Consider the following 143,424-nt stretch of genomic DNA (forward strand, 5'->3'; position numbering starts at 1 on the left):
AAGAAGCTGTACAACACTGGGATTGTGTGCTCAACTTGCCAACTGATAGAAAACAGTACCTTACCATTCTCCTGACTTTCTAATCACATGAATATTCGATAAGAAGGTGTGTTGGACAGATTTCTTTTCTTTATGCCAAACACTTGGCAGACCTCCGTGCAACGTCCAGAACACGATGGGAGATGTTTTCTGTGCTCCCGCAGGTTTTCCTTGCCAGACAGAGTGGAAAGGCTATCTGCTAAAATGTAGACCACAAAAGACGCTAACGACGAAGGTACGATGCTCTCCGGAGCTAAGAGCCGCTCCCGGGCTTCTTTCGGCAGAAGCCGCGCTAAGAGAGCACTGTGAGCGGTACAATCGTCTTTGCGCGAAGAAGCCGTTTCTTCGGCTCAGGGAGCCGGAGAGAGTGGCAGCATCGGAAAGGTGAAGAAGGAAGCTGTACAACACTGGGATTGTGTGCGCAGCTCGCCAACTGATAGAAAACAATACCTTACCACTTTCCTGACTTTTCCCATCACAAGAGTATTCGATAGAAAGTTATTTTGGGCAGCTATCAATTTCTTCATACAAACACTTGGCAGACCTCCGTGCAATGTCCAGAACACGATGGGAGATGTTTTCTGTGCTCCCGCAGGTTTTCCTTGCCAGACAGAGTGGAAACGCTATCTGCTAAAATGTAGACTACAAAAGACGCTAAACGCGAAGGGACGATGCTCTCCGGAGCTAAGCGCCGCTCCCGGGCTTCTTTCGGCAGAAGCGGCGCTAAGAGAGCACTGTGACCGGTACAATCGTCTTTGCGCGAAGAAGCCGCTTCTTCGGCTCAGGAGAAGAAGGAAGCTGTACAACACTGGGATTGTGTGCGCAGCTTGCCAACTGATAGAAAACAGTACCTTACCATTCTCCTGACTTTTCTAATCACATGAATATTCGATAAGAAGCTGTTTTGGACAGCTTTTCTTTTCTTTATGCCAAACACTTGGCAGACGTCCGTGCAACGTCCAGAACACGATGGGAGATGTTTTCTGTGCTCGCGCAGGTTTTCCTTGCCAGACAGAGTGGAAACGCTATCTGCTAAAATGTAGACTACAAAAGACGCCAAACACGAAGGGACGATGCTCTCCGGAGCTAATCGCCGCTCCCGGGCTTCTTTCGGCAGAAGCGGCGCTAAGAGCACTGTGAGCGGTACAATCGTCTTTGCGCGAAGAAGCCGCTTCTTCGGCTCCGGGAGCCGGAGAGAGCGGCAGCATCGGAAAGGTGAAGAGGGAAGCTGCACAACCCTGGGATTGTGTGCTCAACTTGCCAACTGATAGAAAATATTACCTTACCATTCTCCTGACTTTTCTAAACACATGAATATTAGATAAGAAGCTGTTTTGGACAGCTTTCCTTTTCTTTATGCCAAACACTTGGCAGACCTCCGTGCAACGTCCAGAACACGATGGGAGATGTTTTCTGTGCTCCCGCAGGTTTTCCGTGCCAGACAGAGAGGAAAAGCTTTCCGCTAGGATGTAGACCACAAAAGACGCTGAAGACGAAGGGACGATGCTCTCCGGAGCTAAGCGCCGCTCCCGGGCGTCTTTCGGCAGAAGCCGCGCTAAGAGAGCACTGGGACCGGTACAATCGTCTTTGCGCGAAGAAGCCGCTTCTTCGGCTCAGGTGAAGAAGGAAGCTGTACAACACTGGGATTGTGTGCGCAGATTGCCAACTGATAGAAAACAGTACCTTAGCATTCTCCTGACTTTTCTAATCACATGAATATTCGATAAGAAGCTGTTTTGGACAGCTTTTCTTTTCTTTATGCCAAACACTTGGCAGACGTCCGTGCAACGTCCAGAACATGATGAGAGATGTTTTCTGTGCTCCCGCAGGTTTTCCTTGCCAGACAGAGTGGAAAAGCTTTCCGCTAGGATGTAGACACCAAAAGACGCTAAAGACGAAGGGACGATGCTCTCCGGAGCTAAGCGCCGCTCCCGGGCTTCTTTCGGCAGAAGCCGCGCTAAGAGAGCACTGGGACCGGTACAATCGTCTTTGCGCGAAGAAGCCGTTTCTTCGGCTCAGGGAGCCGGAGAGGGCGGCAGCATCGGAAAGGTGAAGAAAGCAGCTCTACAACACTGTGATTGTGTGCGCAGCTCGCCAACTGATAGAAAACATTACCTTACCACTTTCCTGACTTTTCCCATCACAAGAGTATTCGATAGAAAGTTATTTTGGACAACTATCAATTTCTTCATACAAACACTTGGCAGACCTCCGTGCAATGTCCAGAACACGATGGGAGATGTTTTCTGTGCTCCCGCAGGTTTTCCTTGCCAGACAGAGTGGAAAAGCTTTCTGCTAGGATGTAGACCACAAAAGACGCTAAAGACGAAGGTACGATGCTCTCCGGAGCTAAGCGCCGCTCCCGGGCGTCTTTCGGCAGAAGCCGCGCTAAGAGAGCACTGTGACCGGTACGATCGTCTTTGCGCGAAGAAGCCGCTTCTTCGGCTCCGGGAGCCGGAGAGAGCGGCAGCATCGGAAAGGTGAAGAAAGAAGCTGTACAACACTGGGATTGTGTGCTCAACTTGCCAACTGATAGAAAACAGTACCTTATATTCTCCTGACTTTTATAATCACATGAATATTCGATAAGAAGCTGTTTTGGACAGCTTTTCTTTTCTTTATGCCAAACACTTGGCAGACCTCCGTGCAACGTCCAGAACACGATGGGAGATGTATTCTGTGCTCCCGCAGGTTTTCCTTGCCCGACAGAGTGGAAAAGCTTTCTGCTAGGATGTAGACCACAAAAGACGCTAAAGACGAAGGGACGATGCTCTCCGGAGCTGAGCGCCGCTCCCGGGCTTCTTTCGGCAGAAGCGGCGCTAAGAGCACTGTGAGCGGTACAATCGTCTTTGCGCGAAGAAGCCGCTTCTTCGGCTCCGGGAGCCGGAGAGAGCGGCAGCATCGGAAAGGTGAAGAAGGAAGCTGCACAACCCTGGTATTGTGTGCTCAACTTGCCAACTGATAGAAAACATTACCTTACCATTCTCCTGACTTTTCTAATCACATGAATATTCGATAAGAAGCTGTTTTGGACAGCTTTTCTTTTCTTTATGCCAAACACTTGGCAGACCTCCGTGCAACGTCCAGAACAGGATGGGAGATGTTTTCTGTGCTCCCGCAGGTTTTCCTTGCCAGACAGAGAGGAAAAGCTTTCTGCTAGGATGTAGACCGCAAAAGACGCTAAAGACGAAGGGACGATGCTCTCCGGAGCTAAGCGCCGCTCCCGGGCTTCTTTCGGCAGAAGCCGCGCTAAGAGAGCACTGGGACCGGAACAATCGTCTTTGCGCGAAGAAGCCGTTTCTTCGGCTCCGGGAGCCGGAGAGAGAGGCAGCATCGGAAAGGTGAAGAAAGAAGCTCTACAACACTGTGATTGTGTGCGCAGCTTGCCAACTGATAGAAAACATTACCTTACCACTTTCCTAAATTTTCCCATCACAAGAGTATTCGATAGAAAGTTATTTTGGACAACTATCAATTTCTTCATACAAACACTTGGCAGACCTCCGTGCAATGTCCAGAACACGATGGGAGATGTTTTCTGTGCTCCCGCAGGTTTTCCTTGCCAGACAGAGTGGAAAAGCTTTCTGCTAGGATGTAGACCACAAAAGACGCTAAAGACGAAGGGACGATGCTCTCCGGAGCTAAGCGCCGCTCCCGGGCTTCTTTCGGCAGAAGCCGCGCTAAGAGAGCACTGTGAGCGGTACAATCGTCTTTGCGCGAAGAAGTCGCTTCTTGGGCTCCGGGAGCCGGAGAGAGCGGCAGCATCGGAAAGGTGAAGAAGGAAGCTGTACAACACTGGGATTGTGTGCGCAGCTTGCCAACTGATAGAAAACATTACCTTACCACTTTCCTGATTTTTCCAATCACAAGAATTTTCGATAGGAAGCTGTTTTGGACAGCTTTCCCTTTCTTTATGCCAAACACTTGGCAGAGCTCCGTGCAATGTCCAGAACACGATGGGAGATGTTTTCTGTGCTCCCGCAGGTTTTCCTTGCCAGACAGAGTGGAAACGCTATCTGCTAAAATGTAGACTACAAAAGACGCCAAACGCGAAGGGACGATGCTCTCCGGAGCTAAGCGCCGCTCCCGGGCTTCTTTCGGCAGAAGCCGCGCTAAGAGAGCACTGTGAGCGGTACAATCGTCTTTGCGCGAAGAAGCCGTTTCTTCGGCTCCGGGAGCCGGAGAGAGCGGCAGCATCGGAAAGGTGAAGAAGAAAGCTGCACAACCCTGGGATTGTGCGCTCAACTTGCCAACTGATAGAAAACATTACCTTACCATTCTCCTGACTTTTCTAATCACATGAATATTCGATAAGAAGCTGTTTTGGACAGTTTTTCTTTTCTTTATGCCAAACACTTGGCAGACCTCCGTGCAATGTCCAGAACACGATGGGAGATGTTTTCTGTGCTCCCGCAGGTTTTCCTTGCCAGACAGAGTGGAAAAGCTTTCTGCTAGGATGTAGACCACAAAAGACGCTAAAGACGAAGGGACGATGCTCTCCGGAGCTAAGCGCCGCTCCCGGGCGTCTTTCGGCAGAAGCCGCGCTAAGAGAGCACTGGGACCGGTACAATCGTCTTTGCGCGAAGAAGCCGTTTCTTCGGCTCCGGGAGCCGGAGAGAGAGGCAGCATCGGAAAGGTGAAGAAGGAAGCTGTACAACACTGGGATTGTGTGCGCAGCTCGCCAACTGATAGAAAACATTACCTTACCACTTTCCTGACTTTTCCCATCACAAGAGTATTCGATAGAAAGTTATTTTGGGCAGCTATCAATTTCTTCATACAAACACTTGGCAGACATCCGTGCAATGTCCAGAACACGATGGGAGATGTTTTCTGTGCTCCCGCAGGTTTTCCTTGCCAGACAGAGTGGAAACGCTATCTGCTAAAATGTAGACTACAAAAGACGCTAAACGCGAAGGGACGATGCTCTCCGGAGCTAAGCGCCGCTCCCGGGCTTCTTTCGGCAGAAGCCGCGCTAAGAGAGCACTGGGACCGGTACAATCGTCTTTGCGCGAAGAAGCCGCTTCTTCGGCTCCGGGAGCCGGAGAGAGCGGCAGCATCGGAAAGGTGAAGAAGGAAGCTGCACAACCCTGGGATTGTGTGCTCAACTTGCCAACTGATAGAAAACATTACCTTACCATTCTCCTGCCTTTTCTAATCACATGAATATTCGATAAGAAGCTGTTTTGGACAGCTTTTCTTTTCTTTATGCCAAACACATGGCAGACCTCCGTGCAACGTCCAGAACAAGATGGGAGATGTTTTCTGTGCTCCCGCAGGTTTTCCTTGCCAGACAGAGTGGAAAAGCTTTCTGCCAGGATGTAGACCACAAAAGACGCTAAAGACGAAGGGACGATGCTCTCCGGAGCTAAGCGCCGCTCCCGGGCTTCTTTCGGCAGAAGCCGCGCTAAGAGAGCACTGTGACCGGTACAATCGTCTTTGCGCGAAGAAGCCGTTTCTTCGGCTCCGGGAGCCGGAGAGAGAGGCAGCATCGGAAAGGTGAAGAAAGAAGCTCTACAACACTGTGATTGTGTGCGCAGCTTGCCAACTGATAGAAAACATTACCTTACCACTTTCCTGAATTTTCCCATCACAAGAGTATTCGATAAGAAGTTATTTTGGACAACTATCAATTTCTTCATACAAACACTTGGCAGACCTCCGTGCAATGTCCAGAACACGATGGGAGATGTTTTCTGTGCTCCCGCAGGTTTTCCTTGCCAGACAGAGTGGAAAAGCTTTCTGCTAGGATGTAGACCACAAAAGACGCTAAAGACGAAGGGACGACGCTCTCCGGAGCTAATCGCCGCTCCCGGGCTTCTTTCGGCAGAAGCCGCGCTAAGAGAGCACTGTGACCGGTACGATCGTCTTTGAGCGAAGAAGCCGCTTCTTCGGCTCCGGGAGCCGGAGAGAGCGGCAGCATCGGAAAGGTGAAGAAAGAAGCTGTACAACACTGGGATTTTGTGCTCAACTTGCCAACTGATAGAAAACAGTACCTTACCATTCTCCTGACTTTTCTAATCACATGAATATTCGATAAGAAGCTGTTTTGGACAGCTTTTCTTTTCTTTATGCCAAACACTTGGCAGACCTCCGTGCAACGTCCAGAACACGATGGGAGATGTTTTCTGTGCTCCCGCAGATTTTCCTTGCCAGACAGAGTGGAAACGCTATCTGCTAAAATGTAGACTACAAAAGACGCCAAACGCGAAGGGACGATGCTCTCCGGAGCTGAGCGCCGCTCCCGGGCTTCTTTCGGCAGAAGCGGCGCTAAGAGCACTGTGAGCGGTACAATCGTCTTTGCGCGAAGAAGCCGCTTCTTCGGCTCCGGGAGCCGGAGAGAGCGGCAGCATCGGAAAGGTGAAGAAGGAAGCTGCACAACCCTGGGATTGTGTGCTCAACTTGCCAACTGATAGAAAACATTACCTTACCATTCTCCTGACTTTTCTAATCACATGAATATTCGATAAGAAGCTGTTTTGGACAGCTTTTCTTTTCTTTATGCCAAACACTTGGCAGACCTCCGTGCAACGTCCAGAACAGGATGGGAGATGTTTTCTGTGCTCCCGCAGGTTTTCCTTGCCAGACAGAGAGGAAAAGCTTTCTGCTAGGATGTAGACAAAAAAAGACGCTAAAGACGAAGGGACGATGCTCTCCGGAGCTAAGCGCCGCTCCCGGGCTTCTTTCGGCAGAAACCGCGCTAAGAGAGCACTGGGACCGGTACAATCGTCTTTGCGCGAAGAAGCCGTTTCTTCGGCTCCGGGAGCCGGAGAGAGAGGCAGCATCGGAAAGGTGAAGAAGGAAGCTGTACAACACTGGGATTGTGTGCGCAGCTCGCCAACTGATAGAAAACATTATTTTACCACTTTCCTGACTTTTCCCATCACAAGAGTATTCGATAGAAAGTTATTTTGGGCAGCTATCAATTTCTTCATACAAACACTTGGCAGACATCCGTGCAATGTCCAGAACACGATGGGAGATGTTTTCTGTGCTCCCGCAGGTTTTCCTTGCCAGACAGAGTGGAAACGCTATCTGCTAAAATGTAGACTACAAAAGACGCTAAACGCGAAGGGACGATGCTCTCCGGAGCTAAGCGCCGCTCCCGGGCTTCTTTCGGCAGAAGCGGCGCTAAGAGAGCACTGTGACCGGTACAATCGTCTTTGCGCGAAGAAGCCGCTTCTTCGGCTCAGGTGAAGAAGGAAGCTGTACAACACTGGGATTGTGTGCGCAGCTTGCCAACTGATAGAAAACAGTACCTTACCATTCTCCTGACTTTTCTAATCACATGAATATTCGATAAGAAGCTGTTTTGGACAGCTTTTCTTTTCTTTATGCCAAACACTTGGCAGACGTCCGTGCAACGTCCAGAACATGATGGGAGATATTTTCTGTGCTCCCGCAGGTTTTCCTTGCCCGACAGAGTGGAAAAGCTTTCTGCTAGGATGTAGACCACAAAAGACGCTAAAGACGAAGGGACGATGCTCTCCGCAGCTAAGCGCCGCTCCCGGGCTTCTTTCGGCAGAAGCGGCGCTAAGAGCACTGTGAGCGGTACAATCGTCTTTGCGCGAAGAAGCCGCTTCTTCGGCTCCGGGAGCCGGAGAGAGCGGCAGCATCGGAAAGGTGAAGAAGGAAGCTGCACAACCCTGGGATTGTGTGCTCAACTTGCCAACTGATAGAAAACATTACCTTACCATTCTCCTGACTTTTCTAATCACATGAATATTCGATAAGAAGCTGTTTTGGACAGCTTTTCTTTTCTTTATGCCAAACACATGGCAGACCTCCGTGCAACGTCCAGAACAAGATGGGAGATGTTTTCTGTGCTCCCGCAGGTTTTCCTTGCCAGACAGAGTGGAAAAGCTTTCTGCCAGGATGTAGACCACAAAAGACGCTAAAGACAAAGGGACGATGCTCTCCGGAGCTAAGCGCCGCTCCCGGGCTTCTTTCGGCAGAAGCCGCGCTAAGAGAGCACTGGGACCGGTACAATCGTCTTTGCGCGAAGAAGCCGTTTCTTCGGCTCCGGGAGCCGGAGAGAGAGGCAGCATCGGAAAGGTGAAGAAAGAAGCTCTACAACACTGTGATTGTGTGCGCAGCTTGCCAACTGATAGAAAACAGTACCTTACCACTTTCCTGAATTTTCCCATCACGAGAGTATTCGATAGAAAGTTATTTTGGACAACTATCAATTTCTTCATACAAACACTTGGCAGACCTCCGTGCAATGTCCAGAACACGATGGGAGATGTTTTCTGTGCTCCCGCAGGTTTTCCTTGCCAGACAGAGTGGAAAAGCTTTCTGCTAGGATGTAGACCACAAAAGACGCTAAAGACGAAGGGACGATGCTCTCCGGAGCTAAGCGCCGCTCCCGGGCTTCTTTCGGCAGAAGCGGCGCTAAGAGAGCACTGTGAGCGGTACAATCGTCTTTGCGCGAAGAAGCCGCTTCTTGGGCTCCGGGAGCCGGAGAGAGCGGCAGCATCGGAAAGGTGAAGAAAGAAGCTGTACAACACTGGGATTGTGTGCGCAGCTTGCCAACTGATAGAAAACATTACCTTACCACTTTCCTGATTTTTCCAATCACAAGAATTTTCGATAGGAAGCTGTTTTGGACAGCTTTCCCTTTCTTTATGCCAAACACTTGGCAGAGCTCCGTGCAATGTCCAGAACACGATGGGAGATGTTTTCTGTGCTCCCGCAGGTTTTCCTTGCCAGACAGAGTGGAAACGCTATCTGCTAAAATGTAGACTACAAAAGACGCCAAACGCGAAGGGACGATGCTCTCCGGAGCTATGCGCCGCTCCCGGGCTTCTTTCGGCAGAAGCCGCGCTAAGAGAGCACTGGGACCGGTACAATCGTCTTTGCGCGAAGAAGCCGTTTCTTCGGCTCCGGGAGCCGGAGAGAGCGGCAGCATCGGAAAGGTGAAGAAGAAAGCTGCACAACCCTGGGATTGTGCGCTCAACTTGCCAACTGATAGAAAACACTACCTTACCATTCTCCTGACTTTTCTAATCACATGAATATTCGATTGGAAGCTGTTTTGGACAGTTTTTCTTTTCTTTATGCCAAACACTTGGCAGACTTCCGTGCAATGTCCAGAACACGATGGGAGATGTTTTCTGTGCTCCCGCAGGTTTTCCTTGCCCGACAGAGTGGAAAAGCTTTCTGCTAGGATGTAGACCACAAAAGACGCTAAAGACGAAGGGACGATGCTCTCCGGAGCTAAGCGCCGCTCCCGGGCTTCTTTCGGCAGAAGCCGCGCTAAGAGAGCACTGTGAGCGGTACAATCGTCTTTGCGCGAAGAAGCCGTTTCTTCGGCTCCGGGAGCCGGAGAGAGAGGCAGCATCGGAAAGGTGAAGAAGGAAGCTGTACAACACTGGGATTGTGTGCGCAGCTCGCCAACTGATAGAAAACATTACCTTACCACTTTCCTGACTTTTCCCATCACAGGAGTATTCGATAGAAAGTTATTTTGGACAACTATCAATTTCTTCATACAAACAGTTGGCAGACCTCCGTGCAATGTCCAGAACACGATGGGAGATGTTTTCTGTGCTCCCGCAGGTTTTCCTTGCCAGACAGAGTGGAAAAGCTTTCTGCTAGGATGTAGACCACAAAAGACGCTAAAGACGAAGGGACGACGCTCTCCGGAGCTAATCGCCGCTCCCGGGCTTCTTTCGGCAGAAGCCGCGCTAAGAGAGCACTGTGACCGGTACGATCGTCTTTGAGCGAAGAAGCCGCTTCTTCGGCTCCGGGAGCCGGAGAGAGCGGCAGCATCGGAAAGGTGAAGAAAGAAGCTGTACAACACTGGGATTGTGTGCTCAACTTGCCAACTGATAGAAAACAGTACCTTACCATTCTCCTGACTTTTCTAATCACATGAATATTCGATAAGAAGCTGTTTTGGACAGCTTTTCTTTTCTTTATGCCAAACACTTGGCAGACCTCCGTGCAACGTCCAGAACACGATGGGAGATATTTCCTGTGCTCCCGCAGATTTTCCTTGCCAGACAGAGTGGAAACGCTATCTGCTAAAATGTAGACTACAAAAGACGCCAAACGCGAAGGGACGATGCTCTCCGGAGCTATGCGCCGCTCCCGGGCTTCTTTCGGCAGAAGCGGCACTAAGAGAGCACTGTGAGCGGTACAATCGTCTTTGCGCGAAGAAGCCGCTTCTTCGGCTCCGGGAGCCGGAGAGAGCGGCAGCATCGGAAAGGTGAAGAGGGAAGCTGCACAACCCTGGGATTGTGTGCTCAACTTGCCAACTGATAGAAAACATTACCTTACCATTCTCCTGATTTTTCCAATCACATGAATTTTCGATAGGAAGCTGTTTTGGACAGCTTTCCCTTTCTTTATGCCAAACACTTGGCAGAGCTCCGTGCAATGTCCAGAACACGATGGGAGATGTTTTCTGTGCTCCCGCAGGTTTTCCTTGCCAGACAGAGTGGAAACGCTATCTGCTAAAATGTAGACTACAAAAGACGCCAAACGCGAAGGGACGATGCTCTCCGGAGGAAAGCGCCGCTCCCGGGCTTCTTTCGGCAGAAGCCGCGCTAAGAGAGCACTGTGAGCGGTACAATCGTCGTTGCGCGAAGAAGCCGCTTCTTGGGCTCCGGGAGCCGGAGAGAGCGGCAGCATCGGAAAGGTGAAGAAGGAAGCTCTACAACACTGGGATTGTGTGCTCAACTAGCCAACTGATAGAAAACATTACCTTACCACTTTCCTGACTTTTCCAATCACAAGAATATTTGATAGAAAGTTATTTTGGACAACTATTAATTTCTTCTTGCAAACACTTGGCAGACCTCCGTGCAATGTCCAGAACACGATGGGAGATGTTTTCTGTGCTCCCGCAGGTTTTCTTTGCCAGACAGACTGGAAACGCTATTTGCTAAGGTGTAGACCACAAAAGACGCTAAAGACGAAGGGACGATGCTCTCCGGAGCTATGCGCCGCTCCCGGGCGTCTTTCGGCAGAAGCCGCACTAAGAGAGCACTGTGACCGGTACGATCGTCTTTGCGCGAAGAAGCCGCTTCTTCGGCTCCGGGAGCCGGAGAGAGCGGCAGCATCGGAAAGGTGAAGAAAGAAGCTCTACAACACTGGGATTGTGTGCTCAACTTGCCAACTGATAGAAAACAGTACCTTACCATTCTCCTGACTTTTCTGATCACATGAATATTCGATAAGAAGCTGTTTTGGACAGATTTCATTCTTTATGCCAAACACTTGGCAGACCTCCGTGCAATGTCCAGAACACGATGGGAGATGTTTTCTGTGCTCCCGCAGGTTTTCCTTGCCAGACAGAGTGGAAACGCTATCTGCTAAAATGTAGACTACAAAAGACGCTAAAGACGAAGGGATGATGCTCTCCGGAGCTATGCGCCGCTCCCGGGCGTCTTTCGGCAGAAGCCGCGCTAAGAGAGCACTGTGAGCGGTACAATCGTCTTTGCGCGAAGAAGCCGTTTCTTCGGCTCCGGGAGCCGGAGAGAGAGGCAGCATCGGAAAGGTGAAGAAGGAAGCTGTACAACACTGTGATTGTGTGCGCAGCTCGCCAACTGATAGAAAACATTACCTTACCACTTTCCTGACTTTTCCCATCACAAGAGTATTCGATAGAAAGTTATTTTGGGCAGCTATCTATTTCTTCATACAAACACTTGGCAGAGCTCCGTGTAATGTCCAGAACACGATGGGAGATGTTTTCTGTGCTCCCGCAGGTTTTCCTTGCCAGACTGAGTGGAAACGCTATCTGCTAAAATGTAGACTACAAAAGACGCTAAACGCGAAGGGACGATGCTCTCCGGAGCTATGCGCCGCTCCCGGGCTTCTTTCGGCAGAAGCGGCGCTAAGAGAGCACTGTGACCGGTACAATCGTCTTTGCGCGAAGAAGCCGCTTCTTCGGCTCAGGTGAAGAAGGAAGCTGTACAACACTGGGATTGTGTGCGCAGCTTGCCAACTGATAGAAAACAGTACCTTACCATTCTCCTGACTTTTCTAATCACATGAATATTCGATAAGAAGCTGGTTTGGACAGCTTTTCTTTTCTTTATGCCAAACACTTGGCAGACCTCCGTGCAACGTCCAGAACACGATGGGAGATGTTTTCTGTGCTCCCGCAGGTTTTCCTTGCCAGACAGAGTGAAAACGCTATCTGCTAAAATGTAGACTACAAAAGACGCCAAACGCGTAGGGACGATGCTCTCCGGAGCTAAGCGCCGCTCCCGGGCTTCTTTCGGCAGAAGCCGCGCTAAGAGCACTGTGAGCGGTACAATCGTCTTTGCGCGAAGAAGCCTCTTCTTGGGCTCCGGGAGCCGGAGAGAGCGGCAGCATCGGAAAGGTGAAGAAAGAAGCTCTACAACACTGTGATTGTGTGCGCAGCTCGCCAACTGATAGAAAACATTACCTTACCACTTTCCTGACTTTTCCCATCACAAGAGTATTCGATAGAAAGTTATTTTGGGCAACTATCAATTTCTTCATACAAACACTTGGCAGACCTCCGTGCAATGTCCAGAACACGATGGAAGATGTTTTCTGTGCTCCCGCAGGTTTTTCTTGCCAGACAGACTGGAAAAGCTTTCTGCTAGGATGTAGACCACAAAAGACGCTAAAGACGAAGGTACGATGCTCTCCGGAGCTATGCGCCGCTCCCGGGCGTCTTTCGGCAGAAGCCGCGCTAAGAGAGCACTGTGACCGGTACGATCGTCTTTGCGCGAAGAAGCCGCTTCTTCGGCTCCGGGAGCCGGAAAGAGCGGCAGCATCGGAAAGGTGAAGAAAGAAGCTGTACAACACTGGGATTGTGTGCTCAACTTGCCAACTGATAGAAAACTTTAGCTTATATTCTCCTGACTCTTATAATCACATGAATATTCGATAAGAAGCTGTTTTGGACAGATTTTCTTTTCTTTATGCCAAACACTTGGCAGACCTCCGTGCAACGTCCAGAACACGATGGGAGATGTATTCTGTGCTCCCGCAGGTTTTCCTTGCCCGACAGAGTGGAAAAGCTTTCTGCTAGGATGTAGACCACAAAAGACGCTAAAGACGAAGGGACGATGCTCTCCGGAGCTATGCGCCGCTCCCGGGCTTCTTTCGGCAGAAGCGGCGCTAAGAGCCATGTGACCGGTACAATCGTCTTTGCGCGAAGAAGCCGCTTCTTCGGCTCCGGGAGCCGGAGAGAGCGGCAGCATCGGAAAGGTGAAGAAGGAAGCTGCACAACCCTGGGATTGTGTGCTCAACTTGCCAACTGATAGAAAACATTACCTTACCATTCTCCTGACTTTTCTAATCACATGAATATTCGATAAGAAGCTGTTTTGGACAGCTTTTCTTTTCTTTATGCCAAACACTTGGCAGACCTCCGTGTAACGTCCAGAACACGATGGGAGATGTTTTCTGTGCTCCCGGTTTTTCCGTGCCAGACAGAGAGGAAAAGCTTTCCGCTAGGATGTAGACCACAAAAGACGCTAAAGACGAAGGGACGATGCTCTCCGGAGCTAAGCGCCGCTCCCGGGCGTCTTTCGGCAGAAGCCGCGCTAAGAGAGCACTGTGAGCGGTACAATCGTCTTTGCGCGAAGAAGCCGCTTCTTGGGCTCCGGGAGCCGGAGAGAGCGGCAGCATCGGAAAGGTGAAGAAGGAAGCTCTACAACACTGGGATTGTGTGCTCAACTTGCCAACTGATAGAAATGAGTACCTTACCACTTTCCTTACTTTTCCAATCAAAAGAATATTTGATAGAAAGTTATTTTGGACAACTATTAATTTCTTCATGCAAACACTTGGCAGAGCTCCGTGCAACGTCCAGAACACGATGGGAGATGTTTTTTGTGCTCCCGCAGGTTTTCCTTGCCAGACAGACTGGAAACGCTATTTGCTAACGTGTAGACCACAAACGACGCTAAAGACGAAGGGACGATGCTCTCCGGAGCTATGCGCCGCTCCCGGGCGTCTTTCGGCAGAAGCCGCACTAAGAGAGCACTGGGACCGGTACAATCGTCTTTGAGCGAAGAAGCCGCTTCTTCGGCTCCGGGAGCTGGAGAGAGCGGCAGCATCGGAAAAGTGAAGAAAGAAGCTCTACAACACTGTGATTGTGTGCGCAGCTTGCCAACTGATAGAAAACAGTACCTTACCATTCTCCTGACTTTTCTAATCACATGAATATTCGATAAGAAGCTGTTTTGGACAGCTTTTCTTTTCTTTATGCCAAACACTTGGCAGACCTCCGTGCAACGTCCAGAACACGATGGGAGATGTTTTCTGTGCTCCCGCAGGTTTTCCTTGCCAGACAGAGTGGAAACGCTATCTGCTAAAATGTAGACTACAAAAGCCGCCAAACGCGAAGGGACGATGCTCTCCGGAGCTAAGCGCCGCTCCCGGGCTTCTTTCGGCAGAAGCCGCGCTAAGAGAGCACTGTGAGCGGTACAATCGTCTTTGCGCGAAGAAGCCGCTTCTTGGGCGCAGGGAGCCGGAGAGAGCGGCAGCATCGGAAAGGTGAAGAAGGAAGCTCTACAACACTGGGATTGTGTGCTCAACTAGCCAACTGATAGAAATGAGTACCTTACCACTTTCCTGACTTTTCCAATCACAAGAATATTTGATAGAAAGTTTTTTTGGACAACTATTAATTTCTTCTTGCAAACACTTGGCAGAGCTCCGTGCAATGTCCAGAACACGATGGGAGATGTTTTCTGTGCTCCCGCAGGTTTTCTTTGCCAGACAGACTGGAAACGCTATTTGCTAAGGTGTAGACCACAAAAGACGCTAAAGACGAAGGGACGATGCTCTCCGGAGCTAAGCGCCGCTCCCGGGCTTCTTTCGGCAGAAGCGGCGCTAAGAGAGCACTGTGACCGGTACAATCGTCTTTGCGCGAAGAAGCCGCTTCTTCGGCTCAGGTGAAGAAGGAAGCTGTACAACACTGGGATTGTGTGCTCAACTTGCCAACTGATAGAAAACAGTACCTTATATTCTCCTGACTTTTATAATCACATGAATATTAGATAAGAAGCTGTTTTGGACAGCTTTTCTTTTCTTTATGCCAAACACTTGGCAGACCTCCGTGCAACGTCCAGAACACGATGGGAGATGTTTTCTGTGCTCCCGCAGGTTTTCCTTGCCAGACAGAATGGAAAAGCTTTCTGCTAGGATGTAGACCACAAAAGACGCTAAAGACGAAGGGACGATGCTCTCCGGAGCTAAGCGCCGCTCCCGGGCGTCTTTCGGCAGAAGCCGCGCTAAGAGAGCACTGTGAGCGGTACAATCGTCTTTGCGCGAAGAAGCCGCTTCTTGGGCTCAGGGAGCCGGAGAGAGCGGCAGCATGGGAAAGGTGAAGAAGGAAGCTGTACAACACTGGGATTGTGTGCGCAGCTTGCCAACTGATAGAAAACATTACCTTACCAGTTTCCTGATTTTTCCAATCACAAGAACTTTCGATAGAAAGTTATTTTGGGCAGCTATCAATTTCTTCATACAAACACTTGGCAGAGCTCCGTGCAATGTCCAGAACACGATGGGAGATGTTTTCTGTGCTCCCGCAGGTTTTCCTTGCCAGACAGAGTGGAAACGCTATCTGCTAAAATGTAGACTACAAAAGACGCTAAACGCGAAGGGACGATGCTCTCCGGAGCTAAGCGCCGCTCCCGGGCTTCTTTCGGCAGAAGCGGCGCTAAGAGAGCACTGTGAGCGGTACAATCGTCTTTGCGCGAAGAAGCTGCTTCTTCGGCTCAGGAGAAGAAGGAAGCTGTACAACACTGGGATTGTGTGCGCAGCTTGCCAACTGATAGAAAACAGTACCTTACCATTCTCCTGACTTTTCTAATCACATGAATATTCGATAAGAAGCTGTTTTGGACAGCTTTTCTTTTCTTTATGCCAAACACTTGGCAGACGTCCGTGCAACGTCCAGAACACGATGGGAGATGTTTTCTGTGCTCGCGCAGGTTTTCCTTGCCAGACAGAGTGGAAACGCTATCTGCTAAAATGTAGACTACAAAAGACGCCAAACGCGAAGGGACGATGCTCTCCGGAGCTAATCGCCGCTCCCGGGCTTCTTTCGGCAGAAGCGGCGCTAAGAGCACTGTGAGCGGTACAATCGTCTTTGCGCGAAGAAGCCGCTTCTTCGGCTCCGGGAGCCGGAGAGAGCGGCAGCATCGGAAAGGTGAAGAGGGAAGCTGCACAACCCTGGGATTGTGTGCTCAACTTGCCAACTGATAGAAAATATTACCTTACCATTCTCCTGACTTTTCTAAACACATGAATATTCGATAAGAAGCTGTTTTGGACAGCTTTTCTTTTCTTTATGCCAAACACTTGGCAGACCTCCGTGCAACGTCCAGAACACGATGGGAGATGTTTTCTGTGCTCCCGCAGGTTTTCCGTGCCAGACAGAGAGGAAAAGCTTTCCGCTAGGATGTAGACCACAAAAGACGCTAAAGACGAAGGGACGATGCTCTCCGGAGCTAAGCGCCGCTCCCGGGCGTCTTTCGGCAGAAGCCGCGCTAAGAGAGCACTGTGAGCGGTACAATCGTCTTTGCGCGAAGAAGCCGCTTCTTCGGCTCAGGTGAAGAAGGAAGCTGTACAACACTGGGATTGTGTGCGCAGATTGCCAACTGATAGAAAACAGTACCTTACCATTCTCCTGACTTTTCTAATCACATGAATATTCGATAAGAAGCTGTTTTGGACAGCTTTTCTTTTCTTTATGCCAAACACTTGGCAGATGTCCGTGCAACGTCCAGAACATGATGGGAGATGTTTTCTGTGCTCCCGCAGGTTTTCCTTGCCAGACAGAGTGGAAAAGCTTTCCGCTAGGATGTAGACCCCAAAAGACGCTAAAGACGAAGGGACGATGCTCTCCGGAGCTAAGCGCCGCTCCCGGGCTTCTTTCGGCAGAAGCCGCGCTAAGAGAGCACTGGGACCGGTACAATCGTCTTTGCGCGAAGAAGCCGTTTCTTCGGCTCAGGGAGCCGGAGAGGGCGGCAGCATCGGAAAGGTGAAGAAAGCAGCTCTACAACACTGTGATTGTGTGCGCAGCTCGCCAACTGATAGAAAACATTACCTTACCACTTTCCTGACTTTTCCCATCACAAGAGTATTCGATAGAAAGTTATTTTGGACAACTATCAATTTCTTCATACAAACACTTGGCAGACCTCCGTGCAATGTCCAGAACACGATGGGAGATGTTTTCTGTGCTCCCGCAGGTTTTCCTTGCCAGACAGAGTGGAAAAGCTTTCTGCTAGGATGTAGACCACAAAAGACGCTAAAGACGAAGGGACGATGCTCTCCGGAGCTAAGCGCCGCTCCCGGGCTTCTTTCGGCAGAAGCCGCGCTAAGAGCACTGTGAGCGGTACAATCGTCTTTGCGCGAAGAAGCCTCTTCTTGGGCTCCGGGAGCCGGAGAGAGCGGCAGCATCGGAAAGGTGAAGAAAGAAGCTCTACAACACTGTGATTGTGTGCGCAGCTCGCCAACTGATAGAAAACATTACCTTACCACTTTCCTGACTTTTCCCATCACAAGAGTATTCGATAGGAAGTTATTTTGGGCAACTATCAATTTCTTCATACAAACACTTGGCAGACCTCCGTGCAATGTCCAGAACACGATGGAAGATGTTTTCTGTGCTCCCGCAGGTTTTTCTTGCCAGACAGACTGGAAAAGCTTTCTGCTAGGATGTAGACCACAAAAGACGCTAAAGACGAAGGGACGATGCTCTCCGGAGCTATGCGCCGCTCCCGGGCGTCTTTCGGCAGAAGCCGCGCTAAGAGAGCACTGTGACCGGTACGATCGTCTTTGCGCGAAGAAGCCGCTTCTTGGGCTCCGGGAGCCGGAAAGAGCGGCAGCATCGGAAAGGTGAAGAAGGAAGCTGCACAACCCTGGGATTGTGTGCTCAACTTGCCAACTGATAGAAAACATTACCTTACCATTCTCCTGACTTTTCTAATCACATGAATATTCGATAAGAAGCTGTTTTGGACAGCTTTTCTTTTCTTTATGCCAAACACTTGGCAGACCTCCGTGCAACGTCCAGAACACGATGGGAGATGTATTCTGTGCTCCCGCAGGTTTTCCTTGCCCGACAGAGTGGAAAAGCTTTCTGCTAGGATGTAGACCACAAAAGACGCTAAAGACGAAGGGACGATGCTCTCCGGAGCTATGCGCCGCTCCCGGGCTTCTTTCGGCAGAAGCGGCGCTAAGAGCCATGTGACCGGTACAATCGTCTTTGCGCGAAGAAGCCGCTTCTTCGGCTCCGGCAGCCGGAGAGAGCGGCAGCATCGGAAAGGTGAAGAAGGAAGCTGCACAACCCTGGGATTGTGTGCTCAACTTGCCAACTGATAGAAAACATTACCTTACCATTCTCCTGACTTTTCTAATCACATGAATATTCGATAAGAAGCTGTTTTGGACAGCTTTTCTTTTCTTTATGCCAAACACTTGGCAGACCTCCGTGCAACGTCCAGAACACGATGGGAGATGTTTTCTGTGCTCCCGCAGGTTTTCCGTGCCAGACAGAGAGGAAAAGCTTTCCGCTAGGATGTAGACCACAAAAGACGCTAAAGACGAAGGGACGATGCTCTCCGGAGCTAAGCGCCGCTCCCGGGCGTCTTTCGGCAGAAGCCGCGCTAAGAGAGCACTGTGAGCGGTACAATCGTCTTTGCGCGAAGAAGCCGCTTCTTGGGCTCCGGGAGCCGGAGAGAGCGGCAGCATCGGAAAGGTGAAGAAGGAAGCTCTACAACACTGGGATTGTGTGCTCAACTTGCCAACTGATAGAAATGAGTACCTTACCACTTTCCTTACTTTTCCAATCAAAAGAATATTTGATAGAAAGTTATTTTGGACAACTATTAATTTCTTCATGCAAACACTTGGCAGAGCTCCGTGCAACGTCCAGAACACGATGGGAGATGTTTTTTGTGCTCCCGCAGGTTTTCTTTTCCAGACAGACTGGAAACGCTATTTGCTAACGTGTAGACCACAAACGACGCTAAAGACGAAGGGACGATGCTCTCCGGAGCTATGCGCCGCTCCCGGGCGTCTTTTGGCAGAAGCCGCACTAAGAGAGCACTGGGACCGGTACAATCGTCTTTGAGCGAAGAAGCCGCTTCTTCGGCTCCGGGAGCTGGAGAGAGCGGCAGCATCGGAAAAGTGAAGAAAGAAGCTCTACAACACTGTGATTGTGTGCGCAGCTTGCCAACTGATAGAAAACAGTACCTTACCATTCTCCTGACTTTTCTAATCACATGAATATTCGATAAGAAGCTGTTTTGGACAGCTTTTCTTTTCTTTATGCCAAACACTTGGCAGACCTCCGTGCAACGTCCAGAACACGATGGGAGATGTTTTCTGTGCTCCCGCAGGTTTTCCTTGCCAGACAGAGTGGAAACGCTATCTGCTAAAATGTAGACTACAAAAGACGCCAAACGCGAAGGGACGATGCTCTCCGGAGCTAAGCGCCGCTCCCGGGCTTCTTTCGGCAGAAGCCGCGCTAAGAGAGCACTGTGAGCGGTACAATCGTCTTTGCACGAAGAAGCCGCTTCTTGGGCGCAGGGAGCCGGAGAGAGCGGCAGCATCGGAAAGGTGATGAAGGAAGCTCTACAACACTGGGATTGTGTGCTCAACTAGCCAACTGATAGAAATGAGTACCTTACCACTTTCCTGACTTTTCCAATCACAAGAATATTTGATAGAAAGTTATTTTGGACAACTATTAATTTCTTCTTGCAAACACTTGGCAGAGCTCCGTGCAATGTCCAGAACACGATGGGAGATGTTTTCTGTGCTCCCGCAGGTTTTCTTTGCCAGACAGACTGGAAACGCTATTTGCTAAGGTGTAGACCACAAAAGACGCTAAAGACGAAGGGACGATGCTCTCCGGAGCTAAGCGCCGCTCCCGGGCTTCTTTCGGCAGAAGCGGCGCTAAGAGAGCACTGTGACCGGTACAATCGTCTTTGCGCGAAGAAGCCGCTTCTTCGGCTCAGGTGAAGAAGGAAGCTGTACAACACTGGGATTGTGTGCTCAACTTGCCAACTGATAGAAAACAGTACCTTATATTCTCCTGACTTTTATAATCACATGAATTTTAGATAAGAAGCTGTTTTGGACAGCTTTTCTTTTCTTTATGCCAAACACTTGGCAGACCTCCGTGCAACGTCCAGAACACGATGGGAGATGTTTTCTGTGCTCCCGCAGGTTTTCCTTGCCAGACAGAATGGAAAAGCTTTCTGCTAGGATGTAGACCACAAAAGACGCTAAAGACGAAGGGACGATGCTCTCCGGAGCTAAGCGCCGCTCCCGGGCGTCTTTCGGCAGAAGCCGCGCTAAGAGAGCACTGTGAGCGGTACAATCGTCTTTGCGCGAAGAAGCCGCTTCTTGGGCTCAGGGAGCCGGAGAGAGCGGCAGCATCGGAAAGGTGAAGAAGGAAGCTGTACAACACTGGGATTGTGTGCGCAGCTTGCCAACTGATAGAAAACATTACCTTACCAGTTTCCTGATTTTTCCAATCACAAGAACTTTCGATAGAAAGTTATTTTGGGCAGCTATCAATTTCTTCATACAAACACTTGGCAGAGCTCCGTGCAATGTCCAGAACACGATGGGAGATGTTTTCTGTGCTCCCGCAGGTTTTCCTTGCCAGACAGAGTGGAAACGCTATCTGCTAAAATGTAGACTACAAAAGACGCTAAACGCGAAGGGACGATGCTCTCCGGAGCTAAGCGCCGCTCCCGGGCTTCTTTCGGCAGAAGCGGCGCTAAGAGAGCACTGTGAGCGGTACAATCGTCTTTGCGCGAAGAAGCTGCTTCTTCGGCTCAGGAGAAGAAGGAAGCTGTACAACACTGGGATTGTGTGCGCAGCTTGCCAACTGATAGAAAACAGTACCTTACCATTCTCCTGACTTTTCTAATCACATGAATATTCGATAAGAACCTGGTTTGGACAGCTTTTCTTTTCTTTATGCCAAACACTTGGCAGACGTCCGTGCAACGTCCAGAACACGATGGGAGATGTTTTCTGTGCTCGCGCAGGTTTTCCTTGCCAGACAGAGTGGAAACGCTATCTGCTAAAATGTAGACTACAAAAGACGCCAAACGCGAAGGGACGATGCTCTCCGGAGCTAATCGCCGCTCCCGGGCTTCTTTCGGCAGAAGCGGCGCTAAGAGCACTGTGAGCGGTACGATCGTCTTTGCGCGAAGAAGCCGCTTCTTCGGCTCCGGGAGCCGGAGAGAGCGGCAGCATCGGAAAGGTGAAGAGGGAAGCTGCACAACCCTGGGATTGTGTGCTCAACTTGCCAACTGATAGAAAATATTACCTTACCATTCTCCTGACTTTTCTAAACACATGAATATTCGATAAGAAGCTGTTTTGGACAGCTTTTCTTTTCTTTATGGCAAACACTTGGCAGACCTCCGTGCAACGTCCAGAACACGATGGGAGATGTTTTCTGTGCTCCCGCAGGTTTTCCGTGCCAGACAGAGAGGAAAAGCTTTCCGCTAGGATGTAGACCACAAAAGACGCTAAAGACGAAGGGACGATGCTCTCCGGAGCTAAGCGCCGCTCCCGGGCGTCTTTCGGCAGAAGCCGCGCTAAGAGAGCACTGGGACCGGTACAATCGTCTTTGCGCGAAGAAGCCGCTTCTTCGGCTCAGGTGAAGAAGGAAGCTGTACAACACTGGGATTGTGTGCGCAGATTGCCAACTGATAGAAAACAGTACCTTACCATTCTCCTGACTTTTCTAATCACATGAATATTCGATAAGAAGCTGTTTTGGACAGCTTTTCTTTTCTTTATGCCAAACACTTGGCAGATGTCCGTGCAACGTCCAGAACATGATGGGAGATGTTTTCTGTGCTCCCGCAGGTTTTCCTTGCCAGACAGAGTGGAAAAGCTTTCCGCTAGGATGTAGACCCCAAAAGACGCTAAAGACGAAGGGACGATGCTCTCCGGAGCTAAGCGCCGCTCCCGGGCTTCTTTCGGCAGAAGCCGCGCTAAGAGAGCACTGGGACCGGTACAATCGTCTTTGCGCGAAGAAGCCGTTTCTTCGGCTCAGGGAGCCGGAGAGGGCGGCAGCATCGGAAAGGTGAAGAAAGCAGCTCTACAACACTGTGATTGTGTGCGCAGCTCGCCAACTGATAGAAAACATTACCTTACCACTTTCCTGACTTTTCCCATCACAAGAGTATTCGATAGAAAGTTATTTTGGACAACTATCAATTTCTTCATACAAACACTTGGCAGACCTCCGTGCAATGTCCAGAACACGATGGGAGATGTTTTCTGTGCTCCCGCAGGTTTTCCTTGCCAGACAGAGTGGAAAAGCTTTCTGCTAGGATGTAGACCACAAAAGACGCTAAAGACGAAGGGACGATGCTCTCCGGAGCTAAGCGCCGCTCCCGGGCTTCTTTCGGCAGAAGCCGCGCTAAGAGCACTGTGAGCGGTACAATCGTCTTTGCGCGAAGAAGCCTCTTCTTGGGCTCCGGGAGCCGGAGAGAGCGGCAGCATCGGAAAGGTGAAGAAAGAAGCTCTACAACACTGTGATTGTGTGCGCAGCTCGCCAACTGATAGAAAACATTACCTTACCACTTTCCTGACTTTTCCCATCACAAGAGTATTCGATAGGAAGTTATTTTGGGCAACTATCAATTTCTTCATACAAACACTTGGCAGACCTCCGTGCAATGTCCAGAACACGATGGAAGATGTTTTCTGTGCTCCCGCAGGTTTTTCTTGCCAGACAGACTGGAAAAGCTTTCTGCTAGGATGTAGACCACAAAAGACGCTAAAGACGAAGGTACGATGCTCTCCGGAGCTATGCGCCGCTCCCGGGCGTCTTTCGGCAGAAGCCGCGCTAAGAGAGCACTGTGACCGGTACGATCGTCTTTGCGCGAAGAAGCCGCTTCTTGGGCTCCGGGAGCCGGAAAGAGCGGCAGCATCGGAAAGGTGAAGAAGGAAGCTGCACAACCCTGGGATTGTGTGCTCAACTTGCCAACTGATAGAAAACATTACCTTACCATTCTCCTGACTTTTCTAATCACATGAATATTCGATAAGAAGCTGTTTTGGACAGCTTTTCTTTTCTTTATGCCAAACACTTGGCAGACCTCCGTGCAACGTCCAGAACACGATGGGAGATGTATTCTGTGCTCCCGCAGGTTTTCCTTGCCCGACAGAGTGGAAAAGCTTTCTGCTAGGATGTAGACCACAAAAGACGCTAAAGACGAAGGGACGATGCTCTCCGGAGCTATGCGCCGCTCCCGGGCTTCTTTCGGCAGAAGCGGCGCTAAGAGCCATGTGACCGGTACAATCGTCTTTGCGCGAAGAAGCCGCTTCTTCGGCTCCGGGAGCCGGAGAGAGCGGCAGCATCGGAAAGGTGAAGAAGGAAGCTGCACAACCCTGGGATTGTGTGCTCAACTTGCCAACTGATAGAAAACATTACCTTACCATTCTCCTGACTTTTCTAATCACATGAATATTCGATAAGAAGCTGTTTTGGACAGCTTTTCTTTTCTTTATGCCAAACACTTGGCAGACCTCCGTGCAACGTCCAGAACACGATGGGAGATGTTTTCTGTGCTCCCGCAGGTTTTCCGTGCCAGACAGAGAGGAAAAGCTTTCCGCTAGGATGTAGACCACAAAAGACGCTAAAGACGAAGGGACGATGCTCTCCGGAGCTAAGCGCCGCTCCCGGGCGTCTTTCGGCAGAAGCCGCGCTAAGAGAGCACTGTGAGCGGTACAATCGTCTTTGCGCGAAGAAGCCGCTTCTTGGGATCCGGGAGCCGGAGAGAGCGGCAGCATCGGAAAGGTGAAGAAGGAAGCTCTACAACACTGGGATTGTGTGCTCAACTTGCCAACTGATAGAAATGAGTACCTTACCACTTTCCTTACTTTTCCAATCAAAAGAATATTTGATAGAAAGTTATTTTGGACAACTATTAATTTCTTCATGCAAACACTTGGCAGAGCTCCGTGCAACGTCCAGAACACGATGGGAGATGTTTTTTGTGCTCCCGCAGGTTTTCTTTTCCAGACAGACTGGAAACGCTATTTGCTAACGTGTAGACCACAAACGACGCTAAAGACGAAGGGACGATGCTCTCCGGAGCTATGCGCCGCTCCCGGGCGTCTTTCGGCAGAAGCCGCACTAAGAGAGCACTGGGACCGGTACAATCGTCTTTGAGCGAAGAAGCCGCTTCTTCGGCTCCGGGAGCTGGAGAGAGCGGCAGCATCGGAAAAGTGAAGAAAGAAGCTCTACAACACTGTGATTGTGTGCGCAGCTTGCCAACTGATAGAAAACAGTACCTTACCATTCTCCTGACTTTTCTAATCACATGAATATTCGATAAGAAGCTGTTTTGGACAGCTTTTCTTTTCTTTATGCCAAACACTTGGCAGACCTCCGTGCAACGTCCAGAACACGATGGGAGATGTTTTCTGTGCTCCCGCAGGTTTTCCTTGCCAGACAGAGTGGAAACGCTATCTGCTAAAATGTAGACTACAAAAGACGCCAAACGCGAAGGGACGATGCTCTCCGGAGCTAAGCGCCGCTCCCGGGCTTCTTTCGGCAGAAGCCGCGCTAAGAGAGCACTGTGAGCGGTACAATCGTCTTTGCGCGAAGAAGCCGCTTCTTGGGCGCAGGGAGCCGGAGAGAGCGGCAGCATCGGAAAGGTGAAGAAGGAAGCTCTACAACACTGGGATTGTGTGCTCAACTAGCCAACTGATAGAAATGAGTACCTTACCACTTTCCTGACTTTTCCAATCACAAGAATATTTGATAGAAAGTTTTTTTGGACAACTATTAATTTCTTCTTGCAAACACTTGGCAGAGCTCCGTGCAATGTCCAGAACACGATGGGAGATGTTTTCTGTGCTCCCGCAGGTTTTCTTTGCCAGACAGACTGGAAACGCTATTTGCTAAGGTGTAGACCACAAAAGACGCTAAAGACGAAGGGACGATGCTCTCCGGAGCTAAGCGCCGCTCCCGGGCTTCTTTCGGCAGAAGCGGCGCTAAGAGAGCACTGTGACCGGTACAATCGTCTTTGCGCGAAGAAGCCGCTTCTTCGGCTCAGGTGAAGAAGGAAGCTGTACAACACTGGGATTGTGTGCTCAACTTGCCAACTGATAGAAAACAGTACCTTATATTCTCCTGACTTTTATAATCACATGAATTTTAGATAAGAAGCTGTTTTGGACAGCTTTTCTTTTCTTTATGCCAAACACTTGGCAGACCTCCGTGCAACGTCCAGAACACGATGGGAGATGTTTTCTGTGCTCCCGCAGGTTTTCCTTGCCAGACAGAATGGAAAAGCTTTCTGCTAGGATGTAGACCACAAAAGACGCTAAAGACGAAGGGACGATGCTCTCCGGAGCTAAGCGCCGCTCCCGGGCGTCTTTCGGCAGAAGCCGCACTAAGAGAGCACTGTGAGCGGTACAATCGTCTTTGCGCGAAGAAGCCGCTTCTTGGGCTCAGGGAGCCGGAGAGAGCGGCAGCATCGGAAAGGTGAAGAAGGAAGCTGTACAACACTGGGATTGTGTGCGCAGCTTGCCAACTGATAGAAAACATTACCTTACCAGTTTCCTGATTTTTCCAATCACAAGAACTTTCGATAGAAAGTTATTTTGGGCAGCTATCAATTTCTTCATACAAACACTTGGCAGAGCTCCGTGCAATGTCCAGAACACGATGGGAGATGTTTTCTGTGCTCCCGCAGGTTTTCCTTGCCAGACAGAGTGGAAACGCTATCTGCTAAAATGTAGACTACAAAAGACGCTAAACGCGAAGGGACGATGCTCTCCGGAGCTAAGCGCCGCTCCCGGGCTTCTTTCGGCAGAAGCGGCGCTAAGAGAGCACTGTGAGCGGTACAATCGTCTTTGCGCGAAGAAGCTGCTTCTTCGGCTCAGGAGAAGAAGGAAGCTGTACAACACTGGGATTGTGTGCGCAGCTTGCCAACTGATAGAAAACAGTACCTTACCATTCTCCTGACTTTTCTAATCACATGAATATTCGATAAGAAGCTGTTTTGGACAGCTTTTCTTTTCTTTATGCCAAACACTTGGCAGACGTCCGTGCAACGTCCAGAACACGATGGGAGATGTTTTCTGTGCTCCCGCAGGTTTTCCTTGCCAGACAGAGTGGAAACGCTATCTGCTAAAATGTAGACTACAAAAGACGCCAAACGCGAAGGGACGATGCTCTCCGGAGCTAATCGCCGCTCCCGGGCTTCTTTCGGCAGAAGCGGCGCTAAGAGCACTGTGAGCGGTACAATCGTCTTTGCGCGAAGAAGCCGCTTCTTCGGCTCCGGGAGCCGGAGAGAGCGGCAGCATCGGAAAGGTGAAGAGGGAAGCTGCACAACCCTGGGATTGTGTGCTCAACTTGCCAACTGATAGAAAATATTACCTTACCATTCTCCTGACTTTTCTAAACACATGAATATTCGATAAGAAGCTGTTTTGGACAGCTTTTCTTTTCTTTATGGCAAACACTTGGCAGACCTCCGTGCAACGTCCAGAACACGATGGGAGATGTTTTCTGTGCTCCCGCAGGTTTTCCGTGCCAGACAGAGAGGAAAAGCTTTCCGCTAGGATGTAGACCACAAAAGACGCTAAAGACGAAGGGACGATGCTCTCCGGAGCTAAGCGCCGCTCCCGGGCTTCTTTCGGCAGAAGCCGCGCTAAGAGAGCACTGGGACCGGTACAATCGTCTTTGCGCGAAGAAGCCGCTTCTTCGGCTCAGGTGAAGAAGGAAGCTGTACAACACTGGGATTGTGTGCGCAGATTGCCAACTGATAGAAAACAGTACCTTACCATTCTCCTGACTTTTCTAATCACATGAATATTCGATAAGAAGCTGTTTTGGACAGCTTTTCTTTTCTTTATGCCAAACACTTGGCAGACGTCCGTGCAACGTCCAGAACATGATGGGAGATGTTTTCTGTGCTCCCGCAGGTTTTCCTTGCCAGACAGAGTGGAAAAGCTTTCCGCTAGGATGTAGACCCCAAAAGACGCTAAAGACGAAGGGACGATGCTCTCCGGAGCTAAGCGCCGCTCCCGGGCTTCTTTCGGCAGAAGCCGCGCTAAGAGAGCACTGGGACCGGTACAATCGTCTTTGCGCGAAGAAGCCGTTTCTTCGGCTCAGGGAGCCGGAGAGGGAGGCAGCATCGGAAAGGTGAAGAAAGAAGCTGTACAACACTGTGATTGTGTGCGCAGCTCGCCAACTGATAGAAAACATTACCTTACCACTTTCCTGACTTTTCCCATCACAAGAGTATTCGATAGAAAGTTATTTTGGACAACTATCAATTTCTTCATACAAACACTTGGCAGACCTCCGTGCAATGTCCAGAACACGATGGGAGATGTTTTCTGTGCTCCCGCAGGTTTTCCTTGCCAGACAGAGTGGAAAAGCTTTCTGCTAGGATGTAGACCACAAAAGACGCTAAAGACGAAGGGACGATGCTCTCCGGAGCTAAGCGCCGCTCCCGGGCGTCTTTCGGCAGAAGCCGCGCTAAGAGAGCACTGTGACCGGTACGATCGTCTTTGCGCGAAGAAGCCGCTTCTTCAACTCCAGGAGCCGGAGTGAGCGGCAGCATCGGAAAGGTGAAGAAAGAAGCTGTACAACACTGGGATTGTGTGCTCAACTTGCCAACTGATAGAAAACAGTACCTTATATTCTCCTGACTTTTCTAATCACATGAATATTCGATAAGAAGCTGTTTTGGACAGCTTTTCTTTTCTTTATGCCAAACACTTGGCAGACCTCCGTGCAACGTCCAGAACACGATGGGAGATGTTTTCTGTGCTCCCGCAGGTTTTCCTTGCCCGACAGAGTGGAAAAGCTTTCTGCTAGGATGTAGACCACAAAAGACGCTAAAGACGAAGGTACGATGCTCTCCGGAGCTAAGCGCCGCTCCCGGGCGTCTTTCGGCAGAAGCCGCACTAAGAGAGCACTGTGAGCGGTACAATCGTCTTTGCGCGAAGAAGCCGCTTCTTGGGCTCAGGGAGCCGGAGAGAGCGGCAGCATCGGAAAGGTGAAGAAGGAAGCTGTACAACACTGGGATTGTGTGCGCAGCTTGCCAACTGATAGAAAACATTACCTTACCACTTTCCTGATTTTTCCAATCACAAGAATTTTCGATAGGAAGCTGTTTTGGACAGCTTTCCCTTTCTTTATGCCAAACACTTGGCAGAGCTCCGTGCAACGTCCAGAACAGGATGGGAGATGTTTTCTGTGCTCCCGCAGGTTTTCCTTGCCAGACAGAGTGGAAACGCTATCTGCTAAAATGTAGACTACAAAAGACGCCAAACGCGAAGGGACGATGCTCTCCGGAGCTATGCGCCGCTCCCGGGCTTCTTTCGGCAGAAGCGGCACTAAGAGAGCACTGTGAGCGGTACAATCGTCTTTGCGCGAAGAAGCCGCTTCTTCGGCTCCGGGAGCCGGAGAGAGCGGCAGCATCGGAAAGGTGAAGAGGGAAGCTGCACAACCCTGGGATTGTGTGCTCAACTTGCCAACTGATAGAAAACATTACCTTACCATTCTCCTGATTTTTCCAATCACATGAATTTTCGATAGGAAGCTGTTTTGGACAGCTTTCCCTTTCTTTATGCCAAACACTTGGCAGAGCTCCGTGCAATGTCCAGAACACGATGGGAGATGTTTTCTGTGCTCCCGCAGGTTTTCCTTGCCAGACAGAGTGGAAACGCTATCTGCTAAAATGTAGACTACAAAAGCCGCCAAACGCGAAGGGACGATGCTCTCCGGAGCTAAGCGCCGCTCCCGGGCTTCTTTCGGCAGAAGCCGCGCTAAGAGAGCACTGTGAGCGGTACAATCGTCTTTGCGCGAAGAAGCCGCTTCTTGGGCGCAGGGAGCCGGAGAGAGCGGCAGCATCGGAAAGGTGAAGAAGGAAGCTCTACAACACTGGGATTGTGTGCTCAACTAGCCAACTGATAGAAATGAGTACCTTACCACTTTCCTGACTTTTCCAATCACAAGAATATTTGATAGAAAGTTATTTTGGACAACTATTAATTTCTTCTTGCAAACACTTGGCAGAGCTCCGTGCAATGTCCAGAACACGATGGGAGATGTTTTCTGTGCTCCCGCAGGTTTTCTTTGCCAGACAGACTGGAAACGCTATTTGCTAAGGTGTAGACCACAAAAGACGCTAAAGACGAAGGGACGATGCTCTCCGGAGCTAAGCGCCGCTCCCGGGCTTCTTTCGGCAGAAGCGGCGCTAAGAGAGCACTGTGACCGGTACAATCGTCTTTGCGCGAAGAAGCCGCTTCTTCGGCTCAGGTGAAGAAGGAAGCTGTACAACACTGGGATTGTGTGCTCAACTTGCCAACTGATAGAAAACAGTACCTTATATTCTCCTGACTTTTATAATCACATGAATTTTAGATAAGAAGCTGTTTTGGACAGCTTTTCTTTTCTTTATGCCAAACACTTGGCAGACCTCCGTGCAACGTCCAGAACACGATGGGAGATGTTTTCTGTGCTCCCGCAGGTTTTCCTTGCCAGACAGAATGGAAAAGCTTTCTGCTAGGATGTAGACCACAAAAGACGCTAAAGACGAAGGGACGATGCTCTCCGGAGCTAAGCGCCGCTCCCGGGCGTCTTTCGGCAGAAGCCGCGCTAAGAGAGCACTGTGAGCGGTACAATCGTCTTTGCGCGAAGAAGCCGCTTCTTGGGCTCAGGGAGCCGGAGAGAGCGGCAGCATCGGAAAGGTGAAGAAGGAAGCTGTACAACACTGGGATTGTGTGCGCAGCTTGCCAACTGATAGAAAACATTACCTTACCAGTTTCCTGATTTTTCCAATCACAAGAACTTTCGATAGAAAGTTATTTTGGGCAGCTATCAATTTCTTCATACAAACACTTGGCAGAGCTCCGTGCAATGTCCAGAACACGATGGGAGATGTTTTCTGTGCTCCCGCAGGTTTTCCTTGCCAGACAGAGTGGAAACGCTATCTGCTAAAATGTAGACTACAAAAGACGCTAAACGCGAAGGGACGATGCTCTCCGGAGCTAAGCGCCGCTCCCGGGCTTCTTTCGGCAGAAGCGGCGCTAAGAGAGCACTGTGAGCGGTACAATCGTCTTTGCGCGAAGAAGCTGCTTCTTCGGCTCAGGAGAAGAAGGAAGCTGTACAACACTGGGATTGTGTGCGCAGCTTGCCAACTGATAGAAAACAGTACCTTACCATTCTCCTGACTTTTCTAATCACATGAATATTCGATAAGAAGCTGTTTTGGACAGCTTTTCTTTTCTTTATGCCAAACACTTGGCAGACGTCCGTGCAACGTCCAGAACACGATGGGAGATGTTTTCTGTGCTCGCGCAGGTTTTCCTTGCCAGACAGAGTGGAAACGCTATCTGCTAAAATGTAGACTACAAAAGACGCCAAACGCGAAGGGACGATGCTCTCCGGAGCTAATCGCCGCTCCCGGGCTTCTTTCGGCAGAAGCGGCGCTAAGAGCACTGTGAGCGGTACAATCGTCTTTGCGCGAAGAAGCCGCTTCTTCGGCTCCGGGAGCCGGAGAGAGCGGCAGCATCGGAAAGGTGAAGAGGGAAGCTGCACAACCCTGGGATTGTGTGCTCAACTTGCCAACTGATAGAAAATATTACCTTACCATTCTCCTGACTTTTCTAAACACATGAATATTCGATAAGAAGCTGTTTTGGACAGCTTTTCTTTTCTTTATGCCAAACACTTGGCAGACCTCCGTGCAACGTCCAGAACACGATGGGAGATGTTTTCTGTGCTCCCGCAGGTTTTCCGTGCCAGACAGAGAGGAAAAGCTTTCCGCTAGGATGTAGACCACAAAAGACGCTAAAGACGAAGGGACGATGCTCTCCGGAGCTAAGCGCCGCTCCCGGGCGTCTTTCGGCAGAAGCCGCGCTAAGAGAGCACTGTGAGCGGTACAATCGTCTTTGCGCGAAGAAGCCGCTTCTTCGGCTCAGGTGAAGAAGGAAGCTGTACAACACTGGGATTGTGTGCGCAGATTGCCAACTGATAGAAAACAGTACCTTACCATTCTCCTGACTTTTCTAATCACATGAATATTCGATAAGAAGCTGTTTTGGACAGCTTTTCTTTTCTTTATGCCAAACACTTGGCAGATGTCCGTGCAACGTCCAGAACATGATGGGAGATGTTTTCTGTGCTCCCGCAGGTTTTCCTTGCCAGACAGAGTGGAAAAGCTTTCCGCTAGGATGTAGACCCCAAAAGACGCTAAAGACGAAGGGACGATGCTCTCCGGAGCTAAGCGCCGCTCCCGGGCTTCTTTCGGCAGAAGCCGCGCTAAGAGAGCACTGGGACCGGTACAATCGTCTTTGCGCGAAGAAGCCGTTTCTTCGGCTCAGGGAGCCGGAGAGGGCGGCAGCATCGGAAAGGTGAAGAAAGCAGCTCTACAACACTGTGATTGTGTGCGCAGCTCGCCAACTGATAGAAAACATTACCTTACCACTTTCCTGACTTTTCCCATCACAAGAGTATTCGATAGAAAGTTATTTTGGACAACTATCAATTTCTTCATACAAACACTTGGCAGACCTCCGTGCAATGTCCAGAACACGATGGGAGATGTTTTCTGTGCTCCCGCAGGTTTTCCTTGCCAGACAGAGTGGAAAAGCTTTCTGCTAGGATGTAGACCACAAAAGACGCTAAAGACGAAGGGACGATGCTCTCCGGAGCTAAGCGCCGCTCCCGGGCTTCTTTCGGCAGAAGCCGCGCTAAGAGCACTGTGAGCGGTACAATCGTCTTTGCGCGAAGAAGCCTCTTCTTGGGCTCCGGGAGCCGGAGAGAGCGGCAGCATCGGAAAGGTGAAGAAAGAAGCTCTACAACACTGTGATTGTGTGCGCAGCTCGCCAACTGATAGAAAACATTACCTTACCACTTTCCTGACTTTTCCCATCACAAGAGTATTCGATAGGAAGTTATTTTGGGCAACTATCAATTTCTTCATACAAACACTTGGCAGACCTCCGTGCAATGTCCAGAACACGATGGAAGATGTTTTCTGTGCTCCCGCAGGTTTTTCTTGCCAGACAGACTGGAAAAGCTTTCTGCTAGGATGTAGACCACAAAAGACGCTAAAGACGAAGGTACGATGCTCTCCGGAGCTATGCGCCGCTCCCGGGCGTCTTTCGGCAGAAGCCGCGCTAAGAGAGCACTGTGACCGGTACGATCGTCTTTGCGCGAAGAAGCCGCTTCTTGGGCTCCGGGAGCCGGAAAGAGCGGCAGCATCGGAAAGGTGAAGAAGGAAGCTGCACAACCCTGGGATTGTGTGCTCAACTTGCCAACTGATAGAAAACATTACCTTACCATTCTCCTGACTTTTCTAATCACATGAATATTCGATAAGAAGCTGTTTTGGACAGCTTTTCTTTTCTTTATGCCAAACACTTGGCAGACCTCCGTGCAACGTCCAGAACACGATGGGAGATGTATTCTGTGCTCCCGCAGGTTTTCCTTGCCCGACAGAGTGGAAAAGCTTTCTGCTAGGATGTAGACCACAAAAGACGCTAAAGACGAAGGGACGATGCTCTCCGGAGCTATGCGCCGCTCCCGGGCTTCTTTCGGCAGAAGCGGCGCTAAGAGCCATGTGACCGGTACAATCGTCTTTGCGCGAAGAAGCCGCTTCTTCGGCTCCGGGAGCCGGAGAGAGCGGCAGCATCGGAAAGGTGAAGAAGGAAGCTGCACAACCCTGGGATTGTGTGCTCAACTTGCCAACTGATAGAAAACATTACCTTACCATTCTCCTGACTTTTCTAATCACATGAATATTCGATAAGAAGCTGTTTTGGACAGCTTTTCTTTTCTTTATGCCAAACACTTGGCAGACCTCCGTGCAACGTCCAGAACACGATGGGAGATGTTTTCTGTGCTCCCGCAGGTTTTCCGTGCCAGACAGAGAGGAAAAGCTTTCCGCTAGGATGTAGACCACAAAAGACGCTAAAGACGAAGGGACGATGCTCTCCGGAGCTAAGCGCCGCTCCCGGGCGTCTTTCGGCAGAAGCCGCGCTAAGAGAGCACTGTGAGCGGTACAATCGTCTTTGCGCGAAGAAGCCGCTTCTTGGGCTCCGGGAGCCGGAGAGAGCGGCAGCATCGGAAAGGTGAAGAAGGAAGCTCTACAACACTGGGATTGTGTGCTCAACTTGCCAACTGATAGAAATGAGTACCTTACCACTTTCCTTACTTTTCCAATCAAAAGAATATTTGATAGAAAGTTATTTTGGACAACTATTAATTTCTTCATGCAAACACTTGGCAGAGCTCCGTGCAACGTCCAGAACACGATGGGAGATGTTTTTTGTGCTCCCGCAGGTTTTCTTTTCCAGACAGACTGGAAACGCTATTTGCTAACGTGTAGACCACAAAAGACGCTAAAGACGAAGGGACGATGCTCTCCGGAGCTAAGCGCCGCTCCCGGGCTTCTTTCGGCAGAAGCGGCGCTAAGAGAGCACTGTGACCGGTACAATCGTCTTTGCGCGAAGAAGCCGCTTCTTCGGCTCAGGTGAAGAAGGAAGCTGTACAACACTGGGATTGTGTGCTCAACTTGCCAACTGATAGAAAACAGTACCTTATATTCTCCTGACTTTTATAATCACATGAATTTTAGATAAGAAGCTGTTTTGGACAGCTTTTCTTTTCTTTATGCCAAACACTTGGCAGACCTCCGTGCAACGTCCAGAACACGATGGGAGATGTTTTCTGTGCTCCCGCAGGTTTTCCTTGCCAGACAGAATGGAAAAGCTTTCTGCTAGGATGTAGACCACAAAAGACGCTAAAGACGAAGGGACGATGCTCTCCGGAGCTAAGCGCCGCTCCCGGGCGTCTTTCGGCAGAAGCCGCGCTAAGAGAGCACTGTGAGCGGTACAATCGTCTTTGCGCGAAGAAGCCGCTTCTTGGGCTCAGGGAGCCGGAGAGAGCGGCAGCATCGGAAAGGTGAAGAAGGAAGCTGTACAACACTGGGATTGTGTGCGCAGCTTGCCAACTGATAGAAAACATTACCTTACCAGTTTCCTGATTTTTCCAATCACAAGAACTTTCGATAGAAAGTTATTTTGGGCAGCTATCAATTTCTTCATACAAACACTTGGCAGAGCTCCGTGCAATGTCCAGAACACGATGGGAGATGTTTTCTGTGCTCCCGCAGGTTTTCCTTGCCAGACAGAGTGGAAACGCTATCTGCTAAAATGTAGACTACAAAAGACGCTAAACGCGAAGGGACGATGCTCTCCGGAGCTAAGCGCCGCTCCCGGGCTTCTTTCGGCAGAAGCGGCGCTAAGAGAGCACTGTGAGCGGTACAATCGTCTTTGCGCGAAGAAGCTGCTTCTTCGGCTCAGGAGAAGAAGGAAGCTGTACAACACTGGGATTGTGTGCGCAGCTTGCCAACTGATAGAAAACAGTACCTTACCATTCTCCTGACTTTTCTAATCACATGAATATTCGATAAGAAGCTGTTTTGGACAGCTTTTCTTTTCTTTATGCCAAACACTTGGCAGACGTCCGTGCAACGTCCAGAACACGATGGGAGATGTTTTCTGTGCTCCCGCAGGTTTTCCTTGCCAGACAGAGTGGAAACGCTATCTGCTAAAATGTAGACTACAAAAGACGCCAAACGCGAAGGGACGATGCTCTCCGGAGCTAATCGCCGCTCCCGGGCTTCTTTCGGCAGAAGCGGCGCTAAGAGCACTGTGAGCGGTACAATCGTCTTTGCGCGAAGAAGCCGCTTCTTCGGCTCCGGGAGCCGGAGAGAGCGGCAGCATCGGAAAGGTGAAGAGGGAAGCTGCACAACCCTGGGATTGTGTGCTCAACTTGCCAACTGATAGAAAATATTACCTTACCATTCTCCTGACTTTTCTAAACACATGAATATTCGATAAGAAGCTGTTTTGGACAGCTTTTCTTTTCTTTATGGCAAACACTTGGCAGACCTCCGTGCAACGTCCAGAACACGATGGGAGATGTTTTCTGTGCTCCCGCAGGTTTTCCGTGCCAGACAGAGAGGAAAAGCTTTCCGCTAGGATGTAGACCACAAAAGACGCTAAAGACGAAGGGACGATGCTCTCCGGAGCTAAGCGCCGCTCCCGGGCGTCTTTCGGCAGAAGCCGCGCTAAGAGAGCACTGTGAGCGGTACAATCGTCTTTGCGCGAAGAAGCCGCTTCTTCGGCTCAGGTGAAGAAGGAAGCTGTACAACACTGGGATTGTGTGCGCAGATTGCCAACTGATAGAAAACAGTACCTTACCATTCTCCTGACTTTTCTAATCACATGAATATTCGATAAGAAGCTGTTTTGGACAGCTTTTCTTTTCTTTATGCCAAACACTTGGCAGATGTCCGTGCAACGTCCAGAACATGATGGGAGATGTTTTCTGTGCTCCCGCAGGTTTTCCTTGCCAGACAGAGTGGAAAAGCTTTCCGCTAGGATGTAGACCCCAAAAGACGCTAAAGACGAAGGGACGATGCTCTCCGGAGCTAAGCGCCGCTCCCGGGCTTCTTTCGGCAGAAGCCGCGCTAAGAGAGCACTGGGACCGGTACAATCGTCTTTGCGCGAAGAAGCCGTTTCTTCGGCTCAGGGAGCCGGAGAGGGCGGCAGCATCGGAAAGGTGAAGAAAGCAGCTCTACAACACTGTGATTGTGTGCGCAGCTCGCCAACTGATAGAAAACATTACCTTACCACTTTCCTGACTTTTCCCATCACAAGAGTATTCGATAGAAAGTTATTTTGGACAACTATCAATTTCTTCATAAAAACACTTGGCAGACCTCCGTGCAATGTCCAGAACACGATGGGAGATGTTTTCTGTGCTCCCGCAGGTTTTCCTTGCCAGACAGAGTGGAAAAGCTTTCTGCTAGGATGTAGACCACAAAAGACGCTAAAGACGAAGGGACGATGCTCTCCGGAGCTAAGCGCCGCTCCCGGGCTTCTTTCGGCAGAAGCCGCGCTAAGAGCACTGTGAGCGGTACAATCGTCTTTGCGCGAAGAAGCCTCTTCTTGGGCTCCGGGAGCCGGAGAGAGCGGCAGCATCGGAAAGGTGAAGAAAGAAGCTCTACAACACTGTGATTGTGTGCGCAGCTCGCCAACTGATAGAAAACATTACCTTACCACTTTCCTGACTTTTCCCATCACAAGAGTATTCGATAGGAAGTTATTTTGGGCAACTATCAATTTCTTCATACAAACACTTGGCAGACCTCCGTGCAATGTCCAGAACACGATGGAAGATGTTTTCTGTGCTCCCGCAGGTTTTTCTTGCCAGACAGACTGGAAAAGCTTTCTGCTAGGATGTAGACCACAAAAGACGCTAAAGACGAAGGTACGATGCTCTCCGGAGCTATGCGCCGCTCCCGGGCGTCTTTCGGCAGAAGCCGCGCTAAGAGAGCACTGTGACCGGTACGATCGTCTTTGCGCGAAGAAGCCGCTTCTTGGGCTCCGGGAGCCGGAAAGAGCGGCAGCATCGGAAAGGTGAAGAAGGAAGCTGCACAACCCTGGGATTGTGTGCTCAACTTGCCAACTGATAGAAAACATTACCTTACCATTCTCCTGACTTTTCTAATCACATGAATATTCGATAAGAAGCTGTTTTGGACAGCTTTTCTTTTCTTTATGCCAAACACTTGGCAGACCTCCGTGCAACGTCCAGAACACGATGGGAGATGTATTCTGTGCTCCCGCAGGTTTTCCTTGCCCGACAGAGTGGAAAAGCTTTCTGCTAGGATGTAGACCACAAAAGACGCTAAAGACGAAGGGACGATGCTCTCCGGAGCTATGCGCCGCTCCCGGGCTTCTTTCGGCAGAAGCGGCGCTAAGAGCCATGTGACCGGTACAATCGTCTTTGCGCGAAGAAGCCGCTTCTTCGGCTCCGGGAGCCGGAGAGAGCGGCAGCATCGGAAAGGTGAAGAAGGAAGCTGCACAACCCTGGGATTGTGTGCTCAACTTGCCAACTGATAGAAAACATTACCTTACCATTCTCCTGACTTTTCTAATCACATGAATATTCGATAAGAAGCTGTTTTGGACAGCTTTTCTTTTCTTTATGCCAAACACTTGGCAGACCTCCGTGCAACGTCCAGAACACGATGGGAGATGTTTTCTGTGCTCCCGCAGGTTTTCCGTGCCAGACAGAGAGGAAAAGCTTTCCGCTAGGATGTAGACCACAAAAGACGCTAAAGACGAAGGGACGATGCTCTCCGGAGCTAAGCGCCGCTCCCGGGCGTCTTTCGGCAGAAGCCGCGCTAAGAGAGCACTGTGAGCGGTACAATCGTCTTTGCGCGAAGAAGCCGCTTCTTGGGCTCCGGGAGCCGGAGAGAGCGGCAGCATCGGAAAGGTGAAGAAGGAAGCTCTACAACACTGGGATTGTGTGCTCAACTTGCCAACTGATAGAAATGAGTACCTTACCACTTTCCTTACTTTTCCAATCAAAAGAATATTTGATAGAAAGTTATTTTGGACAACTATTAATTTCTTCATGCAAACACTTGGCAGAGCTCCGTGCAACGTCCAGAACACGATGGGAGATGTTTTTTGTGCTCCCGCAGGTTTTCTTTTCCAGACAGACTGGAAACGCTATTTGCTAACGTGTAGACCACAAAAGACGCTAAAGACGAAGGGACGATGCTCTCCGGAGCTAAGCGCCGCTCCCGGGCTTCTTTCGGCAGAAGCGGCGCTAAGAGAGCACTGTGACCGGTACAATCGTCTTTGCGCGAAGAAGCCGCTTCTTCGGCTCAGGTGAAGAAGGAAGCTGTACAACACTGGGATTGTGTGCTCAACTTGCCAACTGATAGAAAACAGTACCTTATATTCTCCTGACTTTTATAATCACATGAATTTTAGATAAGAAGCTGTTTTGGACAGCTTTTCTTTTCTTTATGCCAAACACTTGGCAGACATCCGTGCAACGTCCAGAACACGATGGGAGATGTTTTCTGTGCTCCCGCAGGTTTTCCTTGCCAGACAGAATGGAAAAGCTTTCTGCTAGGATGTAGACCACAAAAGACGCTAAAGACGAAGGGACGATGCTCTCCGGAGCTAAGCGCCGCTCCCGGGCGTCTTTCGGCAGAAGCCGCGCTAAGAGAGCACTGTGAGCGGTACAATCGTCTTTGCGCGAAGAAGCCGCTTCTTGGGCTCAGGGAGCCGGAGAGAGCGGCAGCATCGGAAAGGTGAAGAAGGAAGCTGTACAACACTGGGATTGTGTGCGCAGCTTGCCAACTGATAGAAAACATTACCTTACCAGTTTCCTGATTTTTCCAATCACAAGAACTTTCGATAGAAAGTTATTTTGGGCAGCTATCAATTTCTTCATACAAACACTTGGCAGAGCTCCGTGCAATGTCCAGAACACGATGGGAGATGTTTTCTGTGCTCCCGCAGGTTTTCCTTGCCAGACAGAGTGGAAACGCTATCTGCTAAAATGTAGACTACAAAAGACGCTAAACGCGAAGGGACGATGCTCTCCGGAGCTAAGCGCCGCTCCCGGGCTTCTTTCGGCAGAAGCGGCGCTAAGAGAGCACTGTGAGCGGTACAATCGTCTTTGCGCGAAGAAGCTGCTTCTTCGGCTCAGGAGAAGAAGGAAGCTGTACAACACTGGGATTGTGTGCGCAGCTTGCCAACTGATAGAAAACAGTACCTTACCATTCTCCTGACTTTTCTAATCACATGAATATTCGATAAGAAGCTGTTTTGGACAGCTTTTCTTTTCTTTATGCCAAACACTTGGCAGACGTCCGTGCAACGTCCAGAACACGATGGGAGATGTTTTCTGTGCTCCCGCAGGTTTTCCTTGCCAGACAGAGTGGAAACGCTATCTGCTAAAATGTAGACTACAAAAGACGCCAAACGCGAAGGGACGATGCTCTCCGGAGCTAATCGCCGCTCCCGGGCTTCTTTCGGCAGAAGCGGCGCTAAGAGCACTGTGAGCGGTACAATCGTCTTTGCGCGAAGAAGCCGCTTCTTCGGCTCCGGGAGCCGGAGAGAGCGGCAGCATCGGAAAGGTGAAGAGGGAAGCTGCACAACCCTGGGATTGTGTGCTCAACTGGCCAACTGATAGAAAATATTACCTTACCATTCTCCTGACTTTTCTAAACACATGAATATTCGATAAGAAGCTGTTTTGGACAGCTTTTCTTTTCTTTATGGCAAACACTTGGCAGACCTCCGTGCAACGTCCAGAACACGATGGGAGATGTTTTCTGTGCTCCCGCAGGTTTTCCGTGCCAGACAGAGAGGAAAAGCTTTCCGCTAGGATGTAGACCACAAAAGACGCTAAAGACGAAGGGACGATGCTCTCCGGAGCTAAGCGCCGCTCCCGGGCGTCTTTCGGCAGAAGCCGCGCTAAGAGAGCACTGGGACCGGTACAATCGTCTTTGCGCGAAGAAGCCGCTTCTTCGGCTCAGGTGAAGAAGGAAGCTGTACAACACTGGGATTGTGTGCGCAGATTGCCAACTGATAGAAAACAGTACCTTACCATTCTCCTGACTTTTCTAATCACATGAATATTCGATAAGAAGCTGTTTTGGACAGCTTTTCTTTTCTTTATGCCAAACACTTGGCAGATGTCCGTGCAACGTCCAGAACATGATGGGAGATGTTTTCTGTGCTCCCGCAGGTTTTCCTTGCCAGACAGAGTGGAAAAGCTTTCCGCTAGGATGTAGACCCCAAAAGACGCTAAAGACGAAGGGACGATGCTCTCCGGAGCTAAGCGCCGCTCCCGGGCTTCTTTCGGCAGAAGCCGCGCTAAGAGAGCACTGGGACCGGTACAATCGTCTTTGCGCGAAGAAGCCGTTTCTTCGGCTCAGGGAGCCGGAGAGGGCGGCAGCATCGGAAAGGTGAAGAAAGCAGCTCTACAACACTGTGATTGTGTGCGCAGCTCGCCAACTGATAGAAAACATTACCTTACCACTTTCCTGACTTTTCCCATCACAAGAGTATTCGATAGAAAGTTATTTTGGACAACTATCAATTTCTTCATAAAAACACTTGGCAGACCTCCGTGCAATGTCCAGAACACGATGGGAGATGTTTTCTGTGCTCCCGCAGGTTTTCCTTGCCAGACAGAGTGGAAAAGCTTTCTGCTAGGATGTAGACCACAAAAGACGCTAAAGACGAAGGGACGATGCTCTCCGGAGCTAAGCGCCGCTCCCGGGCTTCTTTCGGCAGAAGCCGCGCTAAGAGCACTGTGAGCGGTACAATCGTCTTTGCGCGAAGAAGCCTCTTCTTGGGCTCCGGGAGCCGGAGAGAGCGGCAGCATCGGAAAGGTGAAGAAAGAAGCTCTACAACACTGGGATTGTGTGCGCAGCTCGCCAACTGATAGAAAACATTACCTTACCACTTTCCTGACTTTTCCCATCACAAGAGTATTCGATAGGAAGTTATTTTGGGCAACTATCAATTTCTTCATACAAACACTTGGCAGACCTCCGTGCAATGTCCAGAACACGATGGAAGATGTTTTCTGTGCTCCCGCAGGTTTTTCTTGCCAGACAGACTGGAAAAGCTTTCTGCTAGGATGTAGACCACAAAAGACGCTAAAGACGAAGGTACGATGCTCTCCGGAGCTATGCGCCGCTCCCGGGCGTCTTTCGGCAGAAGCCGCGCTAAGAGAGCACTGTGACCGGTACGATCGTCTTTGCGCGAAGAAGCCGCTTCTTGGGCTCCGGGAGCCGGAAAGAGCGGCAGCATCGGAAAGGTGAAGAAGGAAGCTGCACAACCCTGGGATTGTGTGCTCAACTTGCCAACTGATAGAAAACATTACCTTACCATTCTCCTGACTTTTCTAATCACATGAATATTCGATAAGAAGCTGTTTTGGACAGCTTTTCTTTTCTTTATGCCAAACACTTGGCAGACCTCCGTGCAACGTCCAGAACACGATGGGAGATGTATTCTGTGCTCCCGCAGGTTTTCCTTGCCCGACAGAGTGGAAAAGCTTTCTGCTAGGATGTAGACCACAAAAGACGCTAAAGACGAAGGGACGATGCTCTCCGGAGCTATGCGCCGCTCCCGGGCTTCTTTCGGCAGAAGCGGCGCTAAGAGCCATGTGACCGGTACAATCGTCTTTGCGCGAAGAAGCCGCTTCTTCGGCTCCGGGAGCCGGAGAGAGCGGCAGCATCGGAAAGGTGAAGAAGGAAGCTGCACAACCCTGGGATTGTGTGCTCAACTTGCCAACTGATAGAAAACATTACCTTACCATTCTCCTGACTTTTCTAATCACATGAATATTCGATAAGAAGCTGTTTTGGACAGCTTTTCTTTTCTTTATGCCAAACACTTGGCAGACCTCCGTGCAACGTCCAGAACACGATGGGAGATGTTTTCTGTGCTCCCGCAGGTTTTCCGTGCCAGACAGAGAGGAAAAGCTTTCCGCTAGGATGTAGACCACAAAAGACGCTAAAGACGAAGGGACGATGCTCTCCGGAGCTAAGCGCCGCTCCCGGGCGTCTTTCGGCAGAAGCCGCGCTAAGAGAGCACTGTGAGCGGTACAATCGTCTTTGCGCGAAGAAGCCGCTTCTTGGGCTCCGGGAGCCGGAGAGAGCGGCAGCATCGGAAAGGTGAAGAAGGAAGCTCTACAACACTGGGATTGTGTGCTCAACTTGCCAACTGATAGAAATGAGTACCTTACCACTTTCCTTACTTTTCCAATCAAAAGAATATTTGATAGAAAGTTATTTTGGACAACTATTAATTTCTTCATGCAAACACTTGGCAGAGCTCCGTGCAACGTCCAGAACACGATGGGAGATGTTTTTTGTGCTCCCGCAGGTTTTCTTTTCCAGACAGACTGGAAACGCTATTTGCTAACGTGTAGACCACAAACGACGCTAAAGACGAAGGGACGATGCTCTCCGGAGCTATGCGCCGCTCCCGGGCGTCTTTCGGCAGAAGCCGCACTAAGAGAGCACTGGGACCGGTACAATCGTCTTTGAGCGAAGAAGCCGCTTCTTCGGCTCCGGGAGCTGGAGAGAGCGGCAGCATCGGAAAAGTGAAGAAAGAAGCTCTACAACACTGTGATTGTGTGCGCAGCTTGCCAACTGATAGAAAACAGTACCTTACCATTCTCCTGACTTTTCTAATCACATGAATATTCGATAAGAAGCTGTTTTGGACAGCTTTTCTTTTCTTTATGCCAAACACTTGGCAGACCTCCGTGCAACGTCCAGAACACGATGGGAGATGTTTTCTGTGCTCCCGCAGGTTTTCCTTGCCAGACAGAGTGGAAACGCTATCTGCTAAAATGTAGACTACAAAAGACGCCAAACGCGAAGGGACGATGCTCTCCGGAGCTAAGCGCCGCTCCCGGGCTTCTTTCGGCAGAAGCCGCGCTAAGAGAGCACTGTGAGCGGTACAATCGTCTTTGCGCGAAGAAGCCGCTTCTTGGGCGCAGGGAGCCGGAGAGAGCGGCAGCATCGGAAAGGTGAAGAAGGAAGCTCTACAACACTGGGATTGTGTGCTCAACTAGCCAACTGATAGAAATGAGTACCTTACCACTTTCCTGACTTTTCCAATCACAAGAATATTTGATAGAAAGTTTTTTTGGACAACTATTAATTTCTTCTTGCAAACACTTGGCAGAGCTCCGTGCAATGTCCAGAACACGATGGGAGATGTTTTCTGTGCTCCCGCAGGTTTTCTTTGCCAGACAGACTGGAAACGCTATTTGCTAAGGTGTAGACCACAAAAGACGCTAAAGACGAAGGGACGATGCTCTCCGGAGCTAAGCGCCGCTCCCGGGCTTCTTTCGGCAGAAGCGGCGCTAAGAGAGCACTGTGACCGGTACAATCGTCTTTGCGCGAAGAAGCCGCTTCTTCGGCTCAGGTGAAGAAGGAAGCTGTACAACACTGGGATTGTGTGCTCAACTTGCCAACTGATAGAAAACAGTACCTTATATTCTCCTGACTTTTATAATCACATGAATTTTAGATAAGAAGCTGTTTTGGACAGCTTTTCTTTTCTTTATGCCAAACACTTGGCAGACCTCCGTGCAACGTCCAGAACACGATGGGAGATGTTTTCTGTGCTCCCGCAGGTTTTCCTTGCCAGACAGAATGGAAAAGCTTTCTGCTAGGATGTAGACCACAAAAGACGCTAAAGACGAAGGGACGATGCTCTCCGGAGCTAAGCGCCGCTCCCGGGCGTCTTTCGGCAGAAGCCGCGCTAAGAGAGCACTGTGAGCGGTACAATCGTCTTTGCGCGAAGAAGCCGCTTCTTGGGCTCAGGGAGCCGGAGAGAGCGGCAGCATCGGAAAGGTGAAGAAGGAAGCTGTACAACACTGGGATTGTGTGCGCAGCTTGCCAACTGATAGAAAACATTACCTTACCAGTTTCCTGATTTTTCCAATCACAAGAACTTTCGATAGAAAGTTATTTTGGGCAGCTATCAATTTCTTCATACAAACACTTGGCAGAGCTCCGTGCAATGTCCAGAACACGATGGGAGATGTTTTCTGTGCTCCCGCAGGTTTTCCTTGCCAGACAGAGTGGAAACGCTATCTGCTAAAATGTAGACTACAAAAGACGCTAAACGCGAAGGGACGATGCTCTCCGGAGCTAAGCGCCGCTCCCGGGCTTCTTTCGGCAGAAGCGGCGCTAAGAGAGCACTGTGAGCGGTACAATCGTCTTTGCGCGAAGAAGCTGCTTCTTCGGCTCAGGAGAAGAAGGAAGCTGTACAACACTGGGATTGTGTGCGCAGCTTGCCAACTGATAGAAAACAGTACCTTACCATTCTCCTGACTTTTCTAATCACATGAATATTCGATAAGAAGCTGTTTTGGACAGCTTTTCTTTTCTTTATGCCAAACACTTGGCAGACGTCCGTGCAACGTCCAGAACATGATGGGAGATGTTTTCTGTGCTCCCGCAGGTTTTCCTTGCCAGACAGAGTGGAAACGCTATCTGCTAAAATGTAGACTACAAAAGACGCCAAACGCAAAGGGACGATGCTCTCCGGAGCTAATCGCCGCTCCCGGGCTTCTTTCGGCAGAAGCGGCGCTAAGAGCACTGTGAGCGGTACAATCGTCTTTGCGCGAAGAAGCCGCTTCTTCGGCTCCGGGAGCCGGAGAGAGCGGCAGCATCGGAAAGGTGAAGAGGGAAGCTGCACAACCCTGGGATTGTGTGCTCAACTTGCCAACTGATAGAAAATATTACCTTACCATTCTCCTGACTTTTCTAAACACATGAATATTCGATAAGAAGCTGTTTTGGACAGCTTTTCTTTTCTTTATGCCAAACACTTGGCAGACCTCCGTGCAACGTCCAGAACACGATGGGAGATGTTTTCTGTGCTCCCGCAGGTTTTCCGTGCCAGACAGAGAGGAAAAGCTTTCCGCTAGGATGTAGACCACAAAAGACGCTAAAGACGAAGGGACGATGCTCTCCGGAGCTAAGCGCCGCTCCCGGGCGTCTTTCGGCAGAAGCCGCGCTAAGAGAGCACTGGGACCGGTACAATCGTCTTTGCGCGAAGAAGCCGCTTCTTCGGCTCAGGTGAAGAAGGAAGCTGTACAACACTGGGATTGTGTGCGCAGATTGCCAACTGATAGAAAACAGTACCTTACCATTCTCCTGACTTTTCTAATCACATGAATATTCGATAAGAAGCTGTTTTGGACAGCTTTTCTTTTCTTTATGCCAAACACTTGGCAGACGTCCGTGCAACGTCCAGAACATGATGGGAGATGTTTTCTGTGCTCCCGCAGGTTTTCCTTGCCAGACAGAGTGGAAAAGCTTTCCGCTAGGATGTAGACCCCAAAAGACGCTAAAGACGAAGGGACGATGCTCTCCGGAGCTAAGCGCCGCTCCCGGGCTTCTTTCGGCAGAAGCCGCGCTAAGAGAGCACTGGGACCGGTACAATCGTCTTTGCGCGAAGAAGCCGTTTCTTCGGCTCAGGGAGCCGGAGAGAGAGGCAGCATCGGAAAGGTGAAGAAAGAAGCTGTACAACACTGTGATTGTGTGCGCAGCTCGCCAACTGATAGAAAACATTACCTTACCACTTTCCTGACTTTTCCCATCACAAGAGTATTCGATAGAAAGTTATTTTGGACAACTATCAATTTCTTCATACAAACACTTGGCAGACCTCCGTGCAATGTCCAGAACACGATGGGAGATGTTTTCTGTGCTCCCGCAGGTTTTCCTTGCCAGACAGAGTGGAAAAGCTTTCTGCTAGGATGTAGACCACAAAAGACGCTAAAGACGAAGGGACGATGCTCTCCGGAGCTAAGCGCCGCTCCCGGGCGTCTTTCGGCAGAAGCCGCGCTAAGAGAGCACTGTGACCGGTACGATCGTCTTTGCGCGAAGAAGCCGCTTCTTCAACTCCAGGAGCCGGAGTGAGCGGCAGCATCGGAAAGGTGAAGAAAGAAGCTGTACAACACTGGGATTGTGTGCTCAACTTGCCAACTGATAGAAAACAGTACCTTATATTCTCCTGACTTTTATAATCACATGAATATTCGATAAGAAGCTGTTTTGGACAGCTTTTCTTTTCTTTATGCCAAACACTTGGCAGACCTCCGTGCAACGTCCAGAACACGATGGGAGATGTTTTCTGTGCTCCCGCAGGTTTTCCTTGCCCGACAGAGTGGAAAAGCTTTCTGCTAGGATGTAGACCACAAAAGACGCTAAAGACGAAGGTACGATGCTCTCCAGAGCTAAGCGCCGCTCCCGGGCGTCTTTCGGCAGAAGCCGCACTAAGAGAGCACTGTGAGCGGTACAATCGTCTTTGCGCGAAGAAGCCGCTTCTTGGGCTCAGGGAGCCGGAGAGAGCGGCAGCATCGGAAAGGTGAAGAAGGAAGCTGTACAACACTGGGATTGTGTGCGCAGCTTGCCAACTGATAGAAAACATTACCTTACCACTTTCCTGATTTTTCCAATCACAAGAATTTTCGATAGGAAGCTGTTTTGGACAGCTTTCCCTTTCTTTATGCCAAACACTTGGCAGAGCTCCGTGCAACGTCCAGAACACGATGGGAGATGTTTTCTGTGCTCCCGCAGGTTTTCCTTGCCAGACAGAGTGGAAACGCTATCTGCTAAAATGTAGACTACAAAAGACGCCAAACGCGAAGGGACGATGCTCTCCGGAGCTATGCGCCGCTCCCGGGCTTCTTTCGGCAGAAGCGGCACTAAGAGAGCACTGTGAGCGGTACAATCGTCTTTGCGCGAAGAAGCCGCTTCTTCGGCTCCGGGAGCCGGAGAGAGCGGCAGCATCGGAAAGGTGAAGAGGGAAGCTGCACAACCCTGGGATTGTGTGCTCAACTTGCCAACTGATAGAAAACATTACCTTACCATTCTCCTGATTTTTCCAATCACATGAATTTTCGATAGGAAGCTGTTTTGGACAGCTTTCCCTTTCTTTATGCCAAACACTTGGCAGAGCTCCGTGCAATGTCCAGAACACGATGGGAGATGTTTTCTGTGCTCCCGCAGGTTTTCCTTGCCAGACAGAGTGGAAACGCTATCTGCTAAAATGTAGACTACAAAAGACGCCAAACGCGAAGGGACGATGCTCTCCGGAGCTAAGCGCCGCTCCCGGCCTTCTTTCGGCAGAAGCCGCGCTAAGAGAGCACTGTGAGCGTCTTTGCGCGAAGAAGCCGCTTCATGGGCGCAGGGAGCCGGAGAGAGCGGCAGCATCGGAAAGGTGAAGAAGGAAGCTCTACAACACTGGGATTGTGTGCTCAAATAGCCAACTGATAGAAATGAGTACCTTACCACTTTCCTGACTTTTCCAATCACAAGAATATTTGATAGAAAGTTATTTTGGACAACTATTAATTTCTTCTTGCAAACACTTGGCAGAGCTCCGTGCAATGTCCAGAACATGATGGGAGATGTTTTCTGTGCTCCCGCAGGTTTTCTTTGCCAGACAGACTGGAAACGCTATTTGCTAAGGTGTAGACCACAAAAGACGCAAAAGACGAATGGACGATGCTCTCCGGAGCTAAGCGCCGCTCCCGGGCTTCTTTCGGCAGAAGCCGCGCTAAGAGAGCACTGGGACCGGTACAATCGTCTTTGCGCGAAGAAGCCGTTTCTTCGGCTCCGGGAGCCGGAGAGAGAGGCAGCATCGGAAAGGTGAAGAAAGAAGCTCTACAACACTGTGATTGTGTGCGCAGCTTGCCAACTGATAGAAAACATTACCTTACCACTTTCCTGAATTTTCCCATCACAAGAGTATTCGATAGAAAGTTATTTTGGACAACTATCAATTTCTTCATACAAACACTTGGCAGACCTCCGTGCAATGTCCAGAACACGATGGGAGATGTTTTCTGTGCTCCCGCAGGTTTTCCTTGCCAGACAGAGTGGAAAAGCTTTCTGCTAGGATGTAGACCACAAAAGACGCTAAAGACGAAGGGACGATGCTCTCCGGAGCTAAGCGCCGCTCCCGGGCTTCTTTCGGCAGAAGCCGCGCTAAGAGAGCACTGTGAGCGGTACAATCGTCTTTGCGCGAAGAAGCCGCTTCTTGGGCTCCGGGAGCCGGAGAGAGCGGCAGCATCGGAAAGGTGAAGAAAGAAGCTGTACAACACTGGGATTGTGTGCGCAGCTCGCCAACTGATAGAAAACATTACCTTACCACTTTCCTGACTTTTCCCATCACAAGAGTATTCGATAGAAAGTTATTTTGGACAACTATCAATTTCTTCATAAAAACACTTGGCAGACCTCCGTGCAATGTCCAGAACACGATGGGAGATGTTTTCTGTGCTCCCGCAGGTTTTCCTTGCCAGAAAGAGTGGAAACGCTATCTGCTAAAATGTAGACTACAAAAGACGCTAAACGCGAAGGGACGATGCTCTCCGGAGCTAAGCGCCGCTCCCGGGCTTCTTTCGGCAGAAGCGGCGCTAAGAGAGCACTGTGACCGGTACAATCGTCTTGGCGCGAAGAAGCCGCTTCTTCGGCTCAGGTGAAGAAGGAAGCTGTACAACACTGGGATTGTGTGCGCAGCTTGCCAACTGATAGAAAACAGAACCTTACCATTCTCCTGACTTTTCTAATCACATGAATATTCGATAAGAAGCTGTTTTGGACAGCTTTTCTTTTCTTTATGCCAAACACTTGGCAGACCTCCGTGCAACGTCCAGAACATGATGGGAGATGTTTTCTGTGCTCCCGCAGGTTTTCCTTGCCCGACAGAGTGGAAAAGCTTTCTGCTAGGATGTAGACCACAAAAGACGCTAAAGACGAAGGGACGATGCTCTCCGGAGCTAAGCGCCGCTCCCGGGCTTCTTTCGGCAGAAGCGGCGCTAAGAGCACTGTGAGCGGTACAATCGTCTTTGCGCGAAGAAGCCGCTTCTTCGGCTCCGGGAGCCGGAGAGAGCGGCAGCATCGGAAAGGTGAAGAAGGAAGCTGCACAACCCTGGGATTGTGTGCTCAACTTGCCAACTGATAGAAAACATTACCTTACCATTCTCCTGACTTTTCTAATCACATGAATATTCGATAAGAAGCTGTTTTGGACAGCTTTTCTTTTCTTTATGCCAAACACATGGCAGAACTCCGTGCAACGTCCAGAACAAGATGGGAGATGTTTTCTGTGCTCCCGCAGGTTTTCCTTGCCAGACAGAGTGGAAAAGCTTTCTGCCAGGATGTAGACCACAAAAGACGCTAAAGACGAAGGGACGATGCTCTCCGGAGCTAAGCGCCGCTCCCGGGCTTCTTTCGGCAGAAGCGGCGCTAAGAGAGCACTGTGACCGGTACAATCGTCTTTGCGCGAAGAAGCCGTTTCTTCGGCTCCGGGAGCCGGAGAGAGAGGCAGCATCGGAAAGGTGAAGAAGGAAGCTGTACAACACTGGGATTGTGTGCGCAGCTCGCCAACTGATAGAAAACATTACCTTACCACTTTCCTGACTTTTCCCATCACAGGAGTATTCGATAGAAAGTTATTTTGGACAACTATCAATTTCTTCATACAAACACTTGGCAGACCTCCGTGCAATGTCCAGAACACGATGGGAGATGTTTTCTGTGCTCCCGCAGGTTTTCCTTGCCAGACAGAGTGGAAAAGCTTTCTGCTAGGATGTAGACCACAAAAGACGCTAAAGACGAAGGGACGACGCTCTCCGGAGCTAATCGCCGCTCCCGGGCTTCTTTCGGCAGAAGCCGCGCTAAGAGAGCACTGTGACCGGTACGATCGTCTTTGAGCGAAGAAGCCGCTTCTTCGGCTCCGGGAGCCGGAGAGAGCGGCAGCATCGGAAAGGTGAAGAAAGAAGCTGTACAACACTGGGATTGTGTGCTCAACTTGCCAACTGATAGAAAACAGTACCTTACCATTCTCCTGACTTTTCTAATCACATGAATATTCGATAAGAAGCTGTTTTGGACAGCTTTTCTTTTCTTTATGCCAAACACTTGGCAGACCTCCGTGCAACGTCCAGAACACGATGGGAGATGTTTTCTGTGCTCCCGCAGATTTTCCTTGCCAGACAGAGTGGAAACGCTATCTGCTAAAATGTAGACTACAAAAGACGCCAAACGCGAAGGGACGATGCTCTCCGGAGCTATGCGCCGCTCCCGGGCTTCTTTCGGCAGAAGCGGCACTAAGAGAGCACTGTGAGCGGTACAATCGTCTTTGCGCGAAGAAGCCGCTTCTTCGGCTCCGGGAGCCGGAGAGAGCGGCAGCATCGGAAAGGTGAAGAGGGAAGCTGCACAACCCTGGGATTGTGTGCTCAACTTGCCAACTGATAGAAAACATTACCTTACCATTCTCCTGATTTTTCCAATCACATGAATTTTCGATAGGAAGCTGTTTTGGACAGCTTTCCCTTTCTTTATGCCAAACACTTGGCAGAGCTCCGTGCAATGTCCAGAACACGATGGGAGATGTTTTCTGTGCTCCCGCAGGTTTTCCTTGCCAGACAGAGTGGAAACGCTATCTGCTAAAATGTAGACTACAAAAGACGCCAAACGCGAAGGGACGATGCTCTCCGGAGGAAAGCGCCGCTCCCGGGCTTCTTTCGGCAGAAGCCGCGCTAAGAGAGCACTGTGAGCGGTACAATCGTCTTTGCGCGAAGAAGCCGCTTCTTGGGCTCCGGGAGCCGGAGAGAGCGGCAGCATCGGAAAGGTGAAGAAGGAAGCTCTACAACACTGGGATTGTGTGCTCAACTAGCCAACTGATAGAAATGAGTACCTTACCACTTTCCTGACTTTTCCAATCACAAGAATATTTGATAGAAAGTTATTTTGGACAACTATTAATTTCTTCTTGCAAACACTTGGCAGACCTCCGTGCAATGTCCAGAACACGATGGGAGATGTTTTCTGTGCTCCCGCAGGTTTTCTTTGCCAGACAGACTGGAAACGCTATTTGCTAAGGTGTAGACCACAAAAGACGCAAAAGACGAATGGACGATGCTCTCCGGAGCTATGCGCCGCTCCCGGGCGTCTTTCGGCAGAAGCCGCACTAAGAGAGCACTGTGACCGGTACGATCGTCTTTGCGCGAAGAAGCCGCTTCTTCGGCTCCGGGAGCCGGAGAGAGCGGCAGCATCGGAAAGGTGAAGAAAGAAGCTGTACAACACTGGGATTGTGTGCTCAACTTGCCAACTGATAGAAAACTTTAGCTTATATTCTCCTGACTCTTATAATCACATGAATATTCGATAAGAAGCTGTTTTGGACAGCTTTTCTTTTCTTTATGCCAAACACTTGGCAGACCTCCGTGCAACGTCCAGAACACGATGGGAGATGTATTCTGTGCTCCCGCAGGTTTTCCTTGCCAGACAGAGTGGAAAAGCTTTCTGCTAGGATGTAGACCACAAAAGACGCTAAAGACGAAGGGACGATGCTCTCCGGAGCTATGCGCCGCTCCCGGGCTTCTTTCGGCAGAAGCGGCGCTAAGAGCCATGTGACCGGTACAATCGTCTTTGCGCGAAGAAGCCGCTTCTTCGGCTCCGGGAGCCGGAGAGAGCGGCAGCATCGGAAAGGTGAAGAAGGAAGCTGCACAACCCTGGGATTGTGTGCTCAACTTGCCAACTGATAGAAAACATTACCTTACCATTCTCCTGACTTTTCTAATCACATGAATATTCGATAAGAAGCTGTTTTGGACAGCTTTTCTTTTCTTTATGCCAAACACTTGGCAGACCTCCGTGCAACGTCCAGAACACGATGGGAGATGTTTTCTGTGCTCCCGCAGGTTTTCCGTGCCAGACAGAGAGGAAAAGCTTTCCGCTAGGATGTAGACCACAAAAGACGCTAAAGACGAAGGGACGATGCTCTCCGGAGCTAAGCGCCGCTCCCGGGCGTCTTTCGGCAGAAGCCGCGCTAAGAGAGCACTGTGAGCGGTACAATCGTCTTTGCGCGAAGAAGCCGCTTCTTGGGCTCCGGGAGCCGGAGAGAGCGGCAGCATCGGAAAGGTGAAGAAGGAAGCTCTACAACACTGGGATTGTGTGCTCAACTTGCCAACTGATAGAAATGAGTACCTTACCACTTTCCTTACTTTTCCAATCAAAAGAATATTTGATAGAAAGTTATTTTGGACAACTATTAATTTCTTCATGCAAACACTTGGCAGAGCTCCGTGCAACGTCCAGAACACGATGGGAGATGTTTTTTGTGCTCCCGCAGGTTTTCTTTTCCAGACAGACTGGAAACGCTATTTGCTAACGTGTAGACCACAAACGACGCTAAAGACGAAGGGACGATGCTCTCCGGAGCTATGCGCCGCTCCCGGGCGTCTTTCGGCAGAAGCCGCACTAAGAGAGCACTGGGACCGGTACAATCGTCTTTGAGCGAAGAAGCCGCTTCTTCGGCTCCGGGAGCTGGAGAGAGCGGCAGCATCGGAAAAGTGAAGAAAGAAGCTCTACAACACTGTGATTGTGTGCGCAGCTTGCCAACTGATAGAAAACAGTACCTTACCATTCTCCTGACTTTTCTAATCACATGAATATTCGATAAGAAGCTGTTTTGGACAGCTTTTCTTTTCTTTATGCCAAACACTTGGCAGACCTCCGTGCAACGTCCAGAACACGATGGGAGATGTTTTCTGTGCTCCCGCAGGTTTTCCTTGCCAGACAGAGTGGAAACGCTATCTGCTAAAATGTAGACTACAAAAGACGCCAAACGCGAAGGGACGATGCTCTCCGGAGCTAAGCGCCGCTCCCGGGCTTCTTTCGGCAGAAGCCGCGCTAAGAGAGCACTGTGAGCGGTACAATCGTCTTTGCGCGAAGAAGCCGCTTCTTGGGCGCAGGGAGCCGGAGAGAGCGGCAGCATCGGAAAGGTGAAGAAGGAAGCTCTACAACACTGGGATTGTGTGCTCAACTAGCCAACTGATAGAAATGAGTACCTTACCACTTTCCTGACTTTTCCAATCACAAGAATATTTGATAGAAAGTTATTTTGGACAACTATTAATTTCTTCTTGCAAACACTTGGCAGAGCTCCGTGCAATGTCCAGAACACGATGGGAGATGTTTTCTGTGCTCCCGCAGGTTTTCTTTGCCAGACAGACTGGAAACGCTATTTGCTAAGGTGTAGACCACAAAAGACGCTAAAGACGAAGGGACGATGCTCTCCGGAGCTAAGCGCCGCTCCCGGGCTTCTTTCGGCAGAAGCCGCGCTAAGAGAGCACTGGGACCGGTACAATCGTCTTTGCGCGAAGAAGCCGCTTCTTCGGCTCAGGTGAAGAAGGAAGCTGTACAACACTGGGATTGTGTGCTCAACTTGCCAACTGATAGAAAACAGTACCTTATATTCTCCTGACTTTTATAATCACATGAATATTAGATAAGAAGCTGTTTTGGACAGCTTTTCTTTTCTTTATGCCAAACACTTGGCAGACCTCCGTGCAACGTCCAGAACACGATGGGAGATGTTTTCTGTGCTCCCGCAGGTTTTCCTTGCCAGACAGAATGGAAAAGCTTTCTGCTAGGATGTAGACCACAAAAGACGCTAAAGACGAAGGGACGATGCTCTCCGGAGCTAAGCGCCGCTCCCGGGCGTCTTTCGGCAGAAGCCGCGCTAAGAGAGCACTGTGAGCGGTACAATCGTCTTTGCGCGAAGAAGCCGCTTCTTGGGCTCAGGGAGCCGGAGAGAGCGGCAGCATCGGAAAGGTGAAGAAGGAAGCTGTACAACACTGGGATTGTGTGCGCAGCTTGCCAACTGATAGAAAACATTACCTTACCAGTTTCCTGATTTTTCCAATCACAAGAACTTTCGATAGAAAGTTATTTTGGGCAGCTATCAATTTCTTCATACAAACACTTGGCAGAGCTCCGTGCAATGTCCAGAACACGATGGGAGATGTTTTCTGTGCTCCCGCAGGTTTTCCTTGCCAGACAGACTGGAAACGCTATCTGCTAAAATGTAGACTACAAAAGACGCTAAACGCGAAGGGACGATGCTCTCCGGAGCTAAGCGCCGCTCCCGGGCTTCTTTCGGCAGAAGCGGCGCTAAGAGAGCACTGTGAGCGGTACAATCGTCTTTGCGCGAAGAAGCTGCTTCTTCGGCTCAGGAGAAGAAGGAAGCTGTACAACACTGGGATTGTGTGCGCAGCTTGCCAACTGATAGAAAACAGTACCTTACCATTCTCCTGACTTTTCTAATCACATGAATATTCGATAAGAAGCTGTTTTGGACAGCTTTTCTTTTCTTTATGCCAAACACTTGGCAGACGTCCGTGCAACGTCCAGAACACGATGGGAGATGTTTTCTGTGCTCGCGCAGGTTTTCCTTGCCAGACAGAGTGGAAACGCTATCTGCTAAAATGTAGACTACAAAAGACGCCAAACGCGAAGGGACGATGCTCTCCGGAGCTAATCGCCGCTCCCGGGCTTCTTTCGGCAGAAGCGGCGCTAAGAGCACTGTGAGCGGTACAATCGTCTTTGCGCGAAGAAGCCGCTTCTTCGGCTCCGGGAGCCGGAGAGAGCGGCAGCATCGGAAAGGTGAAGAGGGAAGCTGCACAACCCTGGGATTGTGTGCTCAACTTGCCAACTGATAGAAAACATTACCTTACCATTCTCCTGACTTTTCTAAACACATGAATATTCGATAAGAAGCTGTTTTGGACAGCTTTTATTTTCTTTATGCCAAACACTTGGCAGACCTCCGTGCAACGTCCAGAACACGATGGGAGATGTTTTCTGTGCTCCCGCAGGTTTTCCGTGCCAGACAGAGAGGAAAAGCTTTCCGCTAGGATGTAGACCACAAAAGACGCTAAAGACGAAGGGACGATGCTCTCCGGAGCTAAGCGCCGCTCCCGGGCGTCTTTCGGCAGAAGCCGCGCTAAGAGAGCACTGGGACCGGTACAATCGTCTTTGCGCGAAGAAGCCGCTTCTTCGGCTCAGGTGAAGAAGGAAGCTGTACAACACTGGGATTGTGTGCGCAGATTGCCAACTGATAGAAAACAGTACCTTACCATTCTCCTGACTTTTCTAATCACATGAATATTCGATAAGAAGCTGTTTTGGACAGCTTTTCTTTTCTTTATGCCAAACACTTGGCAGACGTCCGTGCAACGTCCAGAACATGATGGGAGATGTTTTCTGTGCTCCCGCAGGTTTTCCTTGCCAGACAGAGTGGAAAAGCTTTCCGATGGATGTAGACCCCAAAAGACGCTAAAGACGAAGGGACGATGCTCTCCGGAGCTAAGCGCCGCTCCCGGGCTTCTTTCGGCAGAAGCCGCGCTAAGAGAGCACTGGGACCGGTACAATCGTCTTTGCGCGAAGAAGCCGTTTCTTCGGCTCAGGGAGCCGGAGAGGGCGGCAGCATCGGAAAGGTGAAGAAAGAAGCTGTACAACACTGTGATTGTGTGCGCAGCTCGCCAACTGATAGAAAACATTACCTTACCACTTTCCTGACTTTTCCCATCACAAGAGTATTCGATAGAAAGTTATTTTGGACAACTATCAATTTCTTCATACAAACACTTGGCAGACCTCCGTGCAATGTCCAGAACACGATGGGAGATGTTTTCTGTGCTCCCGCAGGTTTTCCTTGCCAGACAGAGTGGAAAAGCTTTCTGCTAGGATGTAGACCACAAAAGACGCTAAAGACGAAGGGACGATGCTCTCCGGAGCTAAGCGCCGCTCCCGGGCGACTTTCGGCAGAAGCCGCGCTAAGAGAGCACTGTGACCGGTACGATCGTCTTTGCGCGAAGAAGCCGCTTCTTCAACTCCAGGAGCCGGAGAGAGCGGCAGCATCGGAAAGGTGAAGAAAGAAGCTGTACAACACTGGGATTGTGTGCTCAACTTGCCAACTGATAGAAAACAGTACCTTATATTCTCCTGACTTTTATAATCACATGAATATTCGATAAGAAGCTGTTTTGGACAGCTTTTCTTTTCTTTATGCCAAACACTTGGCAGACCTCCGTGCAACGTCCAGAACACGATGGGAGATGTTTTCTGTGCTCCCGCAGGTTTTCCTTGCCCGACAGAGTGGAAAAGCTTTCTGCTAGGATGTAGACCACAAAAGACGCTAAAGACGAAGGTACGATGCTCTCCGGAGCTAAGCGCCGCTCCCGGGCGTCTTTCGGCAGAAGCCGCACTAAGAGAGCACTGTGAGCGGTACAATCGTCTTTGCGCGAAGAAGCCGCTTCTTGGGCTCAGGGAGCCGGAGAGAGCGGCAGCATCGGAAAGGTGAAGAAGGAAGCTGTACAACACTGGGATTGTGTGCGCAGCTTGCCAACTGATAGAAAACATTACCTTACCACTTTCCTGATTTTTCCAATCACAAGAATTTTCGATAGGAAGCTGTTTTGGACAGCTTTCCCTTTCTTTATGCCAAACACTTGGCAGAGCTCCGTGCAACGTCCAGAACACGATGGGAGATGTTTTCTGTGCTCCCGCAGGTTTTCCTTGCCAGACAGAGTGGAAACGCTATCTGCTAAAATGTAGACTACAAAAGACGCCAAACGCGAAGGGACGATGCTCTCCGGAGCTATGCGCCGCTCCCGGGCTTCTTTCGGCAGAAGCGGCACTAAGAGAGCACTGTGAGCGGTACAATCGTCTTTGCGCGAAGAAGCCGCTTCTTCGGCTCCGGGAGCCGGAGAGAGCGGCAGCATCGGAAAGGTGAAGAGGGAAGCTGCACAACCCTGGGATTGTGCGCTCAACTTGCCAACTGATAGAAAACATTACCTTACCATTCTCCTGATTTTTCCAATCACATGAATTTTCGATAGGAAGCTGTTTTGGACAGCTTTCCCTTTCTTTATGCCAAACACTTGGAAGAGCTCCGTGCAATGTCCAGAACACGATGGGAGATGTTTTCTGTGCTCCCGCAGGTTTTCCTTGCCAGACAGAGTGGAAACGCTATCTGCTAAAATGTAGACTACAAAAGACGCCAAACGCGAAGGGACGATGCTCTCCGGAGCTAAGCGCCGCTCCCGGGCTTCTTTCGGCAGAAGCCGCGCTAAGAGAGCACTGTGAGCGTCTTTGCGCGAAGAAGCCGCTTCATGGGCGCAGGGAGCCGGAGAGAGCGGCAGCATCGGAAAGGTGAAGAAGGAAGCTCTACAACACTGGGATTGTGTGCTCAAATAGCCAACTGATAGAAATGAGTACCTTACCACTTTCCTGACTTTTCCAATCACAAGAATATTTGATAGAAAGTTATTTTGGACAACTATTAATTTCTTCTTGCAAACACTTGGCAGACCTCCGTGCAATGTCCAGAACATGATGGGAGATGTTTTCTGTGCTCCCGCAGGTTTTCCGTGCCAGACAGACTGGAAACGCTATTTCCTAAGGTGTAGACCACAAAAGACGCTAAAGACGAAGGGACGATGCTCTCCGGAGCTAAGCGCCGCTCCCGGGCTTCTTTCGGCAGAAGCGGCGCTAAGAGAGCACTGTGAGCGGTACAATCGTCTTTGCGCGAAGAAGCCGCTTCTTCGGCTCAGGTGAAGAAGGAAGCTGTACAACACTGGGATTGTGTGCGCAGCTTGCCAACTGATAGAAAACAGTACCTTACCATTCTCCTGACTTTTCTAATCACATGAATATTCGATAAGAAGCTGTTTTGGACAGCTTTTCTTTTCTTTATGCCAAACACTTGGCAGACGTCCGTGCAACGTCCAGAACATGATGGGAGATGTTTTCTGTGCTCCCGCAGGTTTTCCTTGCCCGACAGAGTGGAAAAGCTTTCTGCTAGGATGTAGACCACAAAAGACGCTAAAGACGAAGGGACGATGCTCTCCGGAGCTAAGCGCCGCTCTCGGGGTTCTTTCGGCAGAAGCGGCGCTAAGAGCACTGTGAGCGGTACAATCGTCTTTGCGCGAAGAAGCCGCTTCTTCGGCTCCGGGAGCCGGAGAGAGCGGCAGCATCGGAAAGGTGAAGAAGGAAGCTGCACAACCCTGGGATTGTGTGCTCAACTTGCCAACTGATAGAAAACATTACCTTACCATTCTCCTGACTTTTCTAATCACATGAATATTCGATAAGAAGCTGTTTTGGACAGCTTTCCTTTTCTTTATGCCAAACACATGGCAGACCTCCGTGCAACGTCCAGAACAAGATGGGAGATGTTTTCTGTGCTCCCGCAGGTTTTCCTTGCCAGACAGAGTGGAAAAGCTTTCTGCCAGGATGTAGACCACAAAAGACGCTAAAGACGAAGGTACGATGCTCTCCGGAGCTAAGCGCCGCTCCCGGGCTTCTTTCGGCAGAAGCCGCGCTAAGAGAGCACTGTGACCGGTACAATCGTCTTTGCGCGAAGAAGCCGTTTCTTCGGCTCCGGGAGCCGGAGAGAGAGGCATCATCGGAAAGGTGAAGAAAGAAGCTCTACAACACTGTGATTGTGTGCGCAGCTTGCCAACTGATAGAAAACATTACCTTACCACTTTCCTGAATTTTCCCATCACAAGAGTATTCGATAAGAAGTTATTTTGGACAACTATCAATTTCTTCATACAAACACTTGGCAGACCTCCGTGCAATGTCCAGAACACGATGGGAGATGTTTTCTGTGCTCCCGCAGGTTTTCCTTGCCAGACAGAGTGGAAAAGCTTTCTGCTAGGATGTAGACCACAAAAGACGCTAAAGACGAAGGGACGATGCTCTCCGGAGCTAAGCGCCGCTCCCGGGCTTCTTTCGGCAGAAGCCGCGCTAAGAGAGCACTGTGAGCGGTACAATCGTCTTTGCGCGAAGAAGCCGCTTCTTGGGCTCCGGGAGCCGGAGAGAGCGGCAGCATCGGAAAGGTGAAGAAAGAAGCTGTACAACACTGGGATTGTGTGCGCAGCTTGCCAACTGATAGAAAACATTACCTTACCACTTTCCTGATTTTTCCAATCACAAGAATTTTCGATAGGAAGCTGTTTTGGACAGCTTTCCCTTTCTTTATGCCAAACACTTGGCAGAGCTCCGTGCAATGTCCAGAACACGATGGGAGATGTTTTCTGTGCTCCCGCAGGTTTTCCTTGCCAGACAGAGTGGAAACGCTATCTGCTAAAATGTAGACTACAAAAGACGCCAAACGCGAAGGGACGATGCTCTCCGGAGCTAAGCGCCGCTCCCGGGCTTCTTTCGGCAGAAGCCGCGCTAAGAGAGCACTGGGACCGGTACAATCGTCTTTGCGCGAAGAAGCCGTTTCTTCGGCTCCGGGAGCCGGAGAGAGCGGCAGCATCGGAAAGGTGAAGAAGAAAGCTGCACAACCCTGGGATTGTGCGCTCAACTTGCCAACTGATAGAAAACATTACCTTACCATTCTCCTGACTTTTCTAATCACATGAATATTCGATTGGAAGCTGTTTTGGACAGTTTTTCTTTTCTTTATGCCAAACACTTGGCAGACATCCGTGCAATGTCCAGAACACGATGGGAGATGTTTTCTGTGCTCCCGCAGGTTTTCCTTGCCCGACAGAGTGGAAAAGCTTTCTGCTAGGATGTAGACCACAAAAGACGCTAAAGACGAAGGGACGATGCTCTCCGGAGCTAAGCGCCGCTCCCGGGCTTCTTTCGGCAGAAGCCGCGCTAAGAGAGCACTGTGAGCGGTACAATCGTCTTTGCGCGAAGAAGCCGTTTCTTCGGCTCCGGGAGCCGGAGAGAGAGGCAGCATCGGAAAGGTGAAGAAGGAAGCTGTACAACACTGGGATTGTGTGCGCAGCTCGCCAACTGATAGAAAACATTACCTTACCACTTTCCTGACTTTTCCCATCACAGGAGTATTCGATAGAAAGTTATTTTGGACAACTATCAATTTCTTCATACAAACACTTGGCAGACCTCCGTGCAATGTCCAGAACACGATGGGAGATGTTTTCTGTGCTCCCGCAGGTTTTCCTTGCCAGACAGAGTGGAAAAGCTTTCTGCTAGGATGTAGACCACAAAAGACGCTAAAGACGAAGGGACGATGCTCTCCGGAGCTAAGCGCCGCTCCCGGGCTTCTTTCGGCAGAAGCCGCGCTAAGAGAGCACTGTGACCGGTACGATCGTCTTTGAGCGAAGAAGCCGCTTCTTCGGCTCCGGGAGCCGGAGAGAGCGGCAGCATCGGAAAGGTGAAGAAAGAAGCTGTACAACACTGGGATTGTGTGCTCAACTTGCCAACTGATAGAAAACATTACCTTACCATTCTCCTGACTTTTCTAATCACATGAATATTCGATAAGAAGCTGTTTTGGACAGCTTTTCTTTTCTTTATGCCAAACACTTGGCAGACATCCGTGCAACGTCCAGAACACGATGGGAGATGTTTTCTGTGCTCCCGCAGATTTTCCTTGCCAGACAGAGTGGAAACGCTATCTGCTAAAATGTAGACTACAAAAGACGCCAAACGCGAAGGGACGATGCTCTCCGGAGCTATGCGCCGCTCCCGGGCTTCTTTCGGCAGAAGCGGCACTAAGAGAGCACTGTGAGCGGTACAATCGTCTTTGCGGGAAGAAGCCGCTTCTTCGGCTCCGGGAGCCGGAGAGAGCGGCAGCATCGGAAAGGTGAAGAGGGAAGCTGCACAACCCTGGGATTGTGTGCTCAACTTGCCAACTGATAGAAAACATTACCTTACCATTCTCCTGATTTTTCCAATCACATGAATTTTCGATAGGAAGCTGTTTTGGACAGCTTTCCCTTTCTTTATGCCAAACACTTGGCAGAGCTCCGTGCAATGTCCAGAACACGATGGGAGATGTTTTCTGTGCTCCCGCAGGTTTTCCTTGCCAGACAGAGTGGAAACGCTATCTGCTAAAATGTAGACTACAAAAGACGCTAAACGCGAAGGGACGATGCTCTCCGGAGCTAATCGCCGCTCCCGGGCTTCTTTCGGCAGAAGCCGCGCTAAGAGAGCACTGTGAGCGGTACAATCGTCTTTGCGCGAAGAAGCCGCTTCTTGGGCTCCGGGAGCCGGAGAGAGCGGCAGCATCGGAAAGGTGAAGAAGGAAGCTCTACAACACTGGGATTGTGTGCTCAACTAGCCAACTGATAGAAATGAGTACCTTACCACTTTCCTGACTTTTCCAATCACAAGAATATTTGATAGAAAGTTATTTTGGACAACTATTAATTTCTTCTTGCAAACACTTGGCAGACCTCCGTGCAATGTCCAGAACACGATGGGAGATGTTTTCTGTGCTCCCGCAGGTTTTCCGTGCCAGACAGACTGGAAACGCTATTTGCTAAGGTGTAGACCACAAAAGACGCTAAAGACGAAGGGACGATGCTCTCCGGAGCTATGCGCCGCTCCCGGGCGTCTTTCGGCAGAAGCCGCACTAAGAGAGCACTGTGACCGGTACGATCGTCTTTGCGCGAAGAAGCCGCTTCTTCGGCTCCGGGAGCCGGAGAGAGCGGCAGCATCGGAAAGGTGAAGAAAGAAGCTCTACAACACTGGGATTGTGTGCTCAACTTGCCAACTGATAGAAAACAGTACCTTACCATTCTCCTGACTTTTCTAATCACATGAATATTCGATAAGAAGCTGTTTTGGACAGATTTCATTCTTTATGCCAAACACTTGGCAGACCTCCGTGCAATGTCCAGAACACGATGGGAGATGTTTTCTGTGCTCCCGCAGGTTTTCCTTGCCAGACAGAGTGGAAACGCTATCTGCTAAAATGTAGACTACAAAAGACGCTAAAGACGAAGGGATGATGCTCTCCGGAGCTATGCGCCGCTCCCGGGCGTCTTTCGGCAGAAGCCGCGCTAAGAGAGCACTGTGAGCGGTACAATCGTCTTTGCGCGAAGAAGCCGTTTCTTCGGCTCCGGGAGCCGGAGAGAGAGGCAGCATCGGAAAGGTGAAGAAGGAAGCTGTACAACACTGTGATTGTGTGCGCAGCTCGCCAACTGATAGAAAACATTACCTTACCACTTTCCTGACTTTTCCCATCACAAGAGTATTCGATAGAAAGTTATTTTGGGCAGCTATCTATTTCTTCATACAAACACTTGGCAGAGCTCCGTGTAATGTCCAGAACACGATGGGAGATGTTTTCTGTGCTCCCGCAGGTTTTCCTTGCCAGACAGAGTGGAAACGCTATCTGCTAAAATGTAGACTACAAAAGACGCTAAACGCGAAGGGACGATGCTCTCCGGAGCTATGCGCCGCTCCCGGGCTTCTTTCGGCAGAAGCGGCGCTAAGAGAGCACTGGGACCGGTACAATCGTCTTTGCGCGAAGAAGCCGCTTCTTCGGCTCAGGTGAAGAAGGAAGCTGTACAACACTGGGATTGTGTGCGCAGCTTGCCAACTGATAGAAAACAGTACCTTACCATTCTCCTGACTTTTCTAATCACATGAATATTCGATAAGAAGCTGGTTTGGACAGCTTTTCTTTTCTTTATGCCAAACACTTGGCAGACCTCCGTGCAACGTCCAGAACACGATGGGAGATGTTTTCTGTGCTCCCGCAGGTTTTCCTTGCCAGACAGAGTGAAAACGCTATCTGCTAAAATGTAGACTACAAAAGACGCCAAACGCGTAGGGACGATGCTCTCCGGAGCTAAGCGCCGCTCCCGGGCTTCTTTCGGCAGAAGCCGCGCTAAGAGCACTGTGAGCGGTACAATCGTCTTTGCGCGAAGAAGCCGCTTCTTGGGCTCCGGGAGCCGGAGAGAGCGGCAGCATCGGAAAGGTGAAGAAAGAAGCTCTACAACACTGTGATTGTGTGCGCAGCTCGCCAACTGATAGAAAACATTACCTTACCACTTTCCTGACTTTTCCCATCACAAGAGTATTCGATAGAAAGTTATTTTGGGCAACTATCAATTTCTTCATACAAACACTTGGCAGACCTCCGTGCAATGTCCAGAACACGATGGAAGATGTTTTCTGTGCTCCCGCAGGTTTTTCTTGCCAGACAGACTGGAAAAGCTTTCTGCTAGGATGTAGACCACAAAAGACGCTAAAGACGAAGGGACGATGCTCTCCGGAGCTAAGCGCCGCTCCCGGGCGTCTTTCGGCAGAAGCCGCGCTAAGAGAGCACTGTGACCGGTACGATCGTCTTTGCGCGAAGAAGCCGCTTCTTCGGCTCCGGGAGCCGGAGTGAGCGGCAGCATCGGAAAGGTGAAGAAAGAAGCTGTACAACACTGGGATTGTGTGCTCAACTTGCCAACTGATAGAAAACTTTAGCTTATATTCTCCTGACTCTTATAATCACATGAATATTCGATAAGAAGCTGTTTTGGACAGATTTTCTTTTCTTTATGCCAAACACTTGGCAGACCTCCGTGCAACGTCCAGAACACGATGGGAGATGTATTCTGTGCTCCCGCAGGTTTTCCTTGCCCGACAGAGTGGAAAAGCTTTCTGCTAGGATGTAGACCACAAAAGACGCTAAAGACGAAGGGACGATGCTCTCCGGAGCTAATCGCCGCTCCCGGGCTTCTTTCGGCAGAAGCGGCGCTAAGAGCCATGTGACCGGTACAATCGTCTTTGCGCGAAGAAGCCGCTTCTTCGGCTCCGGGAGCCGGAGAGAGCGGCAGCATCGGAAAGGTGAAGAAGGAAGCTGCACAACCCTGGGATTGTGTGCTCAACTTGCCAACTGATAGAAAACATTACCTTACCATTCTCCTGACTTTTCTAATCACATGAATATTCGATAAGAAGCTGTTTTGGACAGCTTTTCTTTTCTTTATGCCAAACACTTGGCAGACCTCCGTGCAACGTCCAGAACACGATGGGAGATGTTTTCTGTGCTCCCGCAGGTTTTCCGTGCCAGACAGAGAGGAAAAGCTTTCCGCTAGGATGTAGACCACAAAAGACGCTAAAGACGAAGGGACGATGCTCTCCGGAGCTAAGCGCCGCTCCCGGGCGTCTTTCGGCAGAAGCCGCGCTAAGAGAGCACTGTGAGCGGTACAATCGTCTTTGCGCGAAGAAGCCGCTTCTTGGGCTCCGGGAGCCGGAGAGAGCGGCAGCATCGGAAAGGTGAAGAAAGAAGCTCTACAACACTGTGATTGTGTGCGCAGCTTGCCAACTGATAGAAAACAGTACCTTACCATTCTCCTGACTTTTCTAATCACATGAATATTCGATAAGAAGCTGTTTTGGACAGCTTTTCTTTTCTTTATGCCAAACACTTGGCAGACCTCCGTGCAATGTCCAGAACACGATGGGAGATGTTTTCTGTGCTCCCGCAGGTTTTCCTTGCCAGACAGAGTGGAAACGCTATCTGCTAAAATGTAGACTACAAAAGACGCCAAACGCGAAGGGACGATGCTCTCCGGAGCTAAGCGCCGCTCCCGGGCTTCTTTCGGCAGAAGCCGCGCTAAGAGAGCACTGGGACCGGTACAATCGTCTTTGCGCGAAGAAGCCGCTTCTTGGGCGCAGGGAGCCGGAGAGAGCGGCAGCATCGGAAAGGTGAAGAAGGAAGCTCTACAACACTGGGATTGTGTGCTCAACTAGCCAACTGATAGAAATGAGTACCTTACCACTTTCCTGACTTTTCCAATCACAAGAATATTTGATAGAAAGTTATTTTGGACAACTATTAATTTCTTCTTGCAAACACTTGGCAGAGCTCCGTGCAATGTCCAGAACACGATGGGAGATGTTTTCTGTGCTCCCGCAGGTTTTCTTTGCCAGACAGACTGGAAACGCTATTTGCTAAGGTGTAGACCACAAAAGACGCTAAAGACGAAGGGACGATGCTCTCCGGAGCTAAGCGCCGCTCCCGGGCTTCTTTCGGCAGAAGCCGCGCTAAGAGAGCACTGGGACCGGTACAATCGTCTTTGCGCGAAGAAGCCGCTTCTTCGGCTCAGGTGAAGAAGGAAGCTGTACAACACTGGGATTGTGTGCTCAACTTGCCAACTGATAGAAAACAGTACCTTATATTCTCCTGACTTTTCTAAACACATGAATATTCGATAAGAAGCTGTTTTGGACAGCTTTTCTTTTCTTTATGCCAAACACTTGGCAGACCTCCGTGCAACGTCCAGAACACGATGGGAGATGTTTTCTGTGCTCCCGCAGGTTTTCCGTGCCAGACAGAGAGGAAAAGCTTTCCGCTAGGATGTAGACCACAAAAGACGCTGAAGACGAAGGGACGATGCTCTCCGGAGCTAAGCGCCGCTCCCGGGCGTCTTTCGGCAGAAGCCGCGCTAAGAGAGCACTGGGACCGGTACAATCGTCTTTGCGCGAAGAAGCCGCTTCTTCGGCTCAGGTGAAGAAGGAAGCTGTACAACACTGGGATTGTGTGCGCAGATTGCCAACTGATAGAAAACAGTACCTTAGCATTCTCCTGACTTTTCTAATCACATGAATATTCGATAAGAAGCTGTTTTGGACAGCTTTTCTTTTCTTTATGCCAAACACTTGGCAGACGTCCGTGCAACGTCCAGAACATGAAGGGAGATGTTTTCTGTGCTCCCGCAGGTTTTCCTTGCCAGACAGAGTGGAAAAGCTTTCCGCTAGGATGTAGACACCAAAAGACGCTAAAGACGAAGGGACGATGCTCTCCGGAGCTAAGCGCCGCTCCCGGGCTTCTTTCGGCAGAAGCCGCGCTAAGAGAGCACTGTGACCGGTACAATCGTCTTTGCGCGAAGAAGCCGTTTCTTCGGCTCCGGGAGCCGGAGAGAGTGGCAGCATCGGAAAGGTGAAGAAAGAAGCTCTACAACACTGTGATTGTGTGCGCAGCTTGCCAACTGATAGAAAACATTACCTTACCACTTTCCTGAATTTTCCCATCACAAGAGTATTCGATAGAAAGTTATTTTGGACAACTATCAATTTCTTCATACAAACACTTGGCAGACCTCCGTGCAATGTCCAGAACACGATGGGAGATGTTTTCTGTGCTCCCGCAGGTTTTCCTTGCCAGACAGAGTGGAAAAGCTTTCTGCTAGGATGTAGCCCACAAAAGACGCTAAAGACGAAGGGACGATGCTCTCCGGAGCTAAGCGCCGCTCCCGGGCTTCTTTCGGCAGAAGCCGCGCTAAGAGAGCACTGTGAGCGGTACAATCGTCTTTGCGCGAAGAAGCCGCTTCTTGGGCTCCGGGAGCCGGAGAGAGCGGCAGCATCGGAAAGGTGAAGAAGGAAGCTGTACAACACTGGGATTGTGTGCGCAGCTTGCCAACTGATAGAAAACATTACCTTACCACTTTCCTGATTTTTCCAATCACAAGAATTTTCGATAGGAAGCTGTTTTGGACAGCTTTCCCTTTCTTTATGCCAAACACTTGGCAGACCTCCGTGCAATGTCCAGAACACGATGGGAGATGTTTTCTGTGCTCCCGCAGGTTTTCCTTGCCAGAGTGAGTGGAAACGCTATCTGCTAGGATGTAGACCACAAAAGACGCTAAAGACGAAGGGACGATGCTCTCCGGAGCTAAGCGCCGCTCTCGGGCTTCTTTCGGCAGAAGCGGCGCTAAGAGCACTGTGAGCGGTACAATCGTCTTTGCGCGAAGAAGCCGCTTCTTCGGCTCCGGGAGCCGGAGAGAGCGGCAGCATCGGAAAGGTGAAGAAGGAAGCTGCACAACCCTGGGATTGTGTGCTCAACTTGCCAACTGATAGAAAACATTACCTTACCATTCTCCTGACTTTTCTAATCACATGAATATTCGATAAGAAGCTGTTTTGGACAGCTTTTCTTTTCTTTATGCCAAACACTTGGCAGACCTCCGTGCAATGTCCAGAACACGATGGGAGATGTTTTCTGTGCTCCCGCAGGTTTTCCTTGCCAGACAGAGTGGAAAAGCTTTCTGCCAGGATGTAGACCACAAAAGACGCTAAAGACGAAGGGACGATGCTCTCCGGAGCTAAGCGCCGCTCCCGGGCTTCTTTCGGCAGAAGCCGCGCTAAGAGAGCACTGTGAGCGGTACAATCGTCTTTGCGCGAAGAAGCCGTTTCTTCGGCTCCGGGAGCCGGAGAGAGAGGCATCATCGGAAAGGTGAAGAAAGAAGCTCTACAACACTGTGATTGTGTGCGCAGCTTGCCAACTGATAGAAAACATTACCTTACCACTTTCCTGAATTTTCCCATCAGAAGAGTATTCGATAAGAAGTTATTTTGGACAACTATCAATTTCTTCATACAAACACTTGGCAGACCTCCGTGCAATGTCCAGAACACGATGGGAGATGTTTTCTGTGCTCCCGCAGGTTTTCCTTGCCAGACAGAGTGGAAACGCTATCTGCTAAAATGTAGACTACAAAAGACGCCAAACGCGAAGGGACGATGCTCTCCGGAGCTAAGCGCCGCTCCCGGGCTTCTTTCGGCAGAAGCCGCGCTAAGAGAGCACTGGGACCGGTACAATCGTCTTTGCGCGAAGAAGCCGTTTCTTCGGCTCCGGGAGCCGGAGAGAGCGGCAGCATCGGAAAGGTGAAGAAGAAAGCTGCACAACCCTGGGATTGTGCGCTGAACTTGCCAACTGATAGGAAACATTACCTTACCATTCTCCTGACTTTTCTAATCACATGAATATTCGATAAGAAGCTGTTTTGGACAGTTTTTCTTTTCTTTATGCCAAACACTTGGCAGACCTCCGTGCAATGTCCAGAACACGATGGGAGATGTTTTCTGTGCTCCCGCAGGTTTTCCTTGCCCGACAGAGTGGAAAAGCTTTCTGCTAGGATGTAGACCGCAAAAGACACTAAAGACGAAGGGACGATGCTCTCCGGAGCTAAGCGCCGCTCCCGGGCGTCTTTCGGCAGAAGCCGCGCTAAGAGAGCACTGGGACCGGTACAATCGTCTTTGCGCGAAGAAGCCGTTTCTTCGGCTCCGGGAGCCGGAGAGAGAGGCAGCATCGGAAAGGTGAAGAAGGAAGCTGTACAACACTGGGATTGTGTGCGCAGCTCGCCAACTGATAGAAAACATTACCTTACCTCTTTCCTGACTTTTCCCATCACAGGAGTATTCGATAGAAAGTTATTTTGGACAACTATCAATTTCTTCATACAAACACTTGGCAGACCTCCGTGCAATGTCCAGAACACGATGGAAGATGTTTTCTGTGCTCCCGCAGGTTTTCCTTGCCAGACAGAGTGGAAAAGCTTTCTGCTAGGATGTAGACCACAAAAGACGCTAAAGACGAAGGGACGACGCTCTCCGGAGCTAATCGCCGCTCCCGGGCTTCTTTCGGCAGAAGCCGCGCTAAGAGAGCACTGTGACCGGTACGATCGTCTTTGAGCGAAGAAGCCGCTTCTTCGGCTCCGGGAGCCGGAGAGAGCGGCAGCATCGGAAAGGTGAAGAAAGAAGCTGTACAACACTGGGATTTTGTGCTCAACTTGCCAACTGATAGAAAACAGTACCTTACCATTCTCCTGACTTTTCTAATCACATGAATATTCGATAAGAAGCTGTTTTGGACAACTATCAATTTCTTCATAAAAACACTTGGCAGACCTCCGTGCAATGTCCAGAACACGATGGGAGATGTTTTCTGTGCTCCCGCAGGTTTTCCTTGCCAGACAGAGTGGAAACGCTATCTGCTAAAATGTAGACTACAAAAGACGCTAAACGCGAAGGGACGATGCTCTCCGGAGCTAAGCGCCGCTCCCGGGCTTCTTTCGGCAGAAGCGGCGCTAAGAGAGCACTGTGACCGGTACAATCGTCTTGGCGCGAAGAAGCCGCTTCTTCGGCTCAGGTGAAGAAGGAAGCTGTACAACACTGGGATTGTGTGCGCAGCTTGCCAACTGATAGAAAACAGTACCTTACCATTCTCCTGACTTTTCTAATCACATGAATATTCGATAAGAAGCTGTTTTGGACAGCTTTTCTTTTCTTTATGCCAAACACTTGGCAGACCTCCGTGCAACGTCCAGAACATGATGGGAGATGTTTTCTGTGCTCCCGCAGGTTTTCCTTGCCCGACAGAGTGGAAAAGCTTTCTGCTAGGATGTAGACCACAAAAGACGCTAAAGACGAAGGGACGATGCTCTCCGGAGCTAAGCGCCGCTCCCGGGCTTCTTTCGGCAGAAGCGGCGCTAAGAGCACTGTGAGCGGTAGAATCGTCTTTGCGCGAAGAAGCCGCTTCTTCGGCTCCGGGAGCCGGAGAGAGCGGCAGCATCGGAAAGGTGAAGAAGGAAGCTGCACAACCCTGGGATTGTGTGCTCAACTTGCCAACTGATAGAAAACATTACCTTACCATTCTCCTGACTTTTCTAATCACATGAATATTCGATAAGAAGCTGTTTTGGACAGCTTTCCTTTTCTTTATGCCAAACACATGGCAGAGCTCCGTGCAACGTCCAGAACAAGATGGGAGATGTTTTCTGTGCTCCCGCAGGTTTTCCTTGCCAGACAGAGTGGAAAAGCTTTCTGCCAGGATGTAGACCACAAAAGACGCTAAAGACAAAGGGACGATGCTCTCCGGAGCTAAGCGCCGCTCCCGGGCTTCTTTCGGCAGAAGCCGCGCTAAGAGAGCACTGTGACCGGTACAATCGTCTTTGCGCGAAGAAGCCGTTTCTTCGGCTCCGGGAGCCGGAGAGAGAGGCATCATCGGAAAGGTGAAGAAAGAAGCTCTACAACACTGTGATTGTGTGCGCAGCTTGCCAACTGATAGAAAACATTACCTTACCACTTTCCTGAATTTTCCCATCACAAGAGTATTCGATAAGAAGTTATTTTGGACAACTATCAATTTCTTCATACAAACACTTGGCAGACCTCCGTGCAATGTCCAGAACACGATGGGAGATGTTTTCTGTGCTCCCGCAGGTTTTCCTTGCCAGACAGAGTGGAAAAGCTTTCTGCTAGGATGTAGACCACAAAAGACGCTAAAGACGAAGGGACGATGCTCTCCGGAGCTAAGCGCCGCTCCCGGGCTTCTTTCGGCAGAAGCCGCGCTAAGAGAGCACTGTGAGCGGTACAATCGTCTTTGCGCGAAGAAGCCGCTTCTTGGGCTCCGGGAGCCGGAGAGAGCGGCAGCATCGGAAAGGTGAAGAAAGAAGCTGTACAACACTGGGATTGTGTGCGCAGCTTGCCAACTGATAGAAAACATTACCTTACCACTTTCCTGATTTTTCCAATCACAAGAATTTTCGATAGGAAGCTGTTTTGGACAGCTTTCCCTTTCTTTATGCCAAACACTTGGCAGAGCTCCGTGCAATGTCCAGAACACGATGGGAGATGTTTTCTGTGCTCCCGCAGGTTTTCCTTGCCAGACAGAGTGGAAACGCTATCTGCTAAAATGTAGACTACAAAAGACGCCAAACGCGAAGGGACGATGCTCTCCGGAGCTAAGCGCCGCTCCCGGGCTTCTTTCGGCAGAAGCCGCGCTAAGAGAGCACTGGGACCGGTACAATCGTCTTTGCGCGAAGAAGCCGTTTCTTCGGCTCCGGGAGCCGGAGAGAGCGGCAGCATCGGAAAGGTGAAGAAGAAAGCTGCACAACCCTGGGATTGTGCGCTCAACTTGCCAACTGATAGAAAACATTACCTTACCATTCTCCTGACTTTTCTAATCACATGAATATTCGATAAGAAGCTGTTTTGGACAGTTTTTCTTTTCTTTATGCCAAACACTTGGCAGACCTCCGTGCAATGTCCAGAACACGATGGGAGATGTTTTCTGTGCTCCCGCAGGTTTTCCTTGCCCGACAGAGTGGAAAAGCTTTCTGCTAGGATGTAGACCGCAAAAGACGCTAAAGACGAAGGGACGATGCTCTCCGGAGCTAAGCGCCGCTCCCGGGCGTCTTTCGGCAGAAGCCGCGCTAAGAGAGCACTGTGACCGGTACAATCGTCTTTGCGCGAAGAAGCCGTTTCTTCGGCTCCGGGAGCCGGAGAGAGAGGCAGCATCGGAAAGGTGAAGAAGGAAGCTGTACAACACTGGGATTGTGTGCGCAGCTCGCCAACTGATAGAAAACATTACCTTACCACTTTCCTGACTTTTCCCATCACAGGAGTATTCGATAGAAAGTTATTTTGGACAACTATCAATTTCTTCATACAAACACTTGGCAGACCTCCGTGCAATGTCCAGAACACGATGGGAGATGTTTTCTGTGCTCCCGCAGGTTTTCCTTGCCAGACAGAGTGGAAAAGCTTTCTGCTAGGATGTAGACCACAAAAGACGCTAAAGACGAAGGGACGACGCTCTCCGGAGCTAATCGCCGCTCCCGGGCTTCTTTCGGCAGAAGCCGCGCTAAGAGAGCACTGTGACCGGTACGATCGTCTTTGAGCGAAGAAGCCGCTTCTTCGGCTCCGGGAGCCGGAGAGAGCGGCAGCATCGGAAAGGTGAAGAAAGAAGCTGTACAACACTGGGATTTTGTGCTCAACTTGCCAACTGATAGAAAACAGTACCTTACCATTCTCCTGACTTTTCTAATCACATGAATATTCGATAAGAAGCTGTTTTGGACAGCTTTTCTTTTCTTTATGCCAAACACTTGGCAGACCTCCGTGCAACGTCCAGAACACGATGGGAGATGTTTTCTGTGCTCCCGCAGATTTTCCTTGCCAGACAGAGTGGAAACGCAATCTGCTAAAATGTAGACTACAAAAGACGCCAAACGCGAAGGGACGATGCTCTCCGGAGCTGAGCGCCGCTCCCGGGCTTCTTTCGGCAGAAGCGGCGCTAAGAGCACTGTGAGCGGTACAATCGTCTTTGCGCGAAGAAGCCGCTTCTTCGGCTCCGGGAGCCGGAGAGAGCGGCAGCATCGGAAAGGTGAAGAAGGAAGCTGCACAACCCTGGGATTGTGTGCTCAACTTGCCAACTGATAGAAAACATTACCTTACCATTCTCCTGACTTTTCTAATCACATGAATATTCGATAAGAAGCTGTTTTGGACAGCTTTTCTTTTCTTTATGCCAAACACTTGGCAGACCTCCGTGCAACGTCCAGAACAGGATGGGAGATGTTTTCTGTGCTCCCGCAGGTTTTCCTTGCCAGACAGAGAGGAAAAGATTTCTGCTAGGATGTAGACCGCAAAAGACGCTAAAGACGAAGGGACGATGCTCTCCGGAGCTAAGCGCCGCTCCCGGGCTTCTTTCGGCAGAAGCCGCGCTAAGAGAGCACTGGGACCGGTACAATCGTCTTTGCGCGAAGAAGCCGTTTCTTCGGCTCCGGGAGCCGGAGAGAGAGGCAGCATCGGAAAGGTGAAGAAGGAAGCTGTACAACACTGGGGTTGTGTGCGCAGATCGCCAACTGATAGAAAACATTACCTTACCACTTTCCTGACTTTTCCCATCACAAGAGTATTCGATAGAAAGTTATTTTGGGCTGCTATCAATTTCTTCATACAAACACTTGGCAGACCTCCGTGCAATGTCCAGAACACGATGGGAGATGTTTTCTGTGCTCCCGCAGGTTTTCCTTGTCAGACTGAGTGGAAACGCTATCTGCTAAAATGTAGACTACAAAAGACGCTAAACGCGAAGGGACGATGCTCTCCGGAGCTAAGCGCCGCTCCCGGGCTTCTTTCGGCAGAAGCGGCGCTAAGAGAGCACTGTGAGCGGTACAATCGTCTTGGCGCGAAGAAGCCGCTTCTTCGGCTCAGGTGAAGAAGGAAGCTGTACAACACTGGGATTGTGTGCTCAACTTGCCAACTGATAGAAAACAGTACCTTACCATTCTCCTGACTTTTCTAATCACATGAATATTCGATAAGAAGCTGTTTTGGACAGCTTTTCTTTTCTTTATGCCAAACACTTGGCAGACCTCCGTGCAACGTCCAGAACACGATGGGAGATGTTTTCTGTGCTCCCGCAGGTTTTCCTTGCCCGACAGAGTGGAAAAGCTTTCTGCTAGGATGTAGACCACAAAAGACGCTAAAGACGAAGGGACGATGCTCTCCGGAGCTAAGCGCCGCTCCCGGGCGTCTTTCGGCAGAAGCCGCACTAAGAGAGCACTGTGAGCGGTACAATCGTCTTTGCGCGAAGAAGCCGCTTCTTGGGCTCAGGGAGCCGGAGAGAGCGGCAGCATCGGAAAGGTGAAGAAGGAAGCTGTACAACACTGGGATTGTGTGCGCAGCTTGCCAACTGATAGAAAACATTACCTTACCACTTTCCTGATTTTTCCAATCACAAGAATTTTCGATAGGAAGCTGTTTTGGACAGCTTTCCCTTTCTTTATGCCAAACACTTGGCAGAGCTCCGTGCAACGTCCAGAACACGATGGGAGATGTTTTCTGTGCTCCCGCAGGTTTTCCTTGCCAGACAGAGTGGAAACGCTATCTGCTAAAATGTAGACTACAAAAGACGCCAAACGCGAAGGGACGATGCTCTCCGGAGCTATGCGCCGCTCCCGGGCTTCTTTCGGCAGAAGCGGCACTAAGAGAGCACTGTGAGCGGTACAATCGTCTTTGCGCGAAGAAGCCGCTTCTTCGGCTCCGGGAGCCGGAGAGAGCGGCAGCATCGGAAAGGTGAAGAGGGAAGCTGCACAACCCTGGGATTGTGCGCTCAACTTGCCAACTGATAGAAAACATTACCTTACCATTCTCCTGATTTTTCCAATCACATGAATTTTCGATAGGAAGCTGTTTTGGACAGCTTTCCCTTTCTTTATGCCAAACACTTGGCAGAGCTCCGTGCAATGTCCAGAACACGATGGGAGATGTTTTCTGTGCTCCCGCAGGTTTTACTTGCCAGACAGAGTGGAAACGCTATCTGCTAAAATGTAGACTACAAAAGACGCCAAACGCGAAGGGACGATGCTCTCCGGAGCTAAGCGCCGCTCCCGGGCTTCTTTCGGCAGAAGCCGCGCTAAGAGAGCACTGTGAGCGTCTTTGCGCGAAGAAGCCGCTTCATGGGCGCAGGGAGCCGGAGAGAGCGGCAGCATCGGAAAGGTGAAGAAGGAAGCTCTACAACACTGGGATTGTGTGCTCAAATAGCCAACTGATAGAAATGAGTACCTTACCACTTTCCTGACTTTTCCAATCACAAGAATATTTGATAGAAAGTTATTTTGGACAACTATTAATTTCTTCTTGCAAACACTTGGCAGAGCTCCGTGCAATGTCCAGAACATGATGGGAGATGTTTTCTGTGCTCCCGCAGGTTTTCCGTGCCAGACAGACTGGAAACGCTATTTCCTAAGGTGTAGACCACAAAAGACGCTAAAGACGAAGGGACGATGCTCTCCGGAGCTAAGCGCCGCTCCCGGGCTTCTTTCGGCAGAAGCGGCGCTAAGAGAGCACTGTGAGCGGTACAATCGTCTTTGCGCGAAGAAGCCGCTTCTTCGGCTCAGGTGAAGAAGGAAGCTGTACAACACTGGGATTGTGTGCGCAGCTTGCCAACTGATAGAAAACAGTACCTTACCATTCTCCTGACTTTTCTAATCACATGAATATTCGATAAGAAGCTGTTTTGGACAGCTTTTCTTTTCTTTATGCCAAACACTTGGCAGACGTCCGTGCAACGTCCAGAACACGATGGGAGATGTTTTCTGTGCTCCCGCAGGTTTTCCTTGCCCGACAGAGTGGAAAAGCTTTCTGCTAGGATGTAGACCACAAAAGACGCTAAAGACGAAGGGACGATGCTCTCCGGAGCTAAGCGCCGCTCTCGGGCATCTTTCGGCAGAAGCGGCGCTAAGAGCACTGTGAGCGGTACAATCATCTTTGCGCGAAGAAGCCGCTTCTTCGGCTCCGGGAGCCGGAGAGAGCGGCAGCATCGGAAAGGTGAAGAAGGAAGCTGCACAACCCTGTGATTGTGTGCTCAACTTGCCAACTGATAGAAAACATTACCTTACCATTCTCCTGACTTTTCTAATCACATGAATATTCGATAAGAAGCTGTTTTGGACAGCTTTTCTTTTCTTTATGCCAAACACATGGCAGACCTCCGTGCAACGTCCAGAACAAGATGGGAGATGTTTTCTGTGCTCCCGCAGGTTTTCCTTGCCAGACAGAGTGGAAAAGCTTTCTGCCAGGATGTAGACCACAAAAGACGCTAAAGACGAAGGTACGATGCTCTCCGGAGCTAAGCGCCGCTCCCGGGCTTCTTTCGGCAGAAGCCGCGCTAAGAGAGCACTGTGACCGGTACAATCGTCTTTGCGCGAAGAAGCCGTTTCTTCGGCTCCGGGAGCCGGAGAGAGAGGCATCATCGGAAAGGTGAAGAAAGAAGCTCTACAACACTGTGATTGTGTGCGCAGCTTGCCAACTGATAGAAAACATTACCTTACCACTTTCCTGAATTTTCCCATCACAAGAGTATTCGATAAGAAGTTATTTTGGACAACTATCAATTTCTTCATACAAACACTTGGCAGACCTCCGTGCAATGTCCAGAACACGATGGGAGATGTTTTCTGTGCTCCCGCAGGTTTTCCTTGCCAGACAGAGTGGAAAAGCTTTCTGCTAGGATGTAGACCACAAAAGACGCTAAAGACGAAGGGACGATGCTCTCCGGAGCTAAGCGCCGCTCCCGGGCTTCTTTCGGCAGAAGCCGCGCTAAGAGAGCACTGTGAGCGGTACAATCGTCTTTGCGCGAAGAAGCCGCTTCTTGGGCTCCGGGAGCCGGAGAGAGCGGCAGCATCGGAAAGGTGAAGAAAGAAGCTGTACAACACTGGGATTGTGTGCGCAGCTTGCCAACTGATAGAAAACATTACCTTACCACTTTCCTGATTTTTCCAATCACAAGAATTTTCGATAGGAAGCTGTTTTGGACAGCTTTCCCTTTCTTTATGCCAAACACTTGGCAGAGCTCCGTGCAATGTCCAGAACACGATGGGAGATGTTTTCTGTGCTCCCGCAGGTTTTCCTTGCCAGACAGAGTGGAAACGCTATCTGCTAAAATGTAGACTACAAAAGACGCCAAACGCGAAGGGACGATGCTCTCCGGAGCTAAGCGCCGCTCCCTAGCTTCTTTCGGCAGAAGCCGCGCTAAGAGAGCACTGGGACCGGTACAATCGTCTTTGCGCGAAGAAGCCGTTTCTTCGGCTCCGGGAGCCGGAGAGAGCGGCAGCATCGGAAAGGTGAAGAAGAAAGCTGCACAACCCTGGGATTGTGCGCTCAACTTGCCAACTGATAGAAAACATTACCTTACCATTCTCCTGACTTTTCTAATCACATGAATATTCGATTGGAAGCTGTTTTGGACAGTTTTTCTTTTCTTTATGCCAAACACTTGGCAGACATCCGTGCAATGTCCAGAACACGATGGGAGATGTTTTCTGTGCTCCCGCAGGTTTTCCTTGCCCGACAGAGTGGAAAAGCTTTCTGCTAGGATGTAGACCACAAAAGACGCTAAAGACGAAGGGACGATGCTCTCCGGAGCTAAGCGCCGCTCCCGGGCGTCTTTCGGCAGAAGCCGCGCTAAGAGAGCACTGTGAGCGGTACAATCGTCTTTGCGCGAAGAAGCCGTTTCTTCGGCTCCGGGAGCCGGAGAGAGAGGCAGCATCGGAAAGGTGAAGAAGGAAGCTGTACAACACTGGGATTGTGTGCGCAGCTCGCCAACTGATAGAAAACATTACCTTACCACTTTCCTGACTTTTCCCATCACAGGAGTATTCGATAGAAAGTTATTTTGGACAACTATCAATTTCTTCATACAAACACTTGGCAGACCTCCGTGCAATGTCCAGAACACGATGGGAGATGTTTTCTGTGCTCCCGCAGGTTTTCCTTGCCAGACAGAGTGGAAAAGCTTTCTGCTAGGATGTAGACCACAAAAGACGCTAAAGACGAAGGGACGACGCTCTCCGGAGCTAATCGCCGCTCCCGGGCTTCTTTCGGCAGAAGCCGCGCTAAGAGAGCACTGTGACCGGTACGATCGTCTTTGAGCGAAGAAGCCGCTTCTTGGGCTCCGGGAGCCGGAGAGAGCGGCAGCATCGGAAAGGTGAAGAAAGAAGCTGTACAACACTGGGATTGTGTGCTCAACTTGCCAACTGATAGAAAACAGTACCTTACCATTCTCCTGACTTTTCTAATCACATGAATATTCGATAAGAAGCTGTTTTGGACAGCTTTTCTTTTCTTTATGCCAAACACTTGGCAGACCTCCGTGCAACGTCCAGAACACGATGGGAGATGTTTTCTGTGCTCCCGCAGGTTTTCCTTGCCCGACAGAGTGGAAAAGCTTTCTGCTAGGATGTAGACCACAAAAGACGCTAAAGACGAAGGGACGATGCTCTCCGGAGCTAAGCGCCGCTCCCGGGCGTCTTTCGGCAGAAGCCGCACTAAGAGAGCACTGTGAGCGGTACAATCGTCTTTGCGCGAAGAAGCCGCTTCTTGGGCTCAGGGAGCCGGAGAGAGCGGCAGCATCGGAAAGGTGAAGAAGGAAGCTGTACAACACTGGGATTGTGTGCGCAGCTTGCCAACTGATAGAAAACATTACCTTACCACTTTCCTGATTTTTCCAATCACAAGAATTTTCGATAGGAAGCTGTTTTGGACAGCTTTCCCTTTCTTTATGCCAAACACTTGGCAGAGCTCCGTGCAACGTCCAGAACACGATGGGAGATGTTTTCTGTGCTCCCGCAGGTTTTCCTTGCCAGACAGAGTGGAAACGCTATCTGCTAAAATGTAGACTACAAAAGACGCCAAACGCGAAGGGACGATGCTCTCCGGAGCTATGCGCCGCTCCCGGGCTTCTTTCGGCAGAAGCGGCACTAAGAGAGCACTGTGAGCGGTACAATCGTCTTTGCGCGAAGAAGCCGCTTCTTCGGGTCCGGGAGCCGGAGAGAGCGGCAGCATCGGAAAGGTGAAGAGGGAAGCTGCACAACCCTGGGATTGTGCGCTCAACTTGCCAACTGATAGAAAACATTACCTTACCATTCTCCTGATTTTTCCAATCACATGAATTTTCGATAGGAAGCTGTTTTGGACAGCTTTCCCTTTCTTTATGCCAAACACTTGGCAGAGCTCCGTGCAATGTCCAGAACACGATGGGAGATGTTTTCTGTGCTCCCGCAGGTTTTCCTTGCCAGACAGAGTGGAAACGCTATCTGCTAAAATGTAGACTACAAAAGACGCCAAACGCGAAGGGACGATGCTCTCCGGAGCTAAGCGCCGCTCCCGGGCTTCTTTCGGCAGAAGCCGCGCTAAGAGAGCACTGTGAGCGTCTTTGCGCGAAGAAGCCGCTTCATGGGCGCAGGGAGCCGGAGAGAGCGGCAGCATCGGAAAGGTGAAGAAGGAAGCTCTACAACACTGGGATTGTGTGCTCAAATAGCCAACTGATAGAAATGAGTACCTTACCACTTTCCTGACTTTTCCAATCACAAGAATATTTGATAGAAAGTTATTTTGGACAACTATTAATTTCTTCTTGCAAACAATTGGCAGAGCTCCGTGCAATGTCCAGAACATGATGGGAGATGTTTTCTGTGCTCCCGCAGGTTTTCCGTGCCAGACAGACTGGAAACGCTATTTCCTAAGGTGTAGACCACAAAAGACGCTAAAGACGAAGGGACGATGCTCTCCGGAGCTAAGCGCCGCTCCCGGGCTTCTTTCGGCAGAAGCGGCGCTAAGAGAGCACTGTGAGCGGTACAATCGTCTTTGCGCGAAGAAGCCGCTTCTTCGGCTCAGGTGAAGAAGGAAGCTGTACAACACTGGGATTGTGTGCGCAGCTTGCCAACTGATAGAAAACAGTACCTTACCATTCTCCTGACTTTTCTAATCACATGAATATTCGATAAGAAGCTGTTTTGGACAGCTTTTCTTTTCTTTATGCCAAACACTTGGCAGACGTCCGTGCAACGTCCAGAACATGATGGGAGATGTTTTCTGTGCTCCCGCAGGTTTTCCTTGCCCGACAGAGTGGAAAAGCTTTCTGCTAGGATGTAGACCACAAAAGACGCTAAAGACGAAGGGACGATGCTCTCCGGAGCTAAGCGCCGCTCCCGGGCTTCTTTCGGCAGAAGCGGCGCTAAGAGCACTGTGAGCGGTACAATCGTCTTTGCGCGAAGAAGCCGCTTCTTCGGCTCCGGGAGCCGGAGAGAGCGGCAGCATCGGAAAGGTGAAGAAGGAAGCTGCACAACCCTGTGATTGTGTGCTCAACTTGCCAACTGATAGAAAACATTACCTTACCATTCTCCTGACTTTTCTAATCACATGAATATTCGATAAGAAGCTGTTTTGGACAGCTTTTCTTTTCTTTATGCCAAACACATGGCAGACCTCCGTGCAACGTCCAGAACAAGATGGGAGATGTTTTCTGTGCTCCCGCAGGTTTTCCTTGCCAGACAGAGTGGAAAAGCTTTCTGCCAGGATGTAGACCACAAAAGACGCTAAAGACGAAGGTACGATGCTCTCCGGAGCTAAGCGCCGCTCCCGGGCTTCTTTCGGCAGAAGCCGCGCTAAGAGAGCACTGTGACCGGTACAATCGTCTTTGCGCGAAGAAGCCGTTTCTTCGGCTCCGGGAGCCGGAGAGAGAGGCATCATCGGAAAGGTGAAGAAAGAAGCTCTACAACACTGTGATTGTGTGCGCAGCTTGCCAACTGATAGAAAACATTACCTTACCACTTTCCTGAATTTTCCCATCACAAGAGTATTCGATAAGAAGTTATTTTGGACAACTATCAATTTCTTCATACAAACACTTGGCAGACCTCCGTGCAATGTCCAGAACACGATGGGAGATGTTTTCTGTGCTCCCGCAGGTTTTCCTTGCCAGACAGAGTGGAAAAGCTTTCTGCTAGGATGTAGACCACAAAAGACGCTAAAGACGAAGGGACGATGCTCTCCGGAGCTAAGCGCCGCTCCCGGGCTTCTTTCGGCAGAAGCCGCGCTAAGAGAGCACTGTGACCGGTACAATCGTCTTTGCGCGAAGAAGCCGTTTCTTCGGCTCCGGGAGCCGGAGAGAGAGGCAGCATCGGAAAGGTGAAGAAGGAAGCTGTACAACACTGGGATTGTGTGCGCAGCTCGCCAACTGATAGAAAACATTACCTTACCACTTTCCTGACTTTTCCCATCACAGGAGTATTCGATAGAAAGTTATTTTGGACAACTATCAATTTCTTCATACAAACACTTGGCAGACCTCCGTGCAATGTCCAGAACACGATGGGAGATGTTTTCTGTGCTCCCGCAGGTTTTCCTTGCCAGACAGAGTGGAAAAGCTTTCTGCTAGGATGTAGACCACAAAAGACGCTAAAGACGAAGGGACGACGCTCTCCGGAGCTAATCGCCGCTCCCGGGCTTCTTTCGGCAGAAGCCGCGCTAAGAGAGCACTGTGACCGGTACGATCGTCTTTGAGCGAAGAAGCCGCTTCTTCGGCTCCGGGAGCCGGAGAGAGCGGCAGCATCGGAAAGGTGAAGAAAGAAGCTGTACAACACTGGGATTGTGTGCTCAACTTGCCAACTGATAGAAAACAGTACCTTACCATTCTCCTGACTTTTCTAATCACATGAATATTCGATAAGAAGCTGTTTTGGACAGCTTTTCTTTTCTTTATGCCAAACACTTGGCAGACCTCCGTGCAACGTCCAGAACACGATGGGAGATGTTTTCTGTGCTCCCGCAGATTTTCCTTGCCAGACAGAGTGGAAACGCTATCTGCTAAAATGTAGACTACAAAAGACGCCAAACGCGAAGGGACGATGCTCTCCGGAGCTATGCGCCGCTCCCGGGCTTCTTTCGGCAGAAGCGGCACTAAGAGAGCACTGTGAGCGGTACAATCGTCTTTGCGCGAAGAAGCCGCTTCTTCGGCTCCGGGAGCCGGAGAGAGCGGCAGCATCGGAAAGGTGAAGAGGGAAGCTGCACAACCCTGGGATTGTGTGCTCAACTTGCCAACTGATAGAAAACATTACCTTACCATTCTCCTGATTTTTCCAATCACATGAATTTTCGATAGGAAGCTGTTTTGGACAGCTTTCCCTTTCTTTATGCCAAACACTTGGCAGAGCTCCGTGCAATGTCCAGAACACGATGGGAGATGTTTTCTGTGCTCCCGCAGGTTTTCCTTGCCAGACAGAGTGGAAACGCTATCTGCTAAAATGTAGACTACAAACGACGCTAAACGCGAAGGGACGATGCTCTCCGGAGCTAATCGCCGCTCCCGGGCTTCTTTCGGCAGAAGCCGCGCTAAGAGAGCACTGTGAGCGGTACAATCGTCTTTGCGCGAAGAAGCCGCTTCTTGGGCTCCGGGAGCCGGAGAGAGCGGCAGCATCGGAAAGGTGAAGAAGGAAGCTCTACAACACTGGGATTGTGTGCTCAACTAGCCAACTGATAGAAATGAGTACCTTACCACTTTCCTGACTTTTCCAATCACAAGAATATTTGATAGAAAGTTATTTTGGACAACTATTAATTTCTTCTTGCAAACACTTGGCAGACCTCCGTGCAATGTCCAGAACACGATGGGAGATGTTTTCTGTGCTCCCGCAGGTTTTCTTTGCCAGACAGACTGGAAACGCTATTTGCTAAGGTGTAGACCACAAAAGACGCTAAAGACGAAGGGACGATGCTCTCCGGAGCTATGCGCCGCTCCCGGGCGTCTTTCGGCAGAAGCCGCACTAAGAGAGCACTGTGACCGGTACGATCGTCTTTGCGCGAAGAAGCCGCTTCTTCGGCTCCGGGAGCCGGAGAGAGCGGCAGCATCGGAAAGGTGAAGAAAGAAGCTCTACAACACTGGGATTGTGTGCTCAACTTGCCAACTGATAGAAAACAGTACCTTACCATTCTCCTGACTTTTCTAATCACATGAATATTCGATAAGAAGCTGTTTTGGACAGATTTCATTCTTTATGCCAAACACTTGGCAGACCTCCGTGCAATGTCCAGAACACGATGGGAGATGTTTTCTGTGCTCCCGCAGGTTTTCCTTGCCAGACAGAGTGGAAACGCTATCTGCTAAAATGTAGACTACAAAAGACGCTAAAGACGAAGGGATGATGCTCTCCGGAGCTATGCGCCGCTCCCGGGCGTCTTTCGGCAGAAGCCGCGCTAAGAGAGCACTGTGAGCGGTACAATCGTCTTTGCGCGAAGAAGCCGTTTCTTCGGCTCCGGGAGCCGGAGAGAGAGGCAGCATCGGAAAGGTGAAGAAGGAAGCTGTACAACACTGTGATTGTGTGCGCAGCTCGCCAACTGATAGAAAACATTACCTTACCACTTTCCTGACTTTTCCCATCACAAGAGTATTCGATAGAAAGTTATTTTGGGCAGCTATCTATTTCTTCATACAAACACTTGGCAGAGCTCCGTGTAATGTCCAGAACACGATGGGAGATGTTTTCTGTGCTCCCGCAGGTTTTCCTTGCCAGACAGAGTGGAAACGCTATCTGCTAAAATGTAGACTACAAAAGACGCCAAACGCGAAGGGACGATGCTCTCCGGAGCTATGCGCCGCTCCCGGGCTTCTTTCGGCAGAAGCGGCGCTAAGAGAGCACTGGGACCGGTACAATCGTCTTTGCGCGAAGAAGCCGCTTCTTCGGCTCAGGTGAAGAAGGAAGCTGTACAACACTGGGATTGTGTGCGCAGCTTGGCAACTGATAGAAAACAGTACCTTACCATTCTCCTGACTTTTCTAATCACATGAATATTCGATAAGAAGCTGGTTTGGACAGCTTTTCTTTTCTTTATGCCAAACACTTGGCAGACCTCCGTGCAATGTCCAGAACACGATGGGAGATGTTTTCTGTGCTCCCGCAGGTTTTCCTTGCCAGACAGAGTGAAAACGCTATCTGCTAAAATGTAGACTACAAAAGACGCCAAACGCGTAGGGACGATGCTCTCCGGAGCTAAGCGCCGCTCCCGGGCTTCTTTCGGCAGAAGCCGCGCTAAGAGCACTGTGAGCGGTACAATCGTCTTTGCGCGAAGAAGCCGCTTCTTGGGCTCCGGGAGCCGGAGAGAGCGGCAGCATCGGAAAGGTGAAGAAAGAAGCTCTACAACACTGTGATTGTGTGCGCAGCTCGCCAACTGATAGAAAACATTACCTTACCACTTTCCTGACTTTTCCCATCACAAGAGTATTCGATAGAAAGTTATTTTGGGCAACTATCAATTTCTTCATACAAACACTTGGCAGACCTCCGTGCAATGTCCAGAACACGATGGAAGATGTTTTCTGTGCTCCCGCAGGTTTTTCTTGCCAGACAGACTGGAAAAGCTTTCTGCTAGGATGTAGACCACAAAAGACGCTAAAGACGAAGGGACGATGCTCTCCGGAGCTATGCGCCGCTCCCGGGCGTCTTTCGGCAGAAGCCGCGCTAAGAGAGCACTGTGACCGGTACGATCGTCTTTGCGCGAAGAAGCCGCTTCTTCGGCTCCGGGAGCCGGAAAGAGCGGCAGCATCGGAAAGGTGAAGAAAGAAGCTGTACAACACTGGGATTGTGTGCTCAACTTGCCAACTGATAGAAAACTTTAGCTTATATTCTCCTGACTCTTATAATCACATGAATATTCGATAAGAAGCTGTTTTGGACAGATTTTCTTTTCTTTATGCCAAACACTTGGCAGACGTCCGTGCAACGTCCAGAACATGATGGGAGATGTTTTCTGTGCTCCCGCAGGTTTTCCTTGCCAGACAGAGTGGAAAAGCTTTCCACTAGGATGTAGACACCAAAAGACGCTAAAGACGAAGGGACGATGCTCTCCGGAGCTAAGCGCCGCTCCCGGGCTTCTTTCGGCAGAAGCCGCGCTAAGAGAGCACTGGGACTGGTACAATCGTCTTTGCGCGAAGAAGCCGTTTCTTCGGCTCCGGGAGCCGGAGAGAGTGGCAGCATCGGAAAGGTGAAGAAAGAAGCTCTACAACACTGTGATTGTGTGCGCAGCTTGCCAACTGATAGAAAACATTACCTTACCACTTTCCTGAATTTTCCCATCACAAGAGTATTCGATAGAAAGTTATTTTGGACAACTATCAATTTCTTCATACAAACACTTGGCAGACCTCCGTGCAATGTCCAGAACACGATGGGAGATGTTTTCTGTGCTCCCGCAGGTTTTCCTTGCCAGACAGAGTGGAAAAGCTTTCTGCTAGGATGTAGACCACAAAAGACGCTAAAGACGAAGGGACGATGCTCTCCGGAGCTAAGCGCCGCTCCCGGGCTTCTTTCGGCAGAAGCCGCGCTAAGAGAGCACTGTGAGCGGTACAATCGTCTTTGCGCGAAGAAGCCGCTTCTTGGGCTCCGGGAGCCGGAGAGAGCGGCAGCATCGGAAAGGTGAAGAAGGAAGCTGTACAACACTGGGATTGTGTGCGCAGCTTGCCAACTGATAGAAAACATTACCTTACCACTTTCCTGATTTTTCCAATCACAAGAATTTTCGATAGGAAGCTGTTTTGGACAGCTTTCCCTTTCTTTATGCCAAACACTTGGCAGACCTCCGTGCAATCTCCAGAACACGATGGGAGATGTTTTCTGTGCTCCCGCAGGTTTTCCTTGCCAGACAGAGTGGAAACGCTATCTGCTAAAATGTAGACTACAAAAGACGCCAAACGCGAAGGGACGATGCTCTCCGGAGCTAAGCGCCGCTCCCGGGCTTCTTTCGGCAGAAGCCGCGCTAAGAGAGCACTGTGAGCGGTACCATCGTCTTTGCGCGAAGAAGCCGTTTCTTCGGCTCCGGGAGCCGGAGAGAGCGGCAGCATCGGAAAGGTGAAGAAGAAAGCTGCACAACCCTGGGATTGTGCGCTCAACTTGCCAACTGATAGAAAACATTACCTTACCATTCTCCTGACTTTTCTAATCACATGAATATTCGATAAGAAGCTGTTTTGGACAGTTTTTCTTTTCTTTATGCCAAACACTTGGCAGACCTCCGTGCAATGTCCAGAACACGATGGGAGATGTTTTCTGTGCTCCCGCAGGTTTTCCTTGCCAGACAGAGTGGAAAAGCTTTCTGCTAGGATGTAGACCACAAAAGACGCTAAAGACGAAGGGACGATGCTCTCCGGAGCTAAGCGCCGCTCCCGGGCGTCTTTCGGCAGAAGCCGCGCTAAGAGAGCACTGTGACCGGTACAATCGTCTTTGCGCGAAGAAGCCGTTTCTTCGGCTCCGGGAGCCGGAGAGAGAGGCAGCATGGGAAAGGTGAAGAAGGAAGCTCTACAACACTGGGATTGTGTGCTCAACTTGCCAACTGATAGAAAACAGTACCTTACCATTCTCCTGACTTTTCTAATCACATGAATATTCGATAAGAAGGTGTGTTGGACAGATTTCTTTTCTTTATGCCAAACACTTGGCAGACCTCCGTGCAACGTCCAGAACACGATGGGAGATGTTTTCTGTGCTCCCGCAGGTTTTCCTTGCCAGACAGAGTGGAAACGCTATCTGCTAAAATGTAGACTACAAAAGACGCTAAACGCGAAGGGACGATGCTCTACGGAGCTAAGCGCCGCTCCCGGGCTTCTTTCGGCAGAAGCGGCGCTAAGAGAGCACTGTGACCGGTACAATCGTCTTTGCGCGAAGAAGCCGCTTCTTCGGCTCAGGAGAAGAAGGAAGCTGTACAACACTGGGATTGTGTGCGCAGCTTGCCAACTGATAGAAAACAGTACCTTACCATTCTCCTGACTTTTCTAATCACATGAATATTCGATAAGAAGCTGTTTTGGACAGCTTTTCTTTTCTTTATGCCAAACACTTGGCAGACGTCCGTGCAACGTCCAGAACACGATGGGAGATGTTTTCTGTGCTCGCGCAGGTTTTCCTTGCCAGACAGAGTGGAAACGCTATCTGCTAAAATGTAGACTACAAAAGACGCCAAACGCGAAGGGACGATGCTCTCCGGAGCTAATCGCCGCTCCCGGGCTTCTTTCGGCAGAAGCGGCGCTAAGAGCACTGTGAGCGGTACAATCGTCTTTGCGCGAAGAAGCCGCTTCTTCGGCTCCGGGAGCCGGAGAGAGCGGCAGCATCGGAAAGGTGAAGAGGGAAGCTGCACAACCCTGGGATTGTGTGCTCAACTTGCCAACTGATAGAAAATATTACCTTACCATTCTCCTGACTTTTCTAAACACATGAATATTCGATAAGAAGCTGTTTTGGACAGCTTTTCTTTTCTTTATGCCAAACACTTGGCAGACCTCCGTGCAACGTCCAGAACACGATGGGAGATGTTTTCTGTGCTCCCGCAGGTTTTCCGTGCCAGACAGAGAGGAAAAGCTTTCCGCTAGGATGTAGACCACAAAAGACGCTGAAGACGAAGGGACGATGCTCTCCGGAGCTAAGCGCCGCTCCCGGGCGTCTTTCGGCAGAAGCCGCGCTAAGAGAGCACTGGGACCGGTACAATCGTCTTTGCGCGAAGAAGCCGCTTCTTCGGCTCAGGTGAAGAAGGAAGCTGTACAACACTGGGATTGTGTGCGCAGATTGCCAACTGATAGAAAACAGTACCTTAGCATTCTCCTGACTTTTCTAATCACATGAATATTCGATAAGAAGCTGTTTTGGACAGCTTTTCTTTTCTTTATGCCAAACACTTGGCAGACGTCCGTGCAACGTCCAGAACATGATGGGAGATGTTTTCTGTGCTCCCGCAGGTTTTCCTTGCCAGACAGAGTGGAAAAGCTTTCCGCTAGGATGTAGACACCAAAAGACGCTAAAGACGAAGGGACGATGCTCTCCGGAGCTAAGCGCCGCTCCCGGGCTTCTTTCGGCAGAAGCCGCGCTAAGAGAGCACTGGGACCGGTACAATCGTCTTTGCGCGAAGAAGCCGTTTCTTCGGCTCCGGGAGCCGGAGAGAGTGGCAGCATCGGAAAGGTGAAGAAAGAAGCTCTACAACACTGTGATTGTGTGCGCAGCTCGCCAACTGATAGAAAACATTACCTTACCACTTTCCTGAATTTTCCCATCACAAGAGTATTCGATAGAAAGTTATTTTGGACAACTATCAATTTCTTCATACAAACACTTGGCAGACCTCCGTGCAATGTCCAGAACACGATGGGAGATGTTTTCTGTGCTCCCGCAGGTTTTCCTTGCCAGACAGAGTGGAAAAGCTTTCTGCTAGGATGTAGACCACAAAAGACGCTAAAGACGAAGGGACGATGCTCTCCGGAGCTAAGCGCCGCTCCCGGGCTTCTTTCGGCAGAAGCCGCGCTAAGAGAGCACTGTGAGCGGTACAATCGTCTTTGCGCGAAGAAGCCGCTTCTTGGGCTCCGGGAGCCGGAGAGAGCGGCAGCATCGGAAAGGTGAAGAAGGAAGCTGTACAACACTGGGATTGTGTGCGCAGCTTGCCAACTGATAGAAAACATTACCTTACCACTTTCCTGATTTTTCCAATCACAAGAATTTTCGATAGGAAGCTGTTTTGGACAGCTTTCCCTTTCTTTATGCCAAACACTTGGCAGACCTCCGTGCAATGTCCAGAACACGATGGGAGATGTTTTCTGTGCTCCCGCAGGTTTTCCTTGCCAGACAGAGTGGAAACGCTATCTGCTAAAATGTAGACTACAAAAGACGCCAAACGCGAAGGGACGATGCTCTCCGGAGCTAAGCGCCGCTCCCGGGCTTCTTTCGGCAGAAGCCGCGCTAAGAGAGCACTGTGAGCGGTACAATCGTCTTTGCGCGAAGAAGCCGTTTCTTCGGCTCCGGGAGCCGGAGAGAGCGGCAGCATCGGAAAGGTGAAGAAGAAAGCTGCACAACCCTGGGATTGTGCGCTCAACTTGCCAACTGATAGAAAACATTACCTTACCATTCTCCTGACTTTTCTAATCACATGAATATTCGATAAGAAGCTGTTTTGGACAGTTTTTCTTTTCTTTATGCCAAACACTTGGCAGACCTCCGTGCAATGTCCAGAACACGATGGGAGATGTTTTCTGTGCTCCCGCAGGTTTTCCTTGCCAGACAGAGTGGAAAAGCTTTCTGCTAGGATGTAGACCACAAAAGACGCTAAAGACGAAGGGACGATGCTCTCCGGAGCTAAGCGCCGCTCCCGGGCGTCTTTCGGCAGAAGCCGCGCTAAGAGAGCACTGGGACCGGTACAATCGTCTTTGCGCGAAGAAGCCGTTTCTTCGGCTCCGGGAGCCGGAGAGAGAGGCAGCATCGGAAAGGTGAAGAAGGAAGCTGTACAACACTGTGATAGTGTGCGCAGCTCGCCAACTGATAGAAAACATTACCTTACCACTTTCCTGACTTTTCCCATCACAAGAGTATTCGATAGAAAGTTATTTTGGGCAGCTATCAATTTCTTCATACAAACACTTGGCAGACCTCCGTGCAATGTCCAGAACACGATGGGAGATGTTTTCTGTGCTCCCGCAGGTTTTCCTTGCCAGACTGAGTGGAAACGCTATCTGCTAAAATGTAGACTACAAAAGACGCTAAACGCGAAGGGACGATGCTCTCCGGAGCTAAGCGCCGCTCCCGGGCTTCTTTCGGCAGAAGCGGCGCTAAGAGAGCACTGTGAGCGGTACAATCGTCTTTGCGCGAAGAAGCCGCTTCTTCGGCTCAGGTGAAGAAGGAAGCTGTACAACACTGGGATTGTGTGCGCAGCTTGCCAACTGATAGAAAACAGTACCTTACCATTCTCCTGACTTTTCTAATCACATGAATATTCGATAAGAAGCTGTTTTGGACAGCTTTTCTTTTCTTTATGCCAAACACTTGGCAGACGTCCGTGCAACGTCCAGAACATGATGGGAGATGTTTTCTGTGCTCCCGCAGGTTTTCCTTGCCCGACAGAGTGGAAAAGCTTTCTGCTAGGATGTAGACCACAAAAGACGCTAAAGACGAAGGGACGATGCTCTCCGGAGCTAAGCGCCGCTCTCGGGCTTCTTTCGGCAGAAGCGGCGCTAAGAGCACTGTGAGCGGTACAATCGTCTTTGCGCGAAGAAGCCGCTTCTTCGGCTCCGGGAGCCGGAGAGAGCGGCAGCATCGGAAAGGTGAAGAAGGAAGCTGCACAACCCTGGGATTGTGTGCTCAACTTGCCAACTGATAGAAAACATTACCTTACCATTCTCCTGACTTTTCTAATCACATGAATATTCGATAAGAAGCTGTTTTGGACAGCTTTTCTTTTCTTTATGCCAAACACATGGCAGACCTCCGTGCAACGTCCAGAACACGATGGGAGATGTTTTCTGTGCTCCCGCAGGTTTTCCTTGCCAGACAGAGTGGAAAAGCTTTCTGCCAGGATGTAGACCACAAAAGACGCTAAAGACGAAGGGACGATGCTCTCCGGAGCTAAGCGCCGCTCCCGGGCTTCTTTCGGCAGAAGCCGCGCTAAGAGAGCACTGTGACCGGTACAATCGTCTTTGCGCGAAGAAGCCGTTTCTTCGGCTCCGGGAGCCGGAGAGAGAGGCATCATCGGAAAGGTGAAGAAAGAAGCTCTACAACACTGTGATTGTGTGCGCAGCTTGCCAACTGATAGAAAACATTACCTTACCACTTTCCTGAATTTTCCCATCACAAGAGTATTCGATAAGAAGTTATTTTGGACAACTATCAATTTCTTCATACAAACACTTGGCAGACCTCCGTGCAATGTCCAGAACACGATGGGAGATGTTTTCTGTGCTCCCGCAGGTTTTCCTTGCCAGACAGAGTGGAAAAGCTTTCTGCTAGGATGTAGACCACAAAAGACGCTAAAGACGAAGGGACGATGCTCTCCGGAGCTAAGCGCCGCTCCCGGGCTTCTTTCGGCAGAAGCCGCGCTAAGAGAGCACTGTGAGCGGTACAATCGTCTTTGCGCGAAGAAGCCGCTTCTTGGGCTCCGGGAGCCGGAGAGAGCGGCATCATCGGAAAGGTGAAGAAAGAAGCTGTACAACACTGGGATTGTGTGCGCAGCTTGCCAACTGATAGAAAACATTACCTTACCACTTTCCTGATTTTTCCAATCACAAGAATTTTCGATAGGAAGCTGTTTTGGACAGCTTTCCCTTTCTTTATGCCAAACACTTGGCAGAGCTCCGTGCAATGTCCAGAACACGATGGGAGATGTTTTCTGTGCTCCCGCAGGTTTTCCTTGCCAGACAGAGTGGAAACGCTATCTGCTAAAATGTAGACTACAAAAGACGCCAAACGCGAAGGGACGATGCTCTCCGGAGCTAAGCGCCGCTCCCGGGCTTCTTTCGGCAGAAGCCGCGCTAAGAGAGCACTGGGACCGGTACAATCGTCTTTGCGCGAAGAAGCCGTTTCTTCGGCTCCGGGAGCCGGAGAGAGTGGCAGCATCGGAAAGGTGAAGAAAGAAGCTCTACAACACTGTGATTGTGTGCGCAGCTCGCCAACTGATAGAAAACATTACCTTACCACTTTCCTGAATTTTCCCATCACAAGAGTATTCGATAGAAAGTTATTTTGGACAACTATCAATTTCTTCATACAAACACTTGGCAGACCTCCGTGCAATGTCCAGAACACGATGGGAGATGTTTTCTGTGCTCCCGCAGGTTTTCCTTGCCAGACAGAGTGGAAAAGCTTTCTGCTAGGATGTAGACCACAAAAGACGCTAAAGACGAAGGGACGATGCTCTCCGGAGCTAAGCGCCGCTCCCGGGCTTCTTTCGGCAGAAGCCGCGCTAAGAGAGCACTGTGAGCGGTACAATCGTCTTTGCGCGAAGAAGCCGCTTCTTGGGCTCCGGGAGCCGGAGAGAGCGGCAGCATCGGAAAGGTGAAGAAGGAAGCTGTACAACACTGGGATTGTGTGCGCAGCTTGCCAACTGATAGAAAACATTACCTTACCACTTTCCTGATTTTTCCAATCACAAGAATTTTCGATAGGAAGCTGTTTTGGACAGCTTTCCCTTTCTTTATGCCAAACACTTGGCAGACCTCCGTGCAATGTCCAGAACACGATGGGAGATGTTTTCTGTGCTCCCGCAGGTTTTCCTTGCCAGACAGAGTGGAAACGCTATCTGCTAAAATGTAGACTACAAAAGACGCCAAACGCGAAGGGACGATGCTCTCCGGAGCTAAGCGCCGCTCCCGGGCTTCTTTCGGCAGAAGCCGCGCTAAGAGAGCACTGTGAGCGGTACAATCGTCTTTGCGCGAAGAAGCCGTTTCTTCGGCTCCGGGAGCCGGAGAGAGCGGCAGCATCGGAAAGGTGAAGAAGAAAGCTGCACAACCCTGGGATTGTGCGCTCAACTTGCCAACTGATAGAAAACATTACCTTACCATTCTCCTGACTTTTCTAATCACATGAATATTCGATAAGAAGCTGTTTTGGACAGTTTTTCTTTTCTTTATGCCAAACACTTGGCAGACCTCCGTGCAATGTCCAGAACACGATGGGAGATGTTTTCTGTGCTCCCGCAGGTTTTCCTTGCCAGACAGAGTGGAAAAGCTTTCTGCTAGGATGTAGACCACAAAAGACGCTAAAGACGAAGGGACGATGCTCTCCGGAGCTAAGCGCCGCTCCCGGGCGTCTTTCGGCAGAAGCCGCGCTAAGAGAGCACTGTGACCGGTACAATCGTCTTTGCGCGAAGAAGCCGTTTCTTCGGCTCCGGGAGCCGGAGAGAGAGGCAGCATCGGAAAGGTGAAGAAGGAAGCTGTACAACACTGGGATTGTGTGCGCAGCTCGCCAACTGATAGAAAACATTACCTTACCACTTTCCTGACTTTTCCCATCACAAGAGTATTCGATAGAAAGTTATTTTGGGCAGCTATCAATTTCTTCATACAAACACTTGGCAGACCTCCGTGCAATGTCCAGAACACGATGGGAGATGTTTTCTGTGCTCCCGCAGGTTTTCCTTGCCAGACAGAGTGGAAACGCTATCTGCTAAAATGTAGACTACAAAAGACGCCAAACGCGAAGGGACGATGCTCTCCGGAGCTAAGCGCCGCTCCCGGGCTTCTTTCGGCAGAAGCGGCGCTAAGAGAGCACTGTGAGCGGTACAATCGTCTTTGCGCGAAGAAGCCGCTTCTTCGGCTCAGGTGAAGAAGGAAGCTGTACAACACTGGGATTGTGTGCGCAGCTTGCCAACTGATAGAAAACAGTACCTTACCATTCTCCTGACTTTTCTAATCACATGAATATTCGATAAGAAGCTGTTTTGGACAGCTTTTCTTTTCTTTATGCCAAACACTTGGCAGACGTCCGTGCAACGTCCAGAACATGATGGGAGATGTTTTCTGTGCTCCCGCAGGTTTTCCTTGCCCGACAGAGTGGAAAAGCTTTCTGCTAGGATGTAGACCACAAAAGACGCTAAAGACGAAGGGACGATGCTCTCCGGAGCTAAGCGCCGCTCTCGGGCTTCTTTCGGCAGAAGCGGCGCTAAGAGCACTGTGAGCGGTACAATCGTCTTTGCGCGAAGAAGCCGCTTCTTCGGCTCCGGGAGCCGGAGAGAGCGGCAGCATCGGAAAGGTGAAGAAGGAAGCTGCACAACCCTGGGATTGTGTGCTCAACTTGCCAACTGATAGAAAACATTACCTTACCATTCTCCTGACTTTTCTAATCACATGAATATTCGATAAGAAGCTGTTTTGGACAGCTTTTCTTTTCTTTATGCCAAACACATGGCAGACCTCCGTGCAACGTCCAGAACACGATGGGAGATGTTTTCTGTGCTCCCGCAGGTTTTCCTTGCCAGACAGAGTGGAAAAGCTTTCTGCCAGGATGTAGACCACAAAAGACGCTAAAGACGAAGGGACGATGCTCTCCGGAGCTAAGCGCCGCTCCCGGGCTTCTTTCGGCAGAAGCCGCGCTAAGAGAGCACTGTGAGCGGTACAATCGTCTTTGCGCGAAGAAGCCGTTTCTTCGGCTCCGGGAGCCGGAGAGAGAGGCATCATCGGAAAGGTGAAGAAAGAAGCTCTACAACACTGTGATTGTGTGCGCAGCTTGCCAACTGATAGAAAACATTACCTTACCACTTTCCTGAATTTTCCCATCACAAGAGTATTCGATAAGAAGTTATTTTGGACAACTATCAATTTCTTCATACAAACACTTGGCAGACCTCCGTGCAATGTCCAGAACACGATGGGAGATGTTTTCTGTGCTCCCGCAGGTTTTCCTTGCCAGACAGAGTGGAAAAGCTTTCTGCTAGGATGTAGACCACAAAAGACGCTAAAGACGAAGGGACGATGCTCTCCGGAGCTAAGCGCCGCTCCCGGGCTTCTTTCGGCAGAAGCCGCGCTAAGAGAGCACTGTGAGCGGTACAATCGTCTTTGCGCGAAGAAGCCGCTTCTTGGGCTCCGGGAGCCGGAGAGAGCGGCAGCATCGGAAAGGTGAAGAAAGAAGCTGTACAACACTGGGATTGTGTGCGCAGCTTGCCAACTGATAGAAAACATTACCTTACCACTTTCCTGATTTTTCCAATCACAAGAATTTTCGATAGGAAGCTGTTTTGGACAGCTTTCCCTTTCTTTATGCCAAACACTTGGCAGAGCTCCGTGCAATGTCCAGAACACGATGGGAGATGTTTTCTGTGCTCCCGCAGGTTTTCCTTGCCAGACAGAGTGGAAACGCTATCTGCTAAAATGTAGACTACAAAAGACGCCAAACGCGAAGGGACGATGCTCTCCGGAGCTAAGCGCCGCTCCCGGGCTTCTTTCGGCAGAAGCCGCGCTAAGAGAGCACTGGGACCGGTACAATCGTCTTTGCGCGAAGAAGCCGTTTCTTCGGCTCCGGGAGCCGGAGAGAGCGGCAGCATCGGAAAGGTGAAGAAGAAAGCTGCACAACCCTGGGATTGTGCGCTCAACTTGCCAACTGATAGAAAACATTACCTTACCATTCTCCTGACTTTTCTAATCACATGAATATTCGATAAGAAGCTGTTTTGGACAGTTTTTCTTTTCTTTATGCCAAACACTTGGCAGACCTCCGTGCAATGTCCAGAACACGATGGGAGATGTTTTCTGTGCTCCCGCAGGTTTTCCTTGCCCGACAGAGTGGAAAAGCTTTCTGCTAGGATGTAGACCGCAAAAGACGCTAAAGACGAAGGGACGATGCTCTCCGGAGCTAAGCGCCGCTCCCGGGCGTCTTTCGGCAGAAGCCGCGCTAAGAGAGCACTGTGACCGGTACAATCGTCTTTGCGCGAAGAAGCCGTTTCTTCGGCTCCGGGAGCCGGAGAGAGAGGCAGCATCGGAAAGGTGAAGAAGGAAGCTGTACAACACTGGGATTGTGTGCGCAGCTCGCCAACTGATAGAAAACATTACCTTACCACTTTCCTGACTTTTCCCATCACAGGAGTATTCGATAGAAAGTTATTTTGGACAACTATCAATTTCTTCATACAAACACTTGGCAGACCTCCGTGCAATGTCCAGAACACGATGGGAGATGTTTTCTGTGCTCCCGCAGGTTTTCCTTGCCAGACAGAGTGGAAAAGCTTTCTGCTAGGATGTAGACCACAAAAGACGCTAAAGACGAAGGGACGACGCTCTCCGGAGCTAATCGCCGCTCCCGGGCTTCTTTCGGCAGAAGCCGCGCTAAGAGAGCACTGTGACCGGTACGATCGTCTTTGAGCGAAGAAGCCGCTTCTTCGGCTCCGGGAGCCGGAGAGAGCGGCAGCATCGGAAAGGTGAAGAAAGAAGCTGTACAACACTGGGATTTTGTGCTCAACTTGCCAACTGATAGAAAACAGTACCTTACCATTCTCCTGACTTTTCTAATCACATGAATATTCGATAAGAAGCTGTTTTGGACAGCTTTTCTTTTCTTTATGCCAAACACTTGGCAGACCTCCGTGCAACGTCCAGAACACGATGGGAGATGTTTTCTGTGCTCCCGCAGATTTTCCTTGCCAGACAGAGTGGAAACGCAATCTGCTAAAATGTAGACTACAAAAGACGCCAAACGCGAAGGGACGATGCTCTCCGGAGCTGAGCGCCGCTCCCGGGCTTCTTTCGGCAGAAGCGGCGCTAAGAGCACTGTGAGCGGTACAATCGTCTTTGCGCGAAGAAGCCGCTTCTTCGGCTCCGGGAGCCGGAGAGAGCGGCAGCATCGGAAAGGTGAAGAAGGAAGCTGCACAACCCTGGGATTGTGTGCTCAACTTGCCAACTGATAGAAAATATTACCTTACCATTCTCCTGACTTTTCTAATCACATGAATATTCGATAAGAAGCTGTTTTGGACAGCTTTTCTTTTCTTTATGCCAAACACTTGGCAGACCTCCGTGCAACGTCCAGAACACGATGGGAGATGTTTTCTGTGCTCCCGCAGGTTTTCCTTGCCAGACAGAGAGGAAAAGATTTCTGCTAGGATGTAGACCGCAAAAGACGCTAAAGACGAAGGGACGATGCTCTCCGGAGCTAAGCGCCGCTCCCGGGCTTCTTTCGGCAGAAGCCGCGCTAAGAGAGCACTGGGACCGGTACAATCGTCTTTGCGCGAAGAAGCCGTTTCTTCGGCTCCGGGAGCCGGAGAGAGAGGCAGCATCGGAAAGGTGAAGAAGGAAGCTGTACAACACTGGGATTGTGTGCGCAGATCGCCAACTGATAGAAAACATTACCTTACCACTTTCCTGACTTTTCCCATCACAAGAGTATTCGATAGAAAGTTATTTTGGGCTGCTATCAATTTCTTCATACAAACACTTGGCAGACCTCCGTGCAATGTCCAGAACACGATGGGAGATGTTTTCTGTGCTCCCGCAGGTTTTCCTTGCCAGACTGAGTGGAAACGCTATCTGCTAAAATGTAGACTACAAAAGACGCTAAACGCGAAGGGACGATGCTCTCCGGAGCTAAGCGCCGCTCCCGGGCTTCTTTCGGCAGAAGCGGCGCTAAGAGAGCACTGTGAGCGGTACAATCGTCTTTGCGCGAAGAAGCCGCTTCTTCGGCTCAGGTGAAGAAGGAAGCTGTACAACACTGGGATTGTGTGCGCAGCTTGCCAACTGATAGAAAACAGTACCTTACCATTCTCCTGACTTTTCTAATCACATGAATATTCGATAAGAAGCTGTTTTGGACAGCTTTTCTTTTCTTTATGCCAAACACTTGGCAGACGTCCGTGCAACGTCCAGAACACGATGGGAGATGTTTTCTGTGCTCCCGCAGGTTTTCCTTGCCCGACAGAGTGGAAAAGCTTTCTGCTAGGATGTAGACCACAAAAGACGCTAAAGACGAAGGGACGATGCTCTCCGGAGCTAAGCGCCGCTCCCGGGCTTCTTTCGGCAGAAGCGGCGCTAAGAGCACTGTGAGCGGTACAATCGTCTTTGCGCGAAGAAGCCGCTTCTTCGGCTCCGGGAGCCGGAGAGAGCGGCAGCATCGGAAAGGTGAAGAAGGAAGCTGCACAACCCTGGGATTGTGTGCTCAACTTGCCAACTGATAGAAAACATTACCTTACCATTCTCCTGACTTTTCTAAACACATGAATATTCGATAAGAAGCTGTTTTGGACAGCTTTTCTTTTCTTTATGCCAAACACATGGCAGACCTCCGTGCAACGTCCAGAACAAGATGGGAGATGTTTTCTGTGCTCCCGCAGGTTTTCCTTGCCAGACAGAGTGGAAAAGCTTTCTGCCAGGATGTAGACCACAAAAGACGCTAAAGACGAAGGGACGATGCTCTCCGGAGCTAAGCGCCGCTCCCGGGCTTCTTTCGGCAGAAGCCGCGCTAAGAGAGCACTGGGACCGGTACAATCGTCTTTGCGCGAAGAAGCCGTTTCTTCGGCTCCGGGAGCCGGAGAGAGAGGCAGCATCGGAAAGGTGAAGAAAGAAGCTCTACAACACTGTGATTGTGTGCGCAGCTCGCCAACTGATAGAAAACATTACCTTACCACTTTCCTGAATTTTCCCATCACAAGAGTATTCGATAGAAAGTTATTTTGGACAACTATCAATTTCTTCATACAAACACTTGGCAGACCTCCGTGCAATGTCCAGAACACGATGGGAGATGTTTTCTGTGCTCCCGCAGGTTTTCCTTGCCCGACAGAGTGGAAAAGCTTTCTGCTAGGATGTAGACCGCAAAAGACGCTAAAGACGAAGGGACGATGCTCTCCGGAGCTAAGCGCCGCTCCCGGGCGTCTTTCGGCAGAAGCCGCGCTAAGAGAGCACTGTGACCGGTACAATCGTCTTTGCGCGAAGAAGCCGTTTCTTCGGCTCCGGGAGCCGGAGAGAGAGGCAGCATCGGAAAGGTGAAGAAGGAAGCTGTACAACACTGGGATTGTGTGCGCAGCTCGCCAACTGATAGAAAACATTACCTTACCACTTTCCTGACTTTTCCCATCACAGGAGTATTCGATAGAAAGTTATTTTGGACAACTATCAATTTCTTCATACAAACACTTGGCAGACCTCCGTGCAATGTCCAGAACACGATGGGAGATGTTTTCTGTGCTCCCGCAGGTTTTCCTTGCCAGACAGAGTGGAAAAGCTTTCTGCTAGGATGTAGACCACAAAAGACGCTAAAGACGAAGGGACGACGCTCTCCGGAGCTAATCGCCGCTCCCGGGCTTCTTTCGGCAGAAGCCGCGCTAAGAGAGCACTGTGACCGGTACGATCGTCTTTGAGCGAAGAAGCCGCTTCTTCGGCTCCGGGAGCCGGAGAGAGCGGCAGCATCGGAAAGGTGAAGAAAGAAGCTGTACAACACTGGGATTTTGTGCTCAACTTGCCAACTGATAGAAAACAGTACCTTACCATTCTCCTGACTTTTCTAATCACATGAATATTCGATAAGAAGCTGTTTTGGACAACTATCAATTTCTTCATAAAAACACTTGGCAGACCTCCGTGCAATGTCCAGAACACGATGGGAGATGTTTTCTGTGCTCCCGCAGGTTTTCCTTGCCAGACAGAGTGGAAACGCTATCTGCTAAAATGTAGACTACAAAAGACGCTAAACGCGAAGGGACGATGCTCTCCGGAGCTAAGCGCCGCTCCCGGGCTTCTTTCGGCAGAAGCGGCGCTAAGAGAGCACTGTGACCGGTACAATCGTCTTGGCGCGAAGAAGCCGCTTCTTCGGCTCAGGTGAAGAAGGAAGCTGTACAACACTGGGATTGTGTGCGCTGCTTGCCAACTGATAGAAAACAGTACCTTACCATTCTCCTGACTTTTCTAATCACATGAATATTCGATAAGAAGCTGTTTTGGACAGCTTTTCTTTTCTTTATGCCAAACACTTGGCAGACCTCCGTGCAACGTCCAGAACATGATGGGAGATGTTTTCTGTGCTCCCGCAGGTTTTCCTTGCCCGACAGAGTGGAAAAGCTTTCTGCTAGGATGTAGACCACAAAAGACGCTAAAGACGAAGGGACGATGCTCTCCGGAGCTAAGCGCCGCTCCCGGGCTTCTTTCGGCAGAAGCGGCGCTAAGAGCACTGTGAGCGGTAGAATCGTCTTTGCGCGAAGAAGCCGCTTCTTCGGCTCCGGGAGCCGGAGAGAGCGGCAGCATCGGAAAGGTGAAGAAGGAAGCTGCACAACCCTGGGATTGTGTGCTCAACTTGCCAACTGATAGAAAACATTACCTTACCATTCTCCTGACTTTTCTAATCACATGAATATTCGATAAGAAGCTGTTTTGGACAGCTTTTCTTTTCTTTATGCCAAACACATGGCAGACCTCCGTGCAACGTCCAGAACAAGATGGGAGATGTTTTCTGTGCTCCCGCAGGTTTTCCTTGCCAGACAGAGTGGAAAAGCTTTCTGCCAGGATGTAGACCACAAAAGACGCTAAAGACGAAGGGACGATGCTCTCCGGAGCTAAGCGCCGCTCCCGGGCTTCTTTCGGCAGAAGCGGCGCTAAGAGCACTGTGAGCGGTACAATCGTCTTTGCGCGAAGAAGCCGCTTCTTCGGCTCCGGGAGCCGGAGAGAGCGGCAGCATCGGAAAGGTGAAGAAGGAAGCTGCACAACCCTGGGATTGTGTGCTCAACTTGCCAACTGATAGAAAACATTACCTTACCATTCTCCTGACTTTTCTAATCACATGAATATTCGATAAGAAGCTGTTTTGGACAGCTTTTCTTTTCTTTATGCCAAACACATGGCAGACCTCCGTGCAACGTCCAGAACAAGATGGGAGATGTTTTCTGTGCTCCCGCAGGTTTTCCTTGCCAGACAGAGTGGAAAAGCTTTCTGCCAGGATGTAGACCACAAAAGACGCTAAAGACGAAGGGACGATGCTCTCCGGAGCTAAGCGCCGCTCCCGGGCTTCTTTCGGCAGAAGCCGCGCTAAGAGAGCACTGTGACCGGTACAATCGTCTTTGCGCGAAGAAGCCGTTTCTTCGGCTCCGGGAGCCGGAGAGAGAGGCATCATCGGAAAGGTGAAGAAAGAAGCTCTACAACACTGTGATTGTGTGCGCAGCTCGCCAACTGATAGAAAACATTACCTTACCACTTTCCTGAATTTTCCCATCACAAGAGTATTCGATAAGAAGTTATTTTGGACAACTATCAATTTCTTCATACAAACACTTGGCAGACCTCCGTGCAATGTCCAGAACACGATGGGAGATGTTTTCTGTGCTCCCGCAGGTTTTCCTTGCCAGACAGAGTGGAAAAGCTTTCTGCTAGGATGTAGACCACAAAAGACGCTAAAGACGAAGGGACGATGCTCTCCGGAGCTAAGCGCCGCTCCCGGGCTTCTTTCGGCAGAAGCCGCGCTAAGAGAGCACTGTGAGCGGTACAATCGTCTTTGCGCGAAGAAGCCGCTTCTTGGGCTCCGGGAGCCGGAGAGAGCGGCAGCATCGGAAAGGTGAAGAAAGAAGCTGTACAACACTGGGATTGTGTGCGCAGCTTGCCAACTGATAGAAAACATTACCTTACCACTTTCCTGATTTTTCCAATCACAAGAATTTTCGATAGGAAGCTGTTTTGGACAGCTTTCCCTTTCTTTATGCCAAACACTTGGCAGAGCTCCGTGCAATGTCCAGAACACGATGGGAGATGTTTTCTGTGCTCGCGCAGGTTTTCCTTGCCAGACAGAGTGGAAACGCTATCTGCTAAAATGTAGACTACAAAAGACGCCAAACGCGAAGGGACGATGCTCTCCGGAGCTAAGCGCCGCTCCCGGGCTTCTTTCGGCAGAAGCCGCGCTAAGAGAGCACTGGGACCGGTACAATCGTCTTTGCGCGAAGAAGCCGTTTCTTCGGCTCCGGGAGCCGGAGAGAGCGGCAGCATCGTAAAGGTGAAGAAGAAAGCTGCACAACCCTGGGATTGTGCGCTCAACTTGCCAACTGATAGAAAACATTACCTTACCATTCTCCTGACTTTTCTAATCACATGAATATTCGATAAGAAGCTGTTTTGGACAGCTTTTCTTTTCTTTATGCCAAACACTTGGCAGACCTCCGTGCAATGTCCAGAACACGATGGGAGATGTTTTCTGTGCTCCCGCAGGTTTTCCTTGCCCGACAGAGTGGAAAAGCTTTCTGCTAGGATGTAGACCACAAAAGACGCTAAAGACGAAGGGACGATGCTCTCCGGAGCTAAGCGCCGCTCCCGGGCGTCTTTCGGCAGAAGCCGCGCTAAGAGAGCACTGTGACCGGTACAATCGTCTTTGCGCGAAGAAGCCGTTTCTTCGGCTCCGGGAGCCGGAGAGAGCGGCAGCATCGGAAAGGTGAAGAAGGAAGCTGTACAACACTGGGATTGTGTGCGCAGCTCGCCAACTGATAGAAAACATTACCTTACCACTTTCCTGACTTTTCCCATCACAGGAGTATTCGATAGAAAGTTATTTTGGACAACTATCAATTTCTTCATACAAACACTTGGCAGACCTCCGTGCAATGTCCAGAACACGATGGGAGATGTTTTCTGTGCTCCCGCAGGTTTTCCTTGCCAGACAGAGTGGAAAAGCTTTCTGCTAGGATGTAGACCACAAAAGACGCTAAAGACGAAGGGACGACGCTCTCCGGAGCTAATCGCCGCTCCCGGGCTTCTTTCGGCAGAAGCCGCGCTAAGAGAGCACTGTGACCGGTACGATCGTCTTTGAGCGAAGAAGCCGCTTCTTCGGCTCCGGGAGCCGGAGAGAGCGGCAGCATCGGAAAGGTGAAGAAAGAAGCTGTACAACACTGGGATTTTGTGCTCAACTTGCCAACTGATAGAAAACAGTACCTTACCATTCTCCTGACTTTTCTAATCACATGAATATTCGATAAGAAGCTGTTTTGGACAGCTTTTCTTTTCTTTATGCCAAACACTTGGCAGACCTCCGTGCAACGTCCAGAACACGATGGGAGATGTTTTCTGTGCTCCCGCAGATTTTCCTTGCCAGACAGTGTGGAAACGCAATCTGCTAAAATGTAGCCTACAAAAGACGCCAAACGCGAAGGGACGATGCTCTCCGGAGCTGAGCGCCGCTCCCGGGCTTCTTTCGGCAGAAGCGGCGCTAAGAGCACTGTGAGCGGAACAATCGTCTTTGCGCGAAGAAGCCGTTTCTTCGGCTCCGGGAGCCGGAGAGAGCGGCAGCATCGGAAAGGTGAAGAAGGAAGCTGCACAACCCTGGGATTGTGTGCTCAACTTGCCAACTGATAGAAAACATTACCTTACCATTCTCCTGACTTTTCTAATCACATGAATATTCGATAAGAAGCTGTTTTGGACAGTTTTTCTTTTCTTTATGCCAAACACTTGGCAGACCTCCGTGCAACGTCCAGAAAAGGATGGGAGATGTTTTCTGTGCTCCCGCAGGTTTTCCTTGCCAGACAGAGAGGAAAAGATTTCTGCTAGGATGTAGACCGCAAAAGACGCTAAAGACGAAGGGACGATGCTCTCCGGAGCTAAGCGCCGCTCCCGGGCTTCTTTCGGCAGAAGCCGCGCTAAGAGAGCACTGGGACCGGTACAATCGTCTTTGCGCGAAGAAGCCGTTTCTTCGGCTCCGGGAGCCGGAGAGAGAGGCAGCATCGGAAAGGTGAAGAAGGAAGCTGTACAACACTGGGATTGTGTGCGCAGATCGCCAACTGATAGAAAACATTACCTTACCACTTTCCTGACTTTTCCCATCACAAGAGTATTCGATAGAAAGTTATTTTGGGCTGCTATCAATTTCTTCATACAAACACTTGGCAGACATCCGTGCAATGTCCAGAACACGATGGGAGATGTTTTCTGTGCTCCCGCAGGTTTTCCTTGCCAGACAGAGTGGAAACGCTATCTGCTAAAATGTAGACTACAAAAGACGCTAAACGCGAAGGGACGATGCTCTCCGGAGCTAAGCGCCGCTCCCGGGCTTCTTTCGGCAGAAGCGGCGCTAAGAGAGCACTGTGAGCGGTACAATCGTCTTTGCGCGAAGAAGCCGCTTCTTCGGCTCAGGTGAAGAAGGAAGCTGTACAACACTGGGATTGTGTGCGCAGCTTGCCAACTGATAGAAAACAGTACCTTACCATTCTCCTGACTTTTCTAATCACATGAATATTCGATAAGAAGCTGTTTTGGACAGCTTTTCTTTTCTTTATGCCAAACACTTGGCAGACCTCCGTGCAACGTCCAGAACATGATGGGAGATGTTTTCTGTGCTCCCGCAGGTTTTCCTTGCCCGACAGAGTGGAAAAGCTTTTTGCTAGGATGTAGACCACAAAAGACGCTAAAGACGAAGGGACGATGCTCTCCGGAGCTAAGCGCCGCTCCCGGGCTTCTTTCGGCAGAAGCGGCGCTAAGAGCACTGTGAGCGGTAGAATCGTCTTTGCGCGAAGAAGCCGCTTCTTCGGCTCCGGGAGCCGGAGAGAGCGGCAGCATCGGAAAGGTGAAGAAGGAAGCTGCACAACCCTGGGATTGTGTGCTCAACTTGCCAACTGATAGAAAACATTACCTTACCATTCTCCTGACTTTTCTAATCACATGAATATTCGATAAGAAGCTGTTTTGGACAGCTTTTCTTTTCTTTATGCCAAACACATGGCAGACCTCCGTGCAACGTCCAGAACAAGATGGGAGATGTTTTCTGTGCTCCCGCAGGTTTTCCTTGCCAGACAGAGTGGAAAAGCTTTCTGCCAGGATGTAGACCACAAAAGACGCTAAAGACGAAGGGACGATGCTCTCCGGAGCTAAGCGCCGCTCCCGGGCTTCTTTCGGCAGAAGCCGCGCTAAGAGAGCACTGGGACCGGTACAATCGTCTTTGCGCGAAGAAGCCGTTTCTTCGGCTCCGGGAGCCGGAGAGAGAGGCAGCATCGGAAAGGTGAAGAAAGAAGCTCTACAACACTGTGATTGTGTGCGCAGCTCGCCAACTGATAGAAAACATTACCTTACCACTTTCCTGAATTTTCCCATCACAAGAGTATTCGATAGAAAGTTATTTTGGACAACTATCAATTTCTTCATACAAACACTTGGCAGACCTCCGTGCAATGTCCAGAACACGATGGGAGATGTTTTCTGTGCTCCCGCAGGTTTTCCTTGCCAGACAGAGTGGAAAAGCTTTCTGCTAGGATGTAGACCACAAAAGACGCTAAAGACGAAGGGACGATGCTCTCCGGAGCTAAGCGCCGCTCCCGGGCTTCTTTCGGCAGAAGCCGCGCTAAGAGAGCACTGGGACCGGTACAATCGTCTTTGCGCGAAGAAGCCGTTTCTTCGGCTCCGGGAGCCGGAGAGAGAGGCAGCATCGGAAAGGTGAAGAAAGAAGCTCTACAACACTGTGATTGTGTGCGCAGCTCGCCAACTGATAGAAAACATTACCTTACCACTTTCCTGAATTTTCCCATCACAAGAGTATTCGATAGAAAGTTATTTTGGACAACTATCAATTTCTTCATACAAACACTTGGCAGACCTCCGTGCAATGTCCAGAACACGATGGGAGATGTTTTCTGTGCTCCCGCAGGTTTTCCTTGCCAGACAGAGTGGAAAAGCTTTCTGCTAGGATGTAGACCACAAAAGACGCTAAAGACGAAGGGACGATGCTCTCCGGAGCTAAGCGCCGCTCCCGGGCTTCTTTCGGCAGAAGCCGCGCTAAGAGAGCACTGTGAGCGGTACAATCGTCTTTGCGCGAAGAAGCCGCTTCTTGGGCTCCGGGAGCCGGAGAGAGCGGCAGCATCGGAAAGGTGAAGAAAGAAGCTGTACAACACTGGGATTGTGTGCGCAGCTCGCCAACTGATAGAAAACATTACCTTACCACTTTCCTGACTTTTCCCATCACAAGAGTATTCGATAGAAAGTTATTTTGGACAACTATCAATTTCTTCATAAAAACACTTGGCAGACCTCCGTGCAATGTCCAGAACACGATGGGAGATGTTTTCTGTGCTCCCGCAGGTTTTCCTTGCCAGACAGAGTGGAAACGCTATCTGCTAAAATGTAGACTACAAAAGACGCTAAACGCGAAGGGACGATGCTCTCCGGAGCTAAGCGCCGCTCCCGGGCTTCTTTCGGCAGAAGCGGCGCTAAGAGAGCACTGTGACCGGTACAATCGTCTTGGCGCGAAGAAGCCGCTTCTTCGGCTCAGGTGAAGAAGGAAGCTGTACAACACTGGGATTGTGTGCGCAGCTTGCCAACTGATAGAAAACAGTACCTTACCATTCTCCTGACTTTTCTAATCACATGAATATTCGATAAGAAGCTGTTTTGGACAGCTTTTCTTTTCTTTATGCCAAACACTTGGCAGACCTCCGTGCAACGTCCAGAACATGATGGGAGATGTTTTCTGTGCTCCCGCAGGTTTTCCTTGCCCGACAGAGTGGAAAAGCTTTCTGCTAGGATGTAGACCACAAAAGACGCTAAAGACGAAGGGACGATGCTCTCCGGAGCTAAGCGCCGCTCCCGGGCTTCTTTCGGCAGAAGCGGCGCTAAGAGCACTGTGAGCGGTAGAATCGTCTTTGCGCGAAGAAGCCGCTTCTTCGGCTCCGGGAGCCGGAGAGAGCGGCAGCATCGGAAAGGTGAAGAAGGAAGCTGCACAACCCTGGGATTGTGTGCTCAACTTGCCAACTGATAGAAAACATTACCTTACCATTCTCCTGACTTTTCTAATCACATGAATATTCGATAAGAAGCTGTTTTGGACAGCTTTTCTTTTCTTTATGCCAAACACAGGGCAGACCTCCGTGCAACGTCCAGAACAAGATGGGAGATGTTTTCTGTGCTCCCGCAGGTTTTCCTTGCCAGACAGAGTGGAAAAGCTTTCTGCCAGGATGTAGACCACAAAAGACGCTAAAGACGAAGGGACGATGCTCTCCGGAGCTAAGCGCCGCTCCCGGGCTTCTTTCGGCAGAAGCCGCGCTAAGAGAGCACTGGGACCGGTACAATCGTCTTTGCGCGAAGAAGCCGTTTCTTCGGCTCCGGGAGCCGGAGAGAGAGGCAGCATCGGAAAGGTGAAGAAAGAAGCTCTACAACACTGTGATTGTGTGCGCAGCTTGCCAACTGATAGAAAACATTACCTTACCACTTTCCTGAATTTTCCCATCACAAGAGTATTCGATAGAAAGTTATTTTGGACAACTATCAATTTCTTCATACAAACACTTGGCAGACCTCCGTGCAATGTCCAGAACACGATGGGAGATGTTTTCTGTGCTCCCGCAGGTTTTCCTTGCCAGACTGAGTGGAAACGCTATCTGCTAAAATGTAGACTACAAAAGACGCTAAACGCGAAGGGACGATGCTCTCCGGAGCTAAGCGCCGCTCCCGGGCTTCTTTCGGCAGAAGCGGCGCTAAGAGATCACTGTGAGCGGTACAATCGTCTTTGCGCGAAGAAGCCGCTTCTTCGGCTCAGGAGAAGAAGGAAGCTGTACAACACTGGGATTGTGTGCGCAGCTTGCCAACTGATAGAAAACAGTACCTTACCATTCTCCTGACTTTTCTAATCACATGAATATTCGATAAGAAGCTGTTTTGGACAGCTTTTCTTTTCTTTATGCCAAACACTTGGCAGACGTCCGTGCAACGTCCAGAACACGATGGGAGATGTTTTCTGTGCTCGCGCAGGTTTTCCTTGCCAGATAGAGTGGAAACGCTATCTGCTAAAATGTAGACTACAAAAGACGCCAAACGCGAAGGGACGATGCTCTCCGGAGCTAATCGCCGCTCCCGGGCTTCTTTCGGCAGAAGCGGCGCTAAGAGCACTGTGAGCGGTACAATCGTCTTTGCGCGAAGAAGCCGCTTCTTGGGCTCAGGGAGCCGGAGAGAGCGGCAGCATCGGAAAGCTGAAGAGGGAAGCTGCACAACCCTGGGATTGTGTGCTCAACTTGCCAACTGATAGAAAATATTACCTTACCATTCTCCTGACTTTTCTAAACACATGAATATTCGATAAGAAGCTCTTTTGGACAGCTTTTCTTTTCTTTATGCCAAACACTTGGCAGACCTCCGTGCAACGTCCAGAACAAGATGGGAGATGTTTTCTGTGCTCCCGCAGGTTTTCCGTGCCAGACAGAGAGGAAAAGCTTTCCGATAGGATGTAGACCACAAAAGACGCTAAAGACGAAGGGACGATGCTCTCCGGAGCTAAGCGCCGCTCCCGGGCGTCTTTCGGCAGAAGCCGCGCTAAGAGAGCACTGGGACCGGTACAATCGTCTTTGCGCGAAGAAGCCGTTTCTTCGGCTCCGGGAGCCGGAGAGAGAGGCAGCATCGGAAAGGTGAAGAAAGAAGCTCTACAACACTGTGATTGTGTGCGCAGCTCGCCAACTGATAGAAAACATTACCTTACCACTTTCCTGAATTTTCCCATCACAAGAGTATTCGATAGAAAGTTATTTTGGACAACTATCAATTTCTTCATACAAACACTTGGCAGACCTCCGTGCAATGTCCAGAACACGATGGGAGATGTTTTCTGTGCTCCCGCAGGTTTTCCTTGCCAGACAGAGTGGAAAAGCTTTCTGCTAGGATGTAGACCACAAAAGACGCTAAAGACGAAGGGACGATGCTCTCCGGAGCTAAGCGCCGTTCCCGGGCTTCTATCGGCAGAAGCCGCGCTAAGAGAGCACTGTGAGCGGTACAATCGTCTTTGCGCGAAGAAGCCGCTTCTTGGGCTCCGGGAGCCGGAGAGAGCGGCAGCATCGGAAAGGTGAAGAAAGAAGCTGTACAACACTGGGATTGTGTGCGCAGCTCGCCAACTGATAGAAAACATTACCTTACCACTTTCCTGACTTTTCCCATCACAAGAGTATTCGATAGAAAGTTATTTTGGACAACTATCAATTTCTTCATAAAAACACTTGGCAGACCTCCGTGCAATGTCCAGAACACGATGGGAGATGTTTTCTGTGCTCCCGCAGGTTTTCCTTGCCAGACAGAGTGGAAACGCTATCTGCTAAAATGTAGACCACAAAAGACGCTAAACGCGAAGGGACGATGCTCTCCGGAGCTAAGCGCCGCTCCCGGGCTTCTTTCGGCAGAAGCGGCGCTAAGAGAGCACTGTGACCGGTACAATCGTCTTGGCGCGAAGAAGCCGCTTCTTCGGCTCAGGTGAAGAAGGAAGCTGTACAACACTGGGATTGTGTGCGCAGCTTGCCAACTGATAGAAAACAGTACCTTACCATTCTCCTGACTTTTCTAATCACATGAATATTCGATAAGAAGCTGTTTTGGACAGCTTTTCTTTTCTTTATGCCAAACACTTGGCAGACCTCCGTGCAACGTCCAGAACATGATGGGAGATGTTTTCTGTGCTCCCGCAGGTTTTCCTTGCCCGACAGAGTGGAAAAGCTTTCTGCTAGGATGTAGACCACAAAAGACGCTAAAGACGAAGGGACGATGCTCTCCGGAGCTAAGCGCCGCTCCCGGGCTTCTTTCGGCAGAAGCGGCGCTAAGAGCACTGTGAGCGGTAGAATCGTCTTTGCGCGAAGAAGCCGCTTCTTCGGCTCCGGGAGCCGGAGAGAGCGGCAGCATCGGAAAGGTGAAGAAGGAAGCTGCACAACCCTGGGATTGTGTGCTCAACTTGCCAACTGATAGAAAACATTACCTTACCATTCTCCTGACTTTTCTAATCACATGAATATTCGATAAGAAGCTGTTTTGGACAGCTTTTCTTTTCTTTATGCCAAACACATGGCAGACCTCCGTGCAACGTCCAGAACAAGATGGGAGATGTTTTCTGTGCTCCCGCAGGTTTTCCTTGCCAGACAGAGTGGAAAAGCTTTCTGCCAGGATGTAGACCACAAAAGACGCTAAAGACGAAGGGACGATGCTCTCCGGAGCTAAGCGCCGCTCCCGGGCTTCTTTCGGCAGAAGCCGCGCTAAGAGAGCACTGGGACCGGTACAATCGTCTTTGCGCGAAGAAGCCGTTTCTTCGGCTCCGGGAGCCGGAGAGAGAGGCAGCATCGGAAAGGTGAAGAAAGAAGCTCTACAACACTGTGATTGTGTGCGCAGCTTGCCAACTGATAGAAAACATTACCTTACCACTTTCCTGAATTTTCCCATCACAAGAGTATTCGATAAGAAGTTATTTTGGACAACTATCAATTTCTTCATACAAACACTTGGCAGACCTCCGTGCAATGTCCAGAACACGATGGGAGATGTTTTCTGTGCTCCCGCAGGTTTTCCTTGCCAGACAGAGTGGAAAAGCTTTCTGCTAGGATGTAGACCACAAAAGACGCTAAAGACGAAGGGACGATGCTCTCCGGAGCTAAGCGCCGCTCCCGGGCTTCTTTCGGCAGAAGCCGCGCTAAGAGAGCACTGTGAGCGGTACAATCGTCTTTGCGCGAAGAAGCCGCTTCTTGGGCTCCGGGAGCCGGAGAGAGCGGCAGCATCGGAAAGGTGAAGAAAGAAGCTGTACAACACTGGGATTGTGTGCGCAGCTTGCCAACTGATAGAAAACATTACCTTACCACTTTCCTGATTTTTCCAATCACAAGAATTTTCGATAGGAAGCTGTTTTGGACAGCTTTCCCTTTCTTTATGCCAAACACTTGGCAGAGCTCCGTGCAATGTCCAGAACACGATGGGAGATGTTTTCTGTGCTCCCGCAGGTTTTCCTTGCCAGACAGAGTGGAAACGCTATCTGCTAAAATGTAGACTACAAAAGACGCCAAACGCGAAGGGACGATGCTCTCCGGAGCTAAGCGCCGCTCCCGGGCTTCTTTCGGCAGAAGCCGCGCTAAGAGAGCACTGGGACCGGTACAATCGTCTTTGCGCGAAGAAGCCGTTTCTTCGGCTCCGGGAGCCGGAGAGAGCGGCAGCATCGGAAAGGTGAAGAAGAAAGCTGCACAACCCTGGGATTGTGCGCTCAACTTGCCAACTGATAGAAAACATTACCTTACCATTCTCCTGACTTTTCTAATCACATGAATATTCGATAAGAAGCTGTTTTGGACAGTTTTTCTTTTCTTTATGCCAAACACTTGGCAGACCTCCGTGCAATGTCCAGAACACGATGGGAGATGTTTTCTGTGCTCCCGCAGGTTTTCCTTGCCCGACAGAGTGGAAAAGCTTTCTGCTAGGATGTAGACCGCAAAAGACGCTAAAGACGAAGGGACGATGCTCTCCGGAGCTAAGCGCCGCTCCCGGGCGTCTTTCGGCAGAAGCCGCGCTAAGAGAGCACTGTGACCGGTACAATCGTCTTTGCGCGAAGAAGCCGTTTCTTCGGCTCCGGGAGCCGGAGAGAGAGGCAGCATCGGAAAGGTGAAGAAGGAAGCTGTACAACACTGGGATTGTGTGCGCAGCTCGCCAACTGATAGAAAACATTACCTTACCACTTTCCTGACTTTTCCCATCACAGGAGTATTCGATAGAAAGTTATTTTGGACAACTATCAATTTCTTCATACAAACACTTGGCAGACCTCCGTGCAATGTCCAGAACACGATGGGAGATGTTTTCTGTGCTCCCGCAGGTTTTCCTTGCCAGACAGAGTGGAAAAGCTTTCTGCTAGGATGTAGACCACAAAAGACGCTAAAGACGAAGGGACGACGCTCTCCGGAGCTAATCGCCGCTCCCGGGCTTCTTTCGGCAGAAGCCGCGCTAAGAGAGCACTGTGACCGGTACGATCGTCTTTGAGCGAAGAAGCCGCTTCTTCGGCTCCGGGAGCCGGAGAGAGCGGCAGCATCGGAAAGGTGAAGAAAGAAGCTGTACAACACTGGGATTTTGTGCTCAACTTGCCAACTGATAGAAAACAGTACCTTACCATTCTCCTGACTTTTCTAATCACATGAATATTCGATAAGAAGCTGTTTTGGACAGCTTTTCTTTTCTTTATGGCAAACACTTGGCAGACCTCCGTGCAACGTCCAGAACACGATGGGAGATGTTTTCTGTGCTCCCGCAGATTTTCCTTGCCAGACAGAGTGGAAACGCAATCTGCTAAAATGTAGACTACAAAAGACGCCAAACGCGAAGGGACGATGCTCTCCGGAGCTGAGCGCCGCTCCCGGGCTTCTTTCGGCAGAAGCGGCGCTAAGAGCACTGTGAGCGGTACAATCGTCTTTGCGCGAAGAAGCCGCTTCTTCGGCTCCGGGAGCCGGAGAGAGCGGCAGCATCGGAAAGGTGAAGAAGGAAGCTGCACAACCCTGGGATTGTGTGCTCAACTTGCCAACTGATAGAAAACATTACCTTACCATTCTCCTGACTTTTCTAATCACATGAATATTCGATAAGAAGCTGTTTTGGACAGCTTTTCTTTTCTTTATGCCAAACACTTGGCAGACCTCCGTGCAACGTCCAGAACAGGATGGGAGATGTTTTCTGTGCTCCCGCAGGTTTTCCTTGCCAGACAGAGAGGAAAAGATTTCTGCTAGGATGTAGACTGCAAAAGACGCTAAAGACGAAGGGACGATGCTCTCCGGAGCTAAGCGCCGCTCCCGGGCTTCTTTCGGCAGAAGCCGCGCTAAGAGAGCACTGGGACCGGTACAATCGTCTTTGCGCGAAGAAGCCGTTTCTTCGGCTCCGGGAGCCGGAGAGAGAGGCAGCATCGGAAAGGTGAAGAAGGAAGCTGTACAACACTGGGATTGTGTGCGCAGATCGCCAACTGATAGAAAACATTACCTTACCACTTTCCTGACTTTTCCCATCACAAGAGTATTCGATAGAAAGTTATTTTGGGCTGCTATCAATTTCTTCATACAAACACTTGGCAGACCTCCGTGCAATGTCCAGAACACGATGGGAGATGTTTTCTGTGCTCCCGCAGGTTTTCCTTGCCAGACTGAGTGGAAACGCTATCTGCTAAAATGTAGACTACAAAAGACGCTAAACGCGAAGGGACGATGCTCTCCGGAGCTAAGCGCCGCTCCCGGGCTTCTTTCGGCAGAAGCGGCGCTAAGAGAGCACTGTGAGCGGTACAATCGTCTTTGCGCGAAGAAGCCGCTTCTTCGGCTCAGGTGAAGAAGGAAGCTGTACAACACTGGGATTGTGTGCGCAGCTTGCCAACTGATAGAAAACAGTACCTTACCATTCTCCTGACTTTTCTAATCACATGAATATTCGATAAGAAGCTGTTTTGGACAGCTTTTCTTTTCTTTATGCCAAACACTTGGCAGACGTCCGTGCAACGTCCAGAACATGATGGGAGATGTTTTCTGTGCTCCCGCAGGTTTTCCTTGCCCGACAGAGTGGAAAAGCTTTCTGCTAGGATGTAGACCACAAAAGACGCCAAACGCGAAGGGACGATGCTCTCCGGAGCTAATCGCCGCTCCCGGGCTTCTTTCGGCAGAAGCGGCGCTAAGAGCACTGTGAGCGGTACAATCGTCTTTGCGCGAAGAAGCCGCTTCTTGGGCTCAGGGAGCCGGAGAGAGTGGCAGCATCGGAAAGGTGAAGAGGGAAGCTGCACAACCCTGGGATTGTGTGCTCAACTTGCCAACTGATAGAAAATATTACCTTACCATTCTCCTGACTTTTCTAAACACATGAATATTCGATAAGAAGCTGTTTTGGACAGCTTTTCTTTTCTTTATGCCAAACACTTGGCAGACCTCCGTGCAACGTCCAGAACACGATGGGAGATGTTTTCTGTGCTCCCGCAGGTTTTCCGTGCCAGACAGAGAGGAAAAGCTTTCCGATAGGATGTAGACCACAAAAGACGCTAAAGACGAAGGGACGATGCTCTCCGGAGCTAAGCGCCGCTCCCGGGCGTCTTTCGGCAGAAGCCGCGCTAAGAGAGCACTGGGACCGGTACAATCGTCTTTGCGCGAAGAAGCCGTTTCTTCGGCTCCGGGAGCCGGAGAGAGAGGCATCATCGGAAAGGTGAAGAAAGAAGCTCTACAACACTGTGATTGTGTGCGCAGCTCGCCAACTGATAGAAAACATTACCTTACCACTTTCCTGAATTTTCCCATCACAAGAGTATTCGATAGAAAGTTATTTTGGACAACTATCAATTTCTTCATACAAACACTTGGCAGACCTCCGTGCAATGTCCAGAACACGATGGGAGATGTTTTCTGTGCTCCCGCAGGTTTTCCTTGCCAGACAGAGTGGAAAAGCTTTCTGCTAGGATGTAGACCACAAAAGACGCTAAAGACGAAGGGACGATGCTCTCCGGAGCTAAGCGCCGTTCCCGGGCTTCTATCGGCAGAAGCCGCGCTAAGAGAGCACTGTGAGCGGTACAATCGTCTTTGCGCGAAGAAGCCGCTTCTTGGGCTCCGGGAGCCGGAGAGAGCGGCAGCATCGGAAAGGTGAAGAAAGAAGCTGTACAACACTGGGATTGTGTGCGCAGCTCGCCAACTGATAGAAAACATTACCTTACCACTTTCCTGACTTTTCCCATCACAAGAGTATTCGATAGAAAGTTATTTTGGACAACTATCAATTTCTTCATAAAAACACTTGGCAGACCTCCGTGCAATGTCCAGAACACGATGGGAGATGTTTTCTGTGCTCCCGCAGGTTTTCCTTGCCAGACAGAGTGGAAACGCTATCTGCTAAAATGTAGACTACAAAAGACGCTAAACGCGAAGGGACGATGCTCTCCGGAGCTAAGCGCCGCTCCCGGGCTTCTTTCGGCAGAAGCGGCGCTAAGAGAGCACTGTGACCGGTACAATCGTCTTGGCGCGAAGAAGCCGCTTCTTCGGCTCAGGTGAAGAAGGAAGCTGTACAACACTGGGATTGTGTGCGCAGCTTGCCAACTGATAGAAAACAGTACCTTACCATTCTCCTGACTTTTCTAATCACATGAATATTCGATAAGAAGCTGTTTTGGACAGCTTTTCTTTTCTTTATGCCAAACACTTGGCAGACCTCCGTGCAACGTCCAGAACATGATGGGAGATGTTTTCTGTGCTCCCGCAGGTTTTCCTTGCCCGACAGAGTGGAAAAGCTTTCTGCTAGGATGTAGACCACAAAAGACGCTAAAGACGAAGGGACGATGCTCTCCGGAGCTAAGCGCCGCTCCCGGGCTTCTTTCGGCAGAAGCGGCGCTAAGAGCACTGTGAGCGGTAGAATCGTCTTTGCGCGAAGAAGCCGCTTCTTCGGCTCCGGGAGCCGGAGAGAGCGGCAGCATCGGAAAGGTGAAGAAGGAAGCTGCACAACCCTGGGATTGTGTGCTCAACTTGCCAACTGATAGAAAACATTACCTTACCATTCTCCTGACTTTTCTAATCACATGAATATTCGATAAGAAGCTGTTTTGGACAGCTTTTCTTTTCTTTATGCCAAACACATGGCAGACCTCCGTGCAACGTCCAGAACAAGATGGGAGATGTTTTCTGTGCTCCCGCAGGTTTTCCTTGCCAGACAGAGTGGAAAAGCTTTCTGCCAGGATGTAGACCACAAAAGACGCTAAAGACGAAGGGACGATGCTCTCCGGAGCTAAGCGCCGCTCCCGGGCTTCTTTCGGCAGAAGCGGCGCTAAGAGCACTGTGAGCGGTACAATCGTCTTTGCGCGAAGAAGCCGCTTCTTCGGCTCCGGGAGCCGGAGAGAGCGGCAGCATCGGAAAGGTGAAGAAGGAAGCTGCACAACCCTGGGATTGTGTGCTCAACTTGCCAACTGATAGAAAACATTACCTTACCATTCTCCTGACTTTTCTAATCACATGAATATTCGATAAGAAGCTGTTTTGGACAGCTTTTCTTTTCTTTATGCCAAACACATGGCAGACCTCCGTGCAACGTCCAGAACAAGATGGGAGATGTTTTCTGTGCTCCCGCAGGTTTTCCTTGCCAGACAGAGTGGAAAAGCTTTCTGCCAGGATGTAGACCACAAAAGACGCTAAAGACGAAGGGACGATGCTCTCCGGAGCTAAGCGCCGCTCCCGGGCTTCTTTCGGCAGAAGCCGCGCTAAGAGAGCACTGTGACCGGTACAATCGTCTTTGCGCGAAGAAGCCGTTTCTTCGGCTCCGGGAGCCGGAGAGAGAGGCAGCATCCGAAAGGTGAAGAAAGAAGCTCTACAACACTGTGATTGTGTGCGCAGCTCGCCAACTGATAGAAAACATTACCTTACCACTTTCCTGAATTTTCCCATCACAAGAGTATTCGATAAGAAGTTATTTTGGACAACTATCAATTTCTTCATACAAACACTTGGCAGACCTCCGTGCAATGTCCAGAACACGATGGGAGATGTTTTCTGTGCTCCCGCAGGTTTTCCTTGCCAGACAGAGTGGAAAAGCTTTCTGCTAGGATGTAGACCACAAAAGACGCTAAAGACGAAGGGACGATGCTCTCCGGAGCTAAGCGCCGCTCCCGGGCTTCTTTCGGCAGAAGCCGCGCTAAGAGAGCACTGTGAGCGGTACAATCGTCTTTGCGCGAAGAAGCCGCTTCTTGGGCTCCGGGAGCCGGAGAGAGCGGCAGCATCGGAAAGGTGAAGAAAGAAGCTGTACAACACTGGGATTGTGTGCGCAGCTTGCCAACTGATAGAAAACATTACCTTACCACTTTCCTGATTTTTCCAATCACAAGAATTTTCGATAGGAAGCTGTTTTGGACAGCTTTCCCTTTCTTTATGCCAAACACTTGGCAGAGCTCCGTGCAATGTCCAGAACACGATGGGAGATGTTTTCTGTGCTCCCGCAGGTTTTCCTTGCCAGACAGAGTGGAAACGCTATCTGCTAAAATGTAGACTACAAAAGACGCCAAACGCGAAGGGACGATGCTCTCCGGAGCTAAGCGCCGCTCCCGGGCTTCTTTCGGCAGAAGCCGCGCTAAGAGAGCACTGGGACCGGTACAATCGTCTTTGCGCGAAGAAGCCGTTTCTTCGGCTCCGGGAGCCGGAGAGAGCGGCAGCATCGGAAAGGTGAAGAAGAAAGCTGCACAACCCTGGGATTGTGCGCTCAACTTGCCAACTGATAGAAAACATTACCTTACCATTCTCCTGACTTTTCTAATCACATGAATATTCGATAAGAAGCTGTTTTGGACAGTTTTTCTTTTCTTTATGCCAAACACTTGGCAGACCTCCGTGCAATGTCCAGAACACGATGGGAGATGTTTTCTGTGCTCCCGCAGGTTTTCCTTGCCCGACAGAGTGGAAAAGCTTTCTGCTAGGATGTAGACCGCAAAAGACGCTAAAGACGAAGGGACGATGCTCTCCGGAGCTAAGCGCCGCTCCCGGGCGTCTTTCGGCAGAAGCCGCGCTAAGAGAGCACTGTGACCGGTACAATCGTCTTTGCGCGAAGAAGCCGTTTCTTCGGCTCCGGGAGCCGGAGAGAGCGGCAGCATCGGAAAGGTGAAGAAGGAAGCTGTACAACACTGGGATTGTGTGCGCAGCTCGCCAACTGATAGAAAACATTACCTTACCACTTTCCTGACTTTTCCCATCACAGGAGTATTCGATAGAAAGTTATTTTGGACAACTATCAATTTCTTCATACAAACACTTGGCAGACCTCCGTGCAATGTCCAGAACACGATGGGAGATGTTTTCTGTGCTCCCGCAGGTTTTCCTTGCCAGACAGAGTGGAAAAGCTTTCTGCTAGGATGTAGACCACAAAAGACGCTAAAGACGAAGGGACGATGCTCTCCGGAGCTAAGCGCCGCTCCCGGGCTTCTTTCGGCAGAAGCCGCGCTAAGAGAGCACTGTGACCGGTACGATCGTCTTTGAGCGAAGAAGCCGCTTCTTCGGCTCCGGGAGCCGGAGAGAGCGGCAGCATCGGAAAGGTGAAGAAAGAAGCTGTACAACACTGGGATTTTGTGCTCAACTTGCCAACTGATAGAAAACAGTACCTTACCATTCTCCTGACTTTTCTAATCACATGAATATTCGATAAGAAGCTGTTTTGGACAGCTTTTCTTTTCTTTATGCCAAACACTTGGCAGACCTCCGTGCAACGTCCAGAACACGATGGGAGATGTTTTCTGTGCTCCCGCAGATTTTCCTTGTCAGACAGGGTGGAAACGCAATCTGCTAAAATGTAGCCTACAAAAGACGCCAAACGCGAAGGGACGATGCTCTCCGGAGCTGAGCGCCGCTCCCGGGCTTCTTTCGGCAGAAGCGGCGCTAAGAGCACTGTGAGCGGAACAATCGTCTTTGCGCGAAGAAGCCGTTTCTTCGGCTCCGGGAGCCGGAGAGAGCGGCAGCATCGGAAAGGTGAAGAAGGAAGCTGCACAACCCTGGGATTGTGTGCTCAACTTGCCAACTGATAGAAAACATTACCTTACCATTCTCCTGACTTTTCTAATCACATGAATATTCGATAAGAAGCTGTTTTGGACAGCTTTTCTTTTCTTTATGCCAAACACTTGGCAGACCTCCGTGCAACGTCCAGAACAGGATGGGAGATGTTTTCTGTGCTCCCGCAGGTTTTCCTTGCCCGACAGAGTGGAAAAGCTTTCTGCTAGGATGTAGACCGCAAAAGACGCTAAAGACGAAGGGACGATGCTCTCCGGAGCTAAGCGCCGCTCCCGGGCGTCTTTCGGCAGAAGCCGCGCTAAGAGAGCACTGTGACCGGTACAATCGTCTTTGCGCGAAGAAGCCGTTTCTTCGGCTCCGGGAGCCGGAGAGAGAGGCAGCATCGGAAAGGTGAAGAAGGAAGCTGTACAACACTGGGATTGTGTGCGCAGCTCGCCAACTGATAGAAAACATTACCTTACCACTTTCCTGACTTTTCCCATCACAGGAGTATTCGATAGAAAGTTATTTTGGACAACTATCAATTTCTTCATACAAACACTTGGCAGACCTCCGTGCAATGTCCAGAACACGATGGGAGATGTTTTCTGTGCTCCCGCAGGTTTTCCTTGCCAGACAGAGTGGAAAAGCTTTCTGCTAGGATGTAGACCACAAAAGACGCTAAAGACGAAGGGACGACGCTCTCCGGAGCTAATCGCCGCTCCCGGGCTTCTTTCGGCAGAAGCCGCGCTAAGAGAGCACTGTGACCGGTACGATCGTCTTTGAGCGAAGAAGCCGCTTCTTTGGCTCCGGGAGCCGGAGAGAGCGGCAGCATCGGAAAGGTGAAGAAAGAAGCTGTACAACACTGGGATTTTGTGCTCAACTTGCCAACTGATAGAAAACAGTACCTTACCATTCTCCTGACTTTTCTAATCACATGAATATTCGATAAGAAGCTGTTTTGGACAACTATCAATTTCTTCATAAAAACACTTGGCAGACCTCCGTGCAATGTCCAGAACACGATGGGAGATGTTTTCTGTGCTCCCGCAGGTTTTCCTTGCCAGACAGAGTGGAAACGCTATCTGCTAAAATGTAGACTACAAAAGACGCTAAACGCGAAGGGACGATGCTCTCCGGAGCTAAGCGCCGCTCCCGGGCTTCTTTCGGCAGAAGCGGCGCTAAGAGAGCACTGTGACCGGTACAATCGTCTTGGCGCGAAGAAGCCGCTTCTTCGGCTCAGGTGAAGAAGGAAGCTGTACAACACTGGGATTGTGTGCGCTGCTTGCCAACTGATAGAAAACAGTACCTTACCATTCTCCTGACTTTTCTAATCACATGAATATTCGATAAGAAGCTGTTTTGGACAGCTTTTCTTTTCTTTATGCCAAACACTTGGCAGACGTCCGTGCAACGTCCAGAACATGATGGGAGATGTTTTCTGTGCTCCCGCAGGTTTTCCTTGCCCGACAGAGTGGAAAAGCTTTCTGCTAGGATGTAGACCACAAAAGACGCTAAAGACGAAGGGACGATGCTCTCCGGAGCTAAGCGCCGCTCCCGGGCTTCTTTCGGCAGAAGCGGCGCTAAGAGCACTGTGAGCGGTAGAATCGTCTTTGCGCGAAGAAGCCGCTTCTTCGGCTCCGGGAGCCGGAGAGAGCGGCAGCATCGGAAAGGTGAAGAAGGAAGCTGCACAACCCTGGGATTGTGTGCTCAACTTGCCAACTGATAGAAAACATTACCTTACCATTCTCCTGACTTTTCTAATCACATGAATATTCGATAAGAAGCTGTTTTGGACAGCTTTTCTTTTCTTTATGCCAAACACATGGCAGACCTCCGTGCAACGTCCAGAACAAGATGGGAGATGTTTTCTGTGCTCCCGCAGGTTTTCCTTGCCAGACAGAGTGGAAAAGCTTTCTGCCAGGATGTAGACCACAAAAGACGCTAAAGACGAAGGGACGATGCTCTCCGGAGCTAAGCGCCGCTCCCGGGCTTCTTTCGGCAGAAGCGGCGCTAAGAGCACTGTGAGCGGTACAATCGTCTTTGCGCGAAGAAGCCGCTTCTTCGGCTCCGGGAGCCGGAGAGAGCGGCAGCATCGGAAAGGTGAAGAAGGAAGCTGCACAACCCTGGGATTGTGTGCTCAACTTGCCAACTGATAGAAAACATTACCTTACCATTCTCCTGACTTTTCTAATCACATGAATATTCGATAAGAAGCTGTTTTGGACAGCTTTTCTTTTCTTTATGCCAAACACATGGCAGACCTCCGTGCAACGTCCAGAACAAGATGGGAGATGTTTTCTGTGCTCCCGCAGGTTTTCCTTGCCAGACAGAGTGGAAAAGCTTTCTGCCAGGATGTAGACCACAAAAGACGCTAAAGACGAAGGGACGATGCTCTCCGGAGCTAAGCGCCGCTCCCGGGCTTCTTTCGGCAGAAGCCGCGCTAAGAGAGCACTGTGACCGGTACAATCGTCTTGGCGCGAAGAAGCCGTTTCTTCGGCTCCGGGAGCCGGAGAGAGAGGCATCATCGGAAAGGTGAAGAAAGAAGCTCTACAACACTGTGATTGTGTGCGCAGCTCGCCAACTGATAGAAAACATTACCTTACCACTTTCCTGAATTTTCCCATCACAAGAGTATTCGATAAGAAGTTATTTTGGACAACTATCAATTTCTTCATACAAACACTTGGCAGACCTCCGTGCAATGTCCAGAACACGATGGGAGATGTTTTCTGTGCTCCCGCAGGTTTTCCTTGCCAGACAGAGTGGAAAAGCTTTCTGCTAGGATGTAGACCACAAAAGACTCTAAAGACGAAGGGACGATGCTCTCCGGAGCTAAGCGCCGCTCCCGGGCTTCTTTCGGCAGAAGCCGCGCTAAGAGAGCACTGTGAGCGGTACAATCGTCTTTGCGCGAAGAAGCCGCTTCTTGGGCTCCGGGAGCCGGAGAGAGCGGCAGCATCGGAAAGGTGAAGAAAGAAGCTGTACAACACTGGGATTGTGTGCGCAGCTTGCCAACTGATAGAAAACATTACCTTACCACTTTCCTGATTTTTCCAATCACAAGAATTTTCGATAGGAAGCTGTTTTGGACAGCTTTCCCTTTCTTTATGCCAAACACTTGGCAGAGCTCCGTGCAATGTCCAGAACACGATGGGAGATGTTTTCTGTGCTCGCGCAGGTTTTCCTTGCCAGACAGAGTGGAAACGCTATCTGCTAAAATGTAGACTACAAAAGACGCCAAACGCGAAGGGACGATGCTCTCCGGAGCTAAGCGCCGCTCCCGGGCTTCTTTCGGCAGAAGCCGCGCTAAGAGAGCACTGGGACCGGTACAATCGTCTTTGCGCGAAGAAGCCGTTTCTTCGGCTCCGGGAGCCGGAGAGAGCGGCAGCATCGTAAAGGTGAAGAAGAAAGCTGCACAACCCTGGGATTGTGCGCTCAACTTGCCAACTGATAGAAAACATTACCTTACCATTCTCCTGACTTTTCTAATCACATGAATATTCGATAAGAAGCTGTTTTGGACAGCTTTTCTTTTCTTTATGCCAAACACTTGGCAGACCTCCGTGCAATGTCCAGAACACGATGGGAGATGTTTTCTGTGCTCCCGCAGGTTTTCCTTGCCCGACAGAGTGGAAAAGCTTTCTGCTAGGATGTAGACCACAAAAGACGCTAAAGACGAAGGGACGATGCTCTCCGGAGCTAAGCGCCGCTCCCGGGCGTCTTTCGGCAGAAGCCGCGCTAAGAGAGCACTGTGACCGGTACAATCGTCTTTGCGCGAAGAAGCCGTTTCTTCGGCTCCGGGAGCCGGAGAGAGCGGCAGCATCGGAAAGGTGAAGAAGGAAGCTGTACAACACTGGGATTGTGTGCGCAGCTCGCCAACTGATAGAAAACATTACCTTACCACTTTCCTGACTTTTCCCATCACAGGAGTATTCGATAGAAAGTTATTTTGGACAACTATCAATTTCTTCATACAAACACTTGGCAGACCTCCGTGCAATGTCCAGAACACGATGGGAGATGTTTTCTGTGCTCCCGCAGGTTTTCCTTGCCAGACAGAGTGGAAAAGCTTTCTGCTAGGATGTAGACCACAAAAGACGCTAAAGACGAAGGGACGACGCTCTCCGGAGCTAATCGCCGCTCCCGGGCTTCTTTCGGCAGAAGCCGCGCTAAGAGAGCACTGTGACCGGTACGATCGTCTTTGAGCGAAGAAGCCGCTTCTTCGGCTCCGGGAGCCGGAGAGAGCGGCAGCATCGGAAAGGTGAAGAAAGAAGCTGTACAACACTGGGATTTTGTGCTCAACTTGCCAACTGATAGAAAACAGTACCTTACCATTCTCCTGACTTTTCTAATCACATGAATATTCGATAAGAAGCTGTTTTGGACAGCTTTTCTTTTCTTTATGCCAAACACTTGGCAGACCTCCGTGCAACGTCCAGAACACGATGGGAGATGTTTTCTGTGCTCCCGCAGATTTTCCTTGCCAGACAGTGTGGAAACGCAATCTGCTAAAATGTAGCCTACAAAAGACGCCAAACGCGAAGGGACGATGCTCTCCGGAGCTGAGCGCCGCTCCCGGGCTTCTTTCGGCAGAAGCGGCGCTAAGAGCACTGTGAGCGGAACAATCGTCTTTGCGCGAAGAAGCCGTTTCTTCGGCTCCGGGAGCCGGAGAGAGCGGCAGCATCGGAAAGGTGAAGAAGGAAGCTGCACAACCCTGGGATTGTGTGCTCAACTTGCCAACTGATAGAAAACATTACCTTACCATTCTCCTGACTTTTCTAATCACATGAATATTCGATAAGAAGCTGTTTTGGACAGCTTTTCTTTTCTTTATGCCAAACACTTGGCAGACCTCCGTGCAACGTCCAGAACAGGATGGGAGATGTTTTCTGTGCTCCCGCAGGTTTTCCTTGCCAGACAGAGAGGAAAAGATTTCTGCTAGGATGTAGACCGCAAAAGACGCTAAAGACGAAGGGACGATGCTCTCCGGAGCTAAGCGCCGCTCCCGGGCTTCTTTCGGCAGAAGCCGCGCTAAGAGAGCACTGGGACCGGTACAATCGTCTTTGCGCGAAGAAGCCGTTTCTTCGGCTCCGGGAGCCGGAGAGAGAGGCAGCATCGGAAAGGTGAAGAAGGAAGCTGTACAACACTGGGATTGTGTGCGCAGATCGCCAACTGATAGAAAACATTACCTTACCACTTTCCTGACTTTTCCCATCACAAGAGTATTCGATAGAAAGTTATTTTGGGCTGCTATCAATTTCTTCATACAAACACTTGGCAGACATCCGTGCAATGTCCAGAACACGATGGGAGATGTTTTCTGTGCTCCCGCAGGTTTTCCTTGCCAGACAGAGTGGAAACGCTATCTGCTAAAATGTAGACTACAAAAGACGCTAAACGCGAAGGGACGATGCTCTCCGGAGCTAAGCGCCGCTCCCGGGCTTCTTTCGGCAGAAGCGGCGCTAAGAGAGCACTGTGACCGGTACAATCGTCTTTGCGCGAAGAAGCCGCTTCTTCGGCTCAGGTGAAGAAGGAAGCTGTACAACACTGGGATTGTGTGCGCAGCTTGCCAACTGATAGAAAACAGTACCTTACCATTCTCCTGACTTTTCTAATCACATGAATATTCGATAAGAAGCTGTTTTGGACAGCTTTTCTTTTCTTTATGCCAAACACTTGGCAGACCTCCGTGCAACGTCCAGAACATGATGGGAGATGTTTTCTGTGCTCCCGCAGGTTTTCCTTGCCCGACAGAGTGGAAAAGCTTTCTGCTAGGATGTAGACCACAAAAGACGCTAAAGACGAAGGGACGATGCTCTCCGGAGCTAAGCGCCGCTCCCGGGCTTCTTTCGGCAGAAGCGGCGCTAAGAGCACTGTGAGCGGTAGAATCGTCTTTGCGCGAAGAAGCCGCTTCTTCGGCTCCGGGAGCCGGAGAGAGCGGCAGCATCGGAAAGGTGAAGAAGGAAGCTGCACAACCCTGGGATTGTGTGCTCAACTTGCCAACTGATAGAAAACATTACCTTACCATTCTCCTGACTTTTCTAATCACATGAATATTCGATAAGAAGCTGTTTTGGACAGCTTTTCTTTTCTTTATGCCAAACACATGGCAGACCTCCGTGCAACGTCCAGAACAAGATGGGAGATGTTTTCTGTGCTCCCGCAGGTTTTCCTTGCCAGACAGAGTGGAAAAGCTTTCTGCCAGGATGTAGACCACAAAAGACGCTAAAGACGAAGGGACGATGCTCTCCGGAGCTAAGCGCCGCTCCCGGGCTTCTTTCGGCAGAAGCCGCGCTAAGAGAGCACTGGGACCGGTACAATCGTCTTTGCGCGAAGAAGCCGTTTCTTCGGCTCCGGGAGCCGGAGAGAGAGGCAGCATCGGAAAGGTGAAGAAAGAAGCTCTACAACACTGTGATTGTGTGCGCAGCTCGCCAACTGATAGAAAACATTACCTTACCACTTTCCTGAATTTTCCCATCACAAGAGTATTCGATAGAAAGTTATTTTGGACAACTATCAATTTCTTCATACAAACACTTGGCAGACCTCCGTGCAATGTCCAGAACACGATGGGAGATGTTTTCTGTGCTCCCGCAGGTTTTCCTTGCCAGACAGAGTGGAAAAGCTTTCTGCTAGGATGTAGACCACAAAAGACGCTAAAGACGAAGGGACGATGCTCTCCGGAGCTAAGCGCCGCTCCCGGGCTTCTTTCGGCAGAAGCCGCGCTAAGAGAGCACTGGGACCGGTACAATCGTCTTTGCGCGAAGAAGCCGTTTCTTCGGCTCCGGGAGCCGGAGAGAGAGGCAGCATCGGAAAGGTGAAGAAAGAAGCTCTACAACACTGTGATTGTGTGCGCAGCTCGCCAACTGATAGAAAACATTACCTTACCACTTTCCTGAATTTTCCCATCACAAGAGTATTCGATAGAAAGTTATTTTGGACAACTATCAATTTCTTCATACAAACACTTGGCAGACCTCCGTGCAATGTCCAGAACACGATGGGAGATGTTTTCTGTGCTCCCGCAGGTTTTCCTTGCCAGACAGAGTGGAAAAGCTTTCTGCTAGGATGTAGACCACAAAAGACGCTAAAGACGAAGGGACGATGCTCTCCGGAGCTAAGCGCCGCTCCCGGGCTTCTTTCGGCAGAAGCCGCGCTAAGAGAGCACTGTGAGCGGTACAATCGTCTTTGCGCGAAGAAGCCGCTTCTTGGGCTCCGGGAGCCGGAGAGAGCGGCAGCATCGGAAAGGTGAAGAAAGAAGCTGTACAACACTGGGATTGTGTGCGCAGCTCGCCAACTGATAGAAAACATTACCTTACCACTTTCCTGACTTTTCCCATCACAAGAGTATTCGATAGAAAGTTATTTTGGACAACTATCAATTTCTTCATAAAAACACTTGGCAGACCTCCGTGCAATGTCCAGAACACGATGGGAGATGTTTTCTGTGCTCCCGCAGGTTTTCCTTGCCAGACAGAGTGGAAACGCTATCTGCTAAAATGTAGACTACAAAAGACGCTAAACGCGAAGGGACGATGCTCTCCGGAGCTAAGCGCCGCTCCCGGGCTTCTTTCGGCAGAAGCGGCGCTAAGAGAGCACTGTGACCGGTACAATCGTCTTGGCGCGAAGAAGCCGCTTCTTCGGCTCAGGTGAAGAAGGAAGCTGTACAACACTGGGATTGTGTGCGCAGCTTGCCAACTGATAGAAAACAGTACCTTACCATTCTCCTGACTTTTCTAATCACATGAATATTCGATAAGAAGCTGTTTTGGACAGCTTTTCTTTTCTTTATGCCAAACACTTGGCAGACCTCCGTGCAACGTCCAGAACATGATGGGAGATGTTTTCTGTGCTCCCGCAGGTTTTCCTTGCCCGACAGAGTGGAAAAGCTTTCTGCTAGGATGTAGACCACAAAAGACGCTAAAGACGAAGGGACGATGCTCTCCGGAGCTAAGCGCCGCTCCCGGGCTTCTTTCGGCAGAAGCGGCGCTAAGAGCACTGTGAGCGGTAGAATCGTCTTTGCGCGAAGAAGCCGCTTCTTCGGCTCCGGGAGCCGGAGAGAGCGGCAGCATCGGAAAGGTGAAGAAGGAAGCTGCACAACCCTGGGATTGTGTGCTCAACTTGCCAACTGATAGAAAACATTACCTTACCATTCTCCTGACTTTTCTAATCACATGAATATTCGATAAGAAGCTGTTTTGGACAGCTTTTCTTTTCTTTATGCCAAACACAGGGCAGACCTCCGTGCAACGTCCAGAACAAGATGGGAGATGTTTTCTGTGCTCCCGCAGGTTTTCCTTGCCAGACAGAGTGGAAAAGCTTTCTGCCAGGATGTAGACCACAAAAGACGCTAAAGACGAAGGGACGATGCTCTCCGGAGCTAAGCGCCGCTCCCGGGCTTCTTTCGGCAGAAGCCGCGCTAAGAGAGCACTGGGACCGGTACAATCGTCTTTGCGCGAAGAAGCCGTTTCTTCGGCTCCGGGAGCCGGAGAGAGAGGCAGCATCGGAAAGGTGAAGAAAGAAGCTCTACAACACTGTGATTGTGTGCGCAGCTTGCCAACTGATAGAAAACATTACCTTACCACTTTCCTGAATTTTCCCATCACAAGAGTATTCGATAGAAAGTTATTTTGGACAACTATCAATTTCTTCATACAAACACTTGGCAGACCTCCGTGCAATGTCCAGAACACGATGGGAGATGTTTTCTGTGCTCCCGCAGGTTTTCCTTGCCAGACTGAGTGGAAACGCTATCTGCTAAAATGTAGACTACAAAAGACGCTAAACGCGAAGGGACGATGCTCTCCGGAGCTAAGCGCCGCTCCCGGGCTTCTTTCGGCAGAAGCGGCGCTAAGAGATCACTGTGAGCGGTACAATCGTCTTTGCGCGAAGAAGCCGCTTCTTCGGCTCAGGAGAAGAAGGAAGCTGTACAACACTGGGATTGTGTGCGCAGCTTGCCAACTGATAGAAAACAGTACCTTACCATTCTCCTGACTTTTCTAATCACATGAATATTCGATAAGAAGCTGTTTTGGACAGCTTTTCTTTTCTTTATGCCAAACACTTGGCAGACGTCCGTGCAACGTCCAGAACACGATGGGAGATGTTTTCTGTGCTCGCGCAGGTTTTCCTTGCCAGATAGAGTGGAAACGCTATCTGCTAAAATGTAGACTACAAAAGACGCCAAACGCGAAGGGACGATGCTCTCCGGAGCTAATCGCCGCTCCCGGGCTTCTTTCGGCAGAAGCGGCGCTAAGAGCACTGTGAGCGGTACAATCGTCTTTGCGCGAAGAAGCCGCTTCTTGGGCTCAGGGAGCCGGAGAGAGCGGCAGCATCGGAAAGCTGAAGAGGGAAGCTGCACAACCCTGGGATTGTGTGCTCAACTTGCCAACTGATAGAAAATATTACCTTACCATTCTCCTGACTTTTCTAAACACATGAATATTCGATAAGAAGCTCTTTTGGACAGCTTTTCTTTTCTTTATGCCAAACACTTGGCAGACCTCCGTGCAACGTCCAGAACAAGATGGGAGATGTTTTCTGTGCTCCCGCAGGTTTTCCGTGCCAGACAGAGAGGAAAAGCTTTCCGATAGGATGTAGACCACAAAAGACGCTAAAGACGAAGGGACGATGCTCTCCGGAGCTAAGCGCCGCTCCCGGGCGTCTTTCGGCAGAAGCCGCGCTAAGAGAGCACTGGGACCGGTACAATCGTCTTTGCGCGAAGAAGCCGTTTCTTCGGCTCCGGGAGCCGGAGAGAGAGGCAGCATCGGAAAGGTGAAGAAAGAAGCTCTACAACACTGTGATTGTGTGCGCAGCTCGCCAACTGATAGAAAACATTACCTTACCACTTTCCTGAATTTTCCCATCACAAGAGTATTCGATAGAAAGTTATTTTGGACAACTATCAATTTCTTCATACAAACACTTGGCAGACCTCCGTGCAATGTCCAGAACACGATGGGAGATGTTTTCTGTGCTCCCGCAGGTTTTCCTTGCCAGACAGAGTGGAAAAGCTTTCTGCTAGGATGTAGACCACAAAAGACGCTAAAGACGAAGGGACGATGCTCTCCGGAGCTAAGCGCCGTTCCCGGGCTTCTATCGGCAGAAGCCGCGCTAAGAGAGCACTGTGAGCGGTACAATCGTCTTTGCGCGAAGAAGCCGCTTCTTGGGCTCCGGGAGCCGGAGAGAGCGGCAGCATCGGAAAGGTGAAGAAAGAAGCTGTACAACACTGGGATTGTGTGCGCAGCTCGCCAACTGATAGAAAACATTACCTTACCACTTTCCTGACTTTTCCCATCACAAGAGTATTCGATAGAAAGTTATTTTGGACAACTATCAATTTCTTCATAAAAACACTTGGCAGACCTCCGTGCAATGTCCAGAACACGATGGGAGATGTTTTCTGTGCTCCCGCAGGTTTTCCTTGCCAGACAGAGTGGAAACGCTATCTGCTAAAATGTAGACCACAAAAGACGCTAAACGCGAAGGGACGATGCTCTCCGGAGCTAAGCGCCGCTCCCGGGCTTCTTTCGGCAGAAGCGGCGCTAAGAGAGCACTGTGACCGGTACAATCGTCTTGGCGCGAAGAAGCCGCTTCTTCGGCTCAGGTGAAGAAGGAAGCTGTACAACACTGGGATTGTGTGCGCAGCTTGCCAACTGATAGAAAACAGTACCTTACCATTCTCCTGACTTTTCTAATCACATGAATATTCGATAAGAAGCTGTTTTGGACAGCTTTTCTTTTCTTTATGCCAAACACTTGGCAGACCTCCGTGCAACGTCCAGAACATGATGGGAGATGTTTTCTGTGCTCCCGCAGGTTTTCCTTGCCCGACAGAGTGGAAAAGCTTTCTGCTAGGATGTAGACCACAAAAGACGCTAAAGACGAAGGGACGATGCTCTCCGGAGCTAAGCGCCGCTCCCGGGCTTCTTTCGGCAGAAGCGGCGCTAAGAGCACTGTGAGCGGTAGAATCGTCTTTGCGCGAAGAAGCCGCTTCTTCGGCTCCGGGAGCCGGAGAGAGCGGCAGCATCGGAAAGGTGAAGAAGGAAGCTGCACAACCCTGGGATTGTGTGCTCAACTTGCCAACTGATAGAAAACATTACCTTACCATTCTCCTGACTTTTCTAATCACATGAATATTCGATAAGAAGCTGTTTTGGACAGCTTTTCTTTTCTTTATGCCAAACACATGGCAGACCTCCGTGCAACGTCCAGAACAAGATGGGAGATGTTTTCTGTGCTCCCGCAGGTTTTCCTTGCCAGACAGAGTGGAAAAGCTTTCTGCCAGGATGTAGACCACAAAAGACGCTAAAGACGAAGGGACGATGCTCTCCGGAGCTAAGCGCCGCTCCCGGGCTTCTTTCGGCAGAAGCCGCGCTAAGAGAGCACTGGGACCGGTACAATCGTCTTTGCGCGAAGAAGCCGTTTCTTCGGCTCCGGGAGCCGGAGAGAGAGGCAGCATCGGAAAGGTGAAGAAAGAAGCTCTACAACACTGTGATTGTGTGCGCAGCTTGCCAACTGATAGAAAACATTACCTTACCACTTTCCTGAATTTTCCCATCACAAGAGTATTCGATAAGAAGTTATTTTGGACAACTATCAATTTCTTCATACAAACACTTGGCAGACCTCCGTGCAATGTCCAGAACACGATGGGAGATGTTTTCTGTGCTCCCGCAGGTTTTCCTTGCCAGACAGAGTGGAAAAGCTTTCTGCTAGGATGTAGACCACAAAAGACGCTAAAGACGAAGGGACGATGCTCTCCGGAGCTAAGCGCCGCTCCCGGGCTTCTTTCGGCAGAAGCCGCGCTAAGAGAGCACTGTGAGCGGTACAATCGTCTTTGCGCGAAGAAGCCGCTTCTTGGGCTCCGGGAGCCGGAGAGAGCGGCAGCATCGGAAAGGTGAAGAAAGAAGCTGTACAACACTGGGATTGTGTGCGCAGCTTGCCAACTGATAGAAAACATTACCTTACCACTTTCCTGATTTTTCCAATCACAAGAATTTTCGATAGGAAGCTGTTTTGGACAGCTTTCCCTTTCTTTATGCCAAACACTTGGCAGAGCTCCGTGCAATGTCCAGAACACGATGGGAGATGTTTTCTGTGCTCCCGCAGGTTTTCCTTGCCAGACAGAGTGGAAACGCTATCTGCTAAAATGTAGACTACAAAAGACGCCAAACGCGAAGGGACGATGCTCTCCGGAGCTAAGCGCCGCTCCCGGGCTTCTTTCGGCAGAAGCCGCGCTAAGAGAGCACTGGGACCGGTACAATCGTCTTTGCGCGAAGAAGCCGTTTCTTCGGCTCCGGGAGCCGGAGAGAGCGGCAGCATCGGAAAGGTGAAGAAGAAAGCTGCACAACCCTGGGATTGTGCGCTCAACTTGCCAACTGATAGAAAACATTACCTTACCATTCTCCTGACTTTTCTAATCACATGAATATTCGATAAGAAGCTGTTTTGGACAGTTTTTCTTTTCTTTATGCCAAACACTTGGCAGACCTCCGTGCAATGTCCAGAACACGATGGGAGATGTTTTCTGTGCTCCCGCAGGTTTTCCTTGCCCGACAGAGTGGAAAAGCTTTCTGCTAGGATGTAGACCGCAAAAGACGCTAAAGACGAAGGGACGATGCTCTCCGGAGCTAAGCGCCGCTCCCGGGCGTCTTTCGGCAGAAGCCGCGCTAAGAGAGCACTGTGACCGGTACAATCGTCTTTGCGCGAAGAAGCCGTTTCTTCGGCTCCGGGAGCCGGAGAGAGAGGCAGCATCGGAAAGGTGAAGAAGGAAGCTGTACAACACTGGGATTGTGTGCGCAGCTCGCCAACTGATAGAAAACATTACCTTACCACTTTCCTGACTTTTCCCATCACAGGAGTATTCGATAGAAAGTTATTTTGGACAACTATCAATTTCTTCATACAAACACTTGGCAGACCTCCGTGCAATGTCCAGAACACGATGGGAGATGTTTTCTGTGCTCCCGCAGGTTTTCCTTGCCAGACAGAGTGGAAAAGCTTTCTGCTAGGATGTAGACCACAAAAGACGCTAAAGACGAAGGGACGACGCTCTCCGGAGCTAATCGCCGCTCCCGGGCTTCTTTCGGCAGAAGCCGCGCTAAGAGAGCACTGTGACCCGTACGATCGTCTTTGAGCGAAGAAGCCGCTTCTTCGGCTCCGGGAGCCGGAGAGAGCGGCAGCATCGGAAAGGTGAAGAAAGAAGCTGTACAACACTGGGATTTTGTGCTCAACTTGCCAACTGATAGAAAACAGTACCTTACCATTCTCCTGACTTTTCTAATCACATGAATATTCGATAAGAAGCTGTTTTGGACAGCTTTTCTTTTCTTTATGGCAAACACTTGGCAGACCTCCGTGCAACGTCCAGAACACGATGGGAGATGTTTTCTGTGCTCCCGCAGATTTTCCTTGCCAGACAGAGTGGAAACGCAATCTGCTAAAATGTAGACTACAAAAGACGCCAAACGCGAAGGGACGATGCTCTCCGGAGCTGAGCGCCGCTCCCGGGCTTCTTTCGGCAGAAGCGGCGCTAAGAGCACTGTGAGCGGTACAATCGTCTTTGCGCGAAGAAGCCGCTTCTTCGGCTCCGGGAGCCGGAGAGAGCGGCAGCATCGGAAAGGTGAAGAAGGAAGCTGCACAACCCTGGGATTGTGTGCTCAACTTGCCAACTGATAGAAAACATTACCTTACCATTCTCCTGACTTTTCTAATCACATGAATATTCGATAAGAAGCTGTTTTGGACAGCTTTTCTTTTCTTTATGCCAAACACTTGGCAGACCTCCGTGCAACGTCCAGAACAGGATGGGAGATGTTTTCTGTGCTCCCGCAGGTTTTCCTTGCCAGACAGAGAGGAAAAGATTTCTGCTAGGATGTAGACTGCAAAAGACGCTAAAGACGAAGGGACGATGCTCTCCGGAGCTAAGCGCCGCTCCCGGGCTTCTTTCGGCAGAAGCCGCGCTAAGAGAGCACTGGGACCGGTACAATCGTCTTTGCGCGAAGAAGCCGTTTCTTCGGCTCCGGGAGCCGGAGAGAGAGGCAGCATCGGAAAGGTGAAGAAGGAAGCTGTACAACACTGGGATTGTGTGCGCAGATCGCCAACTGATAGAAAACATTACCTTACCACTTTCCTGACTTTTCCCATCACAAGAGTATTCGATAGAAAGTTATTTTGGGCTGCTATCAATTTCTTCATACAAACACTTGGCAGACCTCCGTGCAATGTCCAGAACACGATGGGAGATGTTTTCTGTGCTCCCGCAGGTTTTCCTTGCCAGACTGAGTGGAAACGCTATCTGCTAAAATGTAGACTACAAAAGACGCTAAACGCGAAGGGACGATGCTCTCCGGAGCTAAGCGCCGCTCCCGGGCTTCTTTCGGCAGAAGCGGCGCTAAGAGAGCACTGTGAGCGGTACAATCGTCTTTGCGCGAAGAAGCCGCTTCTTCGGCTCAGGTGAAGAAGGAAGCTGTACAACACTGGGATTGTGTGCGCAGCTTGCCAACTGATAGAAAACAGTACCTTACCATTCTCCTGACTTTTCTAATCACATGAATATTCGATAAGAAGCTGTTTTGGACAGCTTTTCTTTTCTTTATGCCAAACACTTGGCAGACGTCCGTGCAACGTCCAGAACATGATGGGAGATGTTTTCTGTGCTCCCGCAGGTTTTCCTTGCCCGACAGAGTGGAAAAGCTTTCTGCTAGGATGTAGACCACAAAAGACGCCAAACGCGAAGGGACGATGCTCTCCGGAGCTAATCGCCGCTCCCGGGCTTCTTTCGGCAGAAGCGGCGCTAAGAGCACTGTGAGCGGTACAATCGTCTTTGCGCGAAGAAGCCGCTTCTTGGGCTCAGGGAGCCGGAGAGAGTGGCAGCATCGGAAAGGTGAAGAGGGAAGCTGCACAACCCTGGGATTGTGTGCTCAACTTGCCAACTGATAGAAAATATTACCTTACCATTCTCCTGACTTTTCTAAACACATGAATATTCGATAAGAAGCTGTTTTGGACAGCTTTTCTTTTCTTTATGCCAAACACTTGGCAGACCTCCGTGCAACGTCCAGAACACGATGGGAGATGTTTTCTGTGCTCCCGCAGGTTTTCCGTGCCAGACAGAGAGGAAAAGCTTTCCGATAGGATGTAGACCACAAAAGACGCTAAAGACGAAGGGACGATGCTCTCCGGAGCTAAGCGCCGCTCCCGGGCGTCTTTCGGCAGAAGCCGCGCTAAGAGAGCACTGGGACCGGTACAATCGTCTTTGCGCGAAGAAGCCGTTTCTTCGGCTCCGGGAGCCGGAGAGAGAGGCATCATCGGAAAGGTGAAGAAAGAAGCTCTACAACACTGTGATTGTGTGCGCAGCTCGCCAACTGATAGAAAACATTACCTTACCACTTTCCTGAATTTTCCCATCACAAGAGTATTCGATAGAAAGTTATTTTGGACAACTATCAATTTCTTCATACAAACACTTGGCAGACCTCCGTGCAATGTCCAGAACACGATGGGAGATGTTTTCTGTGCTCCCGCAGGTTTTCCTTGCCAGACAGAGTGGAAAAGCTTTCTGCTAGGATGTAGACCACAAAAGACGCTAAAGACGAAGGGACGATGCTCTCCGGAGCTAAGCGCCGTTCCCGGGCTTCTATCGGCAGAAGCCGCGCTAAGAGAGCACTGTGAGCGGTACAATCGTCTTTGCGCGAAGAAGCCGCTTCTTGGGCTCCGGGAGCCGGAGAGAGCGGCAGCATCGGAAAGGTGAAGAAAGAAGCTGTACAACACTGGGATTGTGTGCGCAGCTCGCCAACTGATAGAAAACATTACCTTACCACTTTCCTGACTTTTCCCATCACAAGAGTATTCGATAGAAAGTTATTTTGGACAACTATCAATTTCTTCATAAAAACACTTGGCAGACCTCCGTGCAATGTCCAGAACACGATGGGAGATGTTTTCTGTGCTCCCGCAGGTTTTCCTTGCCAGACAGAGTGGAAACGCTATCTGCTAAAATGTAGACTACAAAAGACGCTAAACGCGAAGGGACGATGCTCTCCGGAGCTAAGCGCCGCTCCCGGGCTTCTTTCGGCAGAAGCGGCGCTAAGAGAGCACTGTGACCGGTACAATCGTCTTGGCGCGAAGAAGCCGCTTCTTCGGCTCAGGTGAAGAAGGAAGCTGTACAACACTGGGATTGTGTGCGCAGCTTGCCAACTGATAGAAAACAGTACCTTACCATTCTCCTGACTTTTCTAATCACATGAATATTCGATAAGAAGCTGTTTTGGACAGCTTTTCTTTTCTTTATGCCAAACACTTGGCAGACCTCCGTGCAACGTCCAGAACATGATGGGAGATGTTTTCTGTGCTCCCGCAGGTTTTCCTTGCCCGACAGAGTGGAAAAGCTTTCTGCTAGGATGTAGACCACAAAAGACGCTAAAGACGAAGGGACGATGCTCTCCGGAGCTAAGCGCCGCTCCCGGGCTTCTTTCGGCAGAAGCGGCGCTAAGAGCACTGTGAGCGGTAGAATCGTCTTTGCGCGAAGAAGCCGCTTCTTCGGCTCCGGGAGCCGGAGAGAGCGGCAGCATCGGAAAGGTGAAGAAGGAAGCTGCACAACCCTGGGATTGTGTGCTCAACTTGCCAACTGATAGAAAACATTACCTTACCATTCTCCTGACTTTTCTAATCACATGAATATTCGATAAGAAGCTGTTTTGGACAGCTTTTCTTTTCTTTATGCCAAACACATGGCAGACCTCCGTGCAACGTCCAGAACAAGATGGGAGATGTTTTCTGTGCTCCCGCAGGTTTTCCTTGCCAGACAGAGTGGAAAAGCTTTCTGCCAGGATGTAGACCACAAAAGACGCTAAAGACGAAGGGACGATGCTCTCCGGAGCTAAGCGCCGCTCCCGGGCTTCTTTCGGCAGAAGCGGCGCTAAGAGCACTGTGAGCGGTACAATCGTCTTTGCGCGAAGAAGCCGCTTCTTCGGCTCCGGGAGCCGGAGAGAGCGGCAGCATCGGAAAGGTGAAGAAGGAAGCTGCACAACCCTGGGATTGTGTGCTCAACTTGCCAACTGATAGAAAACATTACCTTACCATTCTCCTGACTTTTCTAATCACATGAATATTCGATAAGAAGCTGTTTTGGACAGCTTTTCTTTTCTTTATGCCAAACACATGGCAGACCTCCGTGCAACGTCCAGAACAAGATGGGAGATGTTTTCTGTGCTCCCGCAGGTTTTCCTTGCCAGACAGAGTGGAAAAGCTTTCTGCCAGGATGTAGACCACAAAAGACGCTAAAGACGAAGGGACGATGCTCTCCGGAGCTAAGCGCCGCTCCCGGGCTTCTTTCGGCAGAAGCCGCGCTAAGAGAGCACTGGGACCGGTACAATCGTCTTTGCGCGAAGAAGCCGTTTCTTCGGCTCCGGGAGCCGGAGAGAGAGGCAGCATCCGAAAGGTGAAGAAAGAAGCTCTACAACACTGTGATTGTGTGCGCAGCTCGCCAACTGATAGAAAACATTACCTTACCACTTTCCTGAATTTTCCCATCACAAGAGTATTCGATAAGAAGTTATTTTGGACAACTATCAATTTCTTCATACAAACACTTGGCAGACCTCCGTGCAATGTCCAGAACACGATGGGAGATGTTTTCTGTGCTCCCGCAGGTTTTCCTTGCCAGACAGAGTGGAAAAGCTTTCTGCTAGGATGTAGACCACAAAAGACGCTAAAGACGAAGGGACGATGCTCTCCGGAGCTAAGCGCCGCTCCCGGGCTTCTTTCGGCAGAAGCCGCGCTAAGAGAGCACTGTGAGCGGTACAATCGTCTTTGCGCGAAGAAGCCGCTTCTTGGGCTCCGGGAGCCGGAGAGAGCGGCAGCATCGGAAAGGTGAAGAAAGAAGCTGTACAACACTGGGATTGTGTGCGCAGCTTGCCAACTGATAGAAAACATTACCTTACCACTTTCCTGATTTTTCCAATCACAAGAATTTTCGATAGGAAGCTGTTTTGGACAGCTTTCCCTTTCTTTATGCCAAACACTTGGCAGAGCTCCGTGCAATGTCCAGAACACGATGGGAGATGTTTTCTGTGCTCCCGCAGGTTTTCCTTGCCAGACAGAGTGGAAACGCTATCTGCTAAAATGTAGACTACAAAAGACGCCAAACGCGAAGGGACGATGCTCTCCGGAGCTAAGCGCCGCTCCCGGGCTTCTTTCGGCAGAAGCCGCGCTAAGAGAGCACTGGGACCGGTACAATCGTCTTTGCGCGAAGAAGCCGTTTCTTCGGCTCCGGGAGCCGGAGAGAGCGGCAGCATCGGAAAGGTGAAGAAGAAAGCTGCACAACCCTGGGATTGTGCGCTCAACTTGCCAACTGATAGAAAACATTACCTTACCATTCTCCTGACTTTTCTAATCACATGAATATTCGATAAGAAGCTGTTTTGGACAGTTTTTCTTTTCTTTATGCCAAACACTTGGCAGACCTCCGTGCAATGTCCAGAACACGATGGGAGATGTTTTCTGTGCTCCCGCAGGTTTTCCTTGCCCGACAGAGTGGAAAAGCTTTCTGCTAGGATGTAGACCGCAAAAGACGCTAAAGACGAAGGGACGATGCTCTCCGGAGCTAAGCGCCGCTCCCGGGCGTCTTTCGGCAGAAGCCGCGCTAAGAGAGCACTGTGACCGGTACAATCGTCTTTGCGCGAAGAAGCCGTTTCTTCGGCTCCGGGAGCCGGAGAGAGCGGCAGCATCGGAAAGGTGAAGAAGGAAGCTGTACAACACTGGGATTGTGTGCGCAGCTCGCCAACTGATAGAAAACATTACCTTACCACTTTCCTGACTTTTCCCATCACAGGAGTATTCGATAGAAAGTTATTTTGGACAACTATCAATTTCTTCATACAAACACTTGGCAGACCTCCGTGCAATGTCCAGAACACGATGGGAGATGTTTTCTGTGCTCCCGCAGGTTTTCCTTGCCAGACAGAGTGGAAAAGCTTTCTGCTAGGATGTAGACCACAAAAGACGCTAAAGACGAAGGGACGATGCTCTCCGGAGCTAAGCGCCGCTCCCGGGCTTCTTTCGGCAGAAGCCGCGCTAAGAGAGCACTGTGACCGGTACGATCGTCTTTGAGCGAAGAAGCCGCTTCTTCGGCTCCGGGAGCCGGAGAGAGCGGCAGCATCGGAAAGGTGAAGAAAGAAGCTGTACAACACTGGGATTTTGTGCTCAACTTGCCAACTGATAGAAAACAGTACCTTACCATTCTCCTGACTTTTCTAATCACATGAATATTCGATAAGAAGCTGTTTTGGACAGCTTTTCTTTTCTTTATGCCAAACACTTGGCAGACCTCCGTGCAACGTCCAGAACACGATGGGAGATGTTTTCTGTGCTCCCGCAGATTTTCCTTGTCAGACAGGGTGGAAACGCAATCTGCTAAAATGTAGCCTACAAAAGACGCCAAACGCGAAGGGACGATGCTCTCCGGAGCTGAGCGCCGCTCCCGGGCTTCTTTCGGCAGAAGCGGCGCTAAGAGCACTGTGAGCGGAACAATCGTCTTTGCGCGAAGAAGCCGTTTCTTCGGCTCCGGGAGCCGGAGAGAGCGGCAGCATCGGAAAGGTGAAGAAGGAAGCTGCACAACCCTGGGATTGTGTGCTCAACTTGCCAACTGATAGAAAACATTACCTTACCATTCTCCTGACTTTTCTAATCACATGAATATTCGATAAGAAGCTGTTTTGGACAGCTTTTCTTTTCTTTATGCCAAACACTTGGCAGACCTCCGTGCAACGTCCAGAACAGGATGGGAGATGTTTTCTGTGCTCCCGCAGGTTTTCCTTGCCAGACAGAGAGGAAAAGATTTCTGCCAGGATGTAGACCGCAAAAGACGCTAAAGACGAAGGGACGATGCTCTCCGGAGCTAAGCGCCGCTCCCGGGCTTCTTTCGGCAGAAGCCGCGCTAAGAGAGCACTGGGACCGGTACAATCGTCTTTGCGCGAAGAAGCCGTTTCTTCGGCTCCGGGAGCCGGAGAGAGAGGCAGCATCGGAAAGGTGAAGAAGGAAGCTGTACAACACTGGGATTGTGTGCGCAGATCGCCAACTGATAGAAAACATTACCTTACCACTTTCCTGACTTTTCCCATCACAAGAGTATTCGATAGAAAGTTATTTTGGGCTGCTATCAATTTCTTCATACAAACACTTGGCAGACATCCGTGCAATGTCCAGAACACGATGGGAGATGTTTTCTGTGCTCCCGCAGGTTTTCCTTGCCAGACAGAGTGGAAACGCTATCTGCTAAAATGTAGACTACAAAAGACGCTAAACGCGAAGGGACGATGCTCTCCGGAGCTAAGCGCCGCTCCCGGGCTTCTTTCGGCAGAAGCGGCGCTAAGAGAGCACTGTGAGCGGTACAATCGTCTTTGCGCGAAGAAGCCGCTTCTTCGGCTCAGGTGAAGAAGGAAGCTGTACAACACTGGGATTGTGTGCGCAGCTTGCCAACTGATAGAAAACAGTACCTTACCATTCTCCTGACTTTTCTAATCACATGAATATTCGATAAGAAGCTGTTTTGGACAGCTTTTCTTTTCTTTATGCCAAACACTTGGCAGACCTCCGTGCAACGTCCAGAACATGATGGGAGATGTTTTCTGTGCTCCCGCAGGTTTTCCTTGCCCGACAGAGTGGAAAAGCTTTCTGCTAGGATGTAGACCACAAAAGACGCTAAAGACGAAGGGACGATGCTCTCCGGAGCTAAGCGCCGCTCCCGGGCGTCTTTCGGCAGAAGCGGCGCTAAGAGCACTGTGAGCGGTAGAATCGTCTTTGCGCGAAGAAGCCGCTTCTTCGGCTCCGGGAGCCGGAGAGAGCGGCAGCATCGGAAAGGTGAAGAAGGAAGCTGTACAACCCTGGGATTGTGTGCTCAACTTGCCAACTGATAGAAAACATTACCTTACCATTCTCCTGACTTTTCTAATCACATGAATATTCGATAAGAAGCTGTTTTGGACAGCTTTTCTTTTCTTTATGCCAAACACATGGCAGACCTCCGTGCAACGTCCAGAACAAGATGGGAGATGTTTTCTGTGCTCCCGCAGGTTTTCCTTGCCAGACAGAGTGGAAAAGCTTTCTGCCAGGATGTAGACCACAAAAGACGCTAAAGACGAAGGGACGATGCTCTCCGGAGCTAAGCGCCGCTCCCGGGCTTCTTTCGGCAGAAGCCGCGCTAAGAGAGCACTGGGACCGGTACAATCGTCTTTGCGCGAAGAAGCCGTTTCTTCGGCTCCGGGAGCCGGAGAGAGAGGCAGCATCGGAAAGGTGAAGAAAGAAGCTCTACAACACTGTGATTGTGTGCGCAGCTCGCCAACTGATAGAAAACATTACCTTACCACTTTCCTGAATTTTCCCATCACAAGAGTATTCGATAGAAAGTTATTTTGGACAACTATCAATTTCTTCATACAAACACTTGGCAGACCTCCGTGCAATGTCCAGAACACGATGGGAGATGTTTTCTGTGCTCCCGCAGGTTTTCCTTGCCAGACAGAGTGGAAAAGCTTTCTGCTAGGATGTAGACCACAAAAGACGCTAAAGACGAAGGGACGATGCTCTCCGGAGCTAAGCGCCGCTCCCGGGCTTCTTTCGGCAGAAGCCGCGCTAAGAGAGCACTGGGACCGGTACAATCGTCTTTGCGCGAAGAAGCCGTTTCTTCGGCTCCGGGAGCCGGAGAGAGAGGCAGCATCGGAAAGGTGAAGAAAGAAGCTCTACAACACTGTGATTGTGTGCGCAGCTCGCCAACTGATAGAAAACATTACCTTACCACTTTCCTGAATTTTCCCATCACAAGAGTATTCGATAGAAAGTTATTTTGGACAACTATCAATTTCTTTATGCCAAACACTTGGCAGAGCTCCGTGCAATGTCCAGAACACGATGGGAGATGTTTTCTGTGCTCCCGCAGGTTTTCCTTGCCAGACAGAGTGGAAAAGCTTTCTGCTAGGATGTAGACCACAAAAGACGCTAAAGACGAAGGCACGATGCTCTCCGGAGCTAAGCGCCGCTCCCGGGCTTCTTTCGGCAGAAGCCGCGCTAAGAGAGCACTGTGAGCGGTACAATCGTCTTTGCGCGAAGAAGCCGCTTCTTGGGCTCCGGGAGCCGGAGAGAGCGGCAGCATCGGAAAGGTGAAGAAAGAAGCTGTACAACACTGGGATTGTGTGCGCAGCTCGCCAACTGATAGAAAACATTACCTTACCACTTTCCTGACTTTTCCCATCACAAGAGTATTCGATAGAAAGTTATTTTGGACAACTATCAATTTCTTCATACAAACACTTGGCAGACCTCCGTGCAATGTCCAGAACACGATGGGAGATGTTTTCTGTGCTCCCGCAGGTTTTCCTTGCCAGACAGAGTGGAAACGCTATCTGCTAAAATGTAGACTACAAAAGACGCTAAACGCGAAGGGACGATGCTCTCCGGAGCTAAGCGCCGCTCCCGGGCTTCTTTCGGCAGAAGCGGCGCTAAGAGAGCACTGTGACCGGTACAATCGTCTTGGCGCGAAGAAGCCGCTTCTTCGGCTCAGGTGAAGAAGGAAGCTGTACAACACTGGGATTGTGTGCGCAGCTTGCCAACTGATAGAAAACAGTACCTTACCATTCTCCTGACTTTTCTAATCACATGAATATTCGATAAGAAGCTGTTTTGGACAGCTTTTCTTTTCTTTATGCCAAACACTTGGCAGACCTCCGTGCAACGTCCAGAACATGATGGGAGATGTTTTCTGTGCTCCCGCAGGTTTTCCTTGCCCGACAGAGTGGAAAAGCTTTCTGCTAGGATGTAGACCACAAAAGACGCTAAAGACGAAGGGACGATGCTCTCCGGAGCTAAGCGCCGCTCCCGGGCTTCTTTCGGCAGAAGCGGCGCTAAGAGCACTGTGAGCGGTAGAATCGTCTTTGCGCGAAGAAGCCGCTTCTTGGGCTCCGGGAGCCGGAGAGAGCGGCAGCATCGGAAAGGTGAAGAAGGAAGCTGCACAACCCTGGGATTGTGTGCTCAACTTGCCAACTGATAGAAAACATTACCTTACCATTCTCCTGACTTTTCTAATCACATGAATATTCGATAAGAAGCTGTTTTGGACAGCTTTTCTTTTCTTTATGCCAAACACAGGGCAGACCTCCGTGCAACGTCCAGAACAAGATGGGAGATGTTTTCTGTGCTCCTGCAGGTTTTCCTTGCCAGACAGAGTGGAAAAGCTTTCTGCCAGGATGTAGACCACAAAAGACGCTAAAGACGAAGGGACGATGCTCTCCGGAGCTAAGCGCCGCTCCCGGGCTTCTTTCGGCAGAAGCCGCGCTAAGAGAGCACTGGGACCGGTACAATCGTCTTTGCGCGAAGAAGCCGTTTCTTCGGCTCCGGGAGCCGGAGAGAGAGGCAGCATCGGAAAGGTGAAGAAAGAAGCTCTACAACACTGTGATTGTGTGCGCAGCTTGCCAACTGATAGAAAACATTACCTTACCACTTTCCTGAATTTTCCCATCACAAGAGTATTCGATAGAAAGTTATTTTGGACAACTATCAATTTCTTCATACAAACACTTGGCAGACCTCCGTGCAATGTCCAGAACACGATGGGAGATGTTTTCTGTGCTCCCGCAGGTTTTCCTTTCCAGACAGAGTGGAAACGCTATCTGCTAAAATGTAGACTACAAAAGACGCTAAACGCGAAGGGACGATGCTCTCCGGAGCTAAGCGCCGCTCCCGGGCTTCTTTCGGCAGAAGCGGCGCTAAGAGATCACTGTGAGCGGTACAATCGTCTTTGCGCGAAGAAGCCGCTTCTTCGGCTCAGGAGAAGAAGGAAGCTGTACAACACTGGGATTGTGTGCGCAGCTTGCCAACTGATAGAAAACAGTACCTTACCATTCTCCTGACTTTTCTAATCACATGAATATTCGATAAGAAGCTGTTTTGGACAGCTTTTCTTTTCTTTATGCCAAACACTTGGCAGACGTCCGTGCAACGTCCAGAACACGATGGGAGATGTTTTCTGTGCTCGCGCAGGTTTTCCTTGCCAGATAGAGTGGAAACGCTATCTGCTAAAATGTAGACTACAAAAGACGCCAAACGCGAAGGGACGATGCTCTCCGGAGCTAATCGCCGCTCCCGGGCTTCTTTCGGCAGAAGCGGCACTAAGAGCACTGTGAGCGGTACAATCGTCTTTGCGCGAAGAAGCCGCTTCTTGGGCTCAGGGAGCCGGAGAGAGCGGCAGCATCGGAAAGCTGAAGAGGGAAGCTGCACAACCCTGGGATTGTGTGCTCAACTTGCCAACTGATAGAAAATATTACCTTACCATTCTCCTGACTTTTCTAAACACATGAATATTCGATAAGAAGCTCTTTTGGACAGCTTTTCTTTTCTTTATGCCAAACACTTGGCAGACCTCCGTGCAACGTCCAGAACAAGATGGGAGATGTTTTCTGTGCTCCCGCAGGTTTTCCGTGCCAGACAGAGAGGAAAAGCTTTCCGATAGGATGTAGACCACAAAAGACGCTAAAGACGAAGGGACGATGCTCTCCGGAGCTAAGCGCCGCTCCCGGGCGTCTTTCGGCAGAAGCCGCGCTAAGAGAGCACTGGGACCGGTACAATCGTCTTTGCGCGAAGAAGCCGTTTCTTCGGCTCCGGGAGCCGGAGAGAGAGGCAGCATCGGAAAGGTGAAGAAAGAAGCTCTACAACACTGTGATTGTGTGCGCAGCTCGCCAACTGATAGAAAACATTACCTTACCACTTTCCTGAATTTTCCCATCACAAGAGTATTCGATAGAAAGTTATTTTGGACAACTATCAATTTCTTCATACAAACACTTGGCAGACCTCCGTGCAATGTCCAGAACACGATGGGAGATGTTTTCTGTGCTCCCGCAGGTTTTCCTTGCCAGACAGAGTGGAAAAGCTTTCTGCTAGGATGTAGACCACAAAAGACGCTAAAGACGAAGGGACGATGCTCTCCGGAGCTAAGCGCCGTTCCCGGGCTTCTATCGGCAGAAGCCGCGCTAAGAGAGCACTGTGAGCGGTACAATCGTCTTTGCGCGAAGAAGCCGCTTCTTGGGCTCCGGGAGCCGGAGAGAGCGGCAGCATCGGAAAGGTGAAGAAAGAAGCTGTACAACACTGGGATTGTGTGCGCAGCTCGCCAACTGATAGAAAACATTACCTTACCACTTTCCTGACTTTTCCCATCACAAGAGTATTCGATAGAAAGTTATTTTGGACAACTATCAATTTCTTCATAAAAACACTTGGCAGACCTCCGTGCAATGTCCAGAACACGATGGGAGATGTTTTCTGTGCTCCCGCAGGTTTTCCTTGCCAGACAGAGTGGAAACGCTATCTGCTAAAATGTAGACTACAAAAGACGCTAAACGCGAAGGGACGATGCTCTCCGGAGCTAAGCGCCGCTCCCGGGCTTCTTTCGGCAGAAGCGGCGCTAAGAGAGCACTGTGACCGGTACAATCGTCTTGGCGCGAAGAAGCCGTTTCTTCGGCTCAGGTGAAGAAGGAAGCTGTACAACACTGGGATTGTGTGCGCAGCTTGCCAACTGATAGAAAACAGTACCTTACCATTCTCCTGACTTTTCTAATCACATGAATATTCGATAAGAAGCTGTTTTGGACAGCTTTTCTTTTCTTTATGCCAAACACTTGGCAGACCTCCGTGCAACGTCCAGAACATGATGGGAGATGTTTTCTGTGCTCCCGCAGGTTTTCCTTGCCCGACAGAGTGGAAAAGCTTTCTGCTAGGATGTAGACCACAAAAGACGCTAAAGACGAAGGGACGATGCTCTCCGGAGCTAAGCGCCGCTCCCGGGCTTCTTTCGGCAGAAGCGGCGCTAAGAGCACTGTGAGCGGTAGAATCGTCTTTGCGCGAAGAAGCCGCTTCTTCGGCTCCGGGAGCCGGAGAGAGCGGCAGCATCGGAAAGGTGAAGAAGGAAGCTGCACAACCCTGGGATTGTGTGCTCAACTTGCCAACTGATAGAAAACATTACCTTACCATTCTCCTGACTTTTCTAATCACATGAATATTCGATAAGAAGCTGTTTTGGACAGCTTTTCTTTTCTTTATGCCAAACACATGGCAGACCTCCGTGCAACGTCCAGAACAAGATGGGAGATGTTTTCTGTGCTCCCGCAGGTTTTCCTTGCCAGACAGAGTGGAAAAGCTTTCTGCCAGGATGTAGACCACAAAAGACGCTAAAGACGAAGGGACGATGCTCTCCGGAGCTAAGCGCCGCTCCCGGGCTTCTTTCGGCAGAAGCGGCGCTAAGAGCACTGTGAGCGGTACAATCGTCTTTGCGCGAAGAAGCCGCTTCTTCGGCTCCGGGAGCCGGAGAGAGCGGCAGCATCGGAAAGGTGAAGAAGGAAGCTGCACAACCCTGGGATTGTGTGCTCAACTTGCCAACTGATAGAAAACATTACCTTACCATTCTCCTGACTTTTCTAATCACATGAATATTCGATAAGAAGCTGTTTTGGACAGCTTTTCTTTTCTTTATGCCAAACACATGGCAGACCTCCGTGCAACGTCCAGAACAAGATGGGAGATGTTTTCTGTGCTCCCGCAGGTTTTCCTTGCCAGACAGAGTGGAAAAGCTTTCTGCCAGGATGTAGACCACAAAAGACGCTAAAGACGAAGGGACGATGCTCTCCGGAGCTAAGCGCCGCTCCCGGGCTTCTTTCGGCAGAAGCCGCGCTAAGAGAGCACTGGGACCGGTACAATCGTCTTTGCGCGAAGAAGCCGTTTCTTCGGCTCCGGGAGCCGGAGAGAGAGGCATCATCGGAAAGGTGAAGAAAGAAGCTCTACAACACTGTGATTGTGTGCGCAGCTCGCCAACTGATAGAAAACATTACCTTACCACTTTCCTGAATTTTCCCATCACAAGAGTATTCGATAGAAAGTTATTTTGGACAACTATCAATTTCTTCATACAAACACTTGGCAGACCTCCGTGCAATGTCCAGAACACGATGGGAGATGTTTTCTGTGCTCCCGCAGGTTTTCCTTGCCAGACAGAGTGGAAACGCTATCTGCTAAAATGTAGACTACAAAAGACGCTAAACGCGAAGGGACGATGCTCTCCGGAGCTAAGCGCCGCTCCCGGGCTTCTTTCGGCAGAAGCGGCGCTAAGAGATCACTGTGAGCGGTACAATCGTCTTTGCGCGAAGAAGCCGCTTCTTCGGCTCAGGAGAAGAAGGAAGCTGTACAACACTGGGATTGTGTGCGCAGCTTGCCAACTGATAGAAAACAGTACCTTACCATTCTCCTGACTTTTCTAATCACATGAATATTCGATAAGAAGCTGTTTTGGACAGCTTTTCTTTTCTTTATGCCAAACACTTGGCAGACGTCCGTGCAACGTCCAGAACACGATGGGAGATGTTTTCTGTGCTCGCGCAGGTTTTCCTTGCCAGATAGAGTGGAAACGCTATCTGCTAAAATGTAGACTACAAAAGACGCCAAACGCGAAGGGACGATGCTCTCCGGAGCTAATCGCCGCTCCCGGGCTTCTTTCGGCAGAAGCGGCGCTAAGAGCACTGTGAGCGGTACAATCGTCTTTGCGCGAAGAAGCCGCTTCTTGGGCTCAGGGAGCCGGAGAGAGCGGCAGCATCGGAAAGCTGAAGAGGGAAGCTGCACAACCCTGGGATTGTGTGCTCAACTTGCCAACTGATAGAAAATATTACCTTACCATTCTCCTGACTTTTCTAAACACATGAATATTCGATAAGAAGCTGTTTTGGACAGTTTTTCTTTTCTTTATGCCAAACACTTGGCAGACCTCCGTGCAACGTCCAGAACAAGATGGGAGATGTTTTCTGTGCTCCCGCAGGTTTTCCGTGCCAGACAGAGAGGAAAAGCTTTCCGATAGGATGTAGACCACAAAAGACGCTAAAGACGAAGGGACGATGCTCTCCGGAGCTAAGCGCCGCTCCCGGGCGTCTTTCGGCAGAAGCCGCGCTAAGAGAGCACTGGGACCGGTACAATCGTCTTTGCGCGAAGAAGCCGTTTCTTCGGCTCCGGGAGCCGGAGAGAGAGGCAGCATCGGAAAGGTGAAGAAAGAAGCTCTACAACACTGTGATTGTGTGCG

The sequence above is a fragment of the Ammospiza caudacuta genome, chromosome 4 (genome assembly GCF_027887145.1).
Source record: "Ammospiza caudacuta isolate bAmmCau1 chromosome 4, bAmmCau1.pri, whole genome shotgun sequence".
In the NCBI taxonomy this organism is placed as follows: Eukaryota; Metazoa; Chordata; class Aves; order Passeriformes; family Passerellidae; genus Ammospiza; species Ammospiza caudacuta.